Consider the following 144179-nt stretch of genomic DNA (forward strand, 5'->3'; position numbering starts at 1 on the left):
CACTATGATTGAAAAAAATGTGTATCTTTGGCCTATGTATCGTAAAATCGACTGAAAAATTTCGATCCTAATTTATTATAAAAGAAACGAGCCCACGTGATGTACTTCCCTGCGCCCACTTTTTCCGTTGTCACTCTACGTTCTTTAGAATAATAATGATCATATTTAAGTCTGAAAATGTTGTTGTCTCAGTGTGAAAGTACCTTAATCATTACTAAACATTTGTAAAGATCTGTTTCATGTTTTAGCAGCTTAATTACATTGGGAAGCAATTAGTCTGGTGATGCGTCGATCACGCGCCGTCATCGCGATATTTTATGCATATCTACGCATTCTGAAGTGAAACCTGCAGTAAAAATGTCTTCAAATACGAAGTCCGATTATTCTTGCTGTCCATTGCATGTTATTCGTCGCATTGTGTTACATATTATCACGGTCGGCCGTCACCAATCGTACCTGTTCTCCCGCGAAGACATCTGCACCTAACTTAGCCGTGAAACACAGTCTTTAGGTAAAAGAGCAGATCCTGGTCCAGTGGAGAGTTTTACTTAAACATGACCTAAATATCGTTTCTCACGTGACAGTTTTCTATTCCTGCTAAGAGCTTTGTGATGTATCCCACCTCACGAAAAATTAGTTTTCCGTGGCACAATGCAAGAGCATTCTCATTTCGAATACATTTTGAGGGATACCTTCGTATGTGTGTGTGTGTGTGTGTGTGTGTGTGTGTGTGTGTGTGTGTGTAGGGAAAAAGGGGGGGGGGTTATAAGAGTTGTAGTGGACCCAGGCTTGGCACAGTAAGCAGGTTGAAACAGATGTAGCTGCGGTAGTTATGCACAGGTGAAGAGGCTTGCATGCGGTAGACTAGTATCGAGAGCTGGACGAAACCAGTCTTTGAACTGTGGGACGAAAGGAAGAAAGACTGCTTTTTAATGTCCCATAGATATCGATGTCAGTAGAGACGGAGATTCGGACTGATGATCACGACAAGAATAAAGACACTACATAGTATTTCACAGGATGATAACAGCAGTATTATAGAGCTGGAAAGAAGATGGAATTCGAGGTTATAAACCTAAGGAGCTGACCTAATGGTAAATCACTGCACTCGCATGCAGGATAACGGCGGTTCAAATCCCAGTCAGGCTCCAAGAGTTAAATGTTCCATGGTTTCATCAAATCCCGGTTTGTTTCTATGAAAATAACATGGCCGATTACGTTCCTCGTCCTTCCCTCATACAAGCTTCTGATTCGTCTCTTAAGACCTCATCGTCGACGGGGCCTTAATTCATTCAGTAGCAGAATAATATTATCAGTATTGGGCAAAGGCTATGTATTAGGTTGGTGTATAAGTTAGAAGCGTTTTTGTTTTGCTTGTTGATATGCTGGTTGCTATGGGTTTATTTATTAATTGCAATTTTTTATTTGTATTTCACTGTTGCTATTTGAGTTTACATATTGTCATTTTGTCATTTGAAGGTAGTGAGTGGAGCTGTGGACCCTAGAAAATGGAGTGCCAAGTGGAGAAATTGGAGCGTTTCCGAAATATTCTTCTTTTGAGTTTAATAAAGGGTTTACAGCAGCAAAGGCAGACAGAAACAATTGCGCTTTATATAGGGATAATGCCACTGGACAAAATGGTTTTCTCGTTTTTCGGAGGATCATTTTGAGATTAGAGACTCTTCGCTTTAAGAGAGGCATTAGGGGTTTGATGAAGGTCGTTTAAACGCATTAGTCCATTATAATCAAAGTCAATGTACTCGAGAAATGGCAGATGTGTGAACTGTGATCATTCCAGCATCGTGCGACTGTTTCATGCAATTGGAAAGGTTAAAAAATCGGAGGTACCATATGCTGTAAGCCAAAATCTCAAAAAACAGCGGGTGGCCATATGTGCATCTCTGATTTCTCGCCAGCAATTATTTCGTGAAGAATTCCGACCATTCCTGTCCTGTATCGTTATTGGTAACGAGAAATGGTGTGTTTATGATAACATAAGGAAAATAAAGAACTGGTTGAGTTCAAACAAACCAGTTACTCCTCGTACAAAGACTTGCGAGCATCCGCGAAAGGTAACGTTATGCATCTGGTGGAACAGCGACGATGTGGTGTACCATGAACCGCTACCTCGAAGTGTAATAAGCTCTGCTGACATTTATTGACAATAACTGAGGCGTCTTGCAGACAGAGCGGTTCCAGGCGCTTCAGTCCGGGACCCGAGGCTGCTACGGTCGCAGGTTCGAATCCTGCCTCAGGCATGGATGTGTGTGATGTCCTTAGGTTAGTCAGGTTTAAATAGTTCTGAGTCTAGGGGACTGATGACCTCAGATGTTAAGTCCTATAGTGCTTAGAGCCATTTGTCTTGCAGACAAAGTCGAAGAACAAGACCAGGAAGACTGCGTGAAGTGATGCAACTGCTCGATAACGCCCGCCCACATTCTGCTAGACGGACAAGAAACACTATACAGGAATTGGGTTGGTAAGTCACCGCACCCATTTTATTTACATCATCTTGCGCTCTGAAATTTGCACCATTTCCGCTCCCTATCGAACAGCCCTCTGTCCGGCTGGACAATACACTCAGAGCCTGGCTCGACGAGTTCTTCGCCTCGAAACCACACGATTTCTACGGTCGCGGACTCGCAAAGTTATCCGCAGCGTTGGCAGAGCGTTGTAAATAGTGAAGGGGAATATATTATTAATGACTGCAGCATCTGTTGTATTTATTAAACTTACGGAAACACTCTAAAAACTTGTGCTCCAGCACGGTAAGTGAATGTACACTACTGGCCATTAAAATTGCTCCACCACGAAGATGTCGTGCTACAGACGCGAAATTTAACCGACAGGAAGAAGATACTGTGATATGCAAATGATTAGTTTTTCACAGCATTCACACAAGGTTGGCGTCGGTGGCGAACCTACAACGTGCTGACATGAGGTAAGTTTTCAACCGATTCTTCATACACAAACAGCAGTTGACCGGCGTTGCCTGCTGAAACGCTGTTCTGATGCCTCGTGTAAGGAGGAGAAATGCGTACCATCACGTTTCCGACTTTGATGAAAGTAGGATTGTAGCATATCGCGATTGCGGTTTATCGTATCGCGACATTACTGCTCGCGTTGGTCGAGATCCAATGACTGTTAACAGAATATGGAATCGGTGGGTTCAGGAAGGTAATACGGAACGCTGTGCTGGATCCCAACGGCCTCGTATCACTAGCAGTCGAGATGACAGGCATCTTATCCGCATGGCTGTAACAGATCGTGCAGCCACGTCTCGATCCTGAGCCAACAGATGGGGACGTTTTCAAGACAACAACCATTTGCACGAACAGTTCGACGACGTTTGCACAGCATGGACTATCAGCTCGGAGACCATGGCTGCGGTTACCGTTGAAGCTGCATCACAGACAGGAGCGCCTGCGATGGTGTACTCAACGACGAACCTGGGCGCACGTTAGTTTTTCGGATGAATCCAGGTTCTGTTTTCAGCATCATGATGGTCGCATCCGTGTTTGGTGACATCGCGGTGAACGCACACTGGAAGCGTGTATTCGTCATCGCCATACTGGCGTATCACCCGGCGTGGTGGTGTGGGATGCCATTGGTTACACGTCTCGATCACCTCTTGTTCGCATTGATCGCACTTTGAACAGTGGACGTTACATTTCAGATGTTTTACGACCCGTGGCTCTACCCTTCATTCGATCCCTGCGAAACCCTACATTTGAGCAGGATAATGCACGACCGCATGTTGCAGGTCCTGTACGGGCCTTTCTGGATACAGAAAATGTTCGACTGCTGCCCTGGCCAGCAGATTCCCCAGATCTATCACCAATTGAAAACGTCTGGTCAATGGTGGTCGGCAACTGGCTCGTCACAATACGCCAGTCACTACTCTTGATGAACTGTTGTATGGTGTCGAAGCTGCAAGGGCAGCTGTACCTGTACACACCATCCAAGCTCTGTTTGACTCAATGCCCACGCGTATCAAGGCTGTTATTACGGCCAGAGGTGGTTGTTCTGGGTACTGATTTCTCAGGATCTATGCACCGAAATTGCGTGAAAATGTAATCACATGTCAGTTCTAGTATAATATATTTGTCCAATGAATACCCGTTTTTCATCTGATTTTTCTTGTTGGTGTAGCAATTTTAATGGCCGGTAGTGTATCAGTCAGTGAAGTGCTACTGGCGTGATGGCGTTATCTGAGACTAGCTGGTGGTGAAAAGTTCCACCGTGAAATCCACAAACAAACGACCTAAAAGTCCTCGGACCGGTTCACAACACTGAGCGGGTGATTACGTTAATTTATTCCGCCACGCCAGCACGAAGCGCGCCTACAGCCAGCGCGGATACTGTTCCCGCTCACCGCTGTTAAGGTTAAGGTGCCAAGGTTTGCGCAAGGCTGCCGCGAGGCGCGGCCAGGGGGTTTCCGGCGGACGGGCCGGTGTCGCGTAGTGCGGGTCGCGGGACGGATGCAGGCGGAGCAGCCGCGCGCCTCCGCTCTTGTGAAACTGGCTCACCGAGCTGCACGGGCCGGCCGGCGTCACTCCATATGATAGCTCGAGCGTGGCCGCCAGATTTGGAAGCGGGAGATAAAGAGCCGGCGTACGCGCGGCTATAACAATAGCCGACCGGCACGGGTGGACATCAGTGCGCGTCCGTCCAGCTGACAGATCTCACCTCTCCCGTACAGAGGTCAACATGAAGCTCCTCGCGACTATCGTCTTTATCATCATCAGCTTTTACACCTCTTCCCATGTGAGTAAAAACGTTGTTTCTACGTAACACAAAAACACATGCTCAGTGCATCTCTTTATTGTGCTACACAGTTTCGATCAACTAGACCATCATCAGGTAACAAAATCTTAGCATCACGATTCCAACAATGACCATTCTTCCCTAAGTTTAGTACATGTATGGCCAAGTCCACTTCTAAATTGTTGTACGTCAAACGTCAGATACAATCCATCGCAAAAGTTTAAACAGTAATTATGTTGATATCTGAAATTCCAAAGACACTAATTCAAAACATCGGCTGTAAACAATGGTAAGGGTCGAGTTGGTTATTTTGATAAACTGCACAGTTAAGTTTCAGCAAAATATCATAAATAACACATTTCGATTACGTGCAATGTGATTTTCTTATTCGATTATGACATTGTTTTAAATACAACATCTACAGTAACGCCGAATTTTTCAAATGCTGAATTTCGTACTAAATTTTATTATTAAAAATTCTTCATTGGGAACTTAACATTGTTTGCTTGAAAACTGGGTGCACTTGGCATGGGTTAGCGTTGACTTACTTGCTGTGCGAATTAGCGAAACATTGCTGCGAAACTTCCCAAAATTACGGGTGTAAAAGGTCCGGAATGTTTCAGTTTTTGATACTATAAGATGGGCCTAAACAATTTGTGCATTAATGAAATATGTTGTTGCTGTTGTGGTCTTCAGTATGCAGACTGCTTTGAAGCGGCTCTTTCATTGCTGCTCTATACTGTGCAAGCTTCTTCACCTCCGAGTAACTAATGTAACCTACATCCGTCTGAGTCTGAAACTGCTTGCTGTAATTATCTCCTGGTCTCCCTCTACGACTTTTACCCCCCCCCCCCCCCTTCACCCCTGCTTCACTCTAGTACTGAACTGGTAAACCCTTGACGTCTTGGGATGCGTCCTACCAACCTATCTCTTCTTCGAGTCAGGTTATGCCACAAATTTCTTTTCACCCCAAATCTATTCAGTGTCTCCTAGTTACGTGATCTACCCATCTAATCTTCAGCATTCTTCTGTAGCACCAGATTTCGAAAGCTTCTATTCTCTTCTCTAAAATATTTATCGTCCATGTTTCTCTTCCATGTATGGCTACACTCCATACAAATACTTTCAGGAAAGACTTCCTGACACTTAAATCCATATTCGATGTCAACAAATTTCTCTTCTTCAGAAATGCTTTCCTTGCCATTGCCAGTCAGTATTTTGTATCCTCTCTGCTTCGACCATCGTCAGTTATGTTGCTACCGAAATGGCAAAACTCATCTGCTGCCTTAAGTGTCTCATTCCCTTATCTAATTCCCTCAACATAACATCATTTTAATTCGACTGCTTTCCATTATCACAGTTTTGCTTTCGTTGATGTTCATGTTATGTCGTCCTTCCAGGACACTCTCCATTCCGTTCAATTGCTCTTCGAAGTCCTTTGTTGTATGTGAGAGAATTAAAATGTCATCGGCAAACCACAAAGTTTTTATTTCTACTCCCTAGTTTTTGATTCCTACTTCTAATTTTTCTTTGGTTTCCTTTACTGCTTGTTCAATGCACAAACTGAATAACATCGGGACACTCTCTCCTCAACCACTCACTGCTTTCCATTCAAGTCCCTCGTATAACTATCGCCTGGTTTCTGTACAAATTGTAGATAGCTTCTCGCTACCTGTATTTTACCCCTGACACCTTTAGAATTTGAAAGAGAGTATTTCAGTCAACGTTATCAAAAGCTTTCGCTGTGTCTACAAAGGCTGTTAAAGCAGATTTGCCTTTCCTTAACCTATCTTCTACGAGGAGTCCTAGGGTCAGTATTGCCTAACGTGTTCCTATATTTCTCCGCAATCCAAACTGATCTTCCCCAAGATCAGTTTCTACCAGTTTTTCTATTCTTCTGTAAAGAATTCATTTTAGTAATTTGCAACCGTGACTTCTTAAGGTGATAGTTCGGTAATTTTCACACCTGTCAGCACCTGCTTTCTGTGTAATTGGAATTATTATATTGTTCTTGACGTCTGGGGATATTTTGCCAGTCTCATACATCTTGCTCACCAGACGGAAGAGTTTTGTCATAGCTGGCTCTCCCAAAGCTATCAGTAGTTCAAACGGAATGTTGTCTACGTCCGGGGCCTTGTTTCGACTGAAGTCTTTCAGTGCTCTGTCAAATTCTTCACGCAGTATCATACCTCCCATCTCCTCTTCATCTACGTCCTCTCCTATTTCCATAATACTACCCGCAAGTAATATTACCCTTGTATAGACCGTCGATACACTCCTTACACCTTTCGCTTTCCCTTCTTAGCTTAGGACTGATTTTCCATCTGAGCTCTTGATACTCATATAGGTGGTTCCCTTTTCACCAAGCTCTCTTTAATTTTTCTGTAGGCAGCGTCTATCTTTGATCTAGTGATGTATGCTTCTAAATTCTTACACTTGATCTCTAGCCGTTCTTGATTAGCCATTTTGCATTTCTTTTCAATCTCGTTCATCAGAAGCTTTTATTCCCTTTCGCCTACTTCATTCACTGTGTTTTTATATTTTCTCCTTTCATCAGTTAAATTCAATATCTGTTGTCTTACCCAAGGATTTCTACTAGCCCTCGTCTTTTCACCTACTTGACCCTCTGCTGCCTTCACTATTTCATCTCTCAAAGCTGCCCATTCTTCTTCGCCTGTATTCCTATTCCATGTTCTTGTCAATCGATCCATAATACTCCCTCTCAAATTCTCTGCAACCTCTGGTTCTTTCAGTTTATCCAGGTCTCATCTCCTTAACTTTCTATCTTCTTGCAGTTTCTTCAGATTTAATCTACGAATAAATTGTGATCAGAGTCCACATCAGCCCCAGGAAACGTCTTACAATTTAAAAGTTTGTTCCGAAATCTCTGTCTTACCATTATATAATCAATCTGAAACCTTCCTGTGTCTCCAGGTCTCTTCCACGTGTACAACCTTCTTGCATGATTCTTAAACCAAGCGTTAGCTATGCTTAATTATGATGTGTGCAAAATTGTTCCAGACGGCTTCCTCCTTCATTCCTTCCCCCCAGTCCATATCCACCTATTACGAAGTATAACAATCACAAAAAGTGAACAAGTAAGCATGGTTCAGCACAACAAAAAATTAAGTTTAGCATGAACCTTACTACAGCGTATAAACCATGTTAGGGTGACATTTAACACTCCTACCGTCATTCTGTCACCTAAATTCACATAAATTGTGGTGGGGACAAAACTTAACTTTGTTTACTTTCTTAAATGAATATTCACATTTATCTGAATAGCAGCAACTTTTCCAGAGCATTTTCAGTCAGATTTTTACCCGAGCCTTAGTTGTCCACAGCATCCTCGGATTCGTACAAATCTTTCCTGGAAGGATTTTTCTGGTACAAACATCGCCGATTACCGAGATACATGTTTTGTTCACTTATCTCTGTTTATGTGCAGACATCATGACGAAGTTGAAGTTAGCGAGAAACTGAAATGAGAGAGAGAGAGAGAGAGAGAGAACCTCTGTCTCTCGATTTATCGTGGAACCATCAACTAATATGAAAAGGCACATCACTTACCACTTTTTACATGCAGTAACTCTGTTTCTCATCGACTATCCCTTATCATTTTTACAACGAAGATCTTCAATATGAAACCATATCTAACTTTACTAATGGTAAACATTAGGCAGAACAGTCATTGTAGAAGTGATTATGCATTATACATATACCAGTAAACACCTATTCCTTAAATAATCGAGAGTACGAAATTGAACACGTTGGATTTTTTATATGTCTTTCCCTATAGTTTTTAACCTCTACGGCCGCTTCTAGTACATGGAGGTTATTCCCTGACGTCTTAACACATGTCCTATCATAAAGTTCCTTCTTCTAGTGAGTGTTTTCCTTACGTTCCTTTCTCCGTCCATTTTACGGAGGGCGTCCTCATTCCTTAGTTTATCAGTCCACCTAGCTTTCAATTTTCTTCTGTAGCACCACGTTCTCTTCTGTTCCGGTTTTCCCATTGCCCCTGATTCACTACCATACAGGGTAAACATCAATAAAACGAACAAACTGCAGGGACGGGTTCCTGAAACGAAATGGAGGAGAAAAGGTGCTATGAACTTGCGTCTGGAAATGGACGGTGAGCGTGCAACGACAACAAATCGTCTCGGAACACAGATACAGAGCTGCATCGCATCCACCTCACGAAAGATGTTCAAAGTGGCGTTCATGGGATTTAGGTGATAGGGATAGTATCGGTTGTCATGCAGGATATACATAATCGTACTTTGGCTTTCACTATGTTGGCGGGCCACTTGCCTGGAGCTTGTACTAGGGTTCGTCTCAGTATCCTGCAGAACCCGGTCCTTCAAATCTAGTGTACGCACAGTTCGACGCCTCCCTGCACGATCGTCTGTGTGAAAGGACCCATGATCACACAAACGCCCAGAAAGGGCCTGAAGTGTTGTGTGATGTGGGTGGTGTCTGTGAGGGTACTTGTTTTGGTGTAGCCGTGCTTCCTCTCGATCGTTTCCATGTGGTTGGACGTACACAAACACCATCTCGGCTTGTTCCAAGTATGAATACCGGACCATTCTGCTGTTTACAGCACGCTGCGTCAATCAGACAGCCTGCAACATACATACGGCGCGAGGTCAGAGGAACTTTCATTCGTCATAGCCATTTTCCGCGGCAACGATACATCTCCGGATACAAGGTCATAGTACATTTTTTTGCTCCATTTCCAGTCAGGAATCTGTTGTTGAAGTTTTTAGGTTTCATTAATATTCGCCCTGTACAATACTGCGCACCAAACGTAAATTTTATGAAACTTCTTCCTCACATTAAGGCCTATGTTTGATACTAGTACACTTGTTTTGGCCAGGAATGCCCTCTTCGCTTGTGGTAGTCTGCTTGTAATGCCTTTACTACTCTCATTTCTGCTACTGCTGATTACTTTCCTCTTTCTTCCGCTTACTCTCAGTCCGTATTATGTGCTCATTTTATTGTTAATTCCATTCAGCAGATCCTGTAATTCTTCTACACCCTCTCTGAGGATAACAATGTCATCAGCGAATCTTAACATTGAATTGCTTTCACCCTGAATTTTAATCCCACTCTTGAAGTTTTCTTTTATTTCCGTCATTGCTTCCTCTATGCATAGATTGAACAGTAAGGACGAAAGACTGCAGCCCTGTCGTACACCATTTTTAATCTGTTCACTTCGTTCATTTTCTTCCATTCTTACTGTCTGCTCTTGTTTCTTGTGCGTACTGTACGTTACTCGACTTTACGTATAACTTATTCTTATTTTTCTCAGAATTCGAACATCTAATACCGTTTTACGCTGTCCAACGTTTTTTCTAGGTCGATAAATCGTATGAGCACGTCTTGATTTTTCTTCACTTTGCTTCCATTACCAAGCACAACGTCAGGACTACCTCTCTAGTACCTTTACTCGATTGACATTGTTTATCTGACTCTGTACGCTGTGGGAAGCAACAATAAATGCAGCTGATAAGAGTGTCACAAGTGCCTGTTGAGGCTGTGGCTGATAAGTGGCAGATGTCCAAATGAGTGTCGCTTACAGATAAGTCGTGTGATGTTACATCATTCGTAAGGAATAGACAGGCCTGTTGCATTGTACCGTTGTTAAATCACTGAATGTGTCGTGGGGCAGAGGGACATTGCACTAATCAAGATTGAAGGTTTGAAACAAGGAGGTCATAGCTTTAGGCTTGCCTACGTTCAGGTCAGCTGGACAAGGATGAACAAATGCATCGCCGGTGGCCTTGTTATGCGAACCATTCCGAGATTTACCGCAAGTGGACAACATACATCAGCACGGACAGACAGAGAATAGAACCTCGATTCTCGCCTAAGAGACATGGTTCCAAAGGTGAGAGCTTGTACAACAGACTAAAACCAATAACCACGGTGACATATATCATATGGAAAGTGCCTTCTTGTTTTATCTGAGTGCGGAGATGGGGGGAAACAAATGAGCGTAAAGAATACTTCAGTCACTCATAGAATGGGGGATACACTGCTGGCCGTGAATATAGCAACACCGTGTAGGTGACATGCTACAAACGTCAAATGGGGTTTGCTGGGATATGCAAATAATTAGTGTACCCCTATAGAGTAAATTTAGAGAAATATCTAAAGAAGACTGTGCGGTCATTATGCTGTTGCTGACGTCTATGTTGCCTAAGGATAGCGAGAATGAAATAAGCAACATTACGGCCTTTAGAGATATACTGAGAGGTCAGTTTTCCACTGCTTGATACGCGAATGGAGTACTAAAGAAATGGGTTACACTGGTACTATGTACCCTTAGCCGTGTAATATGCATTGGCTTCCAGAGTACACTTTTTGATCCAGGGTATCCGGACACCCCTACGTAATGCGGAATTGGCCACTAGATTCGCGATATGCGCATTCGCCAGTGTAAAAGAAAGCGAAGAGTACTGTGTTGTCAGTAGAGAAACAGCAGAATTGGTAGGTTAAAAGATGAGTACTTACTTCGAACGTGAGCTAGTCATTAAATCCAGGAGCGACATTTCAGCCTTTCTAAAGCTACCCAAGTCGAGCATTGGTTATCTGATTGTGAAGTGGAAAAGTGAATGAAAATCCGCAAACTGAGATCAAGATGACGTCATGTACCAGTGGATAGGGACCGTCGAGAATTTCGGACGGTGGCTATAAAAACGCATGAAATCAGCGTAAGAAATCACTACTAAGTTCCACAGGGCTACCAGCAGTCCCGGCAGCACAGTGACTGGGCGTATGGCGAAACAAAGAATGGGGTACAATGAACGAGCGACTCCCTATACGCCTCACACTTATGTAGTGAGTGTCAAGCGACCCTTGAAGTGGAGTGAAGAGCATTGGGCAGTGGGCGAGTTCAAACGAATTATTTGGAGTGATGAATCACGCTGTACCCTGTGGCAGTCTGGTGGATGGGTTTGGATCTGACGAATGGCTGGAGAACATTACCTGCCACTATGTGTAGTGCGAACAGTGAAGTAGGTGATGTTACGGTGTGGGTGAGATTACAATGTGGTTATCCTACTTCACTTAAGAAAACGCAGAATGTGAAACACATTTTACGCCATAGTGCACTGCGTACATCAGAGAAACAGCTCGAGGGCATGATTGTTTCATTGCACTCTGTCATAAAGCAGCATCGATGAGACAATGGTTTGTGGACAGCAACGTTCCTGCAGTGGATTGGCCTGCCCAGAGTCTCGGTGTGAACCCAATGGAGAGCATTTGGACTGAGTCAGATCTTCGACTCGGCTCCATACCCCAAAGTCCAACATCACTACTTTGTCTGGTTTCGGCTCTTGAGGAAGAATGGGCTGACACTCCTCCACAGAGATTCAGACATCACGTTGGAAGTGTCTCCAGCAGGTTTCAAGCCTTTATAATCGATGAGGCTGGTCACAGCCGACATTAATTCACACCAATAGGCGTTCGGTTACTTTTGATCAGGTAGTGCAAGCGTGTTACGGCCCGGCATTTGGAACGAGCACCTCGGAAACGGTGAATTTGGCCAGCTGTTTTTGTGCTTCTGTTGTAATCATGTACAGAAAGTGGTTGAAGACGTTGAAACCACCAGTAGGCGACAAGGTGTCGGACGTCCACGTGTCCTCACAGAACGTGTAGGTTGAAAGCTTCCCTGTTCTGTAAAGCAGGGTAGGTGGCGAACGATGGCACATCTGACGACAGAATACGGTGCTGGTGCAGACACAGTTGTCCTGGATCACGCCGTTCAGTGTCTATTGTTGAACACCGAGTTCCACAGCAGACGGCGGCTATGCTTTTCCACGTTGAACGAACGACATTGCCCATAACGACTGCTGTGGGCAGTGGATCATTGCGATGGAAACGTGTCACCTGATTGAATGAATCCGTTTCTTGTTACGCAAAGTCGATCATCGTGCTCTTATACGCCGTCATTCAAGTGAATGGTTGCTCGAAACGTACACTGTGCATCGGACGCATGATGGTGGGGGCACTATGAAGCTATATTGGACATTCACCTGGATGTTCACGGTTTTTGTTGTAGTAATCCAAGACACCATGATAGTTTTGGATTCCTTGAAGATTATTTCGGATCACCTGCAACCCTTCATGTCTGATGTTTACCTGGGACGGCAATGGCACCTTCCAACATGATAAATGTCTCCACTACGGGGCGAGAAACATCCTACAGCGCTTTCAAGAGCATAATAGTTAACTCAGGTTGTCTGTTGGTCACTTGATTCGGATTTGCTGATCAGAACCCGATGTAACAGATCTAAGACACTACTGGGTACCCGTTCCGTTCTCTGAAACCACTGATCTGTAAATTACGGGAACTGCGTTATATGTTCGTTGACATCTGGTGCTATGTACCACCGAAGGCCTATCAGCTACTTGTTGAACCCACGCCGCGGAACGACGATTTTACGTTGCTTTCCAATGGCGGACCAACACGCCCTTAAGCACGTGGTCATAATGTTTTGACCTACCAGTGTATGATGTAGCAGCGGTCCGAAGACTGCTTTGATGCAGCTCTCCACGCTAATCTATACGGTGCAAGTCTCATCTCAGAATAGCTACTGCAACCCACATCCATTTGAACCTGCTTATTGAACTCGTCTTGGTCTGCCTCCTCAAGTATCAACCCTCCCCCCCCCCCTTCCCCCTTCCGACAAACACACAAAAACACACATCTCCCTCCATTGCTAAACTGATAATTTGACGATTCCTTGACGCCTCACGATGTATCCTATCAGCAGAGACATTCTTTTGATCAACTTATGCCACAAATTTTTCTCCCCGATTTTGTTTAGTACCTCCTTATTAGTTGTACGATCCACCTATATAATCTTCAGCATTCTTCTGCAACATCACATTTAAAAGCTTCTGTTCTCTTCTTGTCGCAATCGCTTATTATCCGTGTTTCACTTCCATCTAAGGCTACATTCCATACAAATGCCTACAGATAAAACTTCTAAGGCTTAAACATATATTTGAAGTTAACAGAGTTCTCTTCTTGAGAAACACTTTTCTTCTTGTAACCAATCTACATTTTCTATCCTCTCTCCTTCGGCCATCATCAGTTATTTTACTACCGAAGTACTAAAACTAATCTACTACTTCTACACTCCTGGAAATGGAAAAAAGAACACATTGACACCGGTATGTCAGACCCACCATACTTGCTCCGGACACTGCGAGAGGGCTGTACAAGCAATGATCACACGCACGGCACAGCGGACACACCAGGAACCGCGGTGTTGGCCGTCGAATGGCGCTAGCTGCGCAGCATTTGTGCACCGCCGCCGTCAGTGTCAGCCAGTTTGCCGTGGCATACGGAGCTCCATCGCAGTCTTTAACACTGGTAGCATGCCGCGACAGCGTGGACGTGAACCGTATGTGCAGTTGACGGACTTTGAGCGAGGGCGTATAGTGGGCATGCGGGAGGCCGGGTGGACGTACCGCCGAATTGCTCAACACGTGGGGCGTGAGGTCTCCACAGTACATCGATGTTGTCGCCAGTGGTCGGCGGAAGGTGCACGTGCCCGTCGACCTGGGACTGGACCGCAGCGACGCACGGATGCACGCCAAGACCGTAGGATCCTACGCAGCGCCGTAGGCGACCGCACCGCCACTTCCCAGCAAATTAGGGACACTGTTGCTCCTGGGGTATCGGCGAGGACCATTCGCAACCGTCTCCATAAAGCTGGGCTACGGTCCCGCACACCGTTAGGCCGTCTTCCGCTCACGCCCCAACATCGTGCAGCCCGCCTCCAGTGGTGTCGCGACAGGCGTGAATGGAGGGACGAATGGAGACGTGTCGTCTTCAGCGATGAGAGTCGCTTCTGCCTTGGTGCCAATGATGGTCGTATGCGTGTTTGGCGCCGTGCAGGTGAGCGCCACAATCAGGACTGCAAACGACCGAGGCACACAGGGCCAACACCCGGCATCATGGTGTGGGGAGCGATCTCCTACACTGGCCGTACACCACTGGTGATCGTCGAGGGGACACTGAATAGTGCACGGTACATCCAAACCGTCATCGAACCCATCGTTCTACCATTCCTAGACCGGCAAGGGAACTAGCTGTTCCAACAGGACAATGCACGTCCGCATGTATCCCGTGCCACCCAACGTGCTCTAGAAGGTGTAAGTCAACTACCCTGGCGAGCAAGATCTCCGGATCTGTCCCCCATTGAGCATGTTTGGGACTGGATGAAGCGTCGTCTCACGCGGTCTGCACGTCGAGCACGAACGCTGGTCCAACTGAGGCGCCAGGTGGAAATGGCATGGCAAGCCGTTCCACAGGACTACATCCGGCATCTCTACGATCGTCTCCATGGGAGAATAGCAGCCTGCATTGCTGCGAAAGGTGGATATACACTGTACTAGTGCCGACATTGTGCATGCTCTGTTGCCTGTGTCTATGTGCCTGTGGTTCTGTCAGTGTGATCATGTGATGTATCTGACCCCAGGAATGTGTCAATAAAGTTTCCCCTTCCTGGGACAATGAATTCACGGTGTTCTTATTTCAATATCCAGGAGTGTAGTGTCTCATTCCCGAATCTAATTCCCTCAGTATCGCCTGATTTAGTTCGACTACATTCAATTATCCTTGTTTTGCTTCTGTTAATATTCATTTTATATCTTTCGTTCAAGACATTTCCCATTCCGTTGAACTGCACTTCCAAGTACTTTGCTCTCTCTGACAGAATTTCAATGTCACTGGCCAGCCACAAAAATTTTACTTCTTCTTTCTGAACTTCAATACCTTTCCAAATTTTTCTTTATCTTCCTTTACTGTTTGCTCAATGTACATGATGTATAGCTTCGGAGATAGTCTACATGTTTGTCTCATTCCCCTATCAACGGCTGCTTCCTTGTCAAGTCCTTCGACTCTTACATCAGCTGACTGGTTTCTGTACAAGTTGTATACACTCTTTCTCTCGCTGTGTTTTACCCCTTCTGTCTTCAAATTTTCAAAGAGTGTGTTCCGCTCAACTTTGACAAAAGCTTTCACTAACTCTACAAAAGCTATGAAGTAGGTTTGCCTTTCTTTAAGCTACATTATCAACCGTAGGGTGTGCATTGCCTCGCGTGTTGCAACATTTCTCCGGAACCCAAACTGATCTTCCCCGAGGTCGGCTACTACGAGTTTTTGCATTCTTCTGTAAATAATGATGCCGTGAATTATTAAACTGATATTCCGATAATATTCATACCTACCACAACCTACTTTCTTTGGAAATGGATTTATTCTATTCTTGTTAAAGTCTGAGGGTATTTCTCTTGTATGACATACCTCGCACACCAGGTGGATTAGTTTTGTCATGGCTGGCTCTCACAAAGGTATCAACAAGTCTGAGGGAATCACGTGTTCTCCAGGGCCTTGTTTCGTCTTAGGCCTTACAGTGTTATGTAAAATTGTTCTCGCAGTATCATACCTACCTCTAATTTTCATCTACGTCCTCTCCCCTTTCTGTAATATTACCTTCTAATTACTTCCCTTCTATGGGCCCTTTACATAATCCTTCCACCTTTCAACTTCCCCTTCTCTGCTTAGTACAGGGTTTCCATCTGAGTTTTTGATATTCATTCAGCTGCCTCTCTTTTCTCCAGAGACCTGCTTAATTCTCCTGCAGGCGGCAGCTGTCTTTCCCCTGGTGTACATGCTTTTGTAATATTAAATTTGTTCTCTGGTAATTCCTGATTAGCCGTTTTGCACATACTCTGTCTCACTTTTTAGGCGGTTGTATTTGTTTTCGCCTGCTTCATTTGCTACTAATATTTTCTTTTAATAATTAAATTTATTATCTCCTGCGATACCCAAGAATTTCCACTAGGCCTTGTCTTTTTAACTGTTTGATCCTTTATTGCCTTTCACCTTTCAAAGCTACCCTTTCATCATCTACTACACTCATGCTCATAAATTAATGATAATTGCAGAAGGTGGTGCCACACAACGTGGCACTAAACACAACTGGCGCTAACAACATAGCCACATAGGGAACAAACACGACATAAATCTGTAAGTCCACGGTATTGGTGATAAGTTGAGAAAAAGGTCCCGAAACACATGTGCTACAAAACGCGCATGTACCCCGACATCAATATGGGATATGATCACCATGCACACGCACACACGCCGCACAACGGGTCGGCATACTCTGTATCAGGTGGTCGAGCAGCTGTCGGGTATAGCCTCCCATTCTTGCACCAGTGCCTTTCGGAGCTCCTGAAGTGTCGTAGGGGGTTTGAAGACGTGCAGCGATACGTCGACCGAGAGCATCCCAGACGTGCTCGATGCGGTGCAGGTCTGGAGAACAGGCAGGCCACTCCATTCTCCTGATATCTTCTGTTTCAAGGTTCCCCTCCACCATGGCATCTCGGTGGGGCCGTGCGTTATCATCCATCAGGAGGAGGGTGGACCCACTGCACCCCTAAAAAGGCAAAATGACATCCCGATACACCAGACCTGTTACAGTTCCTCTGTCGGAGACATGCAAGGCTCTACGTGTACCAATCATAGTCCCACCCCATACCGTCAAACCACGACCTCCATACAGGTCCCTTTCAAGGACATTAAGGAGTTGGTATCTGGTTCCTGGTTCACGCCAGATGAAAACCCGGCGAGAATCACTGTTCAGAGTAAACGAGGACTCGTCCGTGAACGTAACTTGGGACCACTGTTCCAATGACCATGTACTGTGTTCTTGACACCAGGCTTTACGGGCTCTCCTGTGACCAGGTGTCAGTGGAGCGCACCTTGCAGGTCTCCGGGCGAATAAACCATGTCTGTTCAGTCGTCTGTAGACTGTGTGTCTGGAGACAACTGTTCCAGTGGCTGCGGTAAGTCCCGAGCAAGGCTACCTGCAGTACTCCGTGGCCGTCTGCGGGCGCTGATGGTGAGAGCTCGATCTTCTTGTGGTGTTGTACACTGTGGACGTCCCATACTGTAACGCCTAGACACGTTTTCTGTCTGCTGGAATCGTTGCCATAATCTTGAGATCACACTTTCTGGCATATGGAGTGCCTGTGCTACGACCTGCTGTGTTTGACCAGCCTCCAGTCGCCCTAGTAATCTACCCATCTTAACGTCATCAATATGTGTTCTTTGAGCCATTTTTAACACACAGTCACCATTAGCACATCTGAAAACGTCTGCACACTTACTCGCTGCACCGTACTCTGACATGCACCAACACACCTCTGCATATGTGGACTGCTGTCAGCGCCACCGTGCGACGACTGCATGTCAAATGCACCACATGGTCATACCCTGAGGTGATTTAAACCCGCAAACCGCCCACCAGAGCGTTGTTTCACCGTGTATCAGCATTATCTCTAATTTATAAGCTTGAGTGTATGTTCCTTTCGCCTGTTGCAGTCAGTCGTTACCCAATGCTCCCTCTGATGCTCTTAACAACTTATGATTCTTTCAACTTATCCATATCCCATCACCTTAATTTCCTACCTTTTTGGAATTTCTTCAGTTTTAATTTACATTTCACGATCAAGAAATTGTGTTCAGAGTCCATATCTGCCACCGAATAAGTCTTGTAGTTTAAAATCTGGTTCTGAAATAACAGTCTCCCCATTATACAATCAGCCTGAAACCGTCAAGGGTCTCCATACCTCTTCGACCTATACTATGTTCTTTCACGAAGTTAAACTAAGTGTTGATTGTGCTCTGTGTAAAATTTTGCCAGATGGCACCGTCTTTCATTTTCTCCCCCTTTCCATATTCTCCCACTGTTTTTCCTTTCCTTCCTCTAATTAGTACCGAATTCCTATCATTCATCACAACTGAGTTTTCGTCTTCCTTAACTATCTGAAGAATTTCTCTTGCCTCATCACACATCCTTTCAATATCTTCATCATCTAAGGAGCTAGGGGGATATAAACTTGTACTACTCTGGTTAGTGTTGGCTTTGCCTCTATCTTGGCTTCGAAGATATGTTCACTGTCTTGCTCATAGTACTTTACGTGCATTCCTATTTTATTGTTCATTATTAGCATCTACTCCTGTATTGCCTCTATTTGGTTTTGCATTTATAATCATGTACACACCTGACCAAAAGTCCTGTTCATCCTGCCACTGATCATCACTACTATATCTAACTTCAACCTATTCATTTCTATTTTTAGGTTTCCTAACCTACTTACGAAATTAAGGGACCTAGCGTTCCACTCTCTGATCCGTAGAATGCCTGTTTAATTTTTCTTGATGGACGTCATCATTCTGAGTAGTCCTCGCCTGTAGATTCGAATGGGGGGACTATTTTACCTCCGAATATTTTACCCAATAGGATGCCAGAATCATTTAACCACCCAGTAGAGATGCATGTCAAAAACAGTTCAAATGGCTCTAAACACTATAGGACTTAACATCTGAAGCCATCAGTCCCCGAGACTTAGAACTACTTAAACCTGACTAACCTAAGGACATTACACACATCCATGCCCGAGGCAGGATTCGGACTTGCAACCGTAGCAGCCGCGTGGTGCCGGACTGAAGCGCCTAGAACCGCTCGACCACAGCGGCCGGCAGCTGCATGTCCTCGAGATAAGTACTGGCTGTAGTTTCCCCTTGATTTCAGCCGTTCGCTGTGCCAGCACAGCATGTTGGCTGGTGTTGCAAGGACAAACTGTTGCTCCTGCAACTACTGTAAAGGCTGTTGCCCCTCCACAGGAAACGCTCGTTTGTCTTGCTTCTCCAGAGATAACCGTCGGTTGCGGCTGAGGCACTCAAGCCACCTCCGTTAGCCATGTCAGTGACTCACGAGGCATCTTCAGTGTATAAAGAACGAAATAATCTGGTCCTAATGACAATAATCCCCTTAAATGGGTAGGACTTGTCATCGGGCTGAATTATCAAGTTTCCTCCCTTTGAAGGTATTCCTTTTCTTGCTACATAGGCGTAGACCACATGAAAGGCAAGAAGAAAATGGAGTGACATTCGAGAAATCTGAGACATATATGAGAGCTGACTGATGCTAAAAAGCAGCTGACAGGAGCCAATAAAGGAGCAATGTTCCGTATCTTTGGTCTGGTAGCGAAACGATGGTAATGATGATAGTTCGCCAAGAAAATATTAATTTATTTTTTTGTACCTCCAAAAGATAATGACAGAACTGTATTTTTGGAGCGAATTGCAGCACTTGTCTTCCAATATTCTAAAACTGACTGTCCGAAGGAATGAAGATCGTCATTTAGCGTTATTATTATGTGTTTAATGGTGTCCACAGCCCCGCAGTATTTTGGAAGTTGCAATACGTTTTACCTGGAGTTTTATTAAATCTGTGTATTTACTATTAGGATTGTTGTGCTGTTTTCAAGTAATAACTACTATGACGTCAATGCATACATGGAAGATGTAAACACTGTTGACACGAAGATGATATCCTCTTAACAGTAATGCAGTTGCACTGATGCAGCTCGAAGTGTGCCATTACTTACCGAAATTGGGATTGTAAATAACGTTGACATTTTTAAAATTTTGCGGTATGACAACAATGGCCCAATTAAGCCGTACAAGTATGAGGCTCATTCAAGGGAATATGCGTTACATTCACCTGGAGTGGTTTAGCGGTAGATAAAGAATTGAACACCGCTTCTCCGGGGATGAATGTAGTCTTTACTATTGCACCTCTTTAGTTGGTACCAATGTATTCTGACATATTTTCAGTGCTTTGAGCGAAACGTTTCGAAAAATACGAGGGCTATTCGGAAAGTATGGTTCGATGGGGTGCGAAATGGAAATCATAGGGAAAACCCGATGCAGCTTTTCACAGATGTGTTTGGAAGTGTCTCTAATATGCCTGTCGATCGTGTCACGTCGCTCTTTTCAGTTCTGAACGCACAGTGAGCACGTAAATATACCTAGAACAGTAGTGTCTCCCGCCAAGTATGAAGGCCTGGTGTGAGATTTCGTCTGATGTCATGCAGCCCACATAAAATAACTGTCATGCGTTTCCTTCTTCATGACAGTTCTCGGCCGCATTCTGAAGGGACAATGGAAATGTTCCTGCACCGTTTTCGATGTTCGATGTTTGTAATTGACTCTCCCTGAGTTTCATAGCTGCTTACATGAACCACTAACTATGAAGACAACGTTCTGGCACAGACAACGAGCTGTAGACGAGCGTCATCGGGTGTAGCGGATCTTCTCCTAACTTGCTACGCGAGTATCACAAAATAGGGCTGAAAGTGAACTTTGCTGCAGATTTCAGACTCATAACCGTATGTTAAACTTTGCAGGGGTATCTATGTGTGCTTTCCTCTGTAAACATTAATCACAGTTGCATTTATTCTAGTCCTCATTTCAGGAATGAAAATACCTGTAGAAAATATGTTTTTCCTCTAGCAAAAGGTACAAATGCTTTAGTGTTTTTGTGTATATTGCAAAATTCTCTGTCTTTTGTGTAGTTTGAGTCACGGAAAACATGGTTTCGGCATCTTGCAGAGTTTATGAAATATCAGTGATGTCCATGTTACCCGGAACACATTATCCCTCTCGGTAGAGAAGATAAGGGATATAAATCAAATGTTTTATCTCGTCGATTTTCATTAACGGTAAACGTGTGTTATCAGATTGCATTTGTGAAGCAATATATGACCTGTAATCATTACCTAGTAGTTCCTTGTGTCACAGCACGTTTCATACAATTGTATCGTTGTTGTCCTCTTCTTTGTCTACTTTTTTGTCATTACTATCTGCCTTCGTACGAGACGTACTGTAGCGTAACATGTCTAACGTGATTGATAAAGTTATTTTGAAAATGTAGAATATACAGGAGTCGAATATGGTTCAAATGGTTCAAATGGCTCTGAGCACTATGGGACTTAACATCTGAGGTCATCAGTCCCCTAGAATTTAGAACTACTTAAACCTAACTAACCTAAGGACATCACACACATCCATGCCCGAGGCAGGATTCGAATCTTCGACCGTAGCAGTCGCGCTGTTCCGGACTGAAGCGCTTAGAACCGCTCGGAAACCGCGGCCGGCTACGAAAAAATTTCATATCAGTAGGACGACATTAATCATTGCCAACTGGAGAGACAAATTTTAATACAGATAATTTTAATTTTAGTCAGTGCAAAAGTTATTGAAGGTTGTATACATCAAAATGAAATACCTATTTGCTTTTCGGGATGCGATTAGTGCTCTTGAAAATATTTTCTTTTCAGTGCTTCTTTCTTGCAATCGGGGTACGGTCTACGATATTCTTGAACACTGCGGAATACAAATTCCTTTTGCTCTTCGTCTACAGTCAACAATCCGTAAAAATTTTGCATTAATTTAACACACATTTCAGCAGGGTCATCAACAGTTTTTAACTCCTTAACTGTCCGTGTAGTGTGTAAATATAAAGTGTTGCTCGTTCAGCTCCTATGAGAGCATTCTTGAATAAAACTAACGTCCATAATCTTCAAGGAGGAGAACAGAAGGCTACTCTTTCTTGATATGGAACATGCTTGAGGAAGGATATATAACTTTAAGAATGAAAACCAATAACAAATGGTAATCAGAATAATATTAAGCTTACCATCTAGTCGTCCATCCACTTCTCCACAGAAAGAAACATATCTGTTTTCGAGTTGTGGATTCTCCCTGTCCAAATTTACTGCCTTTTTGATGTTGGTGTGCACGTCTGGTTTATGATTAAAGAACAATAAAGGAGAGAACTATTCTGATAAATATGACAAATGATGACTACATTTCTTTACAGACGGTTTTGATATCATAGAACCAGTCCTTTCATACGATCTCAGCTCTTCTAATAAGCAGAGATTCGGACGTGGAACTTTTACAGCTCCATTGCACTGCAGCCACGATTTGGCATAAGCACTCACGATGAAAAGAAAGACATCTCTCAATGTATTTTTATTTTTAGCGGATAGTTCAAGCTACGATATTAGCAGAAACATATTAAGCAATAAATTGCTTTTAACATGCATCTTTCTTGACGTATTGCTCCAGCAGAGTATATTTTCAGTTTTTCTAAAGTCTGCTTCCAAAATTTTTACACGGAGATCTGCGAGTTTACTGTAATCACCTCTCACTTTTGGAGTCTCCAATTCACTTTCATAGAAGCCTAACATCTCCTTAATTTGTTACTCATTAAAAAAACAAATCCACAATATTCTTTCCAGAATCAAAATTACTGACACTGGTTTTATCTCAACAGTTTGGTAACTGGTATGTCACGATTGCTTGTTTCACGGTGTCCTTCACAAAATAAGTTCACGAAAGTGATGACGGTATAGTAGATACAACAACTCCCTGTCCATTTTGCGTTCAAGTACGATGTATGCCTCATTGGGACGACCATTGCTTAAGGCAGTTGTGCAGCAGCAGAGGGTTTGTACGTTGCCCTCAGCACCGGAAAGCCAATGAGTTGTTCATTGTCCTCAAACTAAACAGTGATGACGTCTACAGTTTACCTTCCCAATGAATGGTAAGAACTCTAGAAATATCGTTCTACAAACCTGGCTTTATTGTTTCAGACTGTTCTCATCTCTTCTTCTGCCCATCCCTATGAAGAAGTGATTTATTAATACAGAGCTCTAAATTATGGTGACCAAGTCCCTCTGCTGTTGCCGAATTTATGCAGAATCTCTTATATTCAAATGTCACCTATCGAAAAAAACCGCTAATTTTTCAGCACTGTTCGGTTCCTTGACTTGCAGCATTCTCCAACAAACTGTCAGTACGTTCTAATAACGTTAATTTCACCTTAACTTGAAAATGTCATATCTGATCTGGAGATAATGAAGAAGGAAGTAAAGCAGAAAATGTAGACGTAGATGGAGTACACTTTTGTTTCGTTTGCGTTTTGTTATTTCAATTTTCTTTGCACTCACCCCTACTCTTGTACCTACAGCATCACCGTCTACTACTGAATATCAAGCTTTACGACCTGGCACTCACTGTCGAAGTAAAAACATTATGTCTTTTTTCCGGCTTGATTGTTTGTAGAGCATTGAAAAGTGCGACATCAAATAAATTGTCCAAATTATTCATAAATTTGACGGCGTTTGAATACATCTTGACATCTTTTCGCGCTTTTTGCTAGTTTCTCCACTCTGAAAGCCGATTAATAAGTTTTTGAGTACAATGCTGAATAGCTCTTGTCAGAATTCTTGCTTTGTCCAAAAATATAATGCGACGCGAGTGGGAACAAATAAACAACTGACTGCACTGCACGTGCACGTACTGTTAAGCTGAGCGTGACATCTATGAGCAATGTGAGTAATGTGGAAGATCGTGTTCCTTACGCGCTGAAGTGGGCATGGGGTTATAGTGCTTCGGCCACCACAGAATTTTGTACAGAGATGTTTCAGAGTCATCCAAGCGGTACTGGGGGGGGGGGGGGGGGGGGGGAGCATTCAAAAAAACTGAAAAAACTGAAGTCAGAAAATAAAGGATATCCTAGCGACGTATACTGCGCGCGACCAAGGCGGCTGGAACGCCCCGATGACCCAAGTGAAAACTGAGAAAGCAACGGCAGTCAATGGGTGGCCACGACTCGACTCATTATCTGAAGCCCAGAACCATCAGGGCTAGATGGCGGCTCAAAGACTAGCGACATCACATAGTTGATGATGGTGATCTGTGAGGCACATTTGACCGATGACTGGCACGGAGACTGCGCCAATCAAATGCATGGTGCCGATGGAATCTGCTGCCACAAGATGAGCTTGGGGCCTACGTACTCACTCTGGCCGGATGTGATGTGAGGTAGCATCGCGTCACTTAGTGGCTTGCCGAAACGCAGCGTTGTGCTGTGGCATGTTGCAATCTAGACCACTGCTGATGGTATAAGGCCTCGTTACTGCACGCTACGCCAGGCATTACCGCACTGCCTAACTACAAAATCATGTAGGTGACTGGCCTGCATACCTCTCCACTGGTTCAAAGGCTCGTCTAAGGCCGATGCCGCACATTTATCCCCCCCTCCCGCCACCCATGGGACAATTCGGTCCTCGGAATTGCAGACTGCTGCTGAACTTGTGGACTACTCAAGCATCATGATATTGCTGTTACCACAAGTATTCCCTTGCATTCTCTCTCAGACTGCTATTCATACTTTCATACTGTACACATTATCTGTTCTTCTCTGCATCCCCCATCACACAGTGTACGGCAAGCGGTGTACTCACAACGTTCTTTCACTGTAGCTAAATTTCGTGGCTGATCCATTGGGTTGGCAGATCAAGGACTGGGAGAGCAGATGATCCGATAACTCTACGATGATGATTTCTTTTGAATATGGAACATTCTGATAGTATACTTACTAAACGTTGCAATTTCCCCGAAATATCACATCTACGTAAAATCCTTAACTAATTTGAGTAGATTTTTTAGTGTATGAATAACACGTAATTCCGGAAAACTGAGTGTCGGCGAACAGATTGATGACAATATTGTTAACAAATTTGATTCGATCTTGTATTACGAGAAGTCAGAAAATGGAATCAAACGCATCCACACCGGCATTCTGACACCATCCTTCTACACTGAAGAGTCAAACAATCTGGTACACCTGCCTAATATCGTGTAGGACTCCTCCCCCCCCCCCCCCCCCACCGCCACCCCACCCTCCCGAGCACACAGAACTGCCACATCACGGGTTCTAAGCGCTCAGTCCGGAACCGCGCGACTGCTACGGTCGCAGGTTCGAATCCTGCCTCGGGCATGGATGTTTGTGACGTCCTTAGGTTAGTTTGATTTAAGTAGTTCTAAGTTCTTGGGGACTGATGACCACAGATGTTAAGTCCCATAGTGCTCAGAGCCATTTTTTTGCCACATCACGACGGGGCACGTACTCTACTAATGTCTGGAGGGAAATGACACCATGATTTCTGCAGAGCTGTCCATAAATCCGTAAGAGTACTAAGGGGTTGAGATCTCTTCTGAAAAGCACGTTGCAAGGCAACCTAGATATGCTCAGTAATGTTCATATCTGCAGAGTTTGGTGGCCAATCGAAATGTTTAAACTCAGAAGGGTGTTCCTGGAGCCACTCTCCAGCAATTCTGGAGGTGTGGGCTATAGCATTGTTCTGCTGGAATTGCCCAAGTTCCTCGGAATGCACAATGGACATGTTTATGTACGTGTCCTCTTCCAGAGTCGTATGTAGACTTATCAGGGGTCCCATGTCACTCCAACTGCATACGCCCCACACAATTACAGAGCCTCCACCAGCCCTGATGACATGCAGGATCCACGGATTCATGAGCTTGTCTCCATACTCGTGCACGACCATCCGCTCGATACAATTTGAAACGAGACTCGTCCGACCATACAACATGTTTCCAGTCATCAACAGTCCAAAGTCGATGTTTACGGGCCCAGGCGAGGTGTAAAACTTTTCGTCGTGCAGTCGTCAAGGGTACTCGAGTGGGGCTTCGGCTGCGAAAGCCCATATTGATGATGTTTCTTTGAATGGTTCGCACGCTGACATTTGATGACGGCCCAGCACTGAAATCTGCAGCAATTTGCAGAAGGGTTGCACTTCTGTCACGTTGTACGATTCTCTTCAGTCGTCGTTGGTCCCGTTCTTGCAGGATCTTTTTCCGAGGATTTGATGTTTTATACGATTGCTGATACTCAAGGTACACTCTTGAAATGGTCGTACGGGAAAATCCCCACTTCAAACTCACTTGTCCACTGTACCTGACGGGATACCAATTCGATTCTACACAGAGTACGCGAAAGAACCTGCCCCCTTTCTAACAGTCGTGTACCGCAAGTCTCTAGAGGAACGGAAGGTTTCTTTGACACTTCAGTGTACAAGGCGATAGCTGCGCTCCAAGCAGACAGTAAGCTACACTTTTAATTGAGATATACGACGAGTGCGAGTATTATCATGTATATTGATTTTTAACATAGCTTTTACGTCAGGGACAGTGGATAAATAACAAAACGTTTATGTCATTGAATCAGTGAGATTCGCCTCTTTTTGCATTTATTTCATAATCAGCGGTTCCAGGCGCTTCAGTCCGGAACCGCGCTGCTGCTACGGTCGCAGGTTCGAATCCTGCCTCGGGTATGGATGTGTGTGATGTCCTTAGGTTGGTTAGGTTTAAGTATTTCTAAGTATAGGGGACTGATGACCTCAAATGTTAAGTCCCATAGTGCTTAGAGCCATTTGAACCATCTGATAATTTACTGTCACTTAGACTGCACAACTATAGAATTATTTTGTAAATTAAATAGAAAAGTATTTAAAAACACTAACCTCACGACTGGCATTCTGTGGCGCTAGTGTCTTTCCCATTGCCAGAGGTTAGAAACTTTGACAGCAATAATGACAAGATTGTATAATTATGTTACACTGTGACAGTACTCTGAAGATATAGTTACGATAGTACTATCTGCAGACGAGACGGCACTAGCAGCAGTTTTGTGTGTTTGCAGGGCCGGTACTTGCATCAGGGGCCCCACACTGCCGAGTCACAGCCTGGAATCTCGGCAACACCTCGCCCCAGTGCTGAAGCAACACGACCCGGAGTCCAGGCGTCACCGCTGGTGGTAGAGGTGAGACTGCGCACGCAGCTCTGTCGCTTATTCTACAAGTCATGCTCAAAATACTCAGTATTCAGTGGCACCTGTCGCAGACACCACTCATAATGTGCATTCACAATAGATGACTGCTTATTCATTCGTTACATCTCTGGGCACCACCGTGAATTCCACTTACAGATCCGTCCTGAATCAAATGCTTTATCTCACATATACAGCCGACCTTTTTAAATCGTCCCCTCCCGCTTACCTACGCCAATATGCTGACGGACCGTTTTCTTTTCTGTCCATGCCACGCTCCATTCGTCTCAATAATCACTCCAACTCCAACCCAATAACGTCACATCTGGTCTAGCCAGTTGTACCTCTCAATCAATCGTGCAAAAACCAAGGAAGTACCTATATATAAACCACCAAAGCTTTCGAGACCTCTACCTAACAGTCTTCTGTCGACCAAATCAGTACTAAAAACTTGAAATTCCTCGAATTAAAAGTCGACAGAAAGATAACGTGGAACCCCCACAGTCAAAAGAAACCACAGATTAGTATAAGAACTATCAACTGGTATAATTCAGGATCTAAACAAATCGATTGTTATACGTAGCTACAAGACCCTCCTCGGTCCCATCCCCATCTATGTAATTGTTGCATAGATATCCGTCACTTCCAAGTTTTATCACTTCCTGCAAATCCTTGAATTTTACGACTCTGCCTTGCTTTCCATATCCGTCTCCTCTCCCTCATCAGTAGCCTAAACAGTTGATTAACTTACATCTCTCCAAACATCTTGAACACGTTCACCAGTGTTATGTCTCCCTCTGACTAGAATTCCAACACCGCATTGTATATATTGCTCCTTGAGAACTGTAGCTTTCCGGTGCGGCTCCATCATCACACCTCATCTTCCTTACAACGCCATAAATTCGTGACCGTTTCCCGGATGGTTTCGACTGCGTTCCTCTATGAGACCATGAAATCTTCCTTGAGATCATTTCATCCTGTCAATTGCATCAAACATGATGATGTTTGCTTCACCAACAGCCATATGTTCCCTTGGAGGCCATGTTTTCTGCTTCCAATGTTCGTGCTTTGCCCTACTATCCCACATGCAGATAAAACATGGGTGCTTTGTATATCCACTTTGTTGTCCAAGCAAGAAGTTCACCATTTTCAAATCAACACAAATCAACCACTGGTGCTGCATATACTGAATTTTCTGCAGAACCATCTTGATGTTAGCATATGCTTCACAAAGTTTTGTTGAGTGGGCAATTGGAATAGATGCGTAACGATTGCCATTGTGTAGGAGAACACATTTTAAACTTCTAGTGGAACTGTCTATGAAGAGACGCCAGTCCTCTGGTCTATATTCCGGCAGCCCCAATTCAAGTAAAAGTCCAGGTATATTGCTGCAATACACTATAACCTCTTCTTGGTTGAAGTATGGAAGAAGGTTTTCTTCTCTCGTCCGATAAGCTGTTATTTTAACACTTGGATGAAGACAGTTCTTTTCCTTAAGCCTGGATGCAAAGAGTTCTGATGCTTGCTTTGAAAGATTGAGTTCTCGTATCAAGTCACTGAGCTCCTTCTGGTCGAACTGCTGGGGTTGTGTCTCACGTCCTTCGTATTCCGAACCACTGCTTGTACATTCCTCGCCGTGCACATCGTCATCTGATGATGTTAGCGTGGGTAATGTTGTGAAGGTTGGTACAGGAACATCGTAGCTGTGCACCACCGGTCTTCTTGCTGACTCCAAATCGGGATATTCCCACTTTCGTTTTTTGAACCTATTAAAACCTTTCACATTAACAATGCAAAAATAGCAATCATCTGTATGGTTCTTCTGCTCTCGCCATACCATAGGCACTCCGAAGTTTAAGCTTTTCCTTTTTCGTTTTGTCCACTGCCGTAAGCACTCCACACAGCATTTACAAACTTTATGGGGTGCCCACGCCTTGTCTTGATCTCCAAGTTTAATTCCGAAATATGCCAGATACGCTTCCTTCACAAAAGGAGTGATATTCTTCCTGTTCTTCTGAAGAACGTATTCACCACAAATGTAGCAGAACTCATCTGGATGGTTCACACAAAGACGGCGTGAAGAACTCATGTTTTCCTAAAACAAAATTGCACAAATACTACATATTATGCAGAACTTTCTTGTATTTGCATGTCAATCACATCCAACAAACATCATTAATTGTTTTGTGTGAAATGAATACTCACCTCTTATTTGCTACGTCACGATGAAAAGGTTCTATCTCCTTGACGCTGCACTGCACATGTGTGTGACTTTCGACCATCGCCATTTTTCTTGTTTACACTGAACGCTACCTATCGGCTGTTGCGGGGATTACCTCGGCCAACAAATGAATGTCGAGTACCGCCGAATTCAAATCTGCACAACCCTCAATATCTTCAACACACGCACCGCACTACAGGACTGAACACATGCTGACAGTGAGATGTTTGCATGATGTAATCCTCAACCACACAGATGCACTACCTGAGCACAATTGTTTAATAAAGATAGTACAATATCACTAATTAAAAAACAGGTAGCAAATACATTACACCATATATGGACCCTGCAGTCGATATTATCCACATGAAACTCTCATTTCCACAAATAACCTATATCTCAAAAACCAGAGCCAATTTGGAAAAAGTACAAATATACTCGGAATGAGTATCATAACAATATCCCATTTTCGTTCAAACTCCCCTGGCAACGAAAAAAAAATTTTATTTTGTAGAGCTGTGTTATCATTTACCCTAGTTCTTGTACTTCAAACGAAGGGTCCAATACACATTGCATAACTGAAATCCTACCCATCTGCTCCCTACCACCTAATTTCCTTCTTACTTTTACCAGTATTCATCCTGCATCCTTTCTCATACCGCCTCCTCTCCAATCACATCTGCATCCAAATCCTTCACTTAGGAAATGTTGCTTGAAACTCACAGGGCCATCATCCTCTCCGGTATGGAGACGTCTAATATTATCACATAATCATGATTTAGGTCATTGTTTTTATTAATTTTACGGTATTTTATGGCTTTAAGCAAACTCTGAAGAGCGGCAGTGTGGCAACTGACAGCACCCCTCCCCCCACCCCCGCCATATGTGCTAATTTAGCTACGAAATAAATAAAATCGGAACTCCAAATATGTTGTTGTTGCCGGCCGCTGTGGCCGTGCGGTTCTAGGCGCTTCAGTCCGGAACCGCGCTGCTGCTACGGTCGCAGGTTCGAATCCTGCCTCGGGCATGGATGTGTGTGATGTCCTTAGGTTAGTTAGGTTTAAGTAGTTCTAAGTCTAGGGGACTGATGACCTCAGATGTTAAGTCCCATAGTGCTCAGAGCCATTTTAATTTGTTGTTGTTGTTGTGGTCTTCAGTCCTGAGACTGGTTTGATAGAGCTCTCCATGATACCCTATCCTGTGGAAGCTTCTTCATCTCCCAGTACATACTGCAACCCACATCCTTCTGAATCTGCGTAGTGTATTCATCTCTTGGTCTCCCTCAAAGATTTTTATCCTCCAAGCTGCCCTCCAATGCTAAATTTGTGATCCCTTGATGCCTCAGAACATGTCCTTCCAACCAGTCCCTTCTTCTTGTCAAGTTGTGCCACAAACTCCTCTTCTCCCCAATTCCATTCAGTACCTCCTCATTAGTAGTCTTCAGCATTCTTCTGTAGCACCACATTTCGAAAGCTTCCTTCTCTTCTTGCCCAAACTATTTATTCTCCATGTTTCACTTCCATACATGGCTACACTCCATACAAATACTATAAGAAACGACTACCTGACACTTAAATCTATACTCGATGTTAACAAATTTCTCTCCTTCAGAAACGCTTTCCTTGCCATTGCCAGTCTACATTTTATATCTCCTCTAATTCGACCGTCATCAGTTATTTTGCTCCCCAAATAGCAATCATCCTTTACTACTTTAAGTGTCTCATTTCCTAATTTAATTCCCTCAGCATCACCTAAGTTAACTCGACTACATTCCATTATCCTCGTTTTGCTTTTGTTGATGTTCATCTTATATCCTCCTTTCAAAACATTGTCCATTTCGTTCAACTGCTCTTTCAAGTCGTTTGCTGGCTCTGACAGAATTACAATGTCATCGGCAAACCTCAAAGTTTTTATTTCTTGTCCATGGATTTTAATACCTACTCCGAACTTTTCTTTTGTTTCCTTTATTGCTTGCTCAATATACAGATTGAATAACATCGGGGTAGGCTACAACCCTGCCTCACTCCCTTCCCAACCACTGCTTCCCTTACATACCCCTCCATTCTTATAACTACCATCTGGTTTCTCTACAAATTGTAAATAGCCTTTCACTCCCTGTTTTTACCCCTGCCACCTTCAGAATTTGAAAGAGTGTATTCCAGTCAATATTGTCAAAAGCTTTCTCTAAGTCTACAAATGCTAGAAACGTAGGTTTGCCTTTCCTTAATCTATCTTCTAAGATAAGTCGTAGGGTCAGTATTGCCTTACGTGTTCCAAAATTTCTACGGAATCCAAACAGATCTTCCCCGAGGTCGGCTTCTACCAGTTTTTCCATTCGTCTGTAAAGAATTCATGTTAGTATTTTGCAGCTGTGACGTATTAAACTGATAGTTCGGTAATTTTCACATCTGTCAACAACTGATTTCTTTGGGATTGGAATTATAATATTCTTCGTGATGTCTGAGGGTATTTCGCCTGTCTCATACATCTTCCTCACCAGATGGTAGAGTTTTGTCAGGACTGGCTCTCCCAAGGCTGTCAGTAGTTCTAATGGAATGTTGTCTACTCCCGGGGCCTTGTTTCGACTTAGTTCTTTCAGTGCTCTGTCAAACTCTTCACGCAGTATCGTATCTTCCATTTCATCTTCATCTATATTCTATTCCATTTCCATAATATTTTCCCCAAGTACATCGCCCTTGTATAGACCCTCTATGTACTCCTTCCACCTTTCTGCTCTCCCTTCTTTGCTTAGAACCGGGTTTCCATCCGAGCTCTTGATATTCATGCAAGTGGTTCTCTTTTCTCCAAACGTCTCTTTAATTTTTCTGTAGGCAGTATCTATCTTACCCCTAGTGAGATAAGTCTCTTCATCCTTACATTTGTCTTCTAGCCATCCCTGCTTAGCCATTTTGCACTTCCTGTCGATCTCATTTTTGAGACGTTTGTATTCCTTTTTGCCTGCTTCATTTACTGCATTTTTATATTTTCTCCTTTCATCAATTAAATTCAATATTTCTTCTGTTACCCAAGGATTTCTACTAGTCCTCGACTCTTTACCTACTTGATCCTCTGCTGCCTTCACTACTTCATCCCTCAGAGCTACCCATTCTTCTTCTACTGTATTTCTTTCCCCCACTCCTGTCACGCTAGAAACGTAGGTTTGCCTTTCCTTAATCTATCTTCTAAGATAAGTCGTAGGGTCAGTATTGCCTTACGTGTTCCAAAATTTCTACGGAATCCAAACTGATCTTCCCCGAGCTCGGCTTCCCTTATACTCTTCCTGAAACTCTGTACAATCTCTGGTTTAGTCAGTTTATCCAGGTCCCATCTTCTTAAATTCGCACCTTTTTGCAGTTTCTTCAGTTTTAATCTACAGTTCATAACCAATAGATTGTGGTCAGAGTCCACATCTGCCCCTGGAAATGTCTTAAAATTTGAAACCTGGTTCCTAAATCTCTGTATTACGAATATATAATCTACCTGATACCTTCTAGTATCTCAAGGATTCTTCCACGTATACAACCTTCTTTTATGATTCTTGAACCGAGTGTTAGCTATGACTAACTTATGCTCTGTACAAAATTGTACCAGACGGCTTCCTCTTTCATTTTTTACCCCCAATCCATATTCACCTACTATGTTTCCTTCTCTCCCTTTTCTCACTCTCGAATTCCAATCACCCATGACTGTTAAATTTAGGTTTCCCTTCACTACTTGAATAATTTCTTTTATCTCATCATACATTTCATCAATTTCTTCATCATCTGCAGAGCTAGTTGGCATATAAACTTGTACTACTGTAGTAGGCGTGGGCTTCGTGTCTATCTTGGCCACATTAATGCGTTCACTATGTTGTTTGTAGTAGCTTACCCGCACCACCGTTTTTTTATTATGAAACTTACTCCTGCATTACCCCTATTTGATTTTGTATTTATAACCCTGTATTCGCCTGACTAGAAGTATTGTACCTCCTGCCACCGAACTTCACTAATATTCACTATATCTAACTTTAACCTATTCATTTCCTTTTTTAAATTTTCTAACCTACCTGCACGATTAAGGGATCTGACATTCCACGCTCCGATCCGTAGAAAGCCAGTTTTCTTTCTCCTGATAACGACGTCCTCTTGAGTAGCCCCCGCCCGGAGATCCGAATGGGGGTCTATTTTACCCCCGGAATATTTTACCTAAGAGGACGCCATCATCATTTAACCATACAGTAAAGCTGCATGCCCTCGGGAAAAATTACGGTTGTAGTTTCCCATTGCTTTCAGCTGTTCGCAGTACCAGCACAGCAGGGCCGTTTTGGTTAGTGTTACAAGGCCAGATCAGTCAATCATCCAGACTGTTGCCCCTGCAACGACTGAAAAGGCTGTTACCCCTCTTCAGGAAACACACGTTTGTCTGGCCTCTCAACAAATACCCCTCCGTTGTGGTTGCACCTACGGTACGGCCATCTGTATCGCTGAGGCACGCAAGCCTCCCCACCAACGGCAAGGTCCATGGTTCATGGGGGGGGGGGGGGGACTCCAAATATACCCAGAATTAATCATATGCTCCCAAATTCAGGAACGCCTCACTTGTGCTTTCGCTTAGCCTCTGACACATGACTCTATTACCAGTTCGTTCTAGACATACGCCTTTCTAATACTGTTCATTGTACAGACTTACGTATACCCTACAGGTTCCGACATCTAACTGATTCTTCTTTATTCTCCGGTTCTGGTTCTCTGTTGTGCACAGAACAACACTGCCATTCAGCAATTCACCTATACCTTCTCAGTATCCTCTGCCAAGGAAAATTCGTCCAATTTCTTCACCATGTCTTATAACGCCTACACATTCTATCACCACGTCCCAGCTGGCCGGTGTGGCCGAGCGGTTCTAGGTGCTTCAGTCCTGAACCGTGCTGCTGCTACGGTAGCAGGTTCGAATCCTGCACCGGGCATGGATGTGTGTGATGTGCTTAGGTTAGTTAGGTTTAAGCGGTTCTAAGTCTAGGAGACTGTTGAACTCAGATGTTGTCCCATAGTGCTTTGAGCTCCTTCCCATTTGAAAACCCTGTGTTTAGGAATCACTGTGCAAGCTATCCTCCCTCCCCCCCCCCCCTTCCCTTCAGCCCCTAAAACGTAGTGGAGTGGGAGTTGTATTATAACTTCGTGACAGATTTAATATGTGTAATGAACTGAGCTGTAGCCTGGGAATTTGCATTTTGCAAGCAAAGGCTTGAACGACTGAGCCGCGCGGTGTGGGTTCGCGGTTAGAGGCGCCATGTCACTGACTGCGCGACCGCTCCCGCCGAAGATTCGAGTCCTTCCTCTGGCATGGGTGTCTGTGTTGTTCTTAGCGTAAGTTACCTTAAGTAGTGTACGAGTCTAGGGACCGATGGCCTATGCAGTTTGGTCCCTTAAGAAGTCACAAATATTTGAAAATTTTTGAACGACTGAGCTATCGAGATTGTTGTTGTGGTCTTCAGTTCTGATACTCGTTTGATGCAGCTCTCCATGCTACTCTATCCTGTGCAAGCTTCTTCATCTCCCAGTACCTACGGCAACCTACATCCTTCTGAATCTGCTTAGTGTATTCATCTCTTGGTCTCTCTCTACGATTTTTACCCTCCACGCTGCCCTCCAATACTAAATTGGTGATCCCTTGATGCCTCAGAACATGTCCTACCAACCGATCCCTTCTTCTAGTCAAGTTGTGCCACAAACTCCTGTTCTCCCCAATTCTATTCAATACCTCCTCATTAGTTATGTGATCTACTCATCTAATCTTCAGCATTCTTCTGTAGCACCGCATTTCGAAAGCTTCTATTCCTTTCTTTTCCAAATTATTTATAGTCCATGTTTCACTTCCGTACATGGCTACACTCCATACAAATAATTTCAGAAACGACTTCCTGACACTTAAATCTATACTCGATGTTAACAAATTTCTCTTCTTCAGAAACGTTTCCTTGCCATTGCCAGTCTACATTTTATATCCTCTCTACTTCGACCATCATCAGTTATTTTGCTCCCCAAATAGCAAAACTCCTTTACTACTTTAAGTTTCTCATTTCCTAATCTAATTCCCTCAGCATCAGCTGATTTAATGCGACTACATTCCATTATCCTCGCTTTGCTATTGTTGACGATCGTCTTATATCCTTTCAACACACTGTCGATTGCAATAAACTGTTCTTCCAAGTCTTTCCCTGTCTCTGACGGAATTACACTCCTGGAAATTGAAATAAGAACACCGTGAATTCATTGTCCCAGGAAGGGGAAACTTTATTGACACATTCCTGGGGTCAGATACATCACATGATCACACTGACAGAACCACAGGCACATAGACACAGGCAACAGAGCATGCACAATGTCGGCACTAGTACAGTGTATATGCACCTTTCGCAGCAATGCAGGCTGCTATTCTCCCATGGAGACGATCGTAGAGATGCTGGATGTAGCCCTGTGGAACGGGAACGGGATACATGCGGACGTGCATTGTCCTGTTGGAACAGCAAGTTCCCTTGCCGATCTAGGAATGGTAGAACGATGGGTTCGATGACGGTTTGGATGTACCGTGCACTATTCAGTGTCCCCTCGACGATCACCAGTGGTGTACGGCCAGTGTAGGAGATCGCTCCCCACACCATGATGCCGGGTGTTGGCCCAGTGTGCCTCGGTCGTATGCAGTCCTGATTGTGGCGCTCACCTGCACGGCGCCAAACACGCATACGACCATCATTGGCACCAAGGCAGAAGCGACTCTCATCGCTGAAGACGACACGTCTCCACTCGTCCCTCCATTCACGCCTGTCGCGACACCACTGGAGGCGGGCTGCACGATGTTGGGGCGTGAGCGGAAGACGGCCAAACGGTGTGCGGGACCGTAGCCCAGCTTCATGGAGACGGTTGCGAATGGTCATCGCCGATACCCCAGCAGCAACAGCGTCCCTAATTTGCTGGGAAGTGGCGGTGCGGTCCCCTACGGCACTGCGTAGGGTCCTACGGTCTTGGCGTGCATCTGTGCGTCGCTGCGGTCCGGTCCCAGGTCGACGGGCACGTGCACCTTCCGCCGACCACTGGCGACAACATCGATGTACTGTGGAGACCTCACGCCCCACGTGTTGAGCAATTCGGCGGTACGTCCACCCGGCCTCCCGCATGCCCACTATACGCCCTCGCTCAAAGTCCGTCAACTGCACATACGGTTCACGTCCACGCTGTCGCGGCATGCTACCAGTGTTAAAGACTGCGATGGAGCTCCGTATGCCACGGCAAACTGGCTGACACCGACGGCGGCGGTGCACTAATGCTGCGCAGCTAGCGCCATTCGACGGCCAACACCGCGGTTCCTGGTGTGTCCGCTGTGCCGTGCGTGTGATCATTGCTTGTACAGCCCTCTCGCAGTGTCCGGAGCAAGTATGGTGGGTCTGACACACCGGTGTCAATGTGTTCTTTTTTCCATTTCCAGGAGTGTACAATGTCATCGGCATACCTCAAGGTTATTATATCTTCCCTTTGGATTTTAATTCCTACTTCAAATTTTTCTTTGGTTTCCATTATTGCTTGATCAATGTACAGATTAAATAAAATCGGGGATAGGTTACAACCCTGTCTCACCACTGTTTCCCTTTCACGTCCCTCGACTCTTATAACTTCCAACTGGTTTACAACTCGCCCTCACAGCACTGCCAATGAACCTGTTGTGTACGTAGTTCCGCGTAGTCAGTGCGTACACAACTTTCCCACTAGAGCGCGCCCCGCTAAGCACAACAGCGCAGGCGCAGCGCTCGTCTGCCTCCGCACTACGAGATGGCGCTGCCATATAGACGGACCAAATTCTGCTTCCGCCAATCCGTGTATTAATATGTAACGCAGCCAATGAGATTGCTGCTAACGTAGAACCTTTTCTCCTCACGGAACACACTCGCGCAGTGATACATGGACGCGCGAGGTATTATAACGAGTGTACAGACCTCCGATTAGTCAGTGTGCATTTGTCTGCACCAGTCTGTACCAGTCTGCATTAGTCTGTACGGGTTCTACATTTGTCTGTACCAGTCTATAGTCAAGTTTCAGTCTGCGCCTAATAAGATTACCATATTCCTGTACATAGCCATGAATATACATGTATATACACTTTTGTCAAGTATCAGAGATATATGTGAGAATAATATTAACGTACCAATACCAAAGAAACTTCAGACTGTCAATTTTAAATAGCATCCAGAACCTAGTTAAGTAATTTTTATGCTTGTTGTTATTTTAATAAATGTGTGTGAAAATTAATCAAGTTCTGTTTAAAGTTGGTCTCCGTCAATCTGCTACTCTAAGCATGCAAGTGGCCTTTCTATCGTCTGACCTAACGGCAGAAGATAAGCACGCCACGATAAGACCACGAGACATATTGCTGACACTCGCCTACTTCGTTAGAGCGACAAGTCAAATAATCTGATGGTGTGTGTACTGAAGGTCTTACAATACGCACACCACAGAACCATTGTTTCAGAACACTTTCGGTCTCACGTAGATTCCATGCAACGACGCCTCCTCACTTTTGTCAAGGTGAAAAGAGATACTATGCGCTGCTGCGTATGTGTTTCTAGCTCTTTTGACCATGAGTGTGTAAGTTGACTCAAGTGTCAGAGAAGTAACACAAAGCCTCTGGTGTCCTCACAGGGAGAAGACGTGTACGCAACTGTGGAGCAGGGCATGCTCAGAGGCGCCGTAGTCACCAGCGAGCTTGGCCAGCAGTACGCCAGCTTCAGGGGAGTGCCGTACGCGGAGCCGCCGCTAGGGGAACTGCGTTTCCAGGTGAGCGAGAGCGCAGCACTGTCGGTGCTCGGCAAAGCACACGGTAGTCAAACGCTTGGGAGAACTAATTATAATTACACGATAAGATACATTGCAAAAAAGTACAGAGGGTGAGTCTAATTGTACACTTCTGGCCATTAAAATTGCTACACTAAGGAGAAATTCTGATGATAAAACGAGTATGCATTGGACAAATATATTATACTAGAACTGACATGTGATTACATTTTCACAGAATTTGGTTGCATTGATCCTGAGAAATCAGTACCCAGAACAACCACCTCTGGCCGTAACAACGGCCTTGATACGCCTGGGCATTGAGTCAAACAGACCTTGGATGGCGTGTACAGCTACAGCTGCCCATGCAGCTTCAACACGATACCACAATTCATCAAGAGTAGTGACTGGCGTATTGTGACGAGCCAGTTGCTCGGCCACCACTGACCAGACGTTTTCAATTGGTGAGAGATCTGGAGAATGTGCTGGCCAGGGCAGCAGTCGAACATTTTCTGTATCCAGAGAGGCCCATACAGAACCTGCAAGATACGGTCGTGCATTATCCTGCTGAAATGTAGGGTTTCGCAGGGATCGAATGAAGTGTAGAGCCACGGGTCGTAACACATCTGAAATGTAACGTCCACTGTACAATGTGACGTCAATGCGAACAAGAGGGGACCGAGACGTGTAACCAAAGGCACCCCGTACCATCACGCCGGGTGATACTCCAGTATGGCGATGACGAATACACGCTTCCAATGTGCGTTCACCGCTATGTCACCAAACACGGATGCGAACATCATGATGCTGTAAACAGAACCTGGATTCACCCGAAAAACTGGCGTTTTGCCATTCGTGCACCCAGGTTCGTCGTTGAGTACACCTTCGCAGGCGGTCCAGTCTGTGATGCAGCGTCAAGGGTAGCAGCAGCCATGGTCTCCGAGTTGATAGTCCATGTTGCTGCAAACGTCGTCGAACTGTTCGTGCAATGGTTGTTGTCTTGCAAACGTCCCCATCTGCTGAGTCAGAGATCGAGACGTGGCTGCACGATCCGTTACAGCCATGCGGATAAGATACCTGTCATCTCGACTGCTAATGATACGAGGCCGTTGGGATCCAGCACGGCGTTCCGTATTACCCTCCTGAACCCACCGATTCCATATTCTGCTAACAGTCATTGGATCTCGACCAACGCGAACAGCAATGTCGCGATACGATAAACCGCAATCGCGATAGGCTACAATCCGACCTTTATCAAAGTCAGAAACGTGTTGATACGCATTTCCCCTCCTTACACGAGACATCACAACAACGTTTCACCAGGCAAGGCCGGTCAACTGCTGTTTATGTATGAGAAATCAGTTGGAAACTTTCCTCATGTCAGCACGTTGTAGGTGTCGCCACTGGCGCTAACCTCGTGTGTATGCTCTGAAAAGCTAATCATTTGCGTATCACAGTATCTTCTTCCTGTTGGTTAAATTTCGCGTCTGTAGCACGTCATATTCGTGGTGTAGCAATTTTAATGGCTTGTAGTGTAGGAAGTGATTTTATAAAGTTATCTGAAACAGTATGGGGAGGGCAGGTGTGCCGACATAAAGACGACTGAATTGGCTTAAACGTGGAGGAGGGGGGCTCCCAGTTCTGAGTGAACTGGAGTGTTATCAGTTACGGCATTTCCCTTACAAACCACGAAACCCTCACGAAATTTTTTTATAGTCTCATAATACTAGATGGAAACGAAAATTAAAAACCAGCAATAGAAAAAAAGGAGTATGGAGAAAATGCTGTTGAGAAGAAACAAAAATAACAAAAAATGTCACATTAACCACCAAAATTCCAGGGGGTGGATACTTTATGTCAACCTTTCGAAAATATTGTACTCAAGTAATTTTACATTTTAAAACTCTAAAAAATATATTTATTGTTTTTAATGAAGTCTTCTACCAGATTTCACAAATGTTTTAAATACTTCGGATAAACTTAATCGAAAATTTATGTCGTAGTAGTAGCTTTGACTTTTCACAATAAATGTCATATTCCATAAATTCAAGTAGAGGACCCTACTTACACATCAACATCTCTTTAAAAACTATGTTGTAAGTAAAAGTAAACAACAATCAGCGAAATACGTATATTAAATTTTTCCTAGTGGGCATAAAATGCACACCCTTTTGTAGTATACTTTCTTGAACGTGCGTTGGTATTTCCAAGAGTGTGCTAAAAGACATTTTCAGCTGACAACTGAAAGACAGAATTCGTATCCCTATAACCGCACAGGGTGTTGTTACACACCATACGTTTCAGAAGGTCTTAATTCCTAGAGAGAAAATCCTTTCGTTATTGAAATGTCACTCTTTTTTCCTCTCTTCTAGAGCAGAAAATGCTATTTTCTCTTTGGGATTGATGCATACTGGTTGCAGAAATTGCAAGCAACAATGGGCTCTCCTTCGTATACATACAAACGGTAAACTACTGTCGAAATTACCTCTGAGAGAATTTTGGACGGGTGACGAGTCGTATACTGATCCCATGTTTATGTTGTGCTGAGAATCCGTGCGTCACAGAGATGGACCGGTACCTTTCTGCAGCTCGATAAGGTCTGTACGGGAAAGAGGCATAGAATACAGTACACTGTTTTGGCACTTGTGTGTTAAGTTCGCCGGCCGGAGTGGCCGAGCGGTTCTAGGCGCTACAGTGTGGAACCGCGCGACCGCTACGGTCGCAGGTTCGAGTCCTGCTTCGGACATGGATGTGTTAGTTAGGTTTAAGTAGTTCTAAGTTCTAGGGGACTGATGACCTCAGAAGTTAAGTCCTATAGTGCTCAGAGCCATTTGAACCATCTGTGTTAAGTTCACATCCATACTGACTAATAACAATAATAGCAGACTAAACGTAGATTTAAGTGCTATAATGATTATCATAAAGATCTACTGCTAGAAAATAAAAGTAAATACGTAGCCACAATGTTAATAAACTCTACTAACACTGGCTTAGCTGTTTGGAAAGTAATAAATAGCTTTAAGGATTGTAAGGATAAATTAACTAGTGGTCTAACTATAAACCATAAAGGGTGTGTCATGAAATGCAAATATCTGATCGCAAATATTTTTAATGGGTACTTTTCGTCTGTCGGAAAATCCGCCAATACATTAAAATATACAAAATCAGGAGGCTATGATGGATTGTCTATCAATACACTGAAAAGATGCATAGACAACATACATGATGCCATGGCCAAAGCAGTAAATGATGTAATTGCATCAGGTTGTTTCCCAGATAATCTAAAGATAATACAAGTAACCTCAATTCACAAGGAAAGTGATAAACATAAAAGTGAAAACTACCGCCCCATTTGGGTCTTACCCGAATTTTCTAAGGTAGTTGAAGTTATTTATACTAGACTAATGACATTTCTGGGTGAACACAATTTAGTACTTCAAAACCACAATGGCTTTATTAGAAACAAGTCAACTTTAGTAGCCGCAGCACAATTAATAGAAGAAATAATAAAATCCATAGAGAAAAAGGAGTATGTTACTGGAGCATTCCTTGATCTAGAAAAAAGCTTTTGATTGTGTCAACATCACCATATTACTTGAAAAGCTGTGGAACTTGGGTATTAAAGGAGTTGTCTATGGGTTAGTAAAATCGTATATGATCAATAGAAAACAATTTGTATTGCATAAGACAAACATTGGGTTTTTTAAATCCAAAATTACTGATATCGAATACGGGGTGCCTCAAAAAAATATTGTATTCAGACGATACCTCATTTGCGTGCAAACACAAAGCCTATGACAGTCTGAAGGTGCTGCGCAGTAGTGTAACCAATGAAATAGTCAATGAAATCCATCAAAATGTAAGCGCTTCAAAGACTGCAATAACGGAGTGTAACACAAGGAAACAAATTCTTGGGAATCACAATTGAGAACAACCTCAAGTGGGACATGCATATAGATTCCCGAGCCTCTAAGCTGTCAAAGAATGTATTTGCCATAAACACGATTAGCAAATATTGTAAACATATGTGTGTACTAAAAGCTGCTTATCAAGCACTATTCTCATCAAATGTCAACCATGCTGTAGAAATATCTGGTGCAACAACCCAAGCAACCTAAGCGCGTTATTAACACTACGAAAAAAGTTATCTGAATTATTTGTGCTGCTAAACCTTGGGCATCATGTTGGAACCTGTTCCCAAAATTAGGTGTGCTTATCATTGTAGGTGTATACATATTGAAAGTTATATTACTCGTGAAAACAATAGATTCAAATTTCAACTGTGACCTGCACCAGCATGATACAAGACAAAAATACAGGTACCATGTAAATAGCTACAGAACAGCTTTATATTTAAAAATGCACTTCATGCTGGGCTGAAGCTAGCCAATGCCCTTCCAAAATGTTTCACAGCCCTTCCTACCAACACATTAAAAGACCAGCTAGAAAGAATTGTAACTAAAAATCGTTTTTATTCCCCTTAGCTGAGTACTTCATCTTGACGAAAAGTGCTTTGTAAGTGTGTTAGGCTCATAGTTTTAAGTAACTCACAACCGATCTATGTATTGCGTTCTCCTACGTACTCGTATTTCTCGCGGAAAGACTATCAAGATAAAATAAGAGGGATTCGAGCCTACACAGAGGCCTACCAGCAATCTTTCTTCTCGTGCACCAGGAGTAAAAGAAGGAAGTAAAATCGTTATAACATCTTTATTTGTGTATTACCAAACATGAAATGCATCAAGACGTAAAATTTGTTAATACAAACAAATCTTTAGTTTGTAACTTTTATACTGACGTATTCAGAAGAATAATCTGCATGGTGTCCTGAAACTGTTCAAATGGTTCAAATGGCTCTAAGCACTATAGGACTTAACATCTGAGGTCATCAGTTCCCTAGAACTTACAATTCTGGCCATTAAAATTGCCAAGCCACGAAGATGACGTGCTACAGACGCGAAATTTAGCCGACAGGAGGCGCGCAGTCCGGAACCGCGCGGCTGCCACGGTCGCAGGTTCGAATCCTGCCTCGGGCATGGATGTGTGTGATGACCTTAGGTTGGTTAGGTTTAAGTAGTTCTAAGTTCTAGGGGACTGATGACCACAGTAGTTAAGTCCCATAGTACTCAGAGCCATTTGAACCATTTTAACCAACAGGAAGAAGATGCTGTGATAAGCAAATGATTAGCTTTTCAGAGCATTCACACAAGGTTGGCACCGGTGGCGACACCTACAACGTGCTGACATGAGGAAAGTTTCCAACCGATTTTTCATACACACATAGCAGTTGACCGGCCTCGCCTGGTGAAACGTTGTTGTGATGCGTCGTGTAAGGAGGAGAAATGCGTACCATCACGTTTCCGACTTTGATAAAGGTCGGATTGTAGCCTATCGCGATTGCGGTTTATCGTATCGCGACATTACTGCTCGCGTTGGTTGAGATCCAATGACTGTTAGCAGAATATGGAATCAGTGGCTTCAGGAGGGTAATACGGAACGCCATGCTGGATCTCAACGGCCTCGTATCATTAGCAGTCGAGATGACAGGCATCTTATCCGCATGGCTGTAACGGATCGTGCAGCCACGTCTCGATGCCTGAGCCAACAGATGGGGACGTTTGCAAGGCAACAACCATCTGTACGAACAGTTCGACGACGTTTGCAGCAACATGGACTATCAGCTCGGAGACCATGGCTGCGGTTGCACTTGACGCCGCATCACAGACATGAGCGCCTGCGATGGTGTACTCAACGACGAACCTGGGTGCACGAATGGCAAAACGCCAGTTTTTCGGGTGAATCCAGGTTCTGTTTACAGCATCATGATGTTCGCATCCGTGTTTGGTGACATCGCGGTGAACGCACATTGGAAGCGTGTATTCGTCATCGCCATACTGGCGTATCACCCGGCGTGATGGTGTGGGGTGCCATTGGTTACACATCTCGGTCACCTCTTGTTCGCATTGACGGCATTTTGAACAGTGGACGGTACATTTCAGATGTGTTACGACCCGTGGCTCTACACTACATTCGATTCCTGCGAAACCCTACATTTCAGCACGATAATGCACGACCGCATCTTGCAGGTCCTGTGCAGGTCTTTCTGGATACAGGAAATGTTCGACTTCTGCCCTGGCCAGCACATTCTCCAGATCTCTCACCAATTGAAAACGTCTGTCAATGGTGGCCGAGCAACTGGCTCGTCACAATACGCCAGTCACTACTTTTGATGAATTGTGGTATCGTGTTGAAGCTGCATGGGAAGCTGTAGCTGTACACGCAATCCAAGGTCTGTTTGACTCAATGCCCAGGAGTATCAAGGCCGTTATTACGGCCAGAGTTGGTTGTTCTGAGTACTGATTTCTCAGGATCTATGCACCCAAATTGCGTGAAAACGTAATCTCATGTCATTTCTAGTATAATATATCTGTCCGATGACTACCCGTTTATCATCTGCATTTCTTCTTGATGTAGCAATTTTAATGGCCAGTAGTGTAGAACTGCTTAAACCTAACCAACCTACGGACATCACAAAAATCCATGCCCGAGGCAAGATTCGAATCTGCGACCGTAGCGGTCGCGCGGTTCCAGATTCAAGCGCTTAGAACCGCTCGGCCACACTATCCAGCCCTGAAACGGTATTATTTCCAATGATTGTATTTGATTATTGGATGTTGTATAAATATTATTATTATTGTCATTATTATATTATGAATGGTGATGAGAGTGATGTTTGCTGTGAGCTTGGGAGACGCTGTGTTAACGGCGCCGCCTTGTCCCCACAGGCTCCGCGGCCGGCCGCCTCCTGGAACGGCAGGCGCGACGCGCTGCAGCAGGCGCCCGCCTGTCCGCAGATCACGGGGCGGGTGACGTCAGAGGACTGCCTATACCTGAACGTGTTTGTGCCGCTGGGCGCCGCTGCGGCACCCGTGCTCGCCTGGATACCCGGAGGCGGTTTCAGGGTGGGCACCAGCGAGTACGAGGGACCCGACTTCCTGGTCGCCGAGGGGGTCATCCTAGTCGCCTTCAACTACCGGCTCGGAGCGCTGGGTAAGTAGCAACGACTACTCTTCCAGTCGCGTCAGTACTGGTTTCAGTCTGGTTCCTCCGAGGTTACAAACGTTCCAGTGTTACTGAAATGATTATTTTGATTCGATACCTGTTGTACCACTATCAGCAAGAGTTAATCGAAAATGTAGTACATGATAAAATTCGAGTCGCTAGGCCGCGTCATTCCCACATCTGCATCAACGCCTATAGTCCGCAAGCCACCTTACGGTGTGTGCCGGAGGATACTTGGTGCATCTACATCTACATCTATAACTACATGGATAATCTGCAAATCACATTCAAGTACCTGGAAGAGGGTTCATCGAACCACCTTGACAATTCTCTATTATTCAAATCTCGTATAGCGCGTGGAAAGAATGAACATATATCTTTACGTACGAGCTCTGATTTCCCTTACTATATCATGGTGATCGTTCCTCCTTATGTGGGTCGGTATCAACAAAATATTTTCGCATTCGGAGGAGAAAGTTGGTGATTGGAATTTTCTGAGAAGATTCCGACGCAACGAAAAACGCCTTTCTTTTAATGATTTCTAGCCCAAACCCTGTATCATTTCTGTGACACTCTCTCACATATTTCGCGGTAATACAAAACGTGCTGCCTTTCTTTGAACTTTTTCGATGTACTCCGTCAGTCCTATCTGGTAAGGATCCCACACCACGCAGTAGTATTCTAAAAGAGGACGGACAAGCATATCGTAGGCAGTCCCGTTATTGTCCTGCCAATAAAACGCAGTCTTTGGTTAGCCTTCCTCACAACATTTTCAATGTGTTCCTTCCAATTGAAGTTGTTCGTAATTGTAATTCCTAGGTATTTAGTTGAATTTACAGCTTTCAGATTAGACTGATTTATCGTGTAACCAAAGTTTCACGAGTTCCTTTTAGCACTCATGTGGATGACCTCACACTTTTCGTCATTTAGAGTCAACTGCCATTTTTAGCACCATTCAGATATCTTTTCTAAATCGTTTTGCAGTTTGTTTTGATCTTCTGATGACTTTATTAGTCGATAAACAACAGCGTCATCTGCAAACAACCTACGACGGCTGCTCAGATTGTCTCCCAAATCGTTTATATAGATAAGGAACAGCAAAGGGCCTATAGCAATACCTTGGAGAACGCTAGAAATCACTTCTGTTGTACTCGATGACTTTCCATCAATTACTACGAACTGTGACCTCTCTGACAGGAAATCACAGATCCAGTCACATAACTGAGACGATATTGCATACGCACGCAATTTCACTACGAGCCGCTTGTGTGGTACAGTGTCAAAAGCCTTCCGGAAATCCAGGAATACGGAATCGATCCGAAATCGCTTGTCGATAGCCCTCAACACGCATGTGAATAAAGAAGTAGTTGTGTTTCACAGGAACGATGTTTTCTAAACCCATGTTGACTGTGTGTCAACAGACCGTTTTCTTCTAGGTAATTCACAATGTTCGAACACAATATATGTTCTAAAATCGTGCTGCATATCGACGTTAACGATATGGGCCTGTATTTTAAGGGATTACTCCTGCTACATCAGTTTCACTTCCGCCTTTTACTCTTTCGCTCGCGTGTGGTTGACGAGAAGACCGTTTGCTGGTAAGCTTACGTGTGGTCTCGAATCTCTCTAGTTCCATCTTGATCGTGTTCTCGCGAGGTATACGAATAAGTAGGAGGAAGCAACATGTTGGGTGACTCTTTTAGGAACGAATCCCAACGGAACTTTAATAGCAGACCACACCTCTTGCAGCGTCTGCCAGTAGAGTTGATGAGATCTTCGTGACGCTTTCACGCTTGCTTAATGAACCTGTAAGGAAACGTGCTGCCCTTCTTTGGATCTTCTTTGTTTCCTCTATAGGTCCTATCTGGTAAGAATCCCACACTGACGAACAATATTCAAGTATTGATCAAACAGTTTTGTAAGCTACTTCCTTAACTGATGAATCACATTTCCTGAGGATTCTTCCAGTGAATCTGTCTGGGACTTGCCTCGCGACTAACTTTATGTTGTCGTTCCCCTTCATATCGACCCGTTCCTAGTTATTTTATGGAGGTAACTACTTCCAGTGTCCACCTGGTTAGCTAAGTGGTAACATGCTTGCCTCCCATGCACTGGGCCCCGGGTTCGATTCCCGGCCGGGTCGGAGATTCTCTCCACTCGGAGACTGGGTGTTGTGTTGTCCTCATCATCGTTTCATCCTCATCATCGGCCGCAAGTCGCCCAGTGTGGCGCCGACTGAAATGAGACTTGCACTTGGCGGCCGAACCCGAATGGGACATCCCAGCCAACAATGCCATACGATCATTTCATTTCAACTACTTCCAGTGGTTGTTCTGCAATTTTGCGGTAGTAAAAAAAAAACGGTATTTCTGTCTCCGTATTCGTAATACGTTGTTTTTGTTTATGCCGGTTCAACTGCAACTCCCTGCACCAAGCATCGATCCTCTGCAGATATTCTTGTCTTTCTACAATTTTATAGCTTCGCGACATCTCTGTATACAATAGCATGCTGCGTGAAAAGCCACGTGAAACATCTGACGTTATCCACTAGGTCATATATACACTATGTCATTAAAAGTATTCGGACACTGACAAAAACATTTTCATATTAGGCGCATTGTGCTGCCACCTGCTGCCAGGTACTCCATATCAGCGACTTCAGTAATCATTAAACGTCGTGGGAGAGCACAATGGGACGCTCCGCGGAACTCACGGACTTCGAACGTGGTCAGGTGATTGGGTGCCACTTGTGTCATACGTCTGTACGCGAGATTTCCACACTCCTAAACAATTCCTAGGTCCACTGTTGTCGATGTGATAGTGAAGTGGAAACGTTAAGGAACATGTAGAGCACAAAAGCGTACAGGCCTACCTCGTCTGTTGAGTGACAGAGACCGCCGACAGTTGAATAGGGTCATAATGTGTAATAGCCAGACATCTATCCAGACTATCACATCCAGACTATCACACAGGAATTCCAAACTGCATCAGGATCCACTGCAAATATTATGAAAGTTAGGCGGGAGGTCAGAAAACTTGGAATACATCTTCGTGCGGCTGCTCATAAGCCACACATCACAACGGTAAATGCCGAACGATGCCTCGCTTGCTCTAAGGAGCGTAAACATTGGACGATTGAACAGTGGAAAAACGTTGTTTGGAGTGACAAATCACGGTACACAATGTGGCGATCCGATGGCAGGGTGTGGGTATGGCGAATGCCCAGTGAACGTCATCTGCCAGCGTGTGTAGTGCCAACAGTAAAATTCGGAGGTGGTGGTGTTATGGTGTGGTCGTGTTTTTCATGGAGGCGGCTTGCACCGCTTGTTGTTTTGCGTTGCACTATCACAGCACAGGCCTACATTGATGTTTTAAGCACCTTCTTGCTTCCAACAGTTGGAGAACAATGTGGGAATTGCGATTGCATCTTTCAACGCGATCGAGCACCTGTTCATAATGCACGGCCTGTGACGGAGTGGTTACACGACGATAAAATCCTTGTAATCGAGCTGGCTGCACAGAGTGCTGACCTGAATCCTATAGAATACCTTTGGGATGTTTTGGAACGACGACTTCGTGCCAGGCCTCACCGACCGACATCGATTCCTCCTCTCAGTGCAGCACTCTGTGAAGAATGGGCTGCCACTCCCAAAGGTTTCTGAATGAACGTATGCCTGTCAGAGTGATAGCTGTCATCAAGGCTAAGGGTGCGCCAACACCATATTGAATTCCAGAATTACCGATGGAGGGCGCCAGGAACTTGTAAGTCAGTTCCAGCCAGGTGTCCGGATACTATAACACTCTCCTGGGGCACAACCGGAGCTACTTTTACCTCTTCATTGTTCTCTCCATCCAGAATGACATGCTGTGTTCTGTTTTCAGAAACTCTTCAATACAGTCACACAGTTGGTCTGATATTCCATACGGTGGCGGTACGTAACTGTTCCGAATGTCTTCCAGACATCAAAAGAACACGGCATCTACCTGGGCGCTTTTGTCCACTGCTTCTTGGTTCCTCTTGGAACTTCAATACTTCTCGATGTTTCGAACTCTCTTCTCGGGCTTTCAGAATTCACTGGTACCACTGGATGGCTGAACGCTATCGTAAGACTGTGTCGCGTTCACTTACAATAGGATATTTACCCTCGGTTTTTCGGAGGAAGAGTTACTGGGTAAGAAAAGTGAGCGCGACACGGTCTTACGAGAGCGTCCAGCCACCCTGGGACACCAGTGGAATTCTGAAGAAGATTCCAGCAGAGGGTTAGAAATATCGAGAATTGAAGAAGTACTACTACTGCTAATCCTTGGCGCTACAGCCCTTGTAGGGCCATGACCTCCATGACAACCTCCGCCCACTCTTCTCTGCTGGCTGCCTTGGCTCTCCATCTTCTCACTCCCATCCTTCTCAAGTCCTCCTCCCCGTTGTCTCGCCATCTGATCATTTGTCTGCCCTCATACGACGTCCACCGGGTTTTACTTTGAAAACTTTCTTGACTGTGCTGATATCCACCATTCTTTCTACGTGTCACAAGCAACGTAGCCTATTACTCTTTGTTTCAGTCACGATATCTGGGTTGTTGTACAACTTTCTGATCTCCTTATTATTTATGATTCTCCAAAAATCTCTGTCATTCATTGGCCCGTAGATTTTCCTAAGTATCTTCCTTTCCCATCTCAGCAACAACTCCTCATCGTTTTGTGTCATAGTCCAGGTCTCCGAACCATAAATCACCACAGGTCTAACTACTGTACGATACACCGTCAGCTTCAGGTTCCTACTAAGGCTCCTTGCTTCAAACACTTCAACCAGTGCAAAGTAGCTCCTGTTACCAGCTGCAATCCTTGCATGTGTTTCTTCTCTCATATCATTATTCTCACTTACCAGTAACCCAAAATATTTAAAGCTCTCACAGCGTTCATATTCTTTTCTGTTCAAAGTCATGCTTCTTTCTCCTTCACTATATCTTTTCCTAGATGTTAACATATACTTGATCTTTGACTGATTAATGGTAAGCGCCATCTACACACCGTATCTTTCTACTTCTTCAAGATTTTCTTCCAGGTCCTGTTGCATTCTGGATAACAAATCAATATCATCCGGATATGCAGGCTCCTGAGTCACTCTACTAAACAGTGTTCTTGCAGGGTTGTTGCCTTGTGTCTTTCGCAGTACACTCTCCAAGGCGACATTGAGCAGAATGGTGGAAAGCACATCACCCTGCCGCAGTCCTTGGTTAACTTCAAATGCCTTTGATAAAGTGCCCTCGATCTCTACTTTGCATACTGTTCTTCTCAAAGTCATTTGAACCAATCTTGTCAGTTTGTTAGGGACTCCTGCCTCTTGCATTGCCTTCCAAAGCTGATCCCTTTTGAAAGCTTGTTTAAAGTCAATGAAAAGCTGGTGGACATCGTTGTTGTACTCATAGCATTTTTCAAGGGTCTGTCTGATAGTGAAAATCTGGTCTGTAGTGGATCTATTAGTTCTGAAACCACACTGGTAGTCTCCTAGATACTCTTCTGCATATGTTCTTAACTGCCCATCCATGATATTTCCTAATACTTTATATACTATACAGAGTAATGCAATTCCTCTATAATTCCCGCAGTCAGCTTTGTTATGTTTCTTTTGTATAGGGCAGAGTATTGCTGTACGCCACTGTTGTCGCATATTTTCTTTCCGCCATATTCCCACTATAATCTCACGCAAAACCCTCACTAGTTTTTCTCCACCGTATTTTATCATTTCTGCTGTAATATTGTCTTCTCCAGGAGCTTTATTGTTTGTAAGAGTCTTGATACTAAGTTTAACTTCTTCCAGTGTGGGTTCTGCTTCTGATCCCTGGTGCTCTTCATCTGTGCTTACTTCTTGCTCCACGTCTTCTGCCATACCGACATCAACCCCACCTTCGTTTTCCGATTCAGCATTCAGTAGTTCACTAAAGTACTTCACCCATCTGTCTAAAATCTGTTCAATGTCCTCTCCTGCCTGCTCTTCTGCTTTATTAACTCTATTTGTCAAGATAGTTTTATACTGTTGTACTGTATTTTCATCGTTTTGTAACTTGGTATCATCAAACCTTGGCATGATAGCTTTCTTGGTCTGTTTGTAATTGGCTATCCTCTATCTGTATTTGAATCTTACCCCAAATGATGATCACTGTCTCCATCTGCACCACGACAGTTACCCACCTCTAAAATATTTGAAGCATGTCGTCTACCTATGAGTATGTCATCAATCTGATTTTTTGTGATCCCATCTGAGAAGCTCCATGTAACATTCTTTATATCCTTCCTTGGCATCCCAGTGGTTTTAATAATCATGTTATTGTTCATGGCAAGATCAATTAGTTTGATACCATTATCATTAGAAACTTCATGCAGACTCTCCTTACCAGTTTTGCCACCCATGGTATTTCTTGCTCCAGTTGCTCATAGAATACATCTTTTTCCACCAACTCTGCATCTTCTGCTGGTGCATATGTTCATATGAAGGACATATTGAGGAAAAGGGCTTTCATTCGTAATACACAGATTCTTCCGCTAGCATGCTTAAAGTTCAATGTGGCAGCCTTTTGAGCATTATCAACCAGAAAACCTGTACCTCCATATCCTCTGCTGTAAAACAGTATGTGTGTCCCAGATGCTAATATTCCACTTCCTTTCCATTTCACTTCTTGTACTGCCGCGATCGTCACATTATATTTCTTCATTTCCTTTTTCAAGTTCTGTAGTCCTCCAGGGTTGTTCCGTGTTCAGTGTCCTCACATTCCATGTCGCTAAATACCAATTCGCGTGCCGTTTCCGTCGCCAAGACGATTTATCCGTTACATCCATGCGGCTTTCTTTGTCCTTTTGTTCCGTAACAAGCTCTTTTTTTCCAGGGTGGCGTAGTTAGTCTCACGCCCACCCCCCATCTTGGATGGCCTGGATTTTTTTAGGGTTCACCCCCCTAGGACGGTTGGCTTCCTATGCCTATAGAGCAGCAGCCGCCCCCCCCCCCCCCCCTCGGCCCTGTGTTGCAGGACACACTTCGTCTGTCTCCTCCGTCGAGACCAATCCGGCTTGGATGACCCTGCCAGTAGCTATGCTACCGCCGGCACAGCTCTCGATGTGGTGGTGGTGGTGGTGGTGGTTAGTGTTTAACGTCCTGTCGACAACGAGGTCATGAGAGACGGAGCGCAAGCTCGCGTTAGGGAAGGATTGGGAAGGAAATCGGCCGTGCCCTTTCAAAGGAACCATCCCGGCATTTGCCTGAAACGATTTAGGGAAACCATGGAAAACCTAAATCAGGATGGCTGGAGACGGGATTGAACCGTCGTCCTCCACAGCTCTCGACTTCATCGGAGCACGCAAACCCTCCTGCCCGACACTGAAGGTGCCTACGGCAAGGCGGTGACCCCTGGGAGGGAAGTGAAGTAGTACGAAGAAGAATATAATGCGTCCTAATGACTCAGGTTTTATTGTCAATGACAATGGCCAGGAAAACCTGCAGACTTAGACAATTTCTTAGTTTTGTAAGATACATCGGAAGTATCACATAGTGTTATGGAAAATAATTACCTTTAAGGACTGGGATAATGAGGCTATAAATGTGTGCAATATCTACACTGTACACAGGAAACACAAACGGAGTAGAAAAAATTACACACACTAAATAACCAGCATACCACATTCCACCAACATATACCAGTTTATCAAGCACGAGGGGCGTCCGGAAAATCGCGAAATGAAAATCCGATGAAGCTATGCATAGATATTACTATTATGGACGTCGATCGTATTACGTCGCTCTTTGCATTTATAAGCGCACCATTAGCACTAATGATGTCTAGGAAATGGTGTCTTCCGAGAGATTTCACCTGATTTCATGCAACGCCACATAACGTAACTGTCGCTCATTTCTTTCTTAGTGATAATTCTCGGCCGCACACTGCAGGCGCAATTAGGAATTTCCTGCAACTTTTTCGATGGGCAGTGTTCGATCACCCACCATAGAGCCCGGAAGTGGCTCACGTGAAGCGTTCGTTATGAAGACAACATTATGGCACAAAAACAAAGCAGCAGACCAGCGTAGAGAGTTGGCGGAAAAGAGGCAGGCGGCTGTCTTCTATGACGAGGGAACTGGAAATTTGGCACAACGCGACGACAAACGTCTGAGTGGTGACCATATAGAAAAATTGATGGAGACGTAGCTAATTGTCGGAGTTAAAACATTTATAATTTTCGCTGTGGTCTCCATTTCGCGACCGATCGGAAGCTACTTTCTGAATAACACTCGTACATACGCACTACCTTGAAAATGTGTTTCTTGATATTATATGCGATATGGTTCAGGTCTCATCATCCTATCTGTTGCCGGCTCTGGTGGCCGAGCGGTTCTAGGCACTACAGTCTGAAACCGCGCAACCGCTACGGTCGCAGGTTCGTATCCTGCCTCGGGCATGAATGTGTGTGATGTCCTTAGGTTAGTTAGGTTTAACTAGTTCTAAGTTCTAGGGGACTGATGACCTTAAAAGTTAAGTCCCATAGTGTTCAGAGCCATTTGAACCCATCTGTTCCTCTAGAGATTGTAATCCACATATTCCTTCCCTCACCGGTTCTGTGGATAGTCTTCCTCATTTCCTATCAAACTACTTAATTTTCAGCATCCTTCTTTAACACCACATCTCATACATCTCGATCCCTTTCTTTTCAGCTTCTCGCATGGTCCATGATTCTCTTCATAGTCCAGATGTACATTCTCAGAAATTTCTTTCACAAATTAAGGCCGTTGTTTGATGTTAGTAGATTTCTATCGTGAGCAATGTTTCTTTTGTCTGTGCTAGACCCTTCCTTATGTCCTTCTTGCTTCGTCATGGGTTATTTTGCTTCGAAGTAAGCAGAATTCCTTGATTTCGACTACGACGTGTTTTTCGATTTTAATGTTAACTTTGTCGCTAGTCACGTTTCTGCTGCTCCTCGCTACTCTGATCCTCCTTCGTTTACTCGCAATCCATAATTTGTGTTCATATTCTGTATTGCTTAGACTTTTCAGTCTATTCAATAGACACTGTAAATTATTCATCACTTTCTTTGAGGACAGCTGTGCCATCAGCAGAAAATTCTCACGAGATGATACTGCCAACAGGTTCACACAAATCGACTCCCAACTGTGGTAGAGCCTTCTGTCACTTGTAATGGGTACGATATTAATGACATCCAGGAAAGCAATCAAAGTCCGGAAACTTATTATCTCAAAGCAATCTCTGTTAAGATAATTCTTGTCCCACACTTATTGAGTCTCATTTTCACCGAAGAAGATAGTGTAGCTCCATTTGTTCTGTACTAAAAGCATCTTTATCTGATATAATCATACATATTCCACTCTAGATCATGTCATATTTCAAATGTGAGAAGTTTTAGTGTCCCACTGCAGATAAAAGAAAATGAGAGTTCCGTAACCCTGTCTAGAAATTCATTTTTAATTCTTGTTGGATCAGTGACATGGAAATTTTCGTCATTGCAAACGTGATTTTACAAGAACTAGAAACAGTTGTCGGACTGAATGTTTCCCTATTCTTCGCGCAGTTGAGAGCAACTGTGAGTTCAGCCTCGGGTTAATGGGCTCTGTGAATATGATCTATAACGTAATCACATTAGGAGGAAGAGATTCTTGAGAGAAAGAAATATGTGAAAACATCATTCACAAGAGGGAAGTACATCAGTAAGTCACTGAACAATAAAAAGTCACAGATCTTGCCACAAATCAGAACACTCTTTGAGAGTTTTCCAGTTCACTCTAAATTTACTGTAGAAACAACACAAAGTTATTCATAACCATCTCTGGAGTTTTCGAAGACTACTGTGCGAAAACTAAAGGCCATACAGAAAGTAGAAACATATCAGTGGACAGGAAATCTCTGTAGCTTTTAATTCACGATGCAGGTATTCAGTATAGCCACTCTTTGTGACGCTGCACTCGTTGATATGGGTGGACGAACTAGTGCATGCAATTCATTGCTGCCCTGGGAATTGCAAAAATATCAACTCGCTTTGTAAATTACACTACTGGCCATTAAAATTGCTACACCACGAAGATGACGTGCTACAGACGCGAAATTTAACCGACAGGAAGAAGATGCAGCCCGCATCTCGTGGTCGTGCGGTAGCGTTCTCGCTTCCCACGCCCGGGTTCCCGGGTTCGATTCCCGGCGGGGTCAGGGATTTTCTCTGCCTCGTGATGGCTGGGTGTTGTGTGATGTCCTTAGGTTAGTTAGGTTTAAGTAGTTCTAAGTTCTAGGGGACTGATGACCATAGATGTTAAGTCCCATAGTGCTCAGAGCCAGGAAGATGCTGTGATATGCAAATGATTAGCTTTTCAGAGCATTCACACAAGTTTGGCACCGGTGGCGACACCTACAATGTGCTGACATGAGGAATGTTTCCAACCGATTTCTCACACACAAACAGCAGTTAATCGGCGTTGCCTGGTGAAAAGTTGTTGTGATGCCTCGTATAAGGAGGAGAAATGCGTACCATCAAGTTTCCGACTTTCACAAAGGTGGGATTGTAGCCTATCGCGATTGCGGTTTATCGTATCGCGACATTGCTGTTCGCGTTGGTTGAGATCCAATAACTGTTAGCAGAATATAGAATCGGTGGGTACAGGAGGGTAATACGGAAAGCCGTGCTGGATCCCAACAGCCTCACATCACTAGCAGTCGAGATGACAGGCATATTATCCTTTTGGCTGTAACGGATCGTGCAGCCTGGTCTCTGAGTCAACAGATGGGGACGTTTGCAAGACAACAATCATCTGCACCAACAGTTCGAAGACGTTTGCAGCAGCATGGAGTATCAGCTCGGGGACCATGGCTGCGGTTGCACTTGACGCTGCATCACAGACAGGAGCGCCTGCGATGGTGTACTCAACGACGAACCTGGGTGCACGAATGGCAAAACGCCAGTTTTTCGGGTGAATCCAGGTTCTGTTTACAGCATCATGATGGTCGCATCCGTGTTTGGTGACGCACATTGGAAGCGTGTATTCATCATCGCCATACTGGCGTATCACCCGGCGTGGTGGTGTGGGATGCCATTGGTTACACGTTTCGATCACCTCTTGTTCGCATTGACGGCACTTTGAACAGTGGACGTTACATTTCAGATGTGTTACGACCCGTGGCTCTACCCTTCATTCGATCCCTGCGAAACCCTACATTTCAGCAGGACAATGCATGACCACATGTTGCAGGTCCTGTACGGGCCTTTCTGGATACAGAAAATGTTCGACTGCTGCCCTGGCCAGTACATTCTCGAGATCCTTCACCAATTGAAAACGTCTGGTCAATCGTGGCCGAGCAACTGACTCGGCACAATACGCCAGTCACTGCTCTTGATGAACTGTGGTATCGTGTTGATGCTGCATGGCTTAACTGCCAGTTAAGAAGTAGACTGTTCTGACCACAACTGACAGTTCCAAAGCATTGAGGACATGGTACAGGTACCATTTATGGCCACATACAACAGCGCAACCTGCAGTTTTAGCTAGCACTTGCATTTATGTTCAAACATGCATCTCTCGCGATGTTTCCAAATTTTTCTCGTCCCCTGTATGTGTCATTTTTCCGTGTGTATTGTAGTTTCCGCGCAGTCATCTTCAGACTTCCCGTAGGTAATTACGAATAATCCTGTTCCCGAAATGATTGCATTTACAGATCAGAATACTAGCATCCAATACTCCATATTCGTATGATAGTCGCGTAGTTGTGATATCGCGACTAACGGGAGCAGCAATATCAAAAAGCGGTAAAGCACATCGTCGATAGTCCACGATCTTTCTTGTGTCGAGTTCCAACGTGCTGGTGGATGTTTCTCTTCCTTAGACGAGACGTAACATGATCTTCTCATATACAACCAAGATTCACGCCGAGATCTGAATTAAAACTCATTTCGTAATGTTTCCTTGTGCACTTCTAACCGCTAAGTGCGGTTGTGCCGAAACATTAATTATTTGCATATACAAACACATGGCGCATTTTGTACCACTTTGGCTTTTGCTCCAAGTTGCCATCACGGAGATGCAATTTTAATGGACAAAAATGTGCATTGTACACATTTATTTCTATGGGTCTTCGGTGATCGGTTTCATACCAGCTGCGTTACACTTTGGATTTATTGATGATTTTATGGGGCAGGCTACCATACTACTGCTCTTCAACTGAATGACGTTAAACATGTACATAACCTTTTCTACGGTTGAGATATAAAAAAATTGGTTTATAGTACAATAAAAATGATTGTGTGTGGTACTTTACCGCAAAATAGAGAGGGAGATACTGTAGTCGGTGTTAAGGCGATGACAACTGTCATGACAACGATAAATCCGGCACGTGTTTTGAAGTGATCTACCAACAGATGATGAGTGTGTTGTAAGGATGGGAGGATAGAGGAATGACAGAAGTAGGACAGTGCAGATAAATAGGAGTAGGATGTAATACTGGGCCGGGAACAACTGTAACCGGAGCAAGAAGGAGCGAGAGTGTGTCAGGATGCTCCGAAAGGTGTTGGGGCCTTGATCTAAGGAGACGTTATGGGAATTACAGCAGATTTTCGGATCAGGAAGATGGAGCCTGTCGAAGTTGCCTTGCAATAAAATGTGATGTAGAGGACCCACCCTGATAGCAGAGTGCTATGACGCTGCCTCCAGGATTCGAGGAGACGAGCCAAACCTAGATCAAATCCATCTCACGTATTAACAATGAAGGCTGGCGAGCCGACCAGCCTAGATGTAGTTTTTAGGCGGTTTCTCAGATCCTGCTGGGTAAATTCCGGGCTGTTACCCAAGTCTCGTCTCAGATACACCCTACACAAATATTTAGCAAAACGTTCACACATTCGAACGTAAAACTTACTCTACACGCAGTCAGATGGGGTAGACTCAATCTGTCCCGATGTTAGTGTTGGCTTTAGGAACCTCTTCATTGCTAAAATCCATATAACAGTGCCGATCCCGTGGAAATACGACCATCCATAAAGCCGATTCCCACACCAGATATGCCCCAACCCCCCCCCCCCCCCCTCCAGTACACCTCCTGCAGTGTGCTGATGACACCACCTTCCTTGCCCTCGCTCCTACCCTTCAACGGTCCCAACGCTTTCTCCTTTTTGCCGCATGGTGTAACCAATGGCACCGAAAATCAATCCTTCCAAGACCCAGCCAATCATTGTAGGTCGTACAACTCGTTCCTTCCAGCTCCTTGATTTTTCCGTTACCATCTGCCCTGTCCTGTCCGTCTCTCCCCCTCCCTCACCTACCTTGGCCTCACCATTGACCGTTACCTCACCTGGATCCCTCATCTCTGCTCTATCCAATCCAAAGCCCACAACCGCCTCTGACTCCTTAAACTCCTCTCTGGCCGGACATGGAGGCTGAACCCCTCTACCATCCTTTGCACCTGCAAATCCTTAATCGGTCCCATCCTCTGTTATGTCAGTCACACCTGGATATCTGTCTACCCCCCCCCCCCAAATTCTGTAAGTCCCTCAGTCCCTCTAGATCCTCGAGCACCATGCACTCCGCTTCGCCTTCTGTACAAGCCTCCCGTCTCCTATGCAGATCCTCTATGACCTGATTCCTCTCCCCCATCTGCTCCTTTTCCTAGAATGTATCTGCATCCTCTACACCTCCCGCCACCTTTATCCTCCTCATCCCCTGCTTGCTCCTCTCCTCTCCCATCCCGCCTGCTGCCAGATCTTCCCCATTCTGTCCCCCCTACTTTCCAACTTCACACCCTTCGTCTTATTTCAGGTGGCTTCCACCAACTCCCCCTCCCATATGATGCCCTCTCTCCCTCCCTCCCTCTGTACTTTTCCTGGGCTCTCTCTCGCCCCACTTCCATTCTGTTCTTCCCTGCCCATCCTCTCTTTGACTCCCTTCTCTCCCCCAAGTCCTTTTGCTTTCCCCTCCACTGCCTTCCCCACTCCTTCTCGTGTCTGCTCTGCCCTCTTTTTCTATGTCCTCTTCCTCCATAGGCTCCCCCCCTTTCTTCTTTTTCACTCCTGCCCCCTTCCCCCCCTCCAACCTCCATCTTCCGCCGTGTCGCCTATAGTGCTGTTTCCAGTGAATGTTCACTGTTGTGTGTCCCCTGTCAGTGTAGCAAACAGCCACCATACTATCGATTGTTGTGTTTTTTATTTTGCGCCAACAGATGCAAGACTGTCGCCGTGTTATTTAATTGTGCCTGTCTACTTAGTGTGTGTCTTCATCTGCATCGAAAATGCCGTGTTTTTATATTTTAAATTCCGCAACTTTCTGCCATTTTAGTATTATTAACGAAGTCACCGTTTTATCACCTTTTTTATATTGTTTGTTACCTTACCATTGTTTGTTTAACTCTTCTCTCGGCTGTAGAGCAGCGTATTAAGCTGTTGTCAGCCCGCCCCTACCCCAGTGGGGGGAGGGGGGGGGGGGGAATCGAAAATCAATAAAGAGAAAAAAAGTGGAGATATGTGGAGGGACGAAGAAGAAGAGAGGCTATGGTGTGGAGGTCGATTGCTGCTCCATGTCCCTGGACTTTCTGTGTCTCGCACTTGCTGATTGAGCGTTTCTGTCCACATGGTATGCGTCAGACGCCATCTACTGGTGAATGTTTGAACTCGTTGCTCCAGTATGTCGTTATCTGTGCCGCAGCTGCTGTCATCTTCCGGATTAAGAGCTGATGGTCTTTGTCTCAGTTGACGCTGTGCTAGGTAAAGAGTTTGTTACCTTTCTTATATTGTGTGGGCACTTCATGGTTGTCTCCAAGCGCTTGGGTGTCTTGAATCTTTATGGACTACGTTATATGTTGTGGTATCGAACAGGGATACTGAAAATTAAATGGACTGTTAAAGAGTGAGATCTGGTGTAGAATCAGGAAGAAAGGCAATATAAGGAAAAGTGTCACCAGAATATGGGACAGGATGATAGGACCTGTGTTAAGAGATCAAAGAATAACTTCCCAGTTACTAGAAGAAGTTGTAGGGGTCAAAAAGTGTAGGGGAAGGCAGTGATTACAAAATCTGCCTCAAATTTTCCAAGACTCTGTTGTAAGTGCTATTCTGAGGTGAGACTGCCATAGAAGAGGAAGTCGCGGTGGGTGATATGAAATCAGTAAAAAGTTTACCCATAATCAATACGGGATTGCGCTAGCGCCGACGTGTAATGCTGCCCTGATCGAACACTGCACTCGTGCTCTGTTACACGGGGGCTAACAGGCCTCTCAGTTTCCCCAACTTAGGTGGTACTGTGCCCGAAATATAATTCGTAAAGTCTTTGTACGTCCATTTTTCCAGAGATGGCTGCATGACTCGGTTGTTCGACACAGGATGTCAACTGAAACACCTTTCAGCCGTCTAGTTTCTAAACCTATTCTATTTGGCTACCAGTTTCGGTGATTTACTACGCCATTTTCAGCCCCCTGGCCAATGTGTAAGAAGATTTCACCTCCTTTCTGGCCCTGTTTTGACCAGAACTGAGGTGAAATCCTCCAACACATCGGTCAGGGGCCTGAATATGGCGTTGTATATCGACGAAACTGGTACCCAAATAAAATAAGCTTGGAAAGCAGACGGATGAAAGATGTTTGATTTGACATCCTATAATTCGTAAATGCTAGACCCTGCGGCCTCTGCGAAAAATTGATTTGATTCTTCTCCTGCGTGGGTTTGTTGCCTATTCGTCAACGCCATTCACCCACTGCACTGATGAAACAAAACATTATGACCATCCGCTTAATGAGCCAGCCGCTGTGGCCGAGCGGTTCTAGGTGCTTCAGTCCAGACCCTCGCTGCCGCTACGGTCGCAGGTTCGAATCCTGCCTCGGGCATGGATGTGTGTGATGTCCTTAGGTTAGTTAGGTTTAAGTAGTTCTAAGTCTAGGGGACTGATGACCTCAGATGTTAAGTCCCAAAGTGCTTAGAGCCATTTGAACCATCGGCTTAGTGAGATGTTGGTCTATCTCTGAGTTCCCATTTTACTGATCATAGCTTCGACAAGTTTTTGTCGGATTTCCGGAGGTATGTGGCACTAAATGTCTACGCACAGGTCACGCAGTTTCCATAAATTACGGACTGATGGTTTGTGGACGATTGATAAGAGTTCATCTTGCGTTGCAGCAGTGTGCGCTGAACGACGTGCTCCGAAACACTTATGCATGCACCAGAATTGTAGCCTGTCTTCCGATCTGTCATATATCTCCATTTATCCCGCTTTACAGAGCCCCTCTGACCTTCACGTTCTGAGACAGGGCATGAACGTCTAACATCTTGTCGCCTAGTAGTGGGTTCACCGTCCTTGAAGCACTTTCCATAGATGCTCACAACAGTAGCACGCAAACAGCGGAACAGCTTCCCAGTTTTCTAGATGTTCGTTGACAGGAGTCGAGCCATAACTATCTGTCAAAATCGCTAATGTCATTGGATTTCCGGCTCGTATCGTCAATGGCATGGTTTTCCATTCACCTCTGCTACGCTTATACATTTTGCTTACCGCGTTACATGCCTTCAACGCGACTTTGTCTCGTGATGCGCAGTAGCCACATTTTTTTTACTCAACTGTGTATAAAGTTGAAAGCTACTGCTAGGTTCTAACATTAAGGGGAGGTTTACTATCTTTTGGTTCAAAAAATCGATTTTTAAATGCATTTTTGGATCCATAAAAGTGTTTAGAATCCACCCCTGAAACTGATTTTCCGAATACGGAACGGAAATATTTGTTATTCGCGGTTGAACAAAAAAAAAAAAAATGCACGTGCCTGAAATCCCCCCTTTTCACGCACCAGTTTTTCTCTTTCGGGGTACGAGTTATTGTACCGGTGTTTGGGAGGAAACACACAAAATTCAAATGAAAGTTTGAACGTATGTGTTTGAAAGGTCACCTCCCAGCATTTGCTTTCTGGTGCGAAGACTGTGGATATTGCGACTTTCCTGGCAGTGAGCAGCTTCAGCGAAGGGTATTCAGCAATTCTGAAGACCATGACAACGATGGGCGTCACCCTGGGACTCTATTCGGCGCAGTGCGTCAAGCATTCGGACGACCACCGGATTCAAGCGGCCGAAACCCGCTTGTCACCGGCCGTACGAGCAGCGCAGGATGGCCCAGATCAAGCAGAACGCCCTCTATGAGGAAGAGGAAGGACTAGTTTATGGACCCGAAATAGCAGATTCAACGTACATTGCATAATATTGCATTTTTCCCGAAATCACGTTTTTTTTTTTTTTTATCGTGCAGTATGGTAACTTCAAATCTACTGAACCGATTGGCACGATTCTTTGTTTCCGACGAAGGTAACTAAATTGTCTTGGAGTTGTACCACTTTTATTCCGATCCATCATCGATAAAAAAAAACCTATTTTTTTTCAAATGGCCTCCATTTTGTTTCCTATGGTCCAAATAACTTATGCGAGGTACAACTCCTACAGAACCTTACATACTTCGCTAACGTCAACTCAATTTTGATTCCAGACGAGCCGGCTGACCTGTGACATAGTGCGTTTGGAGGTCTACATCGAAATTTTGTTTCGTTCCGACTGCACTTCCGCCTTTGCTCTTCGACATTTCCGGTCGAAAATTCCAGTTTGTAGAGGAAATATCAATAAACATTTTGACCAAATTTGACATTAATACCTATAACACATCTCGAGAAAAAAAAATTCTCGAAGAACATGCTTTTTTCGGTCCAAAGATAGTAAACCTACCATTAACCTAAGAGTACACAGCATATTATGTCTCTGATTCTACTGTCCTGGAAACAACCCGTTATATGAAATTTGACCCATAAACGAGCAATAATGCAATCTGAATGCTATTAGTGAAACACGCGGAAGTGAACCAACCAACACAACGAAGCAATAAAGGGGCACTTAACGCAAGTTAAATCAAGATAAACTGCATTCTAAATCTTCGATTGTTCTACTACAACCTCCCAGAGTTAATGTATCACTACTTGTAGAAGTGATACGTGCCATGCAGATGTAAATCCACAGAGTATTTTATAATGCCTAACGAATGGAAAATGTCTCATTTTACAGCAAAATCGCGAAGAAATCTTCGCTGCAGCACTTGTCTTGAAGACCACTAGAACTCGTCTATGCTGAAGAGAGTTTAGGAATTATTTCAAATACGTTGTACGTAAGGGTGGTGCTTTCATCCACAAAACCTGAATGGGCACATGCGGGGAAGAGCATCAAAGATCGGAGGAGTAAAAAGGACTTCGTGAAGAAAAGGATTCCGAGGCAGCTGAATTTAAATTCAGATAATATTGAGAAAATAGACACAGAAGCTCATGAATAATACATACGAATGTTTTCCAAGGGAACACGTGGTTGTACAGAGACACGCACTTACAAAAAAGAGAAAAATAGACCCATATTCATAACAACACCCGTAATATTATTTAATGACTGGGAATGTAGTGTGATAAGCCGCTGATATGCTCGGATGAATCAACGAAAAGCTCATATTGATCCATACGTATTCTAATAAAGACGCAAATCGAACGAAGAAATAATCTTGCTCAGGTGGTCCCCAACTGCAAAGCATGTCACATGAATAAATATTAAACAGCACCAACACATAATTACGTCAGTGCAGTACAATCAGGACGCAACTGTCTCACCAGGAATACTGGACGATATAGCTTAAAAATGCCCGTTTAAGTACCACAGTACAAATGTCTATACTCACAAGTCGGCAACAGGTAGAAGATGTTCACAGCCGCAGTGTTGCTTACACTAGGGTACTCAAGTCGTGGCACCAAGAAATATGAATAGCTGGCGCGACCCAACGTCAAAGCGCTTATTCGGGACTTGCTTTGCACCACCCAACTGAAGATTAAACTATTTTTAGTAAACAGGATTCTGACATACTATTTTTGAGTCACAAAAGTGCATAACCACTCGCATACATGATAGTGGTTTATATCGCTTTCAAGGTAATTGAGCTAGTGGGAATTGTTCGTCTTTTTCATCTGTCTTTTTTCTTACTGGATTTTGTAGCTGCTCTTTCTGTCGTATCGTCTGGGCTTGAACATGCCACCCATTCTAGAAGGATTTTAATGAATAATCATCGCGTGGTGTTGCAGTTCTTCTTGTTATTTCCGTGCTTACCACGTAAACAGGAAAGAGTAATTCCGCCTGATGCAAGACACCAACAAAACAAAACAGAAAAAAGGTGTCTTGTATAAGGTGGAATTACTCGTTCCAATTTTAATGAAACTTACCCCGGTAGGTGAAGCTTACGTAAGTGTATCACTTATTGTCTTGTCGGAGCTTAAACAACCGAGAGCGGTAGCACAGTGGTACGACATTATCCCCGCACTTGGGAGGTCTGTGCTTCAAATACTCGTCCGGCCACACAAATTTAGATTTCTTGTACTTCCCCTACATCATTTAAGGTTTGCTGAAAGAAGAAGGTTGTGCTCCATATCTAATGATGTAGTCCTTGATGGCACGTTAAATCTCAATGTTCCTGTTTTCTTCACTTACAAACTTGGGTGAACGTCCACGGTTTGGCTCACTCCCGTGGAAATTCGTTTCCTGTGGGTGACTTTTGGACGGTCATCAGCGTGTAGTCCTTAGAACCATGAGCTGCCTATGATGTGCTACAAACTACAACGTACATCAGTATCTCCAACTCCATCGGCAATTACATGAATGACTTGACGTACAGGCTGGGCAAAAGTCTGGGATTGTTTGCTGATGATGCTGTGGCGTACAGTAAGGTGTCGCAGTTTGGTGACTGTAGGTAGATACAAGACGACTTAGACAAAATTTCCTGTTGGTGTCATGAATGGCAGCTAGCCCTAAATGTGGAAAAATGTAAGTTAATGCGGATGTGTAGGAAGATCAAACATGTAATATTCGGATACAATATTTCTAGTGTCCTGCTTGAAACAGTCAAGTCGTTTAAATATCTGGGCGTAGCGTTGCAAAGAGATATGGGCTGGAACGAGCATGTAATAACTGTGGTAGGGAAGGCAAATGGTTAACCTCGGTTTACTGGGAGAATTTTAGGAAAGGTGGCACACCTGTAAAGGAGACCGCCTATAGGCTGCTGGTACTGCTCGAGTGCTTGAGATCCGTAGTAGGTCGGATGGAAGAAAGTCATCGAAGCAATTCAGAGGCGGGCTGCTAGGTTTGTTGGAGGTACCTTCGGAAACTCAAATGGGAATCCCTGGAGGGAAGGCAACGTTCTTTTCGACAAACACTATTGAGAAAATTTAGAGAATCAGTTGCCTGCCGATCGATTCTGCTCCCGCCAACATACACTACTGGCCATTAAAATTGCTACACCAAGAAGAAATGCTGATGATAAACGGGTATTCATTGGACAAATATATTATACCAGAACTGACATGTGATTACATTTTCATGCAGTTTGGCTGCATAGATTCTGAGAAATCAGTACCCAGAACAACCACCTATGGCCATAATAACGGCCTTGATACGCCTGGGGATTGAGTAAAACAGAGCTTGGATGGCGTGTACAGGTACAGCTGTCCCTGCAGCTTCAACACGATACCACAGTTCATCAAGAGTAGTGACTGGAGTATTGTGATGAGCCAGTTGCTCCACCACCATTGACCAGACTTTTTCAATTGGTGACAGATCTGGAGAATGTGCTGGCCAGGGCAGCAGTGGAACATTTTCTGTATCCAGAAAGGCCCGTACAGGACCTGCAACATGCGGTCGTGCATTATTCTGCTGAAATGTAGGATTTCGCAGGGATCGAATGAAGGGTAGAGCCACGGGTCTGAAATGTAACGTCCACTGTTCAAAGTGCCATCAATGCGAACAAGGGGTGACCGAGACGTGTAACGAATACCATCACGCCGGGTGATACGCCAGTATGGCGATGACGAATACACGATCCAATGTACGTTCACCGCAATGTCGCCAAACACGGATGCGACCATCATGGTGCTGTAAACAGAACCTGGATTCATCCGAAAAGATAACGTTTTTCCATTCGTGCACCCAGGTTCGTCGTTGAGTACACCATCGCAGGCGTTCCTGTCTGTGATGCAGCGTCAAGGGTAACCGCAGCCATGGTCTCCGAGCTGATACTCCATGCTGCTGCAAACGTCATATAACTGTTCGTGCAGATGGTTGTTGTCTTGCAAATGTCCCCATCTGTTGACTCAGGGATCGAGACGTGGCTGCTAGATCCGTTACAGCCAGGCGGATAAGATGCCTGTCATCTCAACTGCTAGTGATACGAGGCCGTTTGGATCGAGCACGGCGTTCCGTATTACCCTCCTGAACCCACCGATTCCATATTCTGCTAACAGTCATTGAATCTCGACCAACGCGAACAGCAATGTCGCAATACGATAAACCGCAATCGTGACAGGCTACAATGCGACCTTTATCAAAGTCGGAAACGTCATGGTACGCATTTCTCCTTACACGAGGCATCACAACAAAGTTTCAGCAGGCAACGCCGGTCAACTGCTGTTTGTGTATGAGAAATCGGTTGGAAACTTTCGTCATGTCAGCACGTTGTAGGTGTCGCCACCGGCGCCAACCTTGAGTGAATGCTCTGAAAAGCTAATAATTTGCGTATCACAGCATCTTCTTCCTGTCGGTTAAATTTCGCGTCTGTAGCACGTCATCTTCGTGGTGTAGCATATTTAATGGCCAGTAGTGTAGATGTAGAATTACAGTCTGTAAACATGGTAGTGCCCGCATCGAGATCACTATCCGTTCTATGGCGGTAGGGAATTGGTACAAGTGTTTATACGTTCCTCCTAAAACTGATGTCCCTTGACGCAGGCTTCCTGAGCACCGGGGACGAGGCGGCTCCCGGCAACGCAGGCCTGAGGGACCAGATGCTGGCGCTGAGCTGGGTGCAGCGCAACATCGCGGCGTTCGGCGGCGACCCTGCCAGGGTGACGGTCGGCGGCGAGAGCGCGGGCGGCTGCTCCGTGGGTGACCTCATCATCTCGCCAGCAGCAGCAGGTAGTCTGCCGTCCGCTCACCTCACGTTCACCACGACCCATCTGAGAGTATTCGAACAATTATTCATTTACATCAGCGAGCGACGTGACGCAGTGGTTAGCACACTGGACTCGCATTCGGGAGGACGACGGTTCAATCCCGCGTCCGGCCATCCTGATTTAGGTTTTGCCGTGATTTCCCTAAAACGCTCCAGGCAAATTCCGGGATGGTTCCTCTGAAAGGGCACGGCCGACTTCCTTCCCCGTCCTTCCCTAATCCGATGAGACTGATGACCTCGCTGTTTGGTCTCTTGTCCCAAACACCCCGAACCTAACCCAATTCAATTACATCGTTTTTCCCTTTTATTTAGGCAGACGATAATCACATCTCTCACTCATACCACAGCCGATTTCTACTATAAGCTTCAATCAACTTCAGATCTACCACTGCTGACCATTAAAAACACACGGAAGGATAGCAGATAACGGGATATTAAAGGTTTCCTGAAATGACTGCCAATTGTACTAATCGTGCGAGCACCAAAGAAAGTACGCTTGACAGTAACAATGGCCCTAACATGGTTGGGTATCACGCCGAATTGTGGTTGATAGACATATACATGTTCCACGCTGCTTCGCCTCAAACATAGTGTTCAGCGTGCTAGTATATTGCCAACCTGTGACTAGGTGTCAGGTTCAATACGTCACAAATATAAAGGCTCTTGTCTAAATTAATGGCTATATGAACCAGAGATGGTTGTGTGGTGTGCACAATATTATCCCACACCATCACGCCGCACGTTAGGCCCGCATCACGGAGAAGAATGCAGTCTAGTATCGTTCACTCTCTTCGGAGCCAGCCGCGCGGGATTAGCCGAGCGGTCTTAGGCGCTGCAGTCATGGACTGTGCGGCTGAACCCGGCGGAGGTCCGAGTCCTCCCTCGGGCATGGGTGTGTGTGTTTGTCCTTAGGATAATTTAGGTTAAGTAGTGTGTAAGCTTAGGGACTGATGACCTTAGCAGTTAAGTCCCATAACATTTCACGCACATTTGAACATTTTTAACATCTTCGGAGCCTCGACAGACGGGTATGTCCAACGAATTAGCGTACACATAACTAGCACTCGTCTGAAACGACGACTTGGCCCCATTCTTGTGCCTCGTGCGTCGTTGCTGAACACACTAACGTCGGCGAGATTCTCTCTGCTGCCGCGTCAAAGGAAACCGCAACAATGCTCGCCGAGACGACAGTCTGTGGTGCTCCATACGCCGGCACACTGTCGTTGACTTGCCGACCGTGGACTCTGCGGCCCCATACCGTCAACGTGATGTCTCCGACTACAAATATTTTAGCCATGACATTTTGGACTGTTGAAGGATGCCGCAACATTGAGGGAGGCATTGCTCGGAACCAGCACAGTGGAAAACTGGCTACTGGGAATTGCCACTGTATCTGTAGCACCTGCACAAGGGTCTGAAACGCCATGGTGGGAAAGTCTACGGAGCCGCACAATTCGTGTGCATACTTTTGTTGCTGCAAACCTGCCTGTAGAAGCAACACCACTGGTCAGAATGACGTCAAATTGCAGCGGAATACTATCGGAGAAGGGGGAAAGGGTATGGCAGAAGAAAAATAAATAACTAAAGTGAAGCAACAGATGCCGCAATAAGCGTCATAATTTAATAACGATCCACCAAAAATGACAAATGAATCATACAACAATGCCTGAGGTGTACGTCTGACGATAAACAAACTGTACTGCTCAGTGTGCGTGGGTGTACAGATGTGATACTGTTAGTTACGTAAGCCCATCCACCATGACAAGGTCATATCACATCGGATGGGAAAAACCGGTTCCTAATTGTCCTGAGGCCAAAAACAGCCTAAAAACCATCACTCATATCAGTTTTTAACTGTCCCGAGGCCAAAAACCGCATAAAAAGCATCAATCAAAATCAAATCGGGCAATTAATACTGGCGCAAAGCATAATCGATATACTGTCCACCGTTTTCTGCAGCAAGCTGACATCGAGAAACAGAATGTTCCACAACTACTCTAAGTGTTCCCGGGGTCACGTTCAGAATGTGCTGCGCAGTATGCGCCTTCAATGCAGCAATACTGAACACAACATCTTTTAGATAACCCCACGGCCAGAAGCCACACGGATTAATATTAGGTGATCGGGACGGCCAGGCCTTAGGGAAATGAAGGATGTTTCGTAGGATTTTACGCACCGTGCTCACGAGTATGTCTAATGTTCGGGCAATTCTCCATGCACTACAAGTTTGCACACCACTACTCGTCTCCACCTGCATTGCTGTGCCCACTGCTTCCACCGACGTCGAATCAGTTCGTTTCCTCACTCTACCAGGTTGCACAACAAAAGAATCCGTCTTTTCGAATTTCCGAATCATTTTCTCCAGACGACAGTCATCGGACCAACGCCCTTTTTCAAACCCTTCAGTGTATGGAACTTCTGCTCAGCGACGTGTGCACAGTCATCATTCTTTCAATACAGCTTTACAAGCAAAACGCGATCCTGCATTCAGACAGTCAAGGCGAACGTCGCCCTGTACCCGGCGTGTTTATACCAACTTTTATGGATCGTGCGCATGTTAGGTGTTTTTATGTACGTATTATGACACATACAGCGCCATCTATTAATAAATTTTCACACTATTTTTTTTTCTTTTACCATACGTTTTCCTTGATCTTCAATTATATTCCGTTGCAATTGGACGTAATTCTGACCAGTGGTGTTATTTCTACAGCGTTTTGAAAGTTTGACTTCAATTATAATCACCCCGTATTTTGATTCATGATGCTTGACATCTGTAAGATCCAAAATGGCCGAGGGCGCCAGACACCTGTCCTCTCGCCGCAGTTGAATTCCTCAAATGCGGTGTATATAATCCTCCTGAATCTACAGATTCGATATTCGAAAGACAAAAGTGGAATCCATCCAGTGCGAGCAGCAATATCGCGGTACGATAAACGGTCTCGGTAGGCCACGATTTTGCCGCTACTGAATCTTGGTACGTCCATACAGAAGGCATAATACCATCATCTCACAAACAACCAACATCCAACTGCAGTTTCTGAATAAGAACGTTGCGTAATCTTTCCCTATACAAAGAATGTACATAGCGTTACTGGTACGTACTTCGTGCAGTTGCACCGAAATGCTGATCACTTGCATGTTAAGGCATACAGCGATTAGACAAAAATATGAAAACATCACTAGGAATGCATGCCTGAACATAAATGCAGATGTTGGCCACGCCTGCAGGCAGCGCTGTCGTGTCTGACCACGATCAACGCCTGAGCAATACCTTCAATATGTTCCAAGTGTCAGTCACAGCCAGAACTGTGTCCTGTGTAGATGTGAGCGCATGATGGCGGCGCTTAATGAAGTCCAACGTGGGGAAATTATTAGTGCTCGTATAGTGGGGTGCTTCTGTAATTCAGATAGCCGAACCGTTTCATGTTTCAACAGGCAGTATATCGAAGGGTTATACCGCATACAGGAAAAGCGGAAAACCTCATCCGCTAAGTCACGACGCCGATGAAAGTGTGTGGAGTGACTGAGGCGGACGGTAGCTGAAGAGGGTTTGGCGAAAGACAAGAGGACGGCTGCTGAAAAAGTCGCTGCAGTACTGAAGTCGTACCCGCCAACCCAGTCAGCACCAAAAGCATCACGACGTAACCTTCATTAGCAGTGAATCGCAGGGCGAGCTGGAATTACAAAAGCACTCACCAGGGATGCAAATGTCCGTAATAGAAAAAACATGTTGCAGAAGCCACAAAATGAAATGAAATGATCGTATGGCATTGTTGGCCGGGAGGCCCCATGCGGGGAAGTTCGACCGCCGTATCGGAAGTCCTTCTTAGTTGACGCCACTTCGGCGACTTGCGAGACATCCAGTCTTCAAGAGGCACAGAAAATCCGTGACCCCGCCGGGAATCGAACCCGGGACCTCGAATGCGGGAAGCAAGAACGCTACCGCAAGACCACGAGCTGCGGACAAACTTCGACTTTGGAATAACTAAAGAAAGTAATTTTGTCGCATTAGTCTTGTTTCAATCTGACAGAAGATGCATAAATATTCAGTCGGATGTTGATCAGATTTCAATGTGGTGCAGAGACTGGCAACTTGCTCTAAATGTTCAGAAATGTAAAGTTTCACACTTCACAAAACTAAAAAACGTAGTATCCTATGACTATAACATCAATGTGTCACTGTTGGAATCGGCCAACTCATACAAATGCCTGGGTGTAACACTTTGCTGGAATATAAAACGGAATGATCACACAGGAGGCTCACTCGTGTGTGAAGCAGGTGGTGGACTTCATATTGGTAGAATACTGGGAAAGTGCAATCAGTCTACAAAAGAGATTGCTTTCAAATCACTCATGCGTCCGGTTCTAGAATATTGCTTATGTGTATGGGGCCCGTAGCAAATAGGACTAACAGGGAGTATCGAACGTACACAGAGAATGGTAGCACGAAAGGTCACAGCTTTGTTTAATCCGTGGGACAATTATTACTCTACAGCCCACCACGTATAGCTCGCACAGGGATCGTGAGGATAAGATTAGAATAATTACTGCACTCACAGAGGAATTCAGCCATCCTCCCCGCGCTCCTTCAACGTGGATGAAGCGGAAAGAAATTCTAATAACTGGTCCCCATACGCCACTCTGAGCCTCCGATGCAGACTGGTTGTTGGCAAGAGTGAAACGTGGTGGGGGTTCGGTGATGATTTAGGCAGCCATACCATGATATCCCGTAGACTGCAAGGTTACGCTGCAAGATCGCGTTACTGCCAACGATTATGTGACTATTTTGACTGATCAGTTCTGTCCCCTGCTACAGTTTTTATCCCCCAATGGTAATGCTACGTTTCGTGATGAAAGGGCCCATGTGCACACAGCTCGCATCGTGCAGGATTGCTTTGCTGATTACGAAAACGAATTGTCACATATCCCTCGGCCACCAAAGTCTCTGATCTCAACGTTATTGAGCCTTTGCGGTCTGCTTTGGAGAGAAGGGTGTGTGATCGCTATCCACCGTCACTACCGGAACTTGCCACTATTTTCCAGGAGGAATGGTTTAAGATTCTGTTTATAATCATATAGGACTTGTCCTTATCCACACCGAGACGATCGGAACTTCTTTTGAATGCCAACGGTTTTCCTACACCATATTAGGCATGGTAAAGTGCTGTGTTTATTTCTTTCCACTTTCTTGTCCAACCCTTGTAATACATTTCATGGCAGTTTGACGTTTATTGCATATCTCCATCTTGGTGTTGCATTTTTAATGAACAGTAATGTATAAACAGGACTGCCACTCGTGGTCTCGCTCTAGCGTTCTCGCTTCACGAGCACGGGGTCCCGCGTTCGATGCCTGGCGGGGTCAGGGATTTTCACCTGCCCCGAGATGACTGGATGTTGTTGTGTCGTATTCATCATCATTCATTCCTATTACGGTTGGAGAAAGGAAACGGCAAACCAGCTCCATTAGGACCTTTCCTAGTACGGCTGTGCAAGTCTCCCGCATCGTTCCCCTACGCTCTGTCAAGAATTGCGTTAACGACTAACTATTCATGCAATTAGTCTCTACTCATCTTGTCACTAGTGGTACAAACCACACATTACTCTCGTTCTGTGTCGAGACCGCACGCTGTACGCAGCAATGCCAAATGTTGCACCACAACAGGGCCACTTGAGATCTGTCCGTTGTCGGACTGTCTAACGTGGCGTGTAAAAGTGTTTGTACATGAATATACAAGACAATTGGACACGATAAACGATGCACTTTGGCGATAAAAAAATGGCTCTGAGCACTATGGGACTTAACATCTGATGTCATCAGTCCCCTAGAACTTATAACTACTTAAATCTAACTAACCTAAGGACATCACACACATCCATGCCCGAGGCAGGATTCGAACCTGCGACCGTAACGGCCGCGTGGTTCCAGACTGAAGCGCCTAGAACCGCTCGGCCACTCCGGCCGGCTTGGCGATAAAAACATGATTACATAATATTAAATACTTTTTAATTGAAAGTAAAATAAATATGAACCACAAATCAGCCGTATTTTCCAATAAAATGAAATAAAATAAACGATCGATAAAATGTATGTAAAATGAGAAATCTTGACGTAGCGTAACATGACATTAAAATGTACTTCTAGAAGACAATTAGTAAGGAAACAAGTCATCAACATAACGTGTTTAAAAAACTGGTAAAATATCAGAGAAGGGGGGGTGATAAACATAAATTAATTTACGAAAACGGCAGTAAGTGAACGGTCAGCTATTGGTTGTTCATGTATCCTAAACCCAGTTTTCTCTACAATGAACGGTGGTGCGGTATGTTGGCGAAGTTTCCATTGACAATTATTGGATTGAAACCTTCATTTTCAATTTCCGAAGCAGACAAATAAATTGTGCGGAATGGTATGAAACAAGCTCCACTTAGTTGTCTGTAATAAATAAAATTAATAACACTGACGTATCAACTGGAAAAGTTGGGAATAAGCTGTACTGTTTGCCAACCCAACAGCTTAATCACCTCTTCATCTCGCTCGGTATCCCTGATAGTTATCGACGTCTCAAAATACCTTCCTTATACCAACTGCGCCGTACCAACACTACGACGTCTGTTTTACAAGAACGCTGCTGCGATATTTTTGTTTATATAAGGGAGAGTTAATCGAAAATGAGACAGATGGGAGGAAAACGAAGTACAGTAAACTGTTTATTATTTCATGTTATTTCGATTTATCTCCAAAAGATAATTCTTTTGATTGTTGAAGATTTTATAAAGGTTGTATTTGGCGAAGATCACAACACAGTAAACAGTGATTACCAGTTTCAACCGCATAAACGTTCACCTTCAGATCATCATACAAACATGCGGTATCTAAATCAAGAAAATAAGTAAGACATATAATCACAACTGTGTTAACACCCCTAGGGAAATCTCAACTTACAGTCGTATTTACAGTATACGTCTAAGTGTGTAAAACAAATTTAAGAAACATCGCTGTATTAATTTGAATATAAAGTTAGCCTTAATGCCCGATCACAGAGTTAGTCAAAGTCATCTATATGAAGGTAGCAAACAGACTTATCATATGTGCTCTCTCTTTCTCCTATGAATTCCAAATATGTGCCCACCTCTTCATCTCATAGTACCATTTGCAACGTACGTCCTTAATTATTTGCTGGACATATTCTGATCTCTGTTTTGTTCTGTAGCTTTTACCCTCTTCTGTTCCCTCTAGTACCATGGAAATTATCCCCCGATGTCTTAATAGGTGTCCTAACATCCTGTCCCTTCCCCTTGTCAGTGTTTTCCATATACTTATTTGTCCGCAGCTTGTGGTCGTGCGGTAGCGTTCTCGCTTTCCGCGCACGGGTTCCCGGGTTCGATTCCCGGCGGGGTCAGGGATTTTCTCTGCCTCGTGATGACTGGGTGTTGTGTGCTGTCCTTAGGTTAGTTAGGTTTAAGTAGTTCTAAGTTCTAGGGGACTGATGACCATAGATGTTAAGTCCCATAGTGCTCAGAGCCATTTGAACCATATACTTATTTCCTCGACGATTCTGCAGAGAACCTCCCCATTCCTTACCTTATCAGTGTACTTATTTTTCAAAATTGGTCTGTAGATCACATCTCGAATGCTTCGATTCTCTTCTTTGCCGGTTTTCCCGCAATCCATATTTCACTACCATACAACGCTGTGCTCCAAATGTACATTTTCAGAAATTTCTTCCTCAGATTAAGGTCTATGCTTGAAACTAGTAGAATTCTCCTGGCCAGGAATGCCCTATTTGCCAGTGCTAATCTGCTTTTTACGTCCCCATTGCTCCGTCCGTCCTGGGTTATTTTGCCACCTAGGTAGCAGAATTCCTGCATCGTATCTACTCCGTGATCATCAATCCACACGTGCATTGTAAATACGACTGTAAGTTGCCATTTCTCTAAGAAATGACGAAGTGTCTCCCTTATTCTCTTGGTTTGCGCATATCTGTATCCGCATCTGAAGATGACCCTACAAGCAACTGAAACCAGCAATCGCTATTTTCTACATTGGGATCTTGACCAAATAAAGGTTGTAATACAATCTACAATATTTAAGTTTACAGATTGCTGTCTCTGTGCTGATTATGTCAGATAATTACTGCATAGAATGAGATTTTCACTCTGCAGCGGAGTGTGCGCTGATATGAAACTTCCTGGCAGATTAAAACTGTGTGCCCGACCGAGACTCGAACTCGGGACCTTTGCTTTTCGCGGGCAAGTGCTCTACCAACTGAGCTACCGAAGCACGACTCACGCCCGGTACTCACAGCTTTACTTCTGCCAGTACCTCGTCTCCTACCTTCCAAACTTTACAGAAGCTCTCCTGCGAACCTTGCAGAACTAGCACTCCTGAAAGAAAGGATATTGCGGAGACATGGCTTAGCCACAGCCTGGGGGATGTTTCCAGAATGAGATTTTCACTCTGCAGCGGAGTGTGCGCTGATATGAAACTTCCTGGCAGATTAAAACTGTGTGCCCGACCGAGACTCGAACTCGGGACCTTTGCCTTTCGCGGGCAAGTGCTCTACCAACTGAGCTACCGAAGCACGACTCACGCCCGGTACTCACAGCTTTACTTCTGCCAGTACCTCATCTCCTACCTTCCAAACTTTACAGAAGCTCTCCTGCGAACCTTGCAGAACTAGCACTCCTGAAAGAAAGGATATTGCGGAGACATGGCTTAGCCACAGCCTGGGGGATGTTTCCAGAATGAGATTTTCACTCTGCAGCGGAGTGTGCGCTGATATGAAACTTCCTGGCAGATTAAAACTGTGTGCCCGACCGAGACTCGAACTCGGGACCTTTGCCTTTCGCGGGCAAGTGCTCTACCAACTGAGCTACCGAAGCACGACTCACGCCCGGTACTCACAGCTTTACTTCTGCCAGTACCTCGTCTCCTACCTTCCAAACTTTACAGAAGCTCTCCTGCGAACCTTGCAGAACTAGCACTCCTGAAAGAAAGGATATTGCGGAGACATGGCTTAGCCACAGCCTGGGGGATGTTTCCAGAATGAGATTTTCACTCTGCAGCGGAGTGTGCGCTGATATGAAACTTCCTGGCAGATTAAAACTGTGTGCCCGACCGAGACTCGAACTCGGGACCTTTGCCTTTCGCGGGCAAGTGCTCTACCAACTGAGCTACCGAAGCACGACTCACGCCCGGTACTCACAGCTTTACTTCTGCCAGTACCTCGTCTCCTACCTTCCAAACTTTACAGAAGCTCTCCTGCGAACCTTGCAGAACTAGCACTCCTGAAAGAAAGGATATTGCGGAGACATGGCTTAGCCACAGCCTGGGGGATGTTTCCAGAATGAGATTTTCACTCTGCAGCGGAGTGTGCGCTGATATGAAACTTCCTGGCAGATTAAAACTGTGTGCCCGACCGAGACTCGAACTCGGGACCTTTGCCTTTCGCGGGCAAGTGCTCTACCAACTGAGCTACCGAAGCACGACTCACGCCCGGTACTCACAGCTTTACTTCTGCCAGTACCTCGTCTCCTACCTTCCAAACTTTACAGAAGCTCTCCTGCGAACCTTGCAGAACTAGCACTCCTGAAAGAAAGGATATTGCGGAGACATGGCTTAGCCACAGCCTGGGGGATGTTTCCAGAATGAGATTTTCACTCTGCAGCGGAGTGTGCGCTGATATGAAACTTCCTGGCAGATTAAAACTGTGTGCCCGACCGAGACTCGAACTCGGGACCTTTGCCTTTCGCGGGCAAGTGCTCTACCAACTGAGCTACCGAAGCACGACTCACGCCCGGTACTCACAGCTTTACTTCTGCCAGTACCTCGTCTCCTACCTTCCAAACTTTACAGAAGCTCTCCTGCGAACCTTGCAGAACTAGCACTCCTGAAAGAAAGGATATTGCGGAGACATGGCTTAGCCACAGCCTGGGGGATGTTTCCAGAATGAGATTTTCACTCTGCAGCGGAGTGTGCGCTGATATGAAACTTCCTGGCAGATTAAAACTGTGTGCCCGACCGAGACTCGAACTCGGGACCTTTGCCTTTCACGGGCAAGTGCTCTACCAACTGAGCTACCGAAGCACGACTCACGCCCGGTACTCACAGCTTTACTTCTGCCAGTACCTCGTCTCCTACCTTCCAAACTTTACAGAAGCTCTCCTGCGAACCTTGCAGAACTAGCACTCCTGAAAGAAAGGATATTGCGGAGACATGGCTTAGCCACAGCCTGGGGGATGTTTCCAGAATGAGATTTTCACTCTGCAGCGGAGTGTGCGCTGATATGAAACTTCCTGGCAGATTAAAACTGTGTGCCCGACCGAGACTCGAACTCGGGACCTTTGCCTTTCGCGGGCAAGTGCTCTACCAACTGAGCTACCGAAGCACGACTCACGCCCGGTACTCACAGCTTTACTTCTGCCAGTACCTCGTCTCCTACCTTCCAAACTTTACAGAAGCTCTCCTGCGAACCTTGCAGAACTAGCACTCCTGAAAGAAAGGATATTGCGGAGACATGGCTTAGCCACAGCCTGGGGGATGTTTCCAGAATGAGATTTTCACTCTGCAGCGGAGTGTGCGCTGATATGAAACTTCCTGGCAGATTAAAACTGTGTGCCCGACCGAGACTCGAACTCGGGACCTTTGCCTTTCGCGGGCAAGTGCTCTACCAACTGAGCTACCGAAGCACGACTCACGCCCGGTACTCACAGCTTTACTTCTGCCAGTACCTCGTCTCCTACCTTCCAAACTTTACAGAAGCTCTCCTGCGAACCTTGCAGAACTAGCACTCCTGAAAGAAAGGATATTGCGGAGACATGGCTTAGCCACAGCCTGGGGGATGTTTCCAGAATGAGTTTTTTACTCTGCAGCGGAGTGTGCGCTGATATGAAACTTCCTGGCAGATTAAAACTGTGTGCCCGACCGAGACTCGAACTCGGGACCTTTGCCTTTCGCGGGCAAGTGCTCTACCAACTGAGCTACCGAAGCACGACTCACGCCCGGTACTCACAGCTTTACTTCTGCCAGTACCTCGTCTCCTACCTTCCAAACTTTACAGAAGCTCTCCTGCGAACCTTGCAGAACTAGCACTCCTGAAAGAAAGGATATTGCGGAGACATGGCTTAGCCACAGCCTGGGGGATGTTTCCAGAATGAGATTTTCACTCTGCAGCGGAGTGTGCGCTGATATGAAACTTCCTGGCAGATTAAAACTGAGTGCCCGACCGAGACTCGAACTCGGGACCTTTGCCTTTCGCGGGCAAGTGCTCTACCAACTGAGCTACCGAAGCACGACTCACGCCCGGTACTCACAGCTTTACTTCTGCCAGTACCTCGTCTCCTACCTTCCAAACTTTACAGAAGCTCTCCTGCGAACCTTGCAGAACTAGCACTCCTGAAAGAAAGGATATTGCGGAGACATGGCTTAGCCACAGCCTGGGGGATGTTTCCAGAATGAGATTTTCACTCTGCAGCGGAGTGTGCGCTGATATGAAACTTCCTGGCAGATTAAAACTGTGTGCCCGACCGAGACTCGAACTCGGGACCTTTGCCTTTCGCGGGCAAGTGCTCTACCAACTGAGCTACCGAAGCACGACTCACGCCCGGTACTCACAGCTTTACTTCTGCCCGCGAAAGGCAAAGGTCCCGAGTTCGAGTCTCGGTCGGGCACACAGTTTTAATCTGCCAGGAAGTTTCATATCAGCGCACACTCCGCTGCAGAGTGAAAATCTCATTCTGGAAACATCCCCCAGGCTGTGGCTGAGCCATGTCTCCGCAATATCCTTTCTTTCAGGAGTGCTAGTTCTGCAAGGTTCGCAGGAGAGCTTCTGTAAAGTTTGGAAGGTAGGAGACGAGGTACTGGCAGAAGTAAAGCTGTGAGTACCGGGCGTGAGTCGTGCTTCGGTAGCTCAGTTGGTAGAGCACTTGCCCGCGAAAGGCAAAGGTCCCGAGTTCGAGTCTCGGTCGGGCACACAGTTTTAATCTGCCAGGAAGTTTCATATCAGCGCACACTCCGCTGCAGAGTGAAAATCTCATTCTGGAAACATCCCCCAGGCTGTGGCTAAGCCATGTCTCCGCAATATCCTTTCTTTCAGGAGTGCTAGTTCTGCAAGGTTCGCAGGAGAGCTTCTGTAAAGTTTGGAAGGTAGGAGACGAGGTACTGGCAGAAGTAAAGCTGTGAGTACCGGGCGTGAGTCGTGCTTCGGTAGCTCAGTTGGTAGAGCACTTGCCCGCGAAAGGCAAAGGTCCCGAGTTCGAGTCTCGGTCGGGCACTCAGTTTTAATCTGCCAGGAAGTTTCATATCAGCGCACACTCCGCTGCAGAGTGAAAATCTCATTCTGGAAACATCCCCCAGGCTGTGGCTAAGCCATGTCTCCGCAATATCCTTTCTTTCAGGAGTGCTAGTTCTGCAAGGTTCGCAGGAGAGCTTCTGTAAAGTTTGGAAGGTAGGAGACGAGGTACTGGCAGAAGTAAAGCTGTGAGTACCGGGCGTGAGTCGTGCTTCGGTAGCTCAGTTGGTAGAGCACTTGCCCGCGAAAGGCAAAGGTCTCGAGTTCGAGTCTCGGTCGGGCACACAGTTTTAATCTGCCAGGAAGTTTCATATCAGCGCACACTCCGCTGCAGAGTGAAAATCTCATTCTGGAAACATCCCCCAGGCTGTGGCTAAGCCATGTCTCCGCAATATCCTTTCTTTCAGGAGTGCTAGTTCTGCAAGGTTCGCAGGAGACCTTCTGTAGAGTTTGGAAGGTAGGAGACGAGGTACTGGCAGAAGTAAAGCTGTGAGTACCGGGCGTGAGTCGTGCTTCGGTAGCTCAGTTGGTAGAGCACTTGCCCGCGAAAGGCAAAGGTCCCGAGTTCGAGTCTCGGTCGGGCACACAGTTTTAATCTGCCAGGAAGTTTCATAATTACTGCATATTTTGTTTACCAGTGACTATATGAGATATTACATGTCACTGTATATTCTACAAGTAGTCGATACTGTAGCTAACATCTATGGTCATCAGTCCCCTAGAACTTAGAACTACTGAAACCTAACTAACCTAAGGACAGCACACAACACCCAGCCATCACGAGGCAGAGAAAATCCCTGACCCCGCCGGGAATCGAACCCGGGAACCCATGCGTGGGAAGCGAGGACGGTACCGCACGACCACGATATGCGGGCCCTCCCATAATGCCGTACCATACATTAACCCGCCAAGGTCGCTAATGTTCCACTTGTCGCAGCCACCGTAGATTTTCCGTTGCTCAAAAGTGCATATTATGCCGGTTTACGTTACCGCTGTTGATGAATGACGCTTCGTCGCTAAATAGAACGCTTGCAAAAAATCTGTCATCGTCCCGTAATTTCTCTTGTGCCCAGTGGCAGAACTGTACACTACGTTCAAAGTCGTCGCCATGCAATTCCTGGTGCATAGAAATATGGTACGGGTGCAATCGATGTTGATGTAGCATTCTCAACACCGACGTTTTTGAGATTCCCGATTCTCGCGCAATTTGTCTGCTACTGATGTGCGGATTAGCCGCAAAAGCAGCTAAAACACTTGGACATCATGATTTGTTGAAGGTCGTGGTTGACGTTTCACATGTGTCTGAACACTTCCCGTTTCCTTAAATAACGTAACGATCCGGCGAACGATCCGGACACTTGGATATGTCGTCCAGGATACCGAGCAACGTACATAGCACACGCCCGTTGGGCATTTTGATCACAAAAGCCATACATCAACACGATACCGACCTTTTCCGCATTGGTAAACGGTCCATTTTAATACGGGTGATGTATCACGAAGTACATACCGTCCGCACTGGCGAAATGTTACGTGTTACCCAGTACTTATACGTTTGTGCCTATTACAGCGCCATCTATCGCAAAGCGAAAAAAGTGCTCCTACTAAAACATTCATATTTCTTTGCGTACTACACGAATATGTAATAAAAAATGGGGGTTCCTATTTTTAAAAAAACGCAGTTGACATCCGTTTGACCTATGGCAGCGCCATCTAGCGGGCCAACCATAGCGCTAGACAAGTTTCGTTCTTTGTAGTGTTTTCGTTTGACGCTTATTTCGTGAGATATTTGGCCCGGTCACGATCAATGGACCACCCTGCATATCATGTAATCAGACTTTTTCCTCATCATGTCGATAAAATAATCGGGAAAATGATCTTCCAAACACGACATAACTAAAACTAAAACTGGGAGTCACTACTCAGCGGGCTACACGTTCTTGCAGGGTTGTTCCAACAAGCGACTATCATCAGCGGGGAGGCGGTGAGCCCGTGGGGCATCGTGACGGACCCACGGCGGAGGGCGTTCGCCTTGGGCGAGGCCCTGGGGCTCAGCACCAACGACTCGCAGCAGCTGGTCGACTTCCTGAGGACTCAGGACGCGGCCGACCTCGTCACACACGACGGTGACGTCATTCCTCCAGAGGTGAGGCAGTGTTTTCTACTCGCATTCTAAGACGTCTACTTAGTTTTCTCTTCCCAGACGACCGATAATTCATTACTTTCTCACAATTTATTTTCTATTTCTCTATCAATATTATCCTTCCACTTCATTCTATTTCGTTCTATCTTGTAATTAACTGAAATGATTTTTAAATCTGGTGTTATTTTGTCATTCCTTATTTTATCCATTTTATTATAAACCCTCACATATCTGATGAACTTCATCTCTGTTGCCTGCACACGTGTGTCCATAATTCGAAGTTACATGCAAGAGTAAGTACAACCACAACTTTGCAAAATTTCATTTGTGTTTCCGTTCTTGTTCTTCTTCCCATAGCTCTTCCAATCGTTTTTAGAAAATACATTTTAACCGTCAGCTGTTTTACTTAAACTACACATCATCTAAATAAAACAGCTGATGATTACAATGTATTTTCTAAAGTACTTAACGGCTGTTGGTTCTCACCTGATGAAAACATTAAATTTCTTCCAAATATTCCGCTGATAGCTTGAAACGTACTAACTTTTCTCAATATCTTTGGCATAGTTAAAACTAACCTCACATTGTAGGTAACTGAAGTGGGATGCCTGTTCTAAAATTTTCTCATTCGTTTTTATTTTCGGTATGACTGGTTTCTTCCATTTGAAGACCAAGATCTTTGTCTTACTTGCAGATGTAATTAAATTGTAGTATATTGTGTTTTGGCTCAGTCTATGCAAATTATCTTCTAGTTCCTGTAAATCTCATCAGCATATAAGACCGTGCAGCACCTTCATTAAAATTTACGTCTACTTACACACCTGTACACCAAAGGACACCATCATGTAGGTTTTACAGATTAGTTACTGTACCAGTGGCACTCCCCCCCCCCTCCCCCCTCTCACCTCTCTCCCCATGGGGGAAGTAAGATTCTTAGTGCCACTGCCCATGATTCCGAATTTCTCTAACTTTACCATCATGGTCGTTTACACGACATATATTTCGGAGGAACATTTTGTGAGCACGACTGTCCGCGATTCACATAGTCTTCTTGTAACATCTGCCATCCCAGTTCGTTGGGCATGTCTGCAATAATTTCGCGTAGAGTAAACAAAATGGAGACGAAGCGTGAGGCTGTTTTTTGAATCTCTTCTATCTCGTACGGTAATCCAACCTGGTAAAGATCCAGACCGACGAACAATACTGAAGAATTTGTCGAACGAGGTTTTTAGTAAGCGCCCGGTTTTGCTAAGCGACCCCTTTCGTAGATGAACTACATTCCGAATAAATCGTTGGGTGGTTTCTGTTTTCACAACTACTGGATTATGTGGTCGTTTCATCTTAAAGCGCTACATACAGAGACTCTTATTAGATACTTGAAGGGTGAGACTGACTTCACTTGCATAGTCAAACGATATCGGATCTCTTGGTGTATTTACGCACAGTACGTTTGGTTTACTTACGTATAGGGTCAGCTACCAATGTTCCTCGGACACTGCGCTTCTAGTTGCGCTGTCCGAGCAGGGATGATGTTGCGAACCACCGATTCAGCCTGCGTCTACATTTCGTCTGAATCAGTTCGCCAGTTGAGCTGGGGAGGATTGTATTGTGGCACTCTGCATGGATCATTGTCCAAGTCCTGATTCGGTACTCAACCTTATCACAAATGTTTATAAATTGCAAACATCCCGGGGTAAAAAAGAAACAAATCTTTTTCGCCACCGACTGCTCTATTGCCATATTTTGGTTGCAACAGGAATGTAAACAGAATGACAACATAAAATAGTTTCATCCAGTGACGCTTCCATCATCACGAGGACTAACGGTTTCTTGGATAGCAAAATAAAACTACAGACTAATAATACCCTCAATAGAGACGGTGACTTGCGGCTTGTTGGATTATGGTACCCATTCATCGCGGAGTTAAAGTGGGTGCGACAGACACGAGGATGGGGACATTGCTTATGTCCCACAGCCTGAGCACCAGTGACGTCACAGCCGTTACCAGGGCTGTATAATGGCGAGAGCAGAAGCCACATGGCATTTAGCTACCCTCAGACGATGGTCAAGGAGGGTTCGTACGGAATGGCAGTATTTAGGGGAGTGATCAGTGGAGACTAATGTGAGCAAAAAATACCACTAAGCTAAAGAGCAAGCAGGAGTAATAGGAGTACCATCTACTTTTATCGTCGGTATTGACGTTACATGAAATTCAACATCGTGCGTTTAGTATTGAATTTCCTTCGGAGGCTTTCGTACCTTCAAATTTATGTCTGCCCCGAAAGTTTTGTTATGTTTAATGTTTTGAAATTAAGTCGTGTTTCTCACAGGAATTGATCCGCCTTGTCGCCGTGGCCTGGGGTCCCGTGATCGACGGTACCTTAATTCAGGAGTACCCCATCAGCAGCCTGAAGGCCGGCCGTTTCAGCAGGATGCCCATCCTCGTGGGCTACACGTCAGGCGACGGCATGATTGGAGCGCAAGGTGAGCGGTCGTCAACCTGTGCCAATGGTAGTCTTATCTTCAGCATCTGTTTCATCCTCGCTGCGTGGACTGTCTGTGTCACTTGTAAGCTGGTGTTGTTGACCGTGGACGACGACGAGACAAATTTTCAACGTTTTGTTTCTCACGATAGCGGCTGAGTGTTCTAATAACGTCGTCTGTCCTGCACACACATTCGGCGAACATTTTCATGTGCATAAGTTATAGTGGAAGTTTCAGGGAAAGTATACCATCACTGGTGATAGTGCAACTTCACTGGTGCATTTAGTGAAAGTGGATTACTAATTGTAGCTCTGTCAAACAATACACATTGACTAGGGATAGTGCACTATCACTAGTGAACGTGTACCTTCACTGCCAAGAGGTAAGGAATGTGAACCATGGCTGTAATAACAAAACAGTCGTACTTCGAAAGTTGCATTTATCACCTGTACTTTGAAAACATAGTCATATTATGTAAAATTCATTTCTACATCTACATCTGCGTGATTACTCTGCTAGTCACAATAAAGTGCCTCGCAGAGAGCTTAATCAACCAGCTTCAAGCTGTCTCTCTACCGTTCCACTCTCGAACGGCACGCTGGAAAATCGAGCAGTTAAATTTTTCTTTGCGAGCCCTGATTGATTTTATTTTATCGTGATGATCATTTCTCCATATGTAGGTTGGTACCAACAGAATTTTTTCGCAATCGGAGGAGAAAACTGGTGACTGAAATTTCATGAGAAGATCCCGTCGCAACGAAAAACGCCTTTGTTTCAATGACTGCCACTCCAATTCACGTGTCATATATGTGACACTAGCTCCCCTATTTCGCGGTAATACAAAATGAGCCGCCCTTCTTTGTACTTTTTCGATATCATCCGTCAGTCCCACCTGATGAGGATCCCACAGCGCACAGCAATACTCCAGAATACGGAGGACAAGAATGGTGTAAGCAGTCTCTTTAGTAGACCTGTTCCACCTCCTACTTGTTCTGCTAATCAATCGCAGTCTTTGTTTTGCTCTACCCACAATATTATCTATGTGATCGTTCCAATTTAGGTTATTTGTAATTGTAATCCCTAAGTATTTGGTTGATTTTACAGCCTTCAGATTTGTGTGACTTATCGCGTAATCGAAATTTAGCTGATTTATTTTAGTATTCATGTGAATAGGTTCACACTTTTTCTTATTCAGGGTCAACTGTCACTTTTTGCACCATACAATTATCTTATCTAAATAATTTTGCAAGTCGTTTTGGTCATCTGATAACTTTACAAGTCGGTAAATGACAGCATCATCTGCAAACAATCTAAGACGGCTACTCAGATTGTCTCCTACGTCGTTAAAATAGATCAGGAACAATAGAGGGCCTATAACACTTCCTTGGGGAACGCCGGATATTACTTTTGTTTTACTCGATGACTTTCTGTCTATTACTACGAACTGTGATCTTTCTGACAGGAAACTACGAATCCAGTCGCTCAACTGAGGTGATACTCCGTAGGCACGCAGTTTGGTTAGAAGACGCTTGTGAGGAACAGTGTCGAAAGCAAGGATGTGCACCATGGCACTTTGAACTGCACAACACATTTTTGTTCATGCAAAAGCATCTCAGAGTCTGACATTTTTGCTGTCAGTTGAATTTGAAGAATCCCTGGCCATTTCCCATCGACTGAGACGTCACAACTGTCCTCAGGGCAACAGTTTTCTCTGCTGGAACTTCCTCCTCTGAGATTATTCTCAGAGGGGAAGGTACTGAACTGGGACGTGAAACAAAATATTGTAGTTGTAGTTGCAGTGGCGTATCGTATCGTCCTTTCCATAATTATTTAAGAACAAACAATTTATTACCGTGTGTATAGTTGGCTCAGCACACCATCTCTCTTCCAGGTTCAGCCGGCCTGTGTGACCGAGCGGTTCTAGGCGCTTCAGTCTGGAACGGTGCGACCGCTACGATCCCAGCGCTCGTGCGCACCACGTTCAAACTCACTTAAATCTTGAGAACCTGCCATTGTAGCAGCAGTAACCGATCTAACAGCTGCGCCAGACACTTTTCTTATATAGGCGTTGCCGACCGCAATGCCGTCTTCTGCCTTTCTCCTTATATCTGTATTAGAATACGCTTGCCTGTACCAGTTTCTTTGGCGCTTCAGTGTACAAGACGATAGCTGCGCTCCAACCAGGCAGTAAGCCACACTTTTAATTGAGATATGCGACGAGTGCAAGTATTATCATGTATATTGATTTTTAACATAGCTTTTACGTCAGGGACAGTGGATAAATAACAAAAAGTTTATGACATTGAATCAGTGAGTCGCCTCTTTTTGCATTTATTTCATAATCGGCGGTTCTAGGCGCTTCAGTGTGGAACCGCGCTGCTGCTACGGTTTTCAGGTTGGAATCCTGCCTCGGGCATGGATCTGTGTGATGTCCTTAGGTTAGTTAGGTTAAGTAGTTCTAAGTTCTAGGGGACTGATGACCACAGCAGTTAAGCCCCGTAGTGCTCAGAGCAATTTGAACCATTTCCTCCCGGTTCGGCAGAAGCCATCGGCCATTGTCTCGAGGACGACACCCAAGATCGACCCAGCATCTCCGCTTTCCCTATCGAAGACGGGGAATTCTTACAGTTCAGCTCTTTTCCACTGTTGGAAAGCAGCGATCTGAACACTGCCGCATTCTTTGCGCTTGCTCTTCTAGGCACTTGTACACTTTAGTTCTGTGTTTCTTAACCCTTTCGTGGGCAAAATTATTGAGCATTTTTTTTAATGAATGGAGACCAGATATTAGTTAACAGATAGGTATATTTATCATACAGAATATCAAATTTGCTCCAACTGTGAAAGTGAGGTCACACAACAGGATGGGAAGTATTCTTCCCACTGCCCTTCCTTGGAGTTAAATGACAAAAACAACTTTTTCAATATATGTCATATTTATTTGATAAATTTACTTCTCTTGTTACAATGATTGTTCAAAATTACTTGCCATGAAATTTTCTGAAACATGGATCTATGCAAAGTGGTATTTCACAATATGTACAAATACAGCGAGTGCTCTTTTCCGCAGCTTTGGTACTATAATGATGGCACGTCCAGTAGGTTTCTCCTAAAATGGGTTGATGCTCCGCTACAGCCACATGACGAAAATCTTCAGGCAGGTTTTTGTCCACGCCATTTTTGGGATGAGAAGCCAGCGATCAATTGTCTGGCTAGATGGATCCTGTATGTGAGCTGATCATGCTGTCCACTTTCTCTTTTACTTATTTTCCACAGGATAAAACTGCTCACTGCAGCAACGTCCACCAGGAAATAAGATATTCCGTGCCACCATTTTACAGAACGTTTGCCGATAGCATATCTTTCTCGTAATTGATCAAACTTACCGATACCACCCATTATTTTGTTGTATTTTGCCACAACTTCAGGACAAGAAATCTCTGTGCTAGTACCATCCTTGTTTTTCCTTTTCACTGTGGCTGTTTCTCATGGGTCATGAATTGAGGACAGGAAAGTGACTGCAGAAATGGCTCCTTTTGTTTCAAACTGGAATTCTCCTCGTTCCATTTTTACGTTTTCCTTCAAAAATTTGGGTAAATCAAAAGTATTTAGCTGATACTATAGCTTTCAGGAAAAAATCACAAAATGTCACGCAAACAGCACTGAACGGCTCCTCTACGGAGCAACACTCAGCTATACAATGCCTCTGCGTGAAGGTACAGCAAAAACGGTCGGAACTTCCGATTGGAAATAGTACCCTATACTGTTAACTAGGTAGTAGCACCGTACAAATGGTTCTGAGCACTATGGGACTTAACTTCTGAGGTCATCAGTCCCCTAGAACTTAGAACTACTTAAACCTAACTAACCTAAGGACATCACACACATCCATGCCCTAGGCAGGATTCGAACCTGCGAACCGTAGCGGTCGCGCGGTTCCAGACTGTACCGCCTAGAGCCGCTCGGCCACCCCGGCCGGCTACCACTGTACAGAGGTGGGACCTGTGAATCCCACAGGACTAGGAGCGAGTTCATTGTAGTGGGAAGCATGTTTCCACGGCTCACGAAAGGGTTAATAGCACTAACTGACTCGTCTAAATCGGTCAGGCAGTAGCTATTATTGTCAGGAATATTTTCTTTCTCTCTGTACTCAACCCCTGTTCCTGTTGGTATGATGTCTTTTTGCAATGGAGATTTTCCATCTTTTGTGGACGCGCAATCTCCACAGGTGAAGGTGGGATTTTTGAGAAGGTGGGTGAGAGGAGTGCTTGCACTGTGTGTGCAGGGAAGGGCTACCTGAGCAGCGAGGCCGCCGTGCAGCAGCTGGACGAGAACTTCGTGGAGGCAGCGGCGCCGCTGGTGCGTCTGCCGACGGCCGATCAGCGCCAGGACGCAGCGCTGCGCATCCGCGACTTCTACTTCGGCAACGAGAGCATCACTCTGCAGGAGGCGCAGGCTATCGTCGACGTGAGTTCACGGCGGACTCTCCCTCTCTCAAACTTCCTTTACTGTTTAAAATCAGTCCCTTTCTAGAGTTTAAAATTACACTACTGGCCATTGGAATTGCTACACCAAGAAGAAATGCAGATGATAGACGAGTATTCATTGGACGAATATATAATACTAGAACTGACATGTGATTACATTTTCATGCAACTTGGGTGCGTAGATCCTGAGAAATCAGTACCCAGAACAACAACCTCTGGCCGTAATAACGACCTTGATACGCCTGGGCATTGAGTCGAACAGAGCTTGGATGGCGTGTACAGGTACAGCTGCCCATGCAGCTTCAATACGATACCACAGTTCATCAAGAGTAGTGACTGGCATACTGTGACGAGCCACTTGCTCGGCCACCATTGACCAGACGTTTTCAGTTGCTGAGAGATCTGGAGAATGTGCTGGCCAGGGCAGAAGTCGAACATTTTCTGCATGCAGAATGGCCCGTACAGGGACTGCAACATGCGGTCTTGCATTATCCTGCTGAAATGTAGGGTTTCGCAGGGATCGAATGAAGGGTAGAGCGACGGGTCGTAACACATCTGAAATGTAACGTCCATTGTTCAAAGTGCCGTTAGTGCGAACAAGAGGTGGCTCAGACGTGTAACCATTGCCACCCCATACCATCTCGTCGGGTGATACGCCAGTATGGCGATGACGAATACACGCTTCCAATGTGCGTTCACCGCGATGTCGCCAACCACGGATGCGACCATCATGATGCTGTAAACAGAACCTGGATTCATCCGACAAAATGACGTTTTGCCATTCGTGCACCCAGGTTCGTCGTTGACTACACCATCGCAGGCGCCCTTGTCTGTGATGCAGCGTCAACGGTAATCGCAGCCATGGTCTCCTAGCTGATAGTCCATGCTGATGCAAACGTTGTCGAACTGTTCGTGCAGATGGCTGTTGTCTTGCAAACGTCCCCATCTGTTGACTCAGGGATCGAGACGTGGCTACAAGATCCATTACAGCCATGCGGATAAGATGCCTGTCATCTCGACTGCTAGTGATACAAGGGCGTTGGGATCCAGCACGGCGTTCCGTATTACCCTCCTGTAACCACCGATTCCATATTCTGCTAAAATTCATTGGATCTCGACCAACACGAGCACTAATGTCGCGATACGTTAAGCCGCAATCGCGATAGGCTACAATCCGACCTTTATCAAAGTCGGAAACGTGATGGTACGTGTTTCTCCTCCTTACACGAGGCATCACAGCAACGTTTCACCAGGCTGCGCCGGTCAACTGCTGTTTGTGTATGAGAAATCGGTTGGAAACTTTCGTTATGTCAGCACGTTGTAGGTGTCGCCACCGGCGCCAACCTTGTGTGAATGCTATGAAATGCTAATCATTTGCATATCACAGCATCTTCTTCCTGTTGGTTAAATTTCGCGTCTGTAGCACATCATCTTCGTGGTAGCAAGTTTAATGGTCAATAGTGTAATTAATAGATATTGCACCTTTTTCCTGTACAGGGCAAGACATTTCTAAAAGAGTCCCCTCTCCCGAATAAAGTATGACACTTATATTGATAAACAAAGGTGGTTTAGACTGAAGTTGTCTGAGAAAAATGTGTATATAACGCAGGATTAACAGTCAATTCGTGTTGTTTAAATGTTTTCGTCATCTGACTGTTATTTTAGATCCTTCTGGTTGCACTCTGACATTTCCGGATTTGTTATCATTTTCGGATGATTCTACAACAAACACACACTTTTCAACATCAGTACTTGCTACAATTTACATCATAGAAAGTCGAATCAAGTATACAGTTAATAGGTACCACACCATGGTTGTGTTATCGAAATTAGGCACACTATCTGATCAAAAACCTGGAAACTTATTAGTGGACATTAAGTTGGGATGTTTCCAGAATGAGATTTTCACTCTGCAGCGGAGTGTGCGCTGATATGAAACTTACTGGCAGATTAAGTTGGTAAAGCACTTTCCCGCGAAAGGCAAAGGTCTCGAATTCGAGTATCGGTCTGGCACACAGTTTTAATCTACCAGGAAGTTTCATATCAGCGCACACTCCGCTGCAGAGTGAAAATCTCATTCTCGAAACATCCCCCGGCTGCGGCTTAGCCATGTCTCCGCAATATCCTTTCTTCCAGGAGTGCATGTTCTGCAAGGTTCGCAGGAGAGCTTCTGTGAAGTTTGGAAGGTAGGGGACGCGATATTGGCAGAAGTAAAGCTGTGAGGACGGGGCGTGAGTCGTGCTCGGGTAGCTCAGATGGTAGAGCACTTGCCAGCAAAAGGCAAAGGTCCCGAGTTCGGATCTCGGTTGGGCACACAGTTTTATTCTGCCAGGAAGTTTCAATATGGGATGTGTCCACTCTTCGCCTTTATGACGCCTTGAACTCTGCTTGAAAGTATGTGGAGGAATGGCAGTCCACATTTCCTCAAGAGCCGAAACCAGCGAAGGTAGTGATGTAGTCTGGGGTCTTGAGTGGAGTCTAAGTTCCAACTCATCCCAAAACTGTTCCATTTGGTTCAGCTCAGGACTCCGGGCAGCGCAGTCCATTTTAGGAACAATACTATCCACAAATCATTGCATCACAGATTTTGCTTTATGACAGGGTGCATTGTAATGCTGATACAGTCATCGTCTCCGAAATTTCTGTTTGCTGTACTCAGTACATAATGTTCCAAAATGTGGTTACACTCGTCCACATTGTGGGCGACACCCTTCTTACGTCGTGAATCACAGTAGAACAGCGATTAGCAGTCTAACAACACTTTATTACATAGTCACAGAACATACAATACAACAAGTCAAAGATACATTGTCCTAAGAGTAAACAAACAGTCTGTCACTTGCCCGAAGTACATCACTCTGTGACATCCTCCCCACCCTGGTCGACCTCCAAAGGTAGGGCCTGCTGCACAGGACGACTAATGATGTGACCTTCTGGTGTCCGGAGTATTATCGTCCTTACCCTGCCGTCTCTTCCTGGTAGTACCTTTTCTATCCTGGCCTTCTTCCACATATGTCGTGGACGAAGGTCCTCTTGGATCAGCACGATGTCGCCAGGGCGAAAGGGGATAACTCGTCCCGATGGGCGCTTAACTTCATGGTAGTTCCGGAGCTCCAATAGGTATTCCTTAACCCAACGGTTCCAAAAACTGTCACAGAGTTGCTGTCTCAGTCGTAATTCCTTTTTTAAATTCGTTTTCGCTGAAGGCTCTGGTCCCGTCGGAATAGCCGTAAGTTTTTCTCCCGTCAGAAAGTGGGAAGGTGTGAGTGCATCACAATCATCTCCTGGTGTGATGGGCCTGGAGTTCACCGCGGCTTCAATACTGATCAAGGTGGTGTTCAGTTGTTCCTCAGTGAGCTTTGCGAGTCCCATTACCTTCCGTAGGCAACGCTTTATAGTGCCCACCATTCTTTCCCACCATCCTCCCCACCAACCCGCCCGGGAGAGAATGAATCTCCAAGTAATACCTCGGTGGGCGAGGAACCGATAAGTTTTTGTGGTGGTTAATGTCTTCCAAAGTTGGGCTAGTTCCATATTTGTGGAGTGGAATGTTTTCGCGTTATCTGTATACATCGTGTGGGGTAGTCCACGTCTTCCGGCGAATCGCTGAAGTGCCATAAGAAACTTGTCCGTTGACAAGTCTGTACAGGTTTCGAGGTGTACAGCTCGTGTGGCAGCATATGTGAAAAGAGTGATATATGACTTGCGCGTTTCCTTCCCCACTTTGATGAATAGCGGGCCAGCAAAGTCTATTCCGGTTACAGCAAATGGTTTGGCAGGTGAAACTCGTTCAGGTGGTAGCGGTGCTTCGATCTGTTGCCCTCGTGGATTCTTCAAGATCTTGCATGCGAGACATGATTGTAGGATTCTTTTGATGGCCAGACGAGCTGTAAGGATCTAAAATTCGGTTCGCACTTCGGATAGTACAGAACGAACACCAAAGTGATGGAGGCGGATGTGTGTCTCTCGAATAACCAACTGTATGAAGTGGTGGGAACTGTCAAGGAGTACAGGATGTTTTTGTCCCCTATTTTGGCTAGTGCACTGCAGTCGACCTCCTAGACGTATCAGTACATCTTCTACGAAAGGATTGTATCGTGCGATTTTTGACTCTTTTGGCAGTGGTAAGTTATTCTGAAGTGCATTTAATTCCCTGGGGAAGGAATCTCTCTGGCCCACTCGAATCCAATACATTTTGGCAGCTGATATTTCGGTGGCTGTAAGTTCTCCTGAAGATTTATTCTTCTGACGAATGTTGTGTAGGAAGCGGAGAATCCATGCTGTGATACGAATGAGCTTCCAGTATGGGCTGAATTTAAATTAAGTTCAAAAGGCTGGTTGGCGTAGATATCGACAAGACTTGGCTTCGAGATAATCTAAGTGAGCTTGAATTATTCGATCCTTGTTGCCATAACGCGTTCGGAGAATCCTCTTCGTTTCTGCGTACGTCTCGGCCGTCACCGCAATACCGTCCACTAAATGCTTTGGTTCTCCCGAGAGATAGCCGCGAAGAAAAATGTGTTTATTGATTGTAGTTACCGCCGGATCGTTGTCAACCGACTGCTCAAACTGCTCCCAGAATCGTGCCCATGTCTCGAGATCGCCTGAAAGAGGCTCAAGTTTGACCCGCGGAAGTTTTACTGAAGCTGTGGGAACACTCATTGTTACAGATTGTACGGGCGGATTGTCGGGAATCTTTGTGTCTGCTACCGATTTTGCAAGTTGTTTCTCTATTTCGTGAGACAATCGAGAAATTGTAAGTTTCGCGGTGTCTATATAACCTTCGCAATTAAGAACATCTTCTTCGTTTTCGTCATCGTCTAACAAGTCGTGAATATCCTCATCTAATTTAACGAGACGGCCCAAAACGCTTCCCAATCTGTCACTGCAATATTTATAATCCGCGATTTCCGATGAGTCTGACAACCTTGCAACTTCCGCTACGAGTCGCGTAATTTTTGCTCTTTCTCTCATACGTTTTCTCTTTAGAGAGTGTAACTGTGCTTCTGGTTTGTCCATTCCGTCCGATTACTCCAAAGTTTAAAGCAGTGTCGGCTAGCGATCAGCTGGTCCTAGTAAGGCGTTATCTTTGGATCGAAGTAGTTCAATTGATGGTCGCTAGATGGCAGCAATAGTCATAAACAATCTACAGGCGTAGCGTAGGATCTGATAATTCGTTAAAGCGTTAATCGAACAGCTACAATAGCAGTACACAGCGGCAATAATGTAACCAGTTGCCTTTACAAATGGCACTACAAAACATGTTGCGTGATAATTCAATTGAACTTAGCTGTGTACGCAGGCGTTTGTCGTCGAAGAGCTTGTTGCGTGGTGTGACAAATCGCTTCAGTACGACCCCCTCGTAGTATTGCCGCGTGACGTGTGTCCAGAATTCGTGGTTCCACAACGGCAATCGTGGAAACTGTCTCGGGCAAAGTCTATCCCGGGTTTCGGCACCAAATTCTTACGTAGTGAATCACAGTAGAGCAGCGATTAGCAGTCTTACAACACTTTATTACATAGTCACAGAACATACAATACAACAAGTCAAAGATACATTGTCCTAAGAGTAAACAGTCTCTCACTTGGGCGAAGTACATCACTCTGTGACAACCCTAGCCACGAAAAACATCCCCCTACCGTTACACCATACTTCACTGTTGGTTCTATATTGTGTGATTAAGCTGACCCTACCGGTATAGTTTTATGCAACACGCAATGATCTGTCTGGCATTCAAAAACAATGCATGAGATTTTCATGTTCTCTCGCTCGCTAGACGCAAACTATTAGCACTACAGAAAAAATGAACAGGGTCTTTTTGTGAGAAATTTGATGCAGTTAAGTATGGACCTGGAGTACATTTTCGCTGGAGATCACGGTTTTCGACTTATTCACGGAAATGTACAGAAGTGATCTTAAGACGCAGCTCCACCCCCACACTCACCCCTCACCAGGCAGGACTTCTAGGATGTTGTTCATGCCAGTCCCTTCTACCACTGTTCAAAAATTTCTGACTACATAAACTATTCCCGATATTCGACCTTTCTCAGTCTGTACTGATTGGTCTGTTGAAGGTCTGACGAATACAACGATGTAATTGTTTATTTTTTGCTAGTAACATTCACAAATGTTTTAGGTTAAGTTAACACAAACGTCAGTTTTAAAATCTGTAAGTACTCGACGAAGCCGTCTGCGTAATAAGGCCAATCAATAAAGACCAAAAAAAGTCGAATGTAGGAAATAATTCTTACAATCGCATATTTTTTAGCAGTGGTAGAAGGGAGTGCCATTAACAACATGCTAGAAATCATGACAGGTGGGGTCTGAGTGTGGGTGCGTTGTAAGGTCAGTTTTGTACGTTTTTCTTGAATAAGTCGAAAATGTATCCCAGTGCAATATTTAACTTTATTAAATTTCGTACAAATAAGTCCTGTTCATTTTTTCAGCAGGACTAGTACACTCATGCTCGTATATTAAAGACAGTTGCAGAATGTGGTGCCACACAACGTGGCACTACACAACACAATTGGCGCTAATAACATAGGCACATAGGGAACAAACACGACTCAGATCTGCAAGTCTACGGTATTGGTGATAAGTTGAGAAAACCGTCCCGATACACATGTGCTACAAAACGCCACTGTTTCCTGCGCATGTACCCCTACATCAATATGGGATATGATCACCATGCACGCGTACACAGGCTGCACTACGGGTTGGCATACTCTGGATCAGGTGGCCGAGCAGCTGCTGGGTTATAGCATCCCATTCTTGCAACAGTGGCTGTCGGAGCTCCTGAAGTGTGCTACAGGTTTGAGGACGTGCAGCGATACGTCGACCGAGAGCATCCCAGGTGTGCTCGATGGGGTTTAGGTCTGGAGAACAGGCAGGCCATTCCATTCACCTGATATCTTCTGTACAAGGTCGCCTACATGATGGCAACTCGGCGAGGCCGTGCGTTATCATCCATCAGGAGGAAGGTGGGACCCACAGCACCCTTGAAAAGGCGGACATACTGGTGCAAAATGACGTCCCGAGACACTTGACCTGTTACAGTTCCTCTGTCAAAGACATGCAGGGGTGTTCGTGCGCCATTCATGATCCACCCCCACCATCAAACCACGACCTCCATAGAGGTCTCTTTCAAGGACATTAAGGGGTTGGTATCTGGTTCCTGGTTTACGCCAGATGAAAACCCGGCGAGAATCACTGTTCAGACTATACCTGGACTCGTCCGTGAACATAACCTGGGACTCTGTTCCAATGACCATGTAATGTGTTCTTGACACCAGGCTTTACGGGCTCTCCTGTGACCAGCGGTCAGTGGAATGCACCTTGCAGGTCTCCTGGCGAATAAACCATGTCTGTTCAGTCGTCTGTAGACTGTGTGTCTGGAGACAACTGTTACAGTGGCTGCGGTAAGGTCCCGAGCAAGGCTACCAGCAGTACGCCGTGGCCGTCTGCGGACACTGATGATGAGATATCGGTCTTCTTGTGGTGGACGTCCCGTACTGTAGCGCCTGGACACATTTCCTGGCTGCCGGATTCGTTGCCATAATCTTGAGATCACGCTTAGTGGCACACGGAGGGCCCGTGCTGCGACCTGCTGTGTATGACCAGCCTCCAGTCGCCCTAGTATTCTACCCCTCATAACGTCATCAATATGTGTTCTTTGAGCCATTTTCAACACACAGTCACCATTAGCACGTCTGTAAACGTCTGCACACTTACTCGCTGCACCGTACTCTGACATCACCAACACGCCTTTGCATATGTGGACTGCTGCCAGCGGCACCGTGCGACGACCGCTGGTCAAATGCACCGCATGGTCATACCCCGAGGTGATTCAAACCCGCAAGCCTCCCACCGGAGCGATGTTTCGCTATGTATCAGCATTATCCTTAATTTATGAGCATGAGTGTAGTTTGGGCGGAGCGAACGAGTGAATATGAAAAGCCTTCGTTTATGAAGGCGATATAACATAGCGGGTTGCATAAAACGACATTGGTAGGGGCAGATAAATTAGCCTGAGCATGACTACACGTAACGTTTCCCATGAATTCGCCAAATCCAGTCCCTTCCATCGGATTGTTACAGGGTATAGCGTGATTCATCACTCCAGATCACTTGTTTCCAGTCGTCCGCTGTAGAGCGGCGTCGGTATTTATACCGTCTCAAGCATCTCTTAGCACTGACTGCAGAAACATATGGCTCATTACGAGCTGTTCGATCACTCTACCTCATTCCTTTTAGTTCCCTACACAACTCACGGTGCTAGGTGGACTGCTGATAGCATTTTGGAACTCGCGAGTGATTCCTTCCGCTGATTTTATGCGATTTTGTAAAAGTACCTTCCACAATACTCCACGATCCCTGTCCGTCAGTACAGTAGCTCTGGCAGGTCTTGGTTTAGCTGTTGTTGTTCCTTCGCGTTTCCAGTTCACATCGCCAGCAGTCGCCTTGGGCAGCTTTGGAAGGGTTAGAGTGTCTCTGATGGATTTGTTACTCACGTGACATCTGTTGACCAGTCACGTTCGAAGTCACTGAGCTCTTCTGAATGACCCACTCTCTTGTTAGTGCTTCTTTACTGACAGTACAGTATTCGTCGCCTCCTTCTATGCTGGTGAGTCCGTCTCTCGTCTCATCTGCTGGTCAATTCTGCATTCCATAGATGTGACCGGATATTTCTGATCAGACACTGTACATTGCATGTGATAGTCCACATCAACAACATAATATTCATTGTAAAACTCTGGTACTCTTTTGAAACGTAATGTGCATTGTGAAGCTAAAAGGTCACTCACTCTTTTACAACAAGTGTAAACTGACTCCTTATTTTCAGGTAATCGTACACGTCATTTTTTGACATAGATGTTTATGTTTGCAGATGCTGACGGACTTCGGCTTCGTGGAGCCATCAGATACCGCAGTGAGGATCATGGCTAACCAGTCTGACGCCGCTCCCATCTTCTACCACCTGTTTGACTATCGCGGACCTTCCATAGGGAACTCCACCTACGGTATGAAGTCACACTTATCAGCAGACTACAGACAATAGCTTTGCGTGCGATTTGTCCATTAGACTCCTTTTCTTTCTAGTGGCGCTTGCGTTTATGTCTTAAAATCATAATGTTATAAATTCAGAGCAGTAATGATGTTAATTGGTCTAGAACTGTTACGTATTTTCATTTTCGCATTCGAGTCGGGCGTGAGAGATTTAAAATGTCGCATTAATGAGGGAGACTTTCCAGCAGCACGGAAAAAATTCAGATATATATGCGTACTACCTGAAACTCCAGTGAATCAAGAAAGTAACTACGTTATCAGGATCACTCTCATTCACGTAAACAGTTCTCCTCCAGATTTTGTTTCCAACTGAAGTGTTTCTTTATGCCTTTTATTCTGATAATATTTGCAATCATTGTTCTTAGTCATAACGCACTTGTTTCCACAGTTGAAAATTAAGATGACTGTACTCTTCCAGTTGTTGTGTACGAGCTAAAGAAAGAAATCGGTATACAATTAAGTCAAGTGAAACACAAACATTTTATTAATTAAGGAAGAACTTATCTTTCATGGATTGACCCAGCAGTGGCGGTTTGTAGTAGTGCGTGATTGTTTGATACTTGGTGGCCGAACTGCTTCAAGAATGAAACACGCAAACAGCAACTGTGCTGTGAGGTAACAGTGGTCTGAAAAGTCCACTCCAATGCTGCAGATGAATAGGTACTTTGCTCGGAATGAGTAAACATTGAAGACAGTATTATAACGTTCAGCAGTACAGTGAATACTGCTAAGATCTGTATGCTTGTTACGCTCATCAGGCTGACAACGTACTCTGAACTGGCTCTACGATGGTAACTAACTAACAGCGCTCGAGGCACACTGCTGTGTATGCTACACTAACGCTGCGCGACGACTACCGGTATATTAGACTGCGGGTCTGGTGCGGCCGTCTTCATGGCAAGGACTTATAATTGTGCTCCGAGGGCTGTGGCCCGAGGCTGGCTCGGATGGACCCTGCCAATGATGCTTTGCTGGCTTTCAGCTTCTTTGCGATTGTCGACCTTTTGCTTGAGTTTCGATAGTCGACTACGCCACACATCTACCCCCAAATCTTACGCAAGGCCGTCGTATACAAAAGTTGAGAACGCTGGCGCGGAGAAGGACAGAACACCGACGTAGTTGCGGGGGTAGGAATCGACGCCGAAGCCGGCGATATGCTCCTACCAGCACCCCGGAATTCTCCCTCCACATGGCCGCAAACTCCAATTGGAAAAACGTCCACAGGGAGCATGTCGAGGTCCGCAGAGGCAGATATTGGCTCTGAAACAGATTGAAGTCGGAAACTCCCAAGCGCCCGGCCAAGTGACTGGACTCAACTTCCCCATGGCTGTGGCGCGGGCTGCCAGACCAGCTGCGACGCTAAAGGCACTTCCATGTCGATCTCCACTGGGGTCTCCGACAGGGGAGACGACCACGCTGCAGGTGGAGGCAACTGAGACGGTGAAGGCGGCTGCTGCAGACACTGGCGACGAAATGGGACCGCGAACACAAGTCGATGTGGAGCAACTGGGAAAAACTTCAGTTACTTCGCAGCAGACTGCGACACTTGCGGAACACTCGAAAGTAAACGGCTTGCTGAAGCTGAAACTTGCATGTGTGCAGCAGACTGTGAACCTGTAGGGGCAGACACGTGTTGCAACAATGCTCGATGACGGTGCTCATGGAGATGCTCCACCAGCCATTTGCCGTCTCTTGGCAAGGAGCGGTACACAGAAAAGAATTCCTTGAGTGTTTGGTTCCTTGAGTCTGTAAAGCGAAGCTTGTCCATCAGTGATTTGAAGGTCCGAAATGAAACGCTCTGGTTAACCCGCAGGACAGGACAGATAGCATAAATTGTGGAACGGGGCCAAAATAAGTGGCTGTCAGTTACAGTCGAATACAGAACTTTATTATTTGATCAAAATTTACAAGAGCCCCCCCAAAAAAAAATTTGTTTCAAACACTCAGCTTTAATCTTAGGGGCTGAATTACCGGCTGAAAGCCACTTTAATTTAAAAACGGCTGATGGTCAATAACTTAAAACGCAAGCATAATCAGAAATTTAAAAGGCAAGCCTTATCGTAAAACAGTTCTTTAGTTAGGCTGAAGTATCAAGTTAAAGTCAAATCGGCCGAAGGCTAACACTTAAAACTCCATAACATTAGTTTAAAAAAAATACCAAAGGCCTTACGTGAAACCTTTTTTTTAATTTAGGTTGAAGACCTTAGAGAAAACAACTCAAACTCAAAATCGGATGAAGGCCCAAGACTTAAAATTCAACAACATTAAAATTTTTGAAATGCCAAAGGCCTTACGTGACACAGTACCTTAAACTAGGCTGAAGGCTTTTAGAGCAAAACAGCTCTAATTTTAAAAAATCGGCTAGAAGTCATACAAGTACAAACAACAAGAACAAATTAAAACAAAGGGCAGTACACACAAGGGCGCTAAGACGTTCGACGGTGGGCTTGTAATTCAATCACTATCGCTCGCTTAGGTGAAACAGGCAGTCGGACCAACCATTCACGATACGACGACAATCCAATTGACCTACAGTCAGTGGACCCACCGACAAGATAACTTGCACTTCACCCGACCAGGGCACAGCAGGGAGTTCAACGGAACAACGTAGAAGATATTGGCGCCCGCAGCCAATCATACATGGAGCTGTCAAACTACACACCTTGCTGGACAGCAACAACACGATGAGGAAACTACACTGCCTGAAATTTACGTCAACGGCCAGGGCAGGTAACCGGAGCGTTAGCGGCCACAAGGCAGAAGATTCCGCTTGTGCACTTCAATTCAAATAACCAAATATAGTGAAACTCCACCGGAGGGTGGCTAGAATTTTCCAAATTGAAAACCACGCTGTTTCTCGCGGGAATATCCCAACAGCCGACAACGAACTCCAAACGACACAATGTGAACAGTCTTGACATGCTGGTAGGTTAAATCAAATCTCAATTTTCGTGTCCAGGGTTGGTGAGCCACGGACCTCGTAGCAATGGGAACAGCGACACACACTTCGACACCACGTAGAGACCGCCAGCGTGCCCCGACCAAACTACGCCCCGCCGAGAATTCCTCGCTGCTTCACGCCAAACGACCGACAGCACTAAAATAAATGGGCAGTGGACATCACAGCCTACACACAATATCACAAATACTTGGACAAAGAACGCTACCAATGCTAAAAGCAGTGACTGTGCAATCACCAGGACGAATCACAAGTTGAGACACACACCGGCAACCCATAAGCGATCGGAGAGCAAATACACGTCATGCGGCAAGACGACCAACCGACGATCAACCAAGACCGTCCCCAGCCACATGTGCAGGCAACGGTCGGACGAGTCACGGCTATCTGAACCTCACTGCCGCTCCAACCCGAACGAACTTCTGCCTCGTCTCAACCGTCCGACTGCCAGGTCCGAACTCCCCTGCTGGCGCGTTCCATCTGACTTCATTGCCCCGTCCGAACTGCACTGCTGGCGCGATCCAACCCGTTGCTCGACACAAGACGAGCAGGAAGTAATAGCAGTCCAGCAAAGATAATACGGCAGGGCCTATATCGATAAGCGGTGCTGCTGCCGTTCACGGGCAGGCAAAGCAGCAACTCAGTGACACCAGTAATTGAAAATTAAGATAACGAGGCGGCAGTACGGTAAAAACGGGATGTTAAACAAGAGATGGCACGAACACGAGCCACACACGGCTCACGAACAAACCGTTCTACCTCATTATTTGACTGTGAGTGGAAGGGTGCTTAAGAAAATATGCGGAATACCATTGTTACTACAAAACCGTCGGAACTGTTGAAAGGTAAATTATGGCCCGCAATCTGAATCTATCGCTTCAGGCACCCTTCAATGCAGAATACTGAAGTAAGTGCCGACAGTGTATTTGCTGATGCGGTGCACTTCATTGGCACAAACGGGAATTTGCTGAAAGCATCGATTGCTAACAAACATCTGGCGTTCCAGAATGGACCAGCAAAGTCGAGACGCAATCTCTGCCTTGGTCCTGAGGGTCGCGACCAGTTAAAATAACTTTGAGCTGGTGCGGCATGATGCTTTGAATAAGCTGTACATTGAGAAGTCATCTGTTCGATATGACTGTTCATACCTGGCCGTGTACAACTGTGTCTTGCCAACTGTTTCATGCGGACAATGCCCCAATGACTTCGAGGTAAATTTCAACACTACTAACTGGAGGAACTGTGGGACTGTAACATGGGCATCGCCATTTCCCGTATGGATAAGTAGCATCCGCATCTGCACTGAAATGGCAGGACGAGGCATATAGAAATCGCCTACCATGGGATGACTGAACTCTGTAATACTGCCAAGCCACACCCTCTATGAACACATTCCAAAATGACCCTCAGGGTCGGCTCAGATGCAATTTCACTTGCTACTTGAGGATAGTTCAAAGGAAAGCCCTCCAAAACGTTCCGATCTCGAGAATCCACTTAAATGCAGGAGCATTCAGAGGAGTTAGACATCTCATTGGAAGCACTGGTAGTTGCAGTAGAAGATCAGTATGTGAATGCTTAGCTGTGGGCCGATACATAGGTTCATATTGATAATATGAAAGCAGAAAGACCTATCACTCCAACTTCTGGGCTTTCTGACGAGGGACCAGCTTTGATTGATTAAATTGGGCCGTCCATGATAACATGATAAAGCAGGAACGTCCCTTCCCTCCCCCCCCCCCCCCCTCACCACCATAGATGATGACGGGGACGGCCGTCTCTTTTGACTGACTGTAATCGCATTGTGCCTTATACAGAGATTCGGACGAGAAGATAATTGGCCTGTCTGTGGATCCTATTCTGTTTGACAACACAGCGCCGGTATCATAAGGTGAGACGCCCACAGCAAGAACAACTGGTTTCTTAGTGTCGAGGTGGATGAGACAACCTTCCCTCAATAGGACATCCTTCAGAGGCTGAAAAGTGCTCTGACAGTCTTTAGATCATGCAAAAGAAACCCGTTTTCGATGCAAGCGATTCAAAGGAGCAGTGATCTCTGCTGTGTGAGGAATAAAAAGAATGTAATAACATAATTTGCCTGTCACTGCTTACAGTTATTTGACAGTCTTGGGTGCAGACAAACCCCTCATAGCACACAAGTGAGACTGTGAAGGATGAATGGGTTGTGCATTAACGACATGTGCAATTGTACTCCATTTCAGTATCGAAAAAGGAACAATTTCACCTATTGCACTTTACACCTACTTCTGATAACACTTTGAACAACGTGTGGTGTCACCGCCAGACACCACACTTGCTAGGTGGTAGTTTTAAATCGGCCGCGGTCCATTTAGTACATGTCGGACCCGCGTGTCGCCACTGTGTGATCGCAGACCGAGCGCCACCACAAGGCAGGTCTCGAGATACGGACTAGCACTCGCCCCAGTTGTACGGACGACTTTGCTAGCGACTACACTGACGAAGCATTGCTCATTAGCCGAGCCAATAGTTAGAATAGCCTTCAGCTAAGTCCATGGCTACGACCTAGCAAGGCGCCATTAATAACATTGCATGTATCTAAAGAGTCTCACTTGTATCGCCACAATCTCCAGATGTACCAAAAGGATGGATTAAAGTTAAGTGGTCCAAATGCTACGTACTTTTCTTTATAGCATTCATTACGTATCCTGTTACAGACCTCTCTCTTGCCTGCTAAACGCGTGCCTTTCGGCTACTTCCGTGGCGTGGCTGTCTTTCTACGCCACAACACAACGAATCTAACTTCTGCTAGTGATCAGCTGGTGTCCGGCCAGAAGTTACTGTATCATGCAAGTAATAAGCACAGTGAGCAACTTCTGAAGTAAGCTGCTCTAAAAGCCTCTGAGAGATCGTGTGCAATGAAGCCCTGCCGAAATGCAATCTTTGAAACTGGAATAGACCCTGATATATATTAATAATAAGCTTCGTGGATGTCTCGTCCAATGGCGCTTGCAAATATCCGTCTTGTAAGACAATTTTAGGTTCAAAAAATGGTTCCAATGGTTCTGAGCAGTATGGAACTTAACATCTGAGGTCATCAGTCCCATAGACTTAGAACTACTTAAACCTAACTAACCTAAGGACATCACACACATCCATGCCCGAGGCAGGATTCAAACCTGCGACCATAGCAGCAGCGCAGTTCCGGACTGAAGCGCCTAGAACCGCGCGGCCACAAAGATCGGCACAATTTTTGGAAAAAAATGTGACTGTGTTCCATTTTGTTCATGAGCTCGTCTGGGCGAGGCAACGGGAACGAATTACAGACAGTTTGTGGACTCACAGTAGCCTTAAAATCTGCACGTAGCCTTAACCCACCCGACGGCTTCGTAATATAGACCAAGAGGGCGCCCACCGACTATCTGACACAGGTTTTATCACACCGCAGTCCCGCCATCGGTGTAACTCTTTAGAAACCTGGTCCTGAATAGCATAAGGGACAGGCCGTGGGCTGCGCGTTGTCTTTCAGAGTGATATGAGCCTCAAAGTCTGATTCCTTGCCTAAACCTCCGCCAAACAACTGACTGTGTTTAGGGCACAACATCAGTGCTAGCTTGAGGCACAGCCGCATTCACTTGTAGGTCATTGCCTTGTATAGACACACCAAATAAATCGCATCTTTCCATACCGAAAATGGAAAACCTATTACACCAGAACGTCCTGTTTTTGTAGTATTTCGAAGAGTGAAATACAGACTACCCACTCCCAATACAGGGATACCCTCATCATCAAGAGGTGACATTGTGGCAAGAGGCTGTTGTAGCCGAGGACTGTGTAATCATTCATACGATGCGTGGTTAAGCACTGTAACAATTTCACCAGTATCTAACTGTAATTTCACATCGCAATTTGTCACACGCACATGAACAAATAACTTACTGGACTGTCGTTTGACACCTTGAAATCGATTCTATATTCCGACATAATTGTCGTAAAGAAGTGTGGCTATAATACTTGTTAAATCTTTATTTGAGACTACAATAGTGAAACTATAGTCGCAGTAGATAAAATTTTTCTTTAAAAAAAAGGTGTTACATTACCGGTTTCAACGAACGACGTCATTTTCAAATGTAAAACATCAGTTATATACACATTATGTATTCTCCAACTGACATTTTACATTTGAAAATGATGACGTAGTTCGTTGAAACCGGTAATGTAACGCCCCCCTTTTTTGAAAAAAGAAACATTTTGTGTACTGTGACAATGGCTTCACTATTGAAGTGTCAAATAAACGTTTAACCTTGAGATCGTCTGCACTGACGAACAGGTTGAGCCGCTGAGGGTCACTGTGCATAGGCGTGGCAACAACATCATTCACTTTCGAGGACACAGAGTTTGAATTCGACCTTGAAAATTACCTGGTGCGGGGGTTTGAAGACACACTCGTTGAATGCGGCTTTGCTTGCCGCATAAAGAACACTTTGCTTCCAAACATCGATATTGTTACCGATCATGCGCTCGGAAACACCATAGGCAAGACTTCCTTGTGTTGTTCGAAATTTATTGGTTCAAATGGCTCTGAGCACTATGGGACTCAACTGCTGAGGTCATTAGTCCCCTAGAACTTAGAACTAGTTAAACCTAACTAACCTAAGGACATCACAAACATCCATGCCCGAGGCAGGATTCGAACCTGCGACCGTAGCGGTCTTGCGGTTCCAGACTGCAGCGCCTTTAACCGCACGGCCACTTCGGCCGACCGAAATTTATTCACTGACCGCGGATTCCTTGGCATCATCTTTATTAGATATAGATATACTAACCATTAATGACACATGAAAATGTGTGCCGCACCGGGGCTCGAACTCAGATTTCCCTCTTATCATGAGCGATCACCTTCACATCTTCTGGCGTTGCTACTTTATTACAGGCAATCGAATCATCTGCGAACAGTCTAAAAGAGCATCCGACGCTTTCTACTAGATCATTTATATACATTATAAACAACAATAGTCCTGTCACACTTCCTAGTGATACTGCGGAAATTACCTTTACATTTGTCGATTTTGTTCCCTTAAGAATGATGTGTTGAGTTCTGTCTGCAAGGAAGTCTCGAATCCAGTCGCAAATCTTGTCCAATACTCGATAAGTTCGTATTTTTTTCACTAAACGGCAAGGTGGGACGATACCAAATGCCTTCCTCAAGCCAAAGAAAACGGTATCAACCTGAGCTATGGATCTCATGGAGGGGTTTCGCAAGATCTCTAGTCACAGAATCCACGATGATTTTTATAGAGGAGATTTTCGTTCTGCAAAAACGTCAAAATAATTATGCATAAAACATCTTTCATAACTCTACAACAGATGGAGGTCTACAATACAGGTCTATAATTGTGTGCATCTGTCCTACGGGAATGAAATACGCTTTTTGCCAGTCGCTTATACCCTTCGTTGCTTCAGTGATCTGCGATAAACTGCTGCTAGAAAGGGAGCAACTTCTTTCTTATAATCTTTGTAGAGTCTCATAGATATCTCATCTGGTTCTTTCCACTAATAAGCGACTGTAGCTGTTTTTCTGTTCTGCTATCGGCTGTCTCAAAATCTTCCATTTTGACGTTTGTACGAAGGTTGAAAGAAAGGACTGGATTACGATCTTCCGCGGCATAGAAATTTCAGAAGATCGAATACAGTATTGCGGGCTTCTCTCTGGTATCTTCTGTTTCAGTGTCAGTATAGTCTCTGAGTGAATGAATAGATGATTTCGAACTGCTTACGGATTTTAAATAAGACCAGAACCTCCTAGAGGTCTTATTCATATCAGTAAACACAATTTTACTTTCACAGTCATTGAGATCTTCTCTCATTGCTCTCCGTACACTCATTTCCACATCATTCAGCTTTTGTTTGTCAGCTATTTTTTATCTTCAATCTGAGACGAAGTTCTCTTTGTTTACGGAGCAGTTTCCTATCACGGCTATTACACTTCGGTGGGTCATTCCGATCGCTTAAGACCTTGTTTGGAATATACTTGTTTATGACATATTGAACGATGCTTTTGAATTTTTTCCATTTGCTCTCCACATCTTCGTCCTTATCGATGAATATCTGATTATGACTACTCAAATTCTTTGCAATTTGCTTTTGACACTCTTGCTAAGCAAAGAAATCTTCCTACCGTTCTTAGTATCCCGTAAAACCCGTAGTCATAACCTCTCTCAATACCTGATGCTCTCTGATACCTTTCTGTACGTAAACTCATACGTTCAGTCCTGTTGGTTGCTTTGAGGTCAAAGACGTTACTTTCACCAATTGTTTCTCTATCTGTTTAAAGCGATTTTCAGAGAAGACATCCAGAATAATGTCACACGAAGACCAGTCTGTGGCACCAATTTTGATAGCATGAATATTCCAACCTATAGCTAGCAAGAGAAGACATCCAGAATAATGTCACACGAAAACCTGTCTGTGGCACCAATTTTGATAGCATGAATATTCCAACCTATAGCTAGCAAGCTGAAGTCACCCCCATTACAACAGCATGATCAGGAAAATCGTTAACGATTTTCTGTGAGTTCTCTCTGAAGAGCTATACCACTATAGCTCCAGACCCAAGTGGTCTATGGAAGCATACAATTATCGTATTTGACCAGCCTTGGACGCGTAACTTCACCTAGGTTGAGTTAATTTCGGGATACGTGGTAACTTCGCTAGCTATTTTCCAGTTCTTTAATGAAATAAATACGCCACAACCATTGGCAACTAACCTAACCTTACGATAAATATTCCAATCTGAACTTAGGATTTCGCTGCTAATAACTTACAGTATCAACCACCTTTCTGTTCCTAATACTATTTGGGCATTATAACCTTCAATAATCGATACTTTTCCTTGATTGCTCCTACAGTTCACTAATATCATGTTAACCTTTTCTACACCCGATCTATGAGGACGAGCATCCTCTGAGAGTGTTATGGCTGATTTAACTTCGATTTTGAAGTCCAATTCGGCTCTCATCCGAAAGGAGTGGGGGGTTTCTCTAACATAAAAAACCCATGTGCACGCCACACGTACTCCGATACATTAGTATCAGCTTCCTTCACCCGATAGCGCAGTTAGAGAAATTCGCATCCCATACAGTCGCAGAGTCGTATGAGCTCTGATTTAGACCTTCTACTCTGCTCCAAAACACAGGGCAGCGATCGGCCCTGGGCACAATGCTGCAAACAGACGGCTTAGCCTGCATCACGCCTGCGATAATTGCCTTCATCAAATCAGCCTTCTGGTGAAAGGAGCCAAGGATGGTCTTCAGAACCCAAGCGGCAGGCGTCATACGTGCCGAAATTTGTCCCTACACTAAGAAATATATCAAGATGTGTGGCGTCAGTGTTCTCGAACTGACTGTAGAACCTCATTAATGTCTTGGAGGTGGGTTATACCCTGTTACACCTATGCCCCAATAACAGCACCAGCTGTCTAAAATAGGTTTCGTCGGACAAGAACCAGCTAAACCGATAAAACTGGTAACAGGATAAATAAGTTAAAGAAAGTATGTAGTAACTTGGTCTGAACAAATAAATTAATGTAGTTGGCACAATGGCCAAGTTAAGTCTGAATTCTATATTCATCTTGCGGCTGAATCTCATATTTTGTCTTTTAATATACAGTATAGTCATGGAAATACGTTTGTGCCTAGAGAAAACACGAGGTATTCTTCATTAACACCCAAATATACACTCCTGGAAATGGAAAAAAGAACACATTGACACCGGTGTGTCAGTCCCACCATACTTGCTCCGGACACTGCGAGAGGGCTGTACAAGCAATGATCACACGCACGGCACAGCGGACACACCAGGAACCGCGGTGTTGGCCGTCGAATGGCGCTAGCTGCGCAGCATTTGTGCACCGCCGCCGTCAGTGTCAGCCAGTTTGCCGTGGCATACGGAGCTCCATCGCAGTCTTTAACACTGGTAGCATGCCGCGACAGCGTGGACGTGAACCGTATGTGCAGTTGACGGACTTTGAGCGAGGGCGTATAGTGGGCATGCGGGAGGCCGGGTGGACGTACCGCCGAATTGCTCAACACGTGGGGTGTGAGGTATCCACAGTACATCGATGTTGTCGCCAGTGGTAGGCGGAAGGTGCACGTGCCCGTCGACCTGGGACCGGACCGCAGCGACGCACGGATGCACGCCAAGACCGTAGGATCCTACACAGTGCCGTAGGGGACCGCACCGTCACTTCCCAGCAAATTAGGGACACTGTTGCTCCTGGGGTATCGGCGAGGACCATTCGCAACCGTCTCCATGAAGCTGGGCTACGGTCCCGCACACCGTTAGGCCGTCTTCCGCTCACGCCCCAACATCGTGCAGCCCGCCTCCAGTGGTGTCGCGACAGGCGTGAATGGAGGGACGAATGGAGACGTGTCGTCTTCAGCGATGAGAGTCGCTTCTGCCTTGGTGCCAATGATGGTCGTATGCGTGTTTGGCGCCGTGCAGGTGAGCGCCACAATCAGGACTGCATACGACCGAGGCACACTGGGCCAACACCCGGCATCATGGTGTGGGGAGCGATCTCCTACACTGGCCGTACACCACTGGTGATCGTCGAGGGGACACTGAATAGTGCACGGTACATCCAAACCGTCATCGAACCCATCGTTCTACCATTCCTAGACCGGCAAGGGAACTTGCTGTTCCAACAGGACAATGCACGTCCGCATGTATCCCGTGCCACCCAACGTGCTCTAGAAGGTGTAAGTCAACTACCCTGGCCAGCAAGATCTCCAGATCTGTCCCCCATTGAGCATGTTTGGGACTGGATGAAGCGTCGTCTCACGCGGTCTGCACGTCCAGCACGAACGCTGGTCCAACTGAGGCGCCAGGTGGAAATGGCATGGCAAGCCGTTCCACAGGACTACATCCAGCATCTCTACGATCGTCTCCATGGGAGAATAGCAGCCTGCATTGCTGCGAAAGGTGGATATACACTGTACTAGTGCTGACATTGTGCATGCTCTGTTGCCTGTGTCTATGTGCCTGTGGTTCTGTCAGTGTGATCATGTGATGTATCTGACCCCAGGAATGTGTCAATAAAGTTTCCCCTTCCTGGGACAATGAATTCACGGTGTTCTTATTTCAATTTCCAGGAGTGTATTTCGTTGAAGTTTCACCATTGCAGTGGGTTCACTTACTTTCCGTCAAACAAAATGTAAAAAATAAGGTGATAATATATAAAGTTTTGATTACTAGATTATGGTATTTACATTTATAATTTTACTATCGAAAAATATATAGCTTACATCACATACTGATTTTATGTGGCTGTGTGACATTTGAAACATCAGTTGTAGTGCAAACTGCCGTTCGGCTACTCCGGTTTAGATTTTTCGCGCTCTCATCAGTCACTCCAGATAAATGCTGGAGTGCCTCCTCTACAAGACAACCCCCGATTTCCTACCAGAGCTTTGTCCATCTCAGTTAATATTCCGTTCAATTACCTCATTGTCTGTTCGTCGCCAATCTCTAATTATCTTCTTTCTTTCCTAAAGTCATAACATACAAAAGGCCACAGTTACGAATGTAGTTAGCTGAACATGTGCATAGCCCCCCTAAATGAATCAGTATGGGAAGAAAGAAAACAAAACATTTACCATAGACACGATATTAAACAAAGACCATAATACATGACATAGTTCCAATATATATGTTGATATTAGGTATAGTTTCATTTTAGATTAGCAGTCTGTGATAAGCGTTAAATGTAATTATCCCCTCCTTGAATAAGTTTAATGGTCACTGATATTCACTGAAAGCTCGTCGTTTCATACAACAACGATAAAATGGAATGAAGTGCGAGTACAATTTTACTACAAGATATTGTGTAACACACACTTTCTTTGTCAGAGATGAGTTACACTAGAATTTTGTGCAAGAACATGTAAAAAATTGGAAACGTAAACTGAAACGTCCCCTTTTGAAGAATTATATATGACTGTGCTTAAACTGACACACAATATTTTTAGCGCAACGCAATCTGACTTTCAGAAATCCCTACAAAAGAATGGCCCTGACTAACATTAACCTATACCTTTCACAAATCACTTACCTCACAAAAATCTTCGTCACTCAAGCTACTGCAATACAGCGAGCGCCACTACTGCCAGCTAAATAAAAGATTCAAACTACTGAAGGCACTAACTACTGATAGGCATAGTTAGCAAATGAAAGATTTTAATAGAGAGCAAACAATGTATTTGCCTTAATAGTTTTGAAAACTCGTAATATACATAGCAGTTCATGACAACCAGTCTTACGAATTACAAAACTCCGCCATCTCTCTCGCCACATCCACCACTGCTGGCGGCTCACCTCCAACTGCGCAACGCTACGCGCTGTTAACAGCCAACAGCCCAACACTGAAATAGCGAATATTACAACAATGCCACCCAGCCACAGACTGCACACAGCACAGACAGTGATTTTCATACAGAGCGCTACGTGGCGTTACCAATAAGAAAACCTAAACAGCCTACTTACAAAACTTATGCTATGTTATTTATCTGGAATGTCGCACAGTGCAAAACTGACTGAAAGCTGAACTTAATTATCAGTGAAGACCATAGTGTCTTCCAAAATAAAGTTCTCAACGGCGGCAGTATAGGTTTGTCGAGGCCCTACCATAATCTCTACGGTGCAACCATTTTGAACACTGTCATTGTTTTATAGGTGTTACTACTTTGGAGTTTTATTTCCAAAAGACAGCTGCTTAGCTGCTAAGCGTATTGCATCCTGTAGCGTAATTACATATTCTTTCCACTTTAGCGTGTTAATTGGTTTGATTTTTTTTATTCATATGTAACGGTGATAGTTAATATCTATGAGGTCACGAATTGATTCAGAAAATTCTATACCTACTTAAATATTGTAGTATTACGTATACCGATCGTCAGAACACTCTGGACTAATGTCTGTTTGATATATTGTGTTTTAGAGTTTGCAAGCTTAATGCGTGTATGAGAATGTGCTGGCTAAGTTTCTTCTTTTCTCACAGGAACTCCTCATGGATCACAACGGTCGGTGCTCTTTTCAGGATTAGTCACGAACCCTGACGAAGAATTCATCCAGCTAAGGACAAACATGGTTAGATTGTGGGCCAACTTCGTAAAATACGGGTAAGCATAGCATGTGCCAAGAACCTCGTTTCTTACAATATAACGGATTTTTTCGTTGTTGTTAATATAGTCTTCAGTCAGAAGACTGGTTTGATACAGCTCTCCAGGTCAGTATACCCTATACAAAAAATATACCCTATACAAACCCCTTCATCTCTGCGTAACTACTGCATCTTACATCTGTTTTACTGTGCTTACTTAGTCACACCTTGGCCTCCTTTTATTATCCTAACCTTTCACACTTCCTTTCATTACTAAACAGACATTGTATCCCGTCAACAGCCCCTTTAGTGAGGTTTTGTCATCATTTTTTTCTCTCAAAGTCGATTCAGTATATCTTTAATAGTAATCCGATCTAGCTATTTGATCTTTAGCTTTCTTCCGTAGCACCATATTTCAAAAGCTACTTTTCTGTTCTTCTTTGAACGGCTCATGGTCCACATTTCACGTCCATACAAAGCTACACTCCGGCCAAATGACTTCAGAAAAGACTTCCAACTGTTAACAAATTTCTCTTTTTAGGAAAATTTTTTGGATCTTGCCAGTCTGTATTTTATAATCTTTCTACTGAAGCCATTTTTCTGTCGAAATATCAACACTCATCGACTACGTTTAGTGCCTCAATTCCTAATCTACTTCCCTCAGCATCGTCAGATTTCAGTGAGTGCGTTCTATTATCCTTGCTCCTCTTGTAACCCATTTTCATGACACTTTCCATTACCTTAAATTGATGTTCCAAATCCTTTAGGGTCTTTGACAGTTTGAGTAACAGTGGGGGATAGTACAATCGTGTCTCACTCCTTTCTCAACTACTGCTTCTCTTTTATGTCCATCGCCTCTTATAAGTGGATTCTGGTTTTTATATAAATAGAAGATTACATTTCGCCCTCTGTATTTTAATGCTGCTACCTTCCTAATCAGAATTTATGTACTGTTTTGCCTCCTAAAGTAAATTAAAAGTAATTAATATTGACTCAAAAAATGCAAAGTAAATCAAAATATTATCCCTACTTATCAGCGTGCTGGTTAAGCGTGGAACATATCTGACAACTTAGTCGTTCTTAGGGAAACTCTTAGAATTAGTCTCTATTGCTGGTCTGATAGAGCCAAGTTACATTTCTGTGTAATTGTGGTTGCCGATATTTTTACTAAGGTGGGGAGGTAACGTCGATCAGTTAAGATGGGGTTGGGATCGGGGATGGAGGTAGTCGATGAGGTTAATAGGTTTTACAGCCTCAGACTACTCTACTTTACAGTTTTGCATAATTTGGAATAATTATTAAATTCACAGTACTGTTCTTCTGTTGCTCCGTTAACCAAACAGGACAAATCAATAAAGATACGACATTTAAGAAGTCTGATACTACTTGCACATGGAAAATGAAAGATTATGCAAGATATGCTTTTTCTAATAGAATTATTCTTTTCATTTGCTTTTTTCATGTCTGCAGCACCTTTTATTGTATAAGTGGCAAAGAATCTTTGTGAAGGAACAGCTCCTTCGATTATGTCTGTATAATATCCGTTTTCAAACATGAGAAAGACAAGTGTTTAAAGATACAGTAACAGTTTTAAGTAAAGGTAATACGAACTGATTGAATACGCTGAAGTAATCAAATCTGCTCGAAATATCTTGGAAATAGTGTGAAGAAGTTTAAATGAAAACAGTACAAATATGAAAAAGAAACTTAAATGTACTGTGGAAGAATGTGTATAATCACCAGAAGTCTACACACAGGTAAAAATTGCATGGAAAGAAATTGGCTGTGTCTTTCCAAATGAACCATCCCGTCATTTACCTTAAGCCAGGGCAATTCAGCTGGGGTGATTAGGAGCACGTAACAGTCGGAGGTGTAGCTTAGCATCTGGGCAGAGTTGGGTTTGGGCTGAGTGTTTTGCAGGAGTGGGCTCATTATAAAAAAAACATATTTACTAAACGCAAATAAATTCCCCAACAATTCACAACAATTTAAAATTAGCAAGAGTAAACTCAAGTATCTTGCCCGCTACAGTTCTTGAGAAATTCGGCAACAAACAACTGTAAATAAATTAAAATTTCTTCCAATACAGTAGTAAGCGAATCTGATATTAAATACCTTACCAGCAATAGCAAAATTCAAGGTCTGTAACAAATCAATACACATCTCACAATACTACAGCTAAACAGGGGCCACTAACAAAACAATGTACATCTCATAATACTCGGCCTCTTTGTCCACAAAACATAGTAAAGCAGAAAATAACGATCGTCACTCAGTGAGAAAATAATGACAAATCACACTCGCAATGCTCAAACTTCACAGCAGTGTGTACTCACAATAAAGTCCACTTCTCCCTCCACCAGATACTCATTCCTGCTAATCCTATTAACTTTTGTTGTTGTTTTGAAATAATACACAGCTGTATACGACCTTTACTTGAATATTTGTTTTGATGTAAATGGTGAAAAAGAAGATTTATAACCAAAAAGACACACAGAAAGAAAACATTTTCTAAATCTTACAGTGCGAGATGTTAAGAAATGTGTCGTGTAGCTTGCGCCATAAAGCAAAATGTGTTTTAAAATAAAAAAGGTTTTTTGTGGTTCACGAATAAATTAATCTATTTATATATTAGAAATTCAAGATAATAAAAGAACAGTTCGTTGGAAAAACTTTCAACTTTGTGGTCGGTTGAACCTGATACAACATATTATGAAACTTCCTGGCAGATTAAAACTGCACGACTGACGGCCCGTACTCACAGCTTTACTTCTGCCAGTATCTCTTCTCCTACCTTCCAAACTTTACAGGAGCTCTCCTGCGAACCTTGTAGAACTAGCACTCCTGAAAGAAAGGACACTGCGGAGACATGGCTTAGCCACAGCCTGGAGGATGTTTCCAGAATGAGACGAGATACTGGCAGAAGTAAAGCTGTGAGTACCGGCCGTGAGTCGCGCTTCGGTGGCTCGGTTGGTAGAGCACTTGCCCGCGAAAGGCAAAGGTCCCGAGTTCGAGTCTCGGTCGGGCACACAGTTTTAATCTGCCAGGAAGTTTCATATCAGCGCACACTCCGCTGCAGAGTGAAAATCTCATTCTGACATCATGTTATGTTTGTGAATTGAAATTTTCTACAAGACAGTTCCCAGTGCTTCTTCATTAAGTTTTGACAGTAATTTTTATGTGTCAGTTTCTCTTATCTGTTAAATTTGTGAGTCAGTTTTAAACTTTCTGGCAAATAGTAGGCCAACTTCTGAGACTCAATCTTAGCGTGGGGCGTTAATGTGGAATTTAATTTTCTCGAACGTGCTACATGCATTTCTTCTTAGTTTTCTACAAATGTTGATTAGAAAAACCCATACGAGGTGTCACAAATATCTGCTGATTCTCTACAGTGGTTTTCATCTCCTTTTACGATTATTAAAACAACGGACAAAAACCATTTCGATTTCGCCTTCCTCTATTTTCAGGACATTCTGGCACCATTCCCCACTACCTCACCAGTGCGCTCCTTCTTCAGCCTGAGAAACAAAATAAAAAATTACGTAGCTATATGTTTATTACCACCCGACTGTGGTATGGCCTATACTACCTAATGTTGCACATTAAAACATGGCGGTTACAGGAACTGATTTGAGTAGGCGGAATTTCATTATCGCGTTACAATCTACAACAGACTACTTAATAATTGTTAATCCTCGTGAAATAAAATATACACGGAAGCAAATAAAATTCGCTTGTAAAACAAAATCAAAGACTGCATCACACATGTTCCACAAAATTCAAGAGTGATGTCTGCACTTTATTTCACTTTATTCCAAACGCTGCATGCGTCCGCTGTTATGCGGTAAACTCGAGAATCACGAAGCGATTCATATTATCCGCCGCCCATACTAACCGCCGTTCCCCTACACGTAGTGTTAATCGAGCTCGCAGCGTAATGATCACAGAGCCATCCTCACGAGAGTTATAAACGCGTATTCTCTGCTTGCAAGAAAATGCATCAAACCAAACATACAATACTGTGTTTATGGTCCTGTCATGCGAAATACAACTCCCAACATCCGTTAACTTCTACTAAGTTTCCATAAGACATAATTTGACCAGCTGACCAAAATGACTGCCAGCCACTAAAGCGATCACCGGAGCCCTTGTCTGTACCTCTCCTGTAGCCGCCATCCTCTCGCCACGGAGTAACAACTCTTAGTATCTCTAGCCCATTGTGTCCACACCACACGGGTGCACCCTGCATCGACCTACACAGGTTTCAAATATACAGGCACTACAGCGCACCAGCTCAGAGACGATTCTTTTAGAGTTCACTCTCTTCCCAGTGACCTGCTGACTGCTTCCCTCCACCCTCACAGCTCCAACTGTGACCCACTGATATGCTTTAGTCCTCCAGTGTGCCTTCAAACGCATCGAGCCAATGCTCCCCCACCAGGCACGATGCCACTCCTCGACTCGCCTGCTGCTGGCCCCAGCAGCGTCTGGTGGAGGCTCTCTTAGACGTCGCCTCAACTCCCGCTCCATTGTCCACATCTCCTAGCTCATCCCACTTCCACCAACCTCGACAACCGCCTCCCAACTCGGCCAGGCACCATGTTGATCGTTGGGGACCCGGCGCAGGATTCCCGACCACGCCACGGCTATCACGGCGTTGCCTTCTGGGAGATGTTCCTCCTTTCAAGTGGGGCAGGTGACTGACGTCCATCGCCTCCCACCGCCCCGGCTCACCTCCTCGCGGTGCTAGCTGCAGTACAAACTCCGCTGATCGTACCCTTTGGCTAAAGTCAAGCGCCGGAATAGTGCAACCACACTTGGCTGGGCGGGAACGTTCCGCGAATTTGAAATTCACGGCACAGAGGTAAACACAGACACTCTTATAAACAAAAGTTCGTGCACTGCTAAATGGTAGACAAAGCGTGTTTCTCTAATAGCAGACCTTCAACGCCAACTGTTTTCAGTAGCCCATGGGAGGATCAGCATCTTACTTCCGGTGGTGATGATAGTTATGCAAAATGTTTAATATCCCATAAAATTTGCGATGACCTCGACACGAAGAGATGAAACTCTCTCTTTCTCTGGGAAAGGCGAATGGAGGCTAGAAATCTCACATACTTTCCAATATTGTCTGCAGCGCGCAACGTTGCCACTGGTATAAAGTTTGGAGAGTGTTTAAGCCTTCTAAGACAGTTGCGTAACGAATTTGGGACAAGGTTCTGACGACACATATCAGGAATTTTTGCCACGAAGTACACTGTTGACGACCAGTCTGAAAAACCACGGATTACAAATGCAGATCGTTGAAATTCAGTCATATGGAATGCAGCAAGGATGATTAGTTTGTTCGAACGAAGGAATGGCTCAGACCAGTTCTTTTCCCTCATGAAAATATGGATACTGTGTCTGAGGTGTTCCGTATCACAGAATAACTTGAAATATGTTTTGAGATTGTGCTCATTCAGTCGTTCCAAAAACTGAGGATCTTGTATGAAGAAAAGCAAAGACATCGAAGAAGAAATAATAAAATACTAGTATGTACTAATTTTGCGTGGTTTTAATGCATTTTGGTTTCGCTGTGTTGACTTGTAGTCAGCTATCTGTGGATGAAGAGATCAGTGATTAGCTTACTCATTTAATTCGTTCTTACATTTACTACTTTCAGCTGTTTCCTTTACATTGTAACGTATTAGTAATTATGCTCACTGTAATCATCTACTTCCTTAAATGCTAAACATGTTTAATCAACATATCTCATGTTGCTCAACAGAACATTTACTTGTTTATTACAACATAAACTGCAATTTTTCTCTTTAATTTACGATACCACCATCCAAAATTGCCTGATCTTCGTCCCACTGAGGGCCGTATGATTCTTTCGGCGACACACCTGACACGTCTCGTAGCGATAAGCCCTCCCGCTGCCAGGACCCGAGCCAAATCTTTCTACTCTATAGAGAGCGCTATCGTGAAAGGGAGTGTCTTAAGTAGTTTAGGAAAGCACGGTAAACGTAAATGTTAATGACTGCACGGGTTTTTGAAGCACCGTCCAGTGTCTTATCATTGCGAAAGCTCGCTCTCTCCTAGTAAGAAAGCGAGAATTGCAAGAGAAATGTGCGCTTCAGGTTTTATACACTCCTGGAAATTGAAATAAGAACACCGTGAATTCATTGTCCCAGGAAGGGGAAACTTTATTGACACATTCCTGGGGTCAGATACATCACATGATCACACTGACAGAACCACAGGCACATAGACACAGGCAACAGAGCATGCACAATGTCGGCACTAGTACAGTGTATATCCACCTTTCGCAGCAATGCAGGCTGCTATTCTCCCATGGAGACGATCGCAGAGATGCTGGATGTAGTCCTGTGGAACGGCTTGCCATGCCATTTCCACCTGGCGCCTCAGTTGGACCAGCGTTCGTGCTGGACGTGCAGACCGCGTGAGACGACGCTTCATCCAGTCCCAAACATGCTCAATGGGGGACAGATCTGGAGATCTTGCTGGCCAGGGTAGTTGACTTACACCTTCTAGAGCACGTTGGGTGGCACGGGATACATGCGGACGTGCATTGTCCTGTTGGAACAGCAAGTTCCCTTGCCGGTCTAGGAATGGTAGAACGATGGGTTCGATGACGGTTTGGATGTACCGTGCACTATTCAGTGTCCCCTCGACGATCACCAGTGGTGTACGGCCAGTGTAGGAGATCGCTCCCCACACCATGATGCCGGGTGTTGGCCCAGTGTGCCTCGGTCGTATGCAGTCCTGATTGTGGCGCTCACCTGCACGGCGCCAAACACGCATACGACCATCATTGGCACCAAGGCAGAAGCGACTCTCATCGCTGAAGACGACACGTCTCCATTCGTCCCTCCATTCACGCCTGTCGCGACACCACTGGAGGCGGGCTGCACGATGTTGGGGTGTGAGCGGAAACCGGCCTAACGGTGTGCGGGACCGTAGCCCAGCTTCATGGAGACGGTTGCGAATGGTCCTCGCCGATACCCCAGGAGCAACAGTGTCCCTAATTTGCTGGGAAGTGGCCGTGCGGTCCCCTACGGCACTGTGTAGGATCCTACGGTCTTGGCGTGCATCCGTGCGTCGCTGCGGTCCGGTCCCAGGTCGACGGGCACGTGCACCTTCCGCCGACCACTGGCGACAACATCGATGTACTGTGGAGACCTCACGCCCCACGTGTTGAGCAATTCGGCGGTACGTCCACCCGGCCTCCCGCATGCCCACTATACGCCCTCGCTCAAAGTCCGTCAACTGCACATACGGTTCACGTCCACGCTGTCGCGGCATGCTACCAGTGTTAAGACTGCGATGGAGCTCCGTATGCCACGGCAAACTGGCTGACACTGACGGCGGCGGCGCACAAATGCTGCGCAGCTAGCGCCATTCGACGGCCAACACCGCGGTTCCTGGTGTGTCCGCTGTGCCGTGCGTGTGATCATTGCTTGTACAGCCCTCTCGCAGTGTCCGGAGCAAGTATGGTGGGTCTGACACACCGGTGTCAATGTGTTCTTTTTTCCATTTCCAGGAGTGTATGTCTGCAACAGTGTGACTCTGATGTAGTACAGTACTGTTTTCCTTTTTGTTCCAGCACACCGTCCCCCGAGGGTGAATCAATCGAATGGACGGCGTTCAACAACAGCGACCAGAATTACATGCACATCACGAATGTCTTTGAAATGAAGCAGAATGTGTACGAACAGCGAATGGATTTCTGGCATGAAATAATGCCTATCTAACGCACAGAGAAATCTCCTACAATGACACGCAGCCCTAAAAAGTGACTGTTGAACATCTGTGTTGAAAAGGCCAGAATCTGATACCCATAACGAAACCAGTATTAAAGTGTATTTATTACTCGTACTTAGGTAATAGTACGCTGTTGTGTTCAGTAATATTTCTCCGCATTGTAGCCGTCAACGTCAACACGTGTGACACAAAAAGGAAAATGTAAATTCCTAAATTATGCATGTCCTTCAGAGAATATCGATTTGCACCATATTGGATAATGTTTAACGTTTAATAATCTGAACATGTTTGGAGATGCAAGTTCACCAATTCTGACTTTCATCCTCCCCAACAGCTCACATTTAGCAATAAATGTGCTTCTCTGTGACTGAATATACTAAGCAACTGACGCTTATCGTACTAGATCAACTCTACTAGTAGTATGGAAGCCTGGAAATATCCACTTATTGTGAAAAATGGACTTTTATCTTTCAGTAGACGACTTACAATGTATACTTTCATTGTATTAGCTTTATGAGCTTTTTTTTCCCTAAAACGAAGAAGTGAGTAGCTTCAAATTCTATGGTTCTGTTGTGATACCTGTAACTAATTTTTCAACAAAGCATATATTTGCCCTCTTCTTGTTGATTTGAGGTATTACATTAGTAATTAACTATATCTATAAAAGAAAACACACAGAAAACCAAATAGACAAAAAATGTTTGTTGGAGCACTGTTTTTCCTTTCACTCTTACTGTATTCATAGCTTTCATTCCATTTAAATTAAGACAACAATAAAAGACTTCCAAAACCTGGATTTTAAAATCTGAAACTTTTCGAAATAAAAGAACTTCTCTATCAAATGAGATATTATTGTATGGATACGGTTTTTCACTGTAATATATTATTAAATTGCGACGGAGGATTAAAAAGCAAACAATAAACTATAACTGCAGTATGAGAAATCGGTTGGAAACTTTCCCCATGTCAGCACGTTGTACGTATCGACACAAAATCAAATAGAGGTAATGTACTAGCAGACCAAATAGTGAATGAGAAAATAGGAATGCGTGTGAGCTATTACGAACAGCGTAGCGAACGCATTATCGTAGCCAAGTTAGACATGAAACCAACAGCCACCATGGTAGTACAGGTTTACGTGCCACATGCCATCTACTTCTGCAAACGATGAAGAGATAGCAAGAATGTATGATGAGACATAGGAAGTTATTCAGAGAGTTAAAGGAGACGAAAATTTAATTCTATTTTGTGACTAGAATTCGCCAATGGGAAAAGGAAGAGAAGGGAAAGGAACAGAAGAACGTGGACTGCAGGAAAGGAAGCCACGTGGTAGAATTTTGTGCAGAGCTTAATTTAATCATCGCTAATACTTCGTCTGCGAAACATGAAAAAAGGCTTTACACGCAGAAGGGATCTGACGACTCTCGAAAAATTCAGAATTGTTGTATAGTGGGAAGACAGAGATTCCGAAATCAGACTTTAAACTGTAAGACATTTCCAGGAGCTATGCGGACTCTGACTATAAATTATTGGCTATGAAATGCAGATTAAAAGTGAAGGAATTGGTGTAAGGTAGGAGATGAGACATAGATAAACAGAAACAACTAGAGGTTGTTTATAGTAGGAACAAACTGTCAGTTCTGGAGAAGATCACTGACATCAGCACTTTTCTTTTGCATCCGGCTTCATATTACAGCTGAGGCAATTATTCTTGTTCTATTCAATGTAATTCCTCCCCTCCACTTCTTCTCCCTCCCCCCCTGTCGATACCCTCTGCTACTCTGACCAGAAGTCCTGTTATTCAGCAATTGCACTAAAGTAGTTCTGACGATATCTAACTTCAACCCATCCCCCAGAAGAGCTTCTGTGAAGTATGGAAGACAGGAGATAAGGTATCGGCATAACTGAAGCTGTGGGGATGGGTCGAGAGACATGTTTGGATAGCTAAGATGGTGGTGTACTTGCTCGCAAAAGGCAAAGGCAAAGTTCCCGAGTTCGAGTCTCAGTCCAGCACACAGTTTTAATCTGCCAGGAAGTTTCATATCAGCGCACACTCTGCTACAGAGTGAAAATCTCATTCTAGACGCAGTGGGTGTTTGCGTGACCAGTTCTCTGGCACCTCGTCATTTAAAAATTTAAGTCCTTTTGAAAAGCTTCTTTTGATAGGCTTGTGTTGAAACATACGCAGAAATTCTTCTTCTCCCACTATTTTAGCCCGAATGGTGTTCAGATGCCTACTGAGGAGACATATTTGCTAACCCCGTCCTGCGCATCCCATCGGTTACAATATCTTTGCCGAAGGCATTATTAGACAAAGTACGGACGTGTCCCAGCCGTTGGTGCCTTGCCTCATCGACGCTAGTGAGCCAAATACTTGAAAAGAGTCAGACCACCTACAAAGACAATATCGTTTTCGTGTATGGGCCTCCCTGTAGTGTAGACTCAATTCTTGCGTTGTCCCTGTCTATAGAAAACAGTTTCCACTTGGTAGAGAGCCGTCTCGGTTGACATACTGTATTCTCCCTCCACTGGGATTGAGAACAGCCATGACTGGAGGCCGTAAGGCTAAAATTACCTTTAAAATTCTTGCTCTCTTATAAACAGTGATCATCATCTCCCATGATTTGCCTGTACTATAAGATGCGTTTAAAGTGGGAAGCTGGGATAACTGAGGTACTATTCACAGATCTTCTAAAATTGCTCTTGCTGACTGTTATGATAGCGCTTACTCCCTTTCAATTATAGGGGGACAGAAATTAAATATTAAGCAGAGGTGGGTAAGGATGTTAAACATCTGAGACTGTGGGAATTGGCCGGATCATTTCATCACCTCCTGCACCTGATTAAAAAGTGTGTTAGTGGATGCGTCGCTGAAAGTGTTATACTGTGACGTACATAAACACTTTTTCATCTCCACTGTATATTTCGTTGTTGAATGGGATCAGGCAGAACCTGCCACCTCATCAGGTATTCTTTCTTTCACTCCATTCATCATTAAAGCCAAGGCTCACAGATCCTTAATTCATGGCCTGCAGTAATCACTTCACAAAATACCGCACCCTTGCTGACGACAAACGCATTCACTCTTTCAATTTTACAGTTATCCATTTGTTATATCAGCAAGGTCATCCACTAATCCAGATGTTAACCATTAAAATTTCCTGTCAACATTCTAAATATAGATTATATACATACAGAACATATGTATAGAAAAAGTGACGTGTACATTACAAGAAATACAAAAGTCATATATATATGTCGTATATAACGACAAATCACATTACTAATCGAACTCATTCAAAAATTTACAAAACTTCGCACGGCACAAATGTTACTAGCTACAAGAGGACTTTTTAAAGGTAATTGCTTAGTTATGAAAACATCCCGCACAAAAAGATGAAAAATAAGAAGAGTGACTGCCCTTTGAAAGTATGGCTGGTGCGTATTTTGCACTGTATAAAAATACTTAATTACTGTACTGTAGTTAACAATGTCTGTTACAAAATTGTGTACGCTTCATCTGAGTAATCGGAGTTAGTATTAAGGATGTTCCTGTAGTAAAAATACAAAAAAATAGTCTAATCGTAGCACAACACTCATAATTATTAGTTTGCTACATAGGTTGGCAATCACATTTTTTTTTTTTTTCACAGTATCATTCAGTAACCTTCGGCATGTCTTTCCATGTCTCTCTTAATCACTTCACAACTACACAATGGTATGCGCACAGTAGAAAGTCGCATTATAATGTTCTATTCAGGCTATACACCTAATATATATATATATGTATATGTATATTCGAGACACAGATACTGTAATTTTGTTAGTGGTGAATGAAATGATCGTACGGCATTGTTGGCCGGGAGACCGCATGCGGAGTGTTCGGCCGCCGAAATTGCAAGTCCTTTTTAGCTGACGTCACTTCGGCGACTTGCGCGTCAATGATGATGAAAGACACACAACACCCAGTCATCTCGAGGCAGAGAAAATCCCTGACCCCGTCGGGAATCGAATCCGGGACCCCGTGCACGGGAAGCGAGAACGCTACCGCAAGACCACGAGCTGCGGACTTTGTTAGTGGTTACCAGGAATGACTGTTCGGTTGTGGTTGTAATAGCAACAATGGTTTCAACTGCCTGACTGCTGAACAGGTAAAAATGTGGCGTATCAGTTTCCTGCATTTTTGTTTGCAGCAAAAGGAAGTGTAAGTACAGATAAGTAGAAAACCGAAGTTAATGATCCAATAACTCAAAATTTCATCGCGCAGCTCGAAAGCCTTGCGTAGAGGTAAGGGCACTGTGTAGAATGCCTTCATTTTTTCGTCTGTCCTTTCACTCTCCTGAAATACCGGAACGGGAAAGAGAAAGGAAAAACTAGATTACTTGGCCGACCCAAAGCGTCACAGCTATGTCTGTTTATTCAGCCTGCGATACACGTGGTTGGCCTTCGTGGGTTGAAAGAAGCTTCCGCATGGTGACGATTCTCTCAGAGTGGTGCTGGCTGAGGCCTGGCTTCTTCTAGTAGCGAGCCCAGCCTTCCAGAGACAAACTAGTGTCGTGCTGTGGCGGCGGAAGGTCGGCACACAGACATGTACACTCATCCTCATAAATTAAGGATAATTGCAGAACGTGGTGCCACACAACGTGGCACTACACAAAACTGCCACTAATAGCATAGGCACATAGGGGACACACACGATACAGATCCGTAAGTCCACTGTATTGGTGATAAGTTGAGAAAATCATCCCGAAACACATATGCTACAAAACGCCACTGTTTCTTGCGCATGTACCCCGACATCAGTATGGGATATGATCACCATGCACACGTTCACAGGCCGCACAACGGGTCGGCATACTCTGGATCAGGTGGTGGAGCAGCTGCTGAGGTATAGCCTCCCATTCTTGCACCAGTACCGTTCGGAGCTTCTGAAGTGTCCTAGGGGTTTGAAGACGTGCAGCGATACGTCGACCGAAAGCATCCCAGACGTGCTAGATGGGGTTTAGGTCTGGAGAACAGGCAGGCCACTCCATTCGCCTGATACCTCCTGTTTTAAGGTACTCCTCCACGATGGCAGCTCGGTGGGGCCGTGCGTTATCATCCATCAGGAGGAGCATGGGACCCACTGACCCCTGTAAAGGCGGACATACTGGTGCAATATGACGTCCCGATACACCTGACTTGTTACAGTTCTTCTGTCAAAGACATGCAGGGGTGTACGTGCACCGATCTTAATCCCACCCCACACCATAAAACCACGACCTCCATACAGGTCCCTTTCAAGGACATTAAGAGGTTGTTATCTGGTTCCTGGTTCACGCTAGATGAAACCCCGGCGAGAATCATTGTTCAGACTATACCTGGGACCATTGTTCCAATGACCATGTACTGTGTCCTTGACACCAAGCTTTACGGGCTCTCCTGTGTCCAGGGGTCAGTGGAATGCACTTTGCAGGTCTGGGCGAATAAAAAATGCCTGTTCATTCGTTGTAGACTGTGTGTCTGGAGACAACTGTTCCAGTGGCTGCGGTAAGGTCCCGAGCAAAGCTACCTGCAGTACTCCGTCTGCCGTCTGCGGACACTGACCGTGAGATATCGGTCTTCTTGTGGTGTTGTACACTGTGGACATCCCGTACTGTAGCGCCTGGACACGCTTCCTGTCTGCTGGAATCGTTGCCATAATCTTGAGTCACTCTTTATGGCACATGGGGGGCCCGTGTTTGACCAGCCTCCAGTCGCCCTAGTATTCTACCCCTCATAATGTCATCAGTATGTGTTCTTTGAGCCATTTTCAACACACAGTCACCATTAGCACGTCTGAAAACGTCTGCACACTTACTGGCTTCACTGTACTCTGACATGCACCAACACATCTCTGTGTATGTGAACTGCTGCCAGCGCCACCGTGCCACCGTGCAGCGACCGCAGGTCAAATGCACCGAATGGTCATACCCCGAGGTGATTTAAACTCGCAAACCGCCCACCAGAGCATTGTTTCCCCATGTATCAGCATTATTCTTAATTTGTGATCGTGGGTGTAGTTCTCCGGTAGCAGTTGCACATTTCTTCCCACAGGTGCCAGCATCTCCATCGGAATGGATTCGTTCAGCTCACGCCTTGGTGGTCGGTGGCGGCAGTCCGTATACTCCCCACGGTTACGGAAGCGCCATTTCTTAGCCGATGGGCGTGAAGTTGCGCGGTCCCTTCACCTCTTTGTCCGCGTCTACTGCCCTTAATGCTCGGGCTTCTGTACATTTAGGGTCGACATAACCAAATTTTCGCCATTTGACAGGGCTCCCCCCGAAGAATGAGTGTTCGTAGGACAATGAAACTTTGTGGAAACATTTGTAAGGACATTCGGAAGAGAAATAACGAATAAGCCATTCAAAGAAACACATTTTAAATTTCTACATGAGTGTGAAATATCTGTTAATTGAGTACCATGTCTACGTTCCATGTTACAAACGTTGCTCACACCCAAACCTCAAGACGTCAGACACTCAGATCGCTAGCATCGTCGTCGTGCCAGTGGTCCCGTGTTCTAATCCCACTGATGGCAATTTATTTTAACTTATACGCGTGAAACTGTCACATGTGAGTACACTTTCATGAGAGGTAAAAGGATTTTCCGGAGTTTGTGGCAATGTTCTTCTTGCAGTCTGCTTCCGCTTCGTTAGTTAAAAGTAGCAAACCTATAGAGTATATTTGTATAGACAGGTGTGGTGTTCTTTCGGACATGTGCGATAGAACAGACACTACTTGTGATGAAGCAGCAAGCGCATTTGTATTTTCACAGAATAAACATAATCAATGGCAACAGTAGAATAAAGAAACAACTGATCACACGTGCGGAAGTATTAGTAGTTCCACGTAACACTTTCACGCATAATACAGGGTGTATCAAAAAGAATCATCCAACATTAAAAAATCATAAATATTATGTTATTTGAGATGTGTGCGTGAACAACGTACTGCTCGAAAGAGCAAACTATCGAGTTTTACCTGGTTCCTACTTTTCTTTCTTCTTTTTTTTTTCTCATTTTGTTCGTTAATGTTCGTTGTATTTGTCTGGGGTGGATTCCCATGACACCTATTAAAGTTCATCGTTGATTCGTTTACTCAGTTTTTTATTACAGAGGACAGCTAACCCTCTGACCGAAGGCTAGGTAGCAGAAGTGTGCGCCCTCTTCAGTTCTAGTAAAAATGGTGTAGCGACAACGGAAAGCGTATTGTGTTGTACGTTTTGCGCAGTGCGGGTCAGTAATAACTGTTCAGCGTTACTTTCGTACTAGGTGTGGTGTGGATCCTCCGACAGCACAGAGCATTAGACGATGCCATGAACAATTCCGAGAAACAGGTTGTTTTTGTAAAGGAAAGTCGCTGGGCCGTCCCCAAGTCTCTGGTACAGACGTCGAACCCATCCGACACAGTTCAACAAGGAGTTCGCAGAAATCCATTCGCCGCTCAGCTCGACAGCTCAAAATGCCCCCGATGTCTGTCTGGCGTGTCTTGTGTCACCGTTTCCACATGAAGCCATACTGAATTCAGCTACTGCAAGCTCTTCGTGAAGGCGACAAACAACAACGTGTGGAGTTCTGTAATTGCGTTCTTGACAAGATGGCGGATGACAGTTTATTTCCACACTTACTGCTTAGTGACGAGGCAACATACCATTTACATGGAAAGGTGAACCGTCGTAATGTGAGAATTTGGGATGCGAAACAACCATATGAAGATGTACATGAGAGGGACTCTCCAAAATTTAATGTCATGTGCAGTTTTGCGGGAAAAGGCGTATTGTCAATTTTTCTTTGCCGAGAACACTGTTACATGAAACACATATCTGGATACGCTTGAGTACTTTCTTTTCCCAGGAAACACATGTCTCTACATGCTTGAAAACTTTCTTTTCCCACAGTTGGAGACTGATTCGAACGACTTCATCTACCAACAGGATCGGTCACAGCCACACTGGCATCTGCAAGTGCGGGGATTTTTAAATCAAAGGGTTACTGAACGATGGATCGGTCGCGCTGGATCAAATTATTCAGCCTTACATTACTGACATCCAAGGTCACCGGACCTGACTGTATGTGATTATTTCTTGATTGGTTTATAAAAGACTGTTTATGTGCGTCCGTGACCAACAACAATGAATGAACTGAGACATCGCATAACAGCAGCTGTGGAAGCCGTTAACTCAAACATACTCGCTGCAGTGTGGGAACAGTTTGAATACCGCACTGACATGCGCCGTGCATCTCAAGGTGGGAATATTGAACACCTATGAAAAGGTATATATAAAAACAAACTTTTTGAGTTTCCCGTTCATCATAAAACAAAATTCATTGTATATGTTTACTAGTTTCAGAAATATAGACGTGATCTGGCATGATTTTTTTTTTTTTTTTTTTTTTTTTAGTAATTCAATTGAAAGCTTTGTTGCTTTGGTGAAAATAAAATTGGTTCTTTTTGTCGTAACAGAATAAATTACTATTAATCACACCAGATTTGTCGGAGAACAGCAGCAACATGTGTAATTGATCCAGCTTTAAGAAATTCTATTACCTTTTAGCGGAAAATTCGTGCGGTACTCTCCGACGTTAGAAAAGTGGTGGTGTTCCGTTCGGAGCAGAAGGCGGCTGTCTTTTCTCATTCGCGATATCGAAAATTACTAAAAAAAATGAACAGAAATTTTTTTTCCGAGGAAGATCGCGCGGAGAAAACAGACGGAAGTTACATGAAAGAAACCTAAGGGACCAACTAATTGGATTTGTACGAACATATAAACGGAACTGAAAGAACTTGGAATAAATACTATAACGATGTCGTCACGACAGCCTCCTGTTCCGACAGAACACACGCTGGATCATAAGCTGCATAAATCTTTTAGACAGGAAAGATTATCACAAGTATAATTAATGAAAATAAGGTTGATAAATTTTCTTTGAAATTAAATGAACTTCAAGGCTTCAAGTATTATATTATGAAACGGAAACTTACATTAACATGGCCACCCATTGTGGCGGTGGAGCGAATTTTCATGATATACATTCTCGCTTATTTGTGGCTACATATATTTTTTAATCACTTAAACTCTTAAAGTTACAATAAAATGATTATATCAGTATGGAGCACAATACTTTTGCGTCCGACTCGCAACACATTCACAGAAGAACAGCTAGAGCGCGGCGCGGCTCCCTGCAGAAGTAAAAATTGGCAATTGTTATTTTGAAACATAGGTGCATCGTTTTTTTTTTTTTTTTTACTGATCGATAGCAGCGTATAAGAGTTTATAGCTATCGTGATATTCTGCGCTTTTCAGGAGTGCGACAAAGATATCTGGTTACAACATTCATTGGTATATGTTAAAAGTTCGCACATACTGACGCGAATACAGAAAAAAAACTTTTACATGTTAAAAATCGCAGTGATAAAAGCTGTAATGTCACAGTGACCAACAACAATGAATGAACTGAGACATCGCATAACAGCAGCTGTGGAAGCCGTTAACTCAAACATACTCGTTGCAGTGTGGGAACAGTTTGAATACCGTACTGACATGCGCCGTGCATCTCAAGGTGGGAATATTGAACACCTATGAAAAGGTATATATAAAAACAAACTTTTTGAGTTTCCCGTTCATCATAAAACAAAATTCAGTGTATATGTTTACTAGTTTCAGAAATATAGACGTGCCAAATGAGATGATTCTTTTTGATACACACTGTATACTAAAACAAAAATAGTCACCAGTGTGGTGTGAATCAAGGATCCTTGGTACGACGATCTAACGCTCTACGAGTTTCCTCACCGAAGCTATACACATCAGTTACGCACAGTTACGCTTTTCCTGTGATCCGTAGCTCTGGTGATACTTTTATCTAACGTTTACACCCATTCTGCTGGGCGATAGCACATAGTACGAACAAAATCGGAGTTCTGGTTAATAATCTATCGACATAAAACATCTGGACGTTTTCGTGTCACTGTGACGACCATCTGCATCCATGTCAGCCTGGAACTGCACCAGAGGCATTATTTCACAATACTGTTCGCGGCATTTTTCGAACGGTGGACCATGGAAGTTCAGCTGTCATGACACAGCTCGAGCACTGCTTGAACAGCGCACATTGTGTTCAGCATTTCCAACCATGGCAACCGTAACTTCTGCAGTAATCTGTGTGTAATTAGCCGTCGGCCTCTCCCAGGTGCAATTCGCCAGTTAATTCGTACTTCCGTATCATGTTCTTCAGTCCTGATGCGGAAAGAGGACCTCTCCGTACTCCTTTTAGTGCTACGATACTCATGAAGAGCAGCAGCACTACTTGTTGCTGTTTCGATAAAACAGCTTTACGACTAAAGCTTGTAACCTCCCCCTCACTTATCGACCTTAATGACAGTGAAAAATTAAACCCCGTGTACCTAATGGAAATTTGGGAAAAGCAATCGTCACTGAAGTTAATCTGTCGGTAAAGAGGGAGGAAGGGTTACATCTAAACGAAAGGAAGAATGCAAATAAAATTGGTGGATATTAATTTTGAAAAAGGGTAAAGTTAATAAAAAAAGCAAATGTGCGGTCGTTATGTTAACAATTAACTAGCGTTAATTAGATATTTGAGATTTGGGGAAAATTGCGGTCGCCAGTCCTATGGACAACTACTATAATAACTGAAAAAGAAAGTTTAATGCACATATAATTAGCACTAAAAGCGTGGCAACTAAAGGTTGACACGTGTTGTGTGAAAACTGAATCTTTGTCAGAAGTAATAAATTTCGCTACACTCTGACTTAATTTAGCAAAAGAATTAATAAAATCGGAAAATTGAAAATTAATTTAGTGACTGAAATTAATAGTGAGCTTTGTTTCTGAAGCACTACGAAATTAAATTAAATAAGGTTAGCCTTGGGCTACATCAACAATCATCTCAAAGGCAACTTGAATCTACGCAATTTGGAAATAAAAAATTTATCTTTGAACTTGAATTAAATGATTTTGAACAATTAACAAATGTAAAATTTAGTACGTACCAAGCTGAGCTGCAGTCACAAAAAAAAAGTTCAAATGGTTCTGAGCACTATGGGACTTAACTGCTGTGGTCATCAGTCCCCTAGATCTTAGAACTACTTAAACCTAACTAACGTAAGGACATCACACACATCCATGCCCGAGGCAGGATTCGAACCTGTGACTGTAGCGGTCGCGCGGTTCCAGACTGTAGCGCCTAGAACCGCTCGGCCAATCCGGCTGGCTGCAGTCACATGTAAGCTAAAACATGGGAACAAAACTCGCACTCTTAATCTGTGCTTGTGTAATCTAAATATAGTTCTGTTTGTTTATTGTAGCCAGCTATGAATACTTTAACTGAACTTTGAAATTAAAGCAGTGAAATAGAATGATATTACTTTAATGCTGGCGTTTGAATTTCAACGACACTCGGGTTCATTTCGGAAAAGGATGGGACCCTGCTTGGTAATGCAATTGGGACAATGAGCAACAAATGTTCATGGTAAGTTGCTGTATTTTAGTGATGCAAATGGAACAGTTTGAAAAGCTGAGGTCTGCCATACAGTTCTAAAACTTTACGTGCTTTCAGTCTTCCTTGTTGGTTGATTGAAGGTTTGAAGTCGTCGATCGAAGAGGTGGCGACAATCGCTTATTGTCGGCCGTCGCTGTTGCAGAAGCTGGATATTGGCGCGCCTTCTTCTCGACACGGTCAATAGGCGAAAGGGCTCTTGATGTGTGCCAGCTAATGTTTCCCGTCCGCGACACCCTGCCAGAAACTATCATAGCAAGTCGAGTGCAATTACATGCTGCCAAACCCCGAAAGCGCGGCAACTCGCGGGAGCGTCACACAACACACCTGCTCCACCGCACTACTCCAGCCAGACTCCGCTCTGCCCGCGCTCCACGGGCGCACTACCAAGACCCTAAACACTTTAGTTCTCCATACGACCTATCGATGTAATCGTTAGATAGCATAGTTTTCCCTAGGCAAGACCCAGCGTAAAAATACCAACAATATTTACAAAACAAACCAATTATACATCGACATAAATGCATAAATATATATATATATATATACAAATTGTAAAACAATTACAATATATAAAGACACCGAAATGTCATATCTTCAGGTGCTAAAATAAGGAAAAAAATTAGTACAATAGATGTAAATAGCAGGATATGCATTTCCGGCGTTACAAGCTCTTCTGATCTTTTCCAGATACATCTTTACTGTCTGCAACTGTAATGCACACTGATGTTTGTGTTTCAATCCTACGTCACCGTACCAATACCGGTAACTGACGGAAAATCATATAACTAACACTACAAAAACGCAAATCCTGCATTGCACAGTCTGGACATCACTCCTATAAAATTGGCCACCCATATTGTAAGCAGTTTTCCGTCTGCACTGTAACGTATTGGTAACCTCAGCATACATAGAACAAACCAAACTCCGAATTTACGTTGAAAGGGTAAAAACAGTTATCGCCCGAGTGGCGTCTGAACTATACATCTCATCCATTAAAATCAGTCTCAAACTCCTTTTCATTCTGAGACACAAGGAGATATGATAAGATTTTTATTTACAGATAGGGTGTAACAAAACATAATCATTTTAAAAATGGTAGCTTCTTTCTTCAGTCGTTGGGAGAAAAGCAAAAACTGACATGCGTACTACTGGCCACCAAAAATTATTGATACTAGAAATAAAATATTTATTGTAACATCTTAATATGTCGCATTGTTTTTCAGGGGTACTACTACCCCAACTGTTCAGGGTTAATTTCTAATTGGTTATCTCCACCTACTACCGTAACCTGTCAACCTGCCGATGCAACATGCTATAAAGAAATAGAAAAAAAGCACCAACAATCTACTGAATTATAGCCCATTACTATGCTACTGTATCTGTTCGGGATCAAAAATGGTTCAAATGGCTCTGAGCACTATGGGACTTAACAGCTATGGTCATCAGTCCCCTAGAACTTAGAATTACTTAAACCTAACCAACCTAAGGACATCACACAACACCCAGTCATCACGAGGCAGAGAATGTTCGGGATCTCCCTTTCTATATACGTTAAGCCATAAGTTAGATGACTGAGTTGTTTTGGTGACTCCCTGTTTCAGTACCATGTCTGGATTGCTTCCAAGTCGCATCATCAGATAGACAACTCAACGCTGCGTGAGTGATTCTGGACACTATGCAATTCTGGAATATATGAAACAGGATAATGAAGATCGTTATGTTCACAAAATCATGACATCAAAAAGAAAACCCTTTACTTGCCTGTAGATGTTCACAGGCTGTTAAAGTCTAGTGACAGAAAAAATCTCTCTTCCTTGACGACAGGTTTCTCATCTTATAGAGTGACCACCCTTCCAGAATTGTCGCAACAGTACCCAGTTGTCTCTTTCTTGTCCTTTCATAGTGTTCCTTTCAGGTTTTCTCAAACTATTTCTTATTCAGCATACTACGATAGGTCTTCCTGCCATATTGTTCAGCGCGTACTAGATTCCGGTCTACTAGCCTTCCTATCAACGATATCAACAGTATTCCTCTTACATGGTTCTTCCAGTACCTCCTCAACCTTTACTCACTAATAATACGCATGATTAATACTAATTCTACAAAAGACATTCGCAACATATCCCCTCCAGATAGCTCGAGTTCAGCATTCGTAAATACCGAAACTGAAGGCAGCAAAGAAAAAGGAAACAAACTCTACTGCATTTTCAAAAGTTCCTTTACACAAGAAGATCCAAGAATAAGGCCCCAGTCTCGTTCTCACACCACTGGAAAGTTGAGTGGTACAAATATTAGCGTGGGTGGCGCTGGAAAACATCTAAAATTCGCTAAAAGTAAACAAGGTCCCAGAAACTGATGGAATCATAGTCAAATCTTATACAGAATTTACAGATGATTTATTTCCCCTCCTAACTATGACGAACTGTACATCTATTGAACAAAACCTGTGGCCACTGACTGGAAGGCAACACAAGTTCACCAGGCAACGGAAAGAGTAACAGGAGTGATCTAGAAGCTACAGTGCGTTATCAGTTACCTCTTTTTGCTGTAGAAACTTAAAATATATTCTGAACTCAAACGTAATAAGCTTTGTTAAGCAAAATGACCTCCTCCATGCCAACCAGAACTGATTCCGAAGAAACAAAAAATCCTTCATCTGAAACCCACCTCGCGCTTTTCTCACATGACAACCTGAAAGACATGACTCAAGGCAAGCTGGTGGATACCGTATTTCGTGATTTCGGAAAAGCAATGGTCTCGGTATCACATCAACGCTAACTAAAGAAAATACGATAAAGTTGGGTATCAAACGAGTTTTGTAATACACTGCGGACTTTTTAATAGGGAGGACGCAGAATGTTATCTTGGATGGAGAATCATCGACAAATTTAGAACTAACTTTAGGCCTGCCCCAGTAAAGTCTTTTGGAACCCTCTCTGCTCATTTTGTACATTCATTTCCTGGCAAGCCATTTTAATGGTATCCTCAGAGATTTCGCAGGTAATGTTGTTATCTACAGGGTGAGCCAGAACTCCACAAACAAAATTTCAAAGGCTGTTCAGGGATATTGTCTGAGTATTTCGATACAAGGGAGCCGTGATCTCCGGTGGCTCGTTACAGAATAATGATATAATTGTGATTTATTCAGTTCGTCATATTACATACTTTTGTTTCAGGAAAAATACCTTCACGACAGCAACACAAAACACAAAGTAACGCAGGAACCCTCAACCATTACTTTCTTGTAATATGAGTCCACAGCTTCTATAAATCTTTTGAATGATATCATATTTTTGCTTTTAGGTGTTACTGTTTCTATTTTGTTACTGCAGTTTTGACATTTGTCCCATTTTGAAGCATAAGCATGACAAAATCAATATGTTTGAAAAGGCACAGATGTAGAAATTACGGTAGTAAAATAGAAACAGTAGACCCTAACAGCAAATATGGCGTCATTTAAAACATCTTCAGACACGTGTAAAGTGGTTGTCGTCGATGGGGCAACAACTCAGCATAGCGTCATAGTGTCGCTATTCCATTTCACTCAGTAAATCCGTAAACGAGGAACATTTCGGTGAAGTCACCATTAGTGAAACTCTGTATCACCATTAACGAACAACTAACTCAGTCAAAAATAAAAAATAAAAATAAAAAGGGCTGGAGAAGTGCGAGTAGCACTCGCGCTCTGAGGGTTTCGAGCAAATTGAAATACGTATATAGATAATACATAGTAACAATAATAATAATAATAGTAATAATTCCTTGTGGCTCAATTGTCTGGTGCAACTCTTCCTATTGGACGCCACTTCGGTGACTTTCCGTCCCTAACCTACCCTAGTTAGGGGTAGGGACTTAGAGTTTGACGTGGAATCCGAACCACTTGTTTTGGCAGCTCCTCACATCGCTGAGGTGAATACTAGTTAAAACGAAGACTAAAAAATCCGAGGTCCTACTGAGATTAGATCCCGCACCAGCTTCCGTCATCTCTTTCTTCCTTCTAAAAGTGAGTTGTGTGCTTCTTTATACATGCAAAGAAAATCAAATATTTTGCCTCAATCCAGTTGCTTGTCATCTATAGAAACTGTGGTTCCTGTTTATTTGTCAGGAAAATTAGAGAAATAAATAAAATAAATTTCTTCCCCTTCGTTGTATTATATTTTCTTTGACTACCTGTATCCCGCCTCGAGGTCGTGAGGTACATCTAAAATACAAATAACATAGAGTAAAAATATTAATCGTAATTACAAAGTAAAACGAGAGTATACAGCAATCTATACACCGGTCTTAATAGCTCAGTTGCAGGGATACCATACTCTTGCGTAGATTCCAAAACTGTTTTCATAATTTCGTTTGTTTTGTAGTACATGGCGTAATGTTGTCAGCTTACACTTAAATTCGTTTACACTTAGTGTTACTGTTGTTATCACGTAGTATACGAATTGATCCGATAACCAGATTACCAAATTGTTTTTCTGGTTAGGGTGTGGCTTTCGGTCTGGTGTCACGACTTCCTGTGTCTTTGCATGTTGTGGTGCCGTCCGCAGTAGTGATGTTTTTTTTTACTCCATTCACAGATTTCGCGGCCGTGGTTACATGTAAACCAGTGTATAAGTGTATCCTCCTCATTACTCCTATCAGAATGCGGTGAATCCGCAAGATGGATAGAGTATAACTTCGTGCATACTGGAATCGTTTCATTGACAACTTTGTACCATTGTGTCCTAATATCTGACATAAGCTGTTTGTTGTGAATGTTCTTCCACAACCCGGACCAATTGACGTTCTGATAGGAAGGGAATGTTTCTTAATATGATGATATCATTTCATGGATTGCACATTTTGTCTTGGTGGGAAACGTAGCTGTTCTCGACTGTGGTGTTTATGAGAAAACTGTTTTGTATGTATTTTGCCAATGCTGATGAGTGCTACTTGGCTTTCTGGCTGAATTCTTTTCAGAAGTATACTTTTGAAGCTAGTAGAGCTGAATTTTGATCTTTTTAGGACGCTGTGTACTAGTAATGGTTTGCATTTTGCATCGATCATCATATGCACTATTTCTCAACGGTGTTTTTGGTTTTGTCGGTAAGCCAGTTCTCACTTATTACTTGATCAAAAATAATGACCGAGACATCATTTTCAAGATATCGTTCAGCAATAATGACGAGAAATACACAAATAGTTTACAGTTACCATTTTCGTTAAAAACTATGTTTCGAAGACATTTTCATAAAAATAATGTAGAAGGCCTCATGAACTGACAATCTGTTCAACACGCACGACAGCCGTTACAGCTGTCTAGAATCTTTACACAGGCGTTATCTATCAAGCGATTTCGGTCATGCACAGCGATGTAAAGAATTTAGAAGGCGCCATCTGACCAGTGTGTACTCTTACTATTATGCACAAGAATGGTTAGAGTTTTTTTTTGAGGAAGCGTTGAGTACTTCGTGAAAATGATAAGAAAACACAGTGCAATAAAAGTAACCTTCCGTATGACCATTACTAAAGCACAAGGTCAGATGATTCCAAGGGTAGGATAGTATCTGTCAGATCCTTTTTTCCGCATGAACTGTTATACGTGGCTTTTTAATGACTTCGGACATTCAGTGATATTTGTGTTTGTGAAAAGGACGCTTAAAGCCAAAAAGCAACGGATGACCAAACTGTAACTACAAACATTATTTTCGAAATTGTTTTATAAGTGTTCGAGCGCAGTTCCAATCTCTCTATGAGGGTCGAATTGTTTAGCATTTGTTGACTCGACAATGCTAGTACGATCTGTGCTAAGAACCTCAGTTACGCTACTGGCATGTCAGTGACTGTCAAGTAATGTTACAGTATTCCTCGTTACTTCTGCTACGAGGCCTGAAAATAAAGGCTGCTGAGGCAGTCTGGTTTAACGTGATCTGTTTCATCGCTTATGAAGCATGCTAGTAGTTGTCCCATGTATGTTATGTGAGCTTGATAGTCCCCAATACCCATTACAGACGGGTTGGTGTTTCAACTTCCATTCTGATAGAGCTGATTCCATTAGGGACTGGGAAGGATAAAAATCTGGCCAGACTTCGTTCCGAATTGCACGAAATTTTCCCTGAGGCTGCTATTTGAGTTTTATAACTTCGTTTCGAACCTCCATTGGGATGGTAAGGACACGCACATTCGTTAAACTGTCTTCGACTGGACTAATGGTAAAGTTTGCGACAGAGCCAGTTGCTAACGTTAACTCCAAGTGGCCAGTACATTCACAGATTACTCGCCCGTGCACTAAGCTAGAGTGAATTTACAAATAGTAGACTGACTCGTTCGTGTTCAATTGCACACTGTCTACGTGATCTCATGTTAGTTTCATATAGGTAGTTACCCAGGTGGCCGAGCGATTCTAGGCGCTTCAATCCGGAACCGCGCGACTGCTACGGTCGCAGGTTCGAATTCTGCCTCGGGCATGGATGTGTGTGATGTCCTTAGGTTAATTAGGTTTAAGTAGTTCTAAGTTCTAGGGGACTGATGACCTCAGAGGTTAAGTCCCATAGTGATCAGAGCCATTTGAACCATTTGTAGTTACCCATTCTGGATTTCGGGAGCTGCTGGCCGCTCATTCTCCCTGTTGAATTCCAGTTTCACATTATTCTTCCGGGGGAAGGTTTCTATTGATGTTTACACCTTAGTGTAGTACACGCTACGTGAAAGGGTGCCGATTGCAAGCAACTTGTAAACACTGGCTGCGACGCAGACAAGTAAACACCGCTTGGACGACATCTACGACAGCTTTTGTGGAAATGCTAGACCACCAGGCCGGACATTTACGTGCATAGTTCATCTATAGATTGTGATGAGTGACTTTGGTAGTGTCAAAACATGTAACATATCTGTCTGTATTTTTTGATTGCACTGACTTAGGAGGTTAAATTTTTTACTCTGCTAACGGACCATAGACTGTAGTAAGTGAGATAAATTTTAACTTGGTAACTCACCCGTTCCTGAGAAAAAGGGTGGTGGTGGTTAGTGTTTAACGTCCCGTCGACAACGAGGTCATTAGAGACGGAGCGCAAGCTCGGGCTAGGGAAGGATTGGGAAGGAAATCGGCCGTGCCCTTTCAAAGGAACCATCTCGGCATTCGCCTGAAACGATTTAGGGAAATCACGTAAAACCTAAATCAGGATGGCCGGAGACGGGATTGAACCGTCGTCCTCCCGAATGCGAGTCCAGTGTGCTAACCACTGCGCCACCTCGCTCGGTGAGAAAAAGGGTCTTAACAGTCGGACTGACAGACAGACAGACAGACGGACTATGAAGTGATCCAAAAAAATGTTCAAATGTGCGTGAAATCTTATGGCACTTAACTGCTAAGGTCATCAGTCCCTAAGGTTACACACTACTTAACCTAAATTATCCTAAGGAAAAACAAAGACGCCCCGCACAGTCCATGACTGCAGCGCCTCAGACCGCTCGGCTAATCCCGCGCGGCTGAAGTGATCCAATAAGGGTTCTGTTTTTACCGAGCAGTACTGAATCCAGTCTTGAGGTCTAAGAGTAAAGTTGGCTTTATTGTTGTCGACAACAGGTACCATGAGTGAATGGAGCAAGTGTTTCCGAACAAGACATACATTTGCACTATTATGTGGCTATTTTCAGTGCAGTACAGATACAAAGATAAATAAGAGCAAGAAATCAAACGAAATGCAAGTACTCTGAAACAAATCACCGGAGAGCACGGGTTCTCCCACGAAAATACTCAACAAATATCCCTGAACAATTTTTGAAATTTTGTCGCTGGAGTTATGGTTCACTCTATATAATGAATAACTATAAGAAACGTTTGCACAAATATCCAGTCAGATCTTGATAAGATTTCAGTGTGATGTAAATATTAGCAACTTGTTTTAAATGTTCAAAATTATAAAATTACCTATTTTACAAAACATATTACCCTATGCTAACAGTGTCAGTGATTCACATTCGTATCAGTTAGCTCATACAAATACCTAAGTGTAAAAACTTGTGGGGGATTCACAATGGAATGAGCATAAAGCTCCAGTCATAGGTAAAGTAGCTGACAGACTTGGTTTCATTGCTAGGATATTGCGAAAAATTTGATCAGTCTACAAAGTAGAGTGTTTACAAAACACTCGAGCGACGCGTAATAGAATACCGGTCAAGTGTTCGGGAACCATACAATATGAATAGCAGAAAATACCTGTTATACAAATAAGGGCAGTACAAATGGCCACAGGTTTGTCTGGACCACAGGAGAGCGTAGCGCATATGCTGAAACATCTGAACTGACAGCCTCTCGAAGACAGGCGTCAACATGCCACGAAAGCTTACTTACAAAGTTTCTAGAACCAGTATTAAGTGGGAATATAGGAATATACACTCCTGGAAATAGAAAAAAGAACACATTGACACCGGTGTGTCAGACTCACCATACTTGCTCCGGACACTGCGAGAGGGCTGTACAAGCAATGATCACACGCACGGCACAGCGGACACACCACGAACCGCGGTGTTGGCCGTCGAATGGCGCTAGCTGCGCAGCATTTGTGCACCGCCACCGTCAGTGTCAGCCAGTTTGTCGTGGCATACGGAGCTCCATCGCAGTCTTTAACACTGGTAGCATGCCGCGACAGCGTGGACGTGAACCGTATGTGCAGTTGACGGACTTTGAGCGAGGGCGTATAGTGGGCATGCGGGAGGCCGGGTGGACGTACCGCCGAATTGCTCAACACGTAGGGCGTGAGGTCTCCACAGTACATCGATGTTGTCGCCAGTGGTCGGCGGAAGGTGCACGTGCCCGTTGACCTGGGACCGGACCGCAGCGACGCACGGATGCGCGCCAAGACCGTAGGATCCTACGCAGTGCCGTAGGGGACCGCACCGCCACTTCCTAGCAAATTAGGGACACTGTTGCTCCTGGGGTATCGGCGAGGACCATTCGCAACCGTCTCCATGAAGCTGGGCTACGGTCCCGCCCACCGTTTGGCCGTCTTCCGCTCACGCCCCAACATCGTGCAGCCCGCCTCCAGTGGTGTCGCGACAGGCGTGAATGGAGGGACGAATGGAGACGTGTCGTCTTCAGCGATGAGAGTCGCTTCTGCCTTGGTGCCAATGATGGTCGTATGCGTGTTTGGCGCCGTGCAGGTGAGCGCCACAATCAGGACTGCATACGACCGAGGCACACAGGGCCAACACCCGGCATCATGGAGTGGGGAGCGATCTCCTACACTGGCCGTACACCACTGGTGATCGTCGAGGGGACACTGAATAGTGCACGGTACATCCAAACCGTCAACGAACCCATCGTTCTACCATTCCTAGACCGGCAAGGGAACTTGCTGTTCCAACAGGACAATGCACGTCCGCATGTATCCCGTGCCACCCAACGTGCTCTAGAAGGTGTAAGTCAACTACCCTGGCCAGCAAGATCTCCGGATCTGTCCCCCATTGAGCATGTTTGGGACTGGATGAAGCGTCGTCTCACGCGGTCTGCACGTCCAGCACGAACGCTGGTCCAACTGAGGCGCCAGGTGGAAATGGCATGGCAAGCCGTTCCACAGGACTACATCCAGCATCTCTACGATCGTCTCCATGGGAGAATAGCAGCCTGCATTGCTGCGAAAGGTGGATATACACTGTACTAGTGCCGACATTGTGCATGCTCTGTTGCCTGTGTCTATGTGCCTGTGGTTCTGTCAGTGTGATCATGTGATGTATCTGACCCCAGGAATGTGTCAATAAAGTTTCCCCTTCCTGGGACAATGAATTCACGATGTTCTTATTTGAATTTCCAGGAGTGTACATGGTAGTTATAATTAAACTTTGGCTACCTGAGAGGGGCCCCGATGAAAAATGATCCGTCGTAGGGCAATGAAAGTTTGTGAAAAGATTTTTAATTACATGCAGAAGACAAATGACGAATAAGTTACTGAAGGAAACAAATTTTAATTTCGATGACAGTATAGTATTTGTTAATTGCGTACCAAGTTTACTTTCCAGATCACAAATGTTGCTCAATGAGAGTACCATCTGCATCCATGCAAGTCTGTAACAGCACTAGAGATTGCTCTACTGCGGCCGGAACATCTCAGGTACACCACAGAGTGTTCAGCTGTCGTGGCATAGATCGTGCATTGCTTGAAGATCGCACATTGCGTCCAGCATTCTCAGCCATGGCAACAGTAACTTCTTCAACAATTTGTAGCGGATTTGATCATCGGCTTCTCCCGGAAGCGGTTCCCAAATCGTAATTTGATTCGAACTTCCGAAACAAGTTCTTCAACCCTGGGCGGAAAGAGGACTTTTCCGAATTCCATTTAGTGCGTCGGTATTTATGAAGAGCAGCAGCACTATTGCTGCTGTTCTGACAAAGCAGCTGTAAGAGTAAGGCCCTGCTCGTGTTGTCCTGGCCCAAGTTGACTGTCTGCAACGGTAATGAACACTGATGCTTACGTTTCAGCCCTACGTCGCCACACCAGTACCGCCAACTCATGACTCTAACACCACTAACAACGCAAATCCTACAGCGCAAGTGTGAACATCATTTCTATAAAGTTGGGGACCCATAACGAAAAAAATTTTCTGTCTAAACTGGCTAAAGTAACGAACTTTAATTATAACCACGCTGTACTGTAGCCCCTTACTTATATCTTCTGTAGGAACCGTATGGAAACTAATTATATTTCGTACAAAGGCATTTAAGATGTAATTCATCTCTTGGTGGTTGGGGCAGAAACGCTTACATGCTGCATGGTAAGTATCCTCTGCCATGCACTTCACTGTGGTTTGTGGTTTTCAGACTGTGAATGTACGTCGGTTTTAGTGTAAATTTACAGCCATTAATCCAGCTGTCTTACTTCTTTCCTTCACACACACACACACACACACACACACACACACACACACACACACACGCACACACACACACGAGCACACGTGTTACACTATGTTTTTGAACTTAGACTTATTCAAATATATTACATTAAAAGATGAGTCACACTTCTATTAAAAATGGACGTAAAAATGCGGTATATTCGAAAGAAACCGCTGCCATTTAGGAAACAAAAGAAGTTCGACAGAAGTAGTTTGTTGATACAAGTCGTGGACGTTTCCATGGTAATTGACGGGAAGAGACAAACGCAGTAGAGAACGCTGACATATTCGCTTCATCGATCTATCTACTTTAGTTTTGCAGTACGTTGGTTTTATCTTTTCTTTGGAAGCTGATGGTGACACTTAGACGGAAGGGCACTGATTATTTGTTCGGAATTCATTTCGCAGCTGTGGCGACGCCCGTACGTGGTTGTGGTATGTGGTCCTTATTGCGACAAAATTCGCCGGGCGCCTGAGGGTATGCAGCATGGAGCCGCCTTGTCCCATAAGGTAAGTGGTTCCTCTCGACAGCACCAGAGATACTGACAATTCTGTGTTGGGAACTGGTCGACTTCACGGTGGTGACATAGCGTAGGTGTTTGTGTGTACGTGACTTGTGTGTGTGGGCGAATGCGTATCTGTGTGTGTATGTATCTAAATGTCAAAATAACTCAAACGTATCACCATAGTTTTAGCCTGATGACAGCTCTCAAGCGACAATTTAATTTTGTTAAGCAGTTAATACCCTCAACTTTTTTATCAACCGAGACTGCCGAAAGAGTGGTTTTTGCTTTTTTAAAAAATGGATCCATATGTTTTTAACGATATTTGAACGTTTATAATTTGACGAATATAATGATTCAAAAACATTGTTCTGTATCTAAATCAATAAATTGCACATCACCGTGAAGTGCATGGCAGTGGGTACTTCCAATTGTAACACCTATTAGTGCTTCTTCAAATTCCATTCACGTATGGAGCGAGGAAAGAATGGCTACTTAAGCGTTTCTGTGGATGCTCTAATTAATCTAATCTTTTCTGCATGGTTACTACGGTTTCGATACCGTGGGGCTGTAGTACAAGCTAGGATTTCTCACTTCTCGATATTTAGTAAGTACGTTTTCCCAGGATTCTTAATGTTTGTCTCCAAGCCAGTTCGGGTTTTAGAGCATTTTCTGTACCCCTGCGAATGAAATAAACTTTTAGTCGATTAATTTCTCATTGCTGGGGTTCACAGTCATGTAGAATTAAAAAAAATTATATTCGTCATTGACTATAGAAAGTTTTTATTTTCATAATACAATTTCGGTCTTTAAGATCAAATGGTGTACTGCTGCATGCAGATTCGAGTAAGCCACCTTTTCAGTGGGTGTATTTCATTTTCAGACAAAAGAACAGGGGCTATTTTAGCAACTGATCTGTTCTCTGTTTTAGAGGAGAGTTAGGAGAAAATGTCTCTGTAGGACTTCTAAGTGTTTTTGAAACGCCTGACTTGCAACGTACGGTGTATTATTAGTGAGAAGGTTTTAATCCATTCCAGTGTGGTTAGCTCGTGTTTCTTGCAAGACACCAACCAGATAGAGGTATGTGAGTGAGTTATTTTCAGCTTTCAGGCTATTGTTGATTTAGGGTATTAGAAGTGCACTTAATACTGACACAGTTGACATTTTCTTTCAGTGCGACTGAGCATGGCTTGGTAGACGAATCGGAATGAAAAGGGGATGTAGTTATTGCAATTTTGAGTGAGTTTGTAAGTTGCGCTTTTCTAATTGTACACGTATTAACTACATTCATCTCAAACTAGTTTAGCAACGGCGTGACTAACATGCATTGCGGCACTCTGGAACATACAAACACATACGCGTCTTGTTGCCAGGCAGATGGGTCAATAGTGTTGAACTACTCTCCTGCGTTTCGCATTGTTTCTAGTAAAATATTTCAGTAAAATTTTCATTCAGTGTTTTAACTTCGTTTAGTGTGTCAGTGGCCGTTT

The 144179-nt window shown here is 44.4% G+C and overlaps 1 protein-coding gene and 1 non-coding gene across 2 annotated transcripts; one reads left to right on the top strand and one right to left on the bottom strand.

Moving 5' to 3' along the window:
* The first annotated feature begins 4477 nt into the window (after positions 1-4477).
* LOC124622175 (acetylcholinesterase-like) lies at positions 4478-120293 on the top strand. Its single transcript, XM_047147818.1, has 11 exons — positions 4478-4767; positions 27219-27338; positions 38238-38372; positions 45155-45419; positions 67224-67409; positions 81686-81885; positions 84213-84366; positions 88649-88830; positions 97739-97871; positions 111909-112029; positions 119623-120293. Exons 1-11 carry the CDS (start codon positions 4711-4713, stop codon positions 119768-119770), a joined length of 1701 nt encoding a protein of 566 aa, XP_047003774.1. The 5' UTR covers positions 4478-4710; the 3' UTR covers positions 119771-120293.
* On the bottom strand, positions 77463-77537 carry Trnas-uga. Its single transcript has one exon. It is a non-coding gene; the product is annotated as a tRNA-Ser (tRNA).
* Positions 120294-144179: the final 23886 nt, after the last annotated feature.

The sequence above is a fragment of the Schistocerca americana genome, chromosome 7, assembly GCF_021461395.2.
Source record: "Schistocerca americana isolate TAMUIC-IGC-003095 chromosome 7, iqSchAmer2.1, whole genome shotgun sequence".
Taxonomy (NCBI): domain Eukaryota; kingdom Metazoa; phylum Arthropoda; class Insecta; order Orthoptera; family Acrididae; genus Schistocerca; species Schistocerca americana.

Bases quoted from the DNA above. Each gene is read 5' to 3' on its own strand.
- LOC124622175 (XM_047147818.1), top strand. From the start codon at position 4,711: ATGAAGCTCCTCGCGACTATCGTCTTTATCATCATCAGCTTTTACACC. The intron at 4,768-27,218 runs GTGAGTAAAAAC...GTGTGTTTGCAG, and splicing joins GCTTTTACACCTCTTCCCAT to GGCCGGTACTTGCATCAGGG. The intron at 27,339-38,237 runs GTGAGACTGCGC...GTGTCCTCACAG, and splicing joins CGTCACCGCTGGTGGTAGAG to GGAGAAGACGTGTACGCAAC.